Source organism: Opisthocomus hoazin, chromosome 4 (assembly GCF_030867145.1).
Source record: "Opisthocomus hoazin isolate bOpiHoa1 chromosome 4, bOpiHoa1.hap1, whole genome shotgun sequence".
In the NCBI taxonomy this organism is placed as follows: Eukaryota; Metazoa; Chordata; class Aves; order Opisthocomiformes; family Opisthocomidae; genus Opisthocomus; species Opisthocomus hoazin.
Genome location: NC_134417.1, coordinates 13,175,009 through 13,284,014, shown reverse-complemented (window position 1 = coordinate 13,284,014; position 109,006 = coordinate 13,175,009). Strand labels below are relative to the sequence as shown.

At 41.2% G+C, this 109,006-nt stretch overlaps 1 protein-coding gene across 2 annotated transcripts; it reads left to right on the top strand.

Annotated features, from left to right (window-relative positions):
* Window positions 1-17,055: 17,055 nt before the first annotated feature.
* On the top strand, window positions 17,056-79,756 carry PLOD2 (procollagen-lysine,2-oxoglutarate 5-dioxygenase 2). Of its 2 annotated transcripts, XM_075418016.1 has the most exons (20): window positions 17,056-17,438; window positions 40,951-41,042; window positions 42,536-42,672; window positions 48,238-48,401; window positions 49,588-49,700; window positions 51,772-51,835; window positions 52,641-52,738; window positions 55,242-55,343; window positions 59,673-59,798; window positions 61,290-61,411; window positions 68,955-69,059; window positions 70,341-70,466; window positions 71,624-71,765; window positions 72,975-73,037; window positions 74,410-74,523; window positions 74,937-75,002; window positions 75,973-76,077; window positions 76,933-77,079; window positions 77,312-77,437; window positions 78,539-79,756. In XM_075418016.1, exons 1-20 carry the CDS (start codon window positions 17,336-17,338, stop codon window positions 78,692-78,694), a joined length of 2,271 nt encoding a protein of 756 aa, XP_075274131.1. In that variant the 5' UTR covers window positions 17,056-17,335; the 3' UTR covers window positions 78,695-79,756. The 2 variants fall into 2 exon arrangements, with proteins under 2 accessions (XP_075274131.1, XP_075274132.1); XM_075418017.1 differs by lacking the exon at window positions 72,975-73,037.
* The last annotated feature ends 29,250 nt before the right edge of the window (window positions 79,757-109,006 follow it).

Genomic DNA, 109,006 nt, shown 5'->3' with positions numbered 1-109,006 from the left:
TCCACCTGTATCATTCCTGGAAGTTTTTCATCTCCAGCTGTACAGGAGATGCAGTCACTTAATGAAACCCTAGGGTCAATACGGCACAGAAAGGCGTAATTTATATGATGTTTCTCAGAAAAAAAGCATAGTTAATTCCAGTTTCCAGAAGCGAAAATTGTAAGTGTAGAAAAAAAAGGAAAAAGAAAAAAATAATTTACTCCTTGTTTAGTCTTAAGCAAGATTGGGTTTTTGCTAATTGAGGAGAGAAATAATTTTGCTAATATGAGAAGAGCAGGAACATTGTTTTAAAGTATATTGTGTTACAGTTGGTCTCCTAAAAACATTTTAATTCATATTAGAGAAGTTTATAAAAAGGCCTCTTCAGGTCTTTTTTTTAGACCCAAGGATAGCCCTTACATCCCTCATACTTCATCTTGGTTTTACTAATGAGAACAACTTTGACCAAAGCTGAAAAGCTGACAGTGGGAGCAGGGACTGCACAATAAAAAAGGTGAGTCAGGGAAGGAGAAAGCAACTGTTTTTACTGGGCTGAATTTAGCTTATTTAATGCAGTTGCAAGGGTAGCTCACTGGAAATGCTAAGGGTAATAAAAGTGAAATCTTTTTTCAAGGGAATGTATTGTAAAATTGCACGACTAAAGTGTTTGACAGCTAATGGGCATTGTATGACTAGAAATGTGAACAATTTGTGACAGAAATGCTTATGACGTTGACAAATGGTACAGGTAAAAGGATGATGCAGTGAAGAAGTTGTGGAACCAGAGGAACTTGCAGATAAGGAAATCTCGCCGGACCAGGGCAAGGAAATGAATAGGGGTTGCATGGAGGGGAAACCACCGCTACACCACAAGATGAAGAAGCCACTTCAAGCAAAAAGCAATTGTGGTAAGATTTGATCATAAAATTAGTGAGACAGAAGGTAAAAAAGGTATAAAACCCCCACAGAAAATCCCAAGAGGTCAGAGGGAGAGAATAACAGAAAAAACTGCAGCTCTCTCAGGGTGGAGGGAAAAGCCCAGCTAATGGAGAATTTGTTGCGTTGGTCTGGGGCTCTATATATGCTTTCATGATATACGTATGCAGGCTATGTTTATGTACTGGATCAGATCGCTGTCGGACTCTAGTAGTTCCCTGTCACCACTCACAGAGAGACTTCCAGAAATTGCTGATTTTGTTCTGAAGAGACTTTATCCTCTGTTCTGCAGATATTTTTGACATATCACTTGGTTTTGGTTTACTTGCATTTTTTTTGAGTCGTAACACTGTGTTATTAAAGATAGCAGTGAGGAGAAAACATACATGAAAACATTGCAGCACAAACCAAAGGGAGAAGGGATGAGGACAGGGCTGGACCACGATTGTGTGTCCCATTTTTCAATAGGTGGCGGTGCTCGCACAGGAACGACGCTTTCACTGCTCGTTCTGAGATTCACAGGCGGTTTCCGAGTCGGCATGCTGATTTTCTCAGTGGAAGAATTACAGTGCTTCCAAAGTATGTATTCCCTACATGAATGTGGGAAGCTAGATGTGTCTTTCCTACCAAAGCTGCAAAATCTTAAGCTTTAGATGCAATTATGTGCCACTAGGAAAATTAAAAAATGTGTGTAAAAGTACATTAAACCATGCTTGATTTAAAAAACCCCAGACAAATACTGTGTAATATCCTTAAAGTTGCATTAGGCTCAGTAAGTGGTAGAATTTTGAATTGGACTATGATTTCTGACATAATTTACTAGATAATGAAAAACGCTGATATATCACAGCAGGGTACAGCAAAGCAAATAGCCTAATTTCCTTGCTGGTTAATGTCAGTGATTTACATCTGAGGTGTGTTTAGCGCCCTAGACATGAGATGGCTTCGATGTGCGTGGCTGTGATGTGGACGGTGAGCATGGTGGGGTGGTGGAGGAGAGGGCGAGGGATGGAGGAGAGGGCAGCCAGGCTTCACCCAGGCTTTGGTTGTAGTGTTGTTTTTTTGTTTTTAAATTTAAACTTGATGCTCATGCCTTGTCTGGTTTAACCTTTAGCTGACCTAGTTATTGACCCAGGGCAGCTGGTGGTATCTGAGGAAGTCAATATTTCTCCTTTGTTGACTACCATTTACTGAGGAGCGAAGAGGAACGGGCCCGAGGCTGGGCAGCACGTGCAGCAGGGAGCCGGTGCTGGTGCTGTGCACACCAGGGCCTCAGCAGCTCCTGCTGCGCAACCAGCTTCAGCCCCTGATCACAAATCCATGCCAAAAAAGAAGCTGGGGAGTGGGCCACAGCAATGCAGCGACCGCTGGCCTTCTGGCCAGGAGCCTCCTGTTCCTTGTTACGTGTGCTATAGAGAGAGTGTGACAAAGGGATGTTCAGCAACGGGAAAATTCCTGTGCCAATGCTACATCACGGCTGCAACGAGCACGGACAAAGTCAGATTTCAAAGGTAAGTGGTCAAAGACTGCAGCGCTGCCATAGCACCGCACAGGAAGCTGGGAGACGGTGCTGGTACTGCGGTGATGGCACTGCGATGATGAGCTGAGCTGGCACTGAGCCCCAAGAGCGAGCGGTGGGTGGCAAACGCCTATGAAACTGGGCAAGCTGGGGTTTGTGGTGAATGCTATAATTAAAGCTATTCATGAGAAGAAAGGTATAAACAAAAGGTAACGTGCTAATTTAAATGACCCAGTCATAGGTTCTGACCCTGAAGACACTAAAGACTCTGGGACTGCCTTGGCTTTGTGGTTTACAGCAACGTGTTGCTGGTATTATGCATAACCAGCACGTCAGTGCAATAGTGTTTTGTAATTCAGATTCTGGCTGCATGCTCCTGCTCTGAAGTATAGTCCCTCTTGTGCAAGTGTACCGTTCCTCCTGAATGCTGGGATTTTTTTTGACACAATTTGAACAGCAGGACCTCCCAAAGTATCTGAACTTGCACAAACATTGCTTTGTGCTGGTCCACTCTCTAGTTATACCCTCCTATAAAACTGAGCTGTCATGTATATCGTCGACGAGCTCCCTGCAACAGTCCTTGCATTCTGTAGGTTGTTCCTTCAGTTCTTTACGATCTTTCCCAATCTCTCCAGCTGATAGTTCAGCTCAGGCTCTGTCTCCTGGTTTTACGGTGTCTCTCTCCAGCCATACAGTATGACACGGAGCAACACTTGCCCTGGGAAATTTAAACAAAATGAATCCTAATACTGCAGGTGTTGTGTACATTTACCAGAGACCCACATGTTAGCAGCTAAATCCTGTCTTCTCTTACTCCTGCAGCCAGTCCTGCTTTTTAACTGGTATGAAACTATTTTTTACCCCAATGAGTATGGCTGTAGAGTGGAACTAAGGCACACTGCTTTATTGTGTCAGCAAATTTCTCATTTTTCAGGAAGCAGCATTTGTGGCTCCTGGAAAATATAGGTCTTTCAGTGGACTGAGGCTGAGCTTGCCGACACTCTGTTTATGTCCATATTCTGCTTGTTGCCAGAACAGGATAGAAAAGAAATACAAACAAAGTTGTTCAACACAGACAAGGGCTTACTGTGCCCTGTCCTCTTTTTCCACTGAACAAACTTTGGAAAGGCCGTGAGAGTAGTGAGCTAATATTAAAATGCACCAAGAATTGAAGCCAGCCACTGAAATGAACAAGAACTTACCTGTGCGTTGCAGCACACAATTTTCCATGGAAAAAAAGAAAAAAAAGGAAAAAAAAAAAGGAAAAGAGCAAATAGTTAAAGTTTCAGTGATAGAGAAGAAAGCAAGACAGAACAAGATAAAATCTCTGTTGAATAAATCAACTAAATTTATGCACATTGTTTGTGCTCCATTTATGGCATTAAACTTTCTAAGCAGTAAGTTTAGTTGAAGCAAATACTCATGCAAAAGTGCATATTAAAGAAAAGTAATGAAAAACAGAAATTATTGAAATGTCAGTGGTTATCTATGCTACAATGGAGCTACTACAATGCAGTGCCAGAGTAAAACATCAACTAATCAACACGTCTTAAGCTGCAAGTACAAAATCTTTACAGCAAATTGTTTTTCCTGGGGATTTGCACTTCAATAATTATGTGGTGAAATTTAGCAAAAGCTTTCACTATCAGATGAACTCAAGCCAAATTTGCAAACAGAAATATGCACCAGTGAAGTTTTTATCTTTTCAAAAAGATGCAATGAGGTGTAAACATCTATGAAATATGTTTGACTTCAAAATCCTCTTGACCCAAAGCTCGGTGAAATCAAAGGCAATCAGCTGCCTGGTCTGGAGGGCACCTAGCACCACTGGTAAATCTCTGTCTCAGCTCAGACCCAGCCACACTAATGTTTCTATCCAGGTACAGATTAGGGTTTTTTTGGTTAATGTGCATTTAAGATTAGAATTTGACCATTTAGAAGTATAAATATAACTGCTGACAATGGAACAGAGCAAGAGAAGGCTGCTAAAAATATCAGGGCTTGAAATCTCAGCATAATCAAGCTGCAGCCCGGAGTGACTGGGTAAGAGAGCACGGTGAGTGGAGACATTCTTTGGTTCTTCCTGATTACAGGTACATGGAAAACTGTTGCAATTCCTGAAACGTCATCCCTTCCCTGAGACCACCACCTTCCACTCCACCTGAGCTATCTACCTGCAATTCATATTGATTCAAGTGCTTTTTCTTTAGCTAGGAGGAAGAATATGGCATATCCACCCCAGGCCACAAGAAGCGATGCTGTCTGTCTTTTTTGCTGCTGAGGTAAATCTGTATTGATAAAGCATTTGCAAATGCCTTCCTACAAACTCCCACAGCAATTCTACTAATAGCTGGTTGCTGTTAACAGGCTGTCAGCATGGCGTCAATGGTTTACTCTGCTGAGGACCAAAATGTTTTAATCTAACTCGTGTTCTCGGCTATAATATGAGGATATGTAAGAGGAATGCAAGGAGTGTGACATTGTGGCCAGAAAAGCTCATGAAGTGTCTCTTCTCACATGGAAATATAAGAAGTATAATTCTTTTTTCTCCCAAAAGAAAGAAATAAAATCAGCCAGGTAGAATTATGAAGATACCCCTGTTAATCTAGCAATTTTGTGCTTAAATGTTTTTATATTTTCTTGCATGATACATTTCTCTAAATAATGAGACTTGAATTAATGATTGTATTAGATTTATTTAGACAGTGCCCTGTTTATTGGAGATTTCTCTGCCTGTGGAGCAGTAACTGAGGTTCTTCTAAGTCCCATCAGTTCCTTGCTGATAACTGAGCAGATGACTAGCGCAAAAGGTTACTTTGGTTTAAAAGTTTACATATGCAACTCCTGAATGAGTTTTAGTGCAAAATTAAGAATTTTTTCCATAAGTTTAAAACCCGTAGAAGGCTGAAAAGCATTCACAGGAATAATCTCCTTAAAAGCAGTATTTGCTTCCGCTATCAGCACTGAAAAGGCATAGGGTTCTCTATAGCACTGCTATAGGGCACAATCTCAGGGCACCTGGGGAGGACCACGGTGTTGTGCAGGGTGGCTGTAGGTCTTGTTGCCAGTGACACATGCTGTCCCCCAGTGACTTGTCATGAACAGCCATCTCAGGCATAGCATACGATGAGAAACAAAGCGTATTTGCTAGTACGTGTTTTCTGAATCTTTTCTCACTGCCAGATATTTTTTGGTGGGTTATAGGGAGAGCATGTCACAGAGAGGTGCTTCTTCCTTGCTGTCATCCACCCATCATCTAAATATTAGGTGTTTTTGAAATGTTTAATCACCAAAGTATCAAAGCCTTTCTCTGCCCAGTCATGCTCTCCAGTTATGGAGTCCCAAAGTGATGGGAATCGCAGACTAAGGTTTGTGTGGAGGCAGAAGTGGGTGGACAAACTCAAAATCAAGCCTCCTCCATAATGACAGACTGATAAATCACATCTGTTTTCCTCTATGATGCAAAGGAATGACCTAATTTAGTCACTGAGATGTATGGTGCGACAGAAGAGTGTTACTAAAAATGCACATAAAATGTAAATCCATCTTTCCTGTAAGTGCCTGGGCAACAGTTGACTTCTGTGACTCACTTCAGAGAAATTCCATGGGAAAAGGTTAGGCTTTCTCTGGGATGAAAAGAAAAGGAGTAAATGACATAAATGGTGATTGTAAAGCAAATCCCCGCCTAATATCCCCTGTCTGCTCTACATGAAAAGCAAACACAGCCTGTAAAATTTCAAGTGCTGTGTTCAGTTCCCTGTCTTTGAGAGGTGCAGAGTACACACTGCCACAAACAGAACTCAACTTTGAAGGTCAACCTGGGAGCGCTTATGCTTTTCAAGAGAGAGAGGGAGTGCATCTCCCCTGAGGCTCTTGGGACGCCGGCTGAAAACCATGGACGTTTAACCAGTAGCTTTTTCCTCCCAATCAGTCGTCAGTCTGATGTGGAGTAATCTACAGTGGAGTCATGGCCAAAACATCTTCCCCAGTTGGCTGCAGGGCGAAACAGCCAGAGTGGAAAAACTGTGTGGATAGCCTACGTGCAGTGGAGTTCAAATTCACAGCGCTTGTTTATGGAAGCTTATATTCAGCTGCACCATCAGCTGTCTCAATTATAGTCCTAGAGCACAGGGGGAATAAAACGCTAGAATTATGTTTGAGAACTACAGAATTATTTATAATAATTCAACAGAACAAATGCATATTGATGTACAGCAAGCTGAGCTGCTCAGGAACAGCAGCAGGAAGATATGAAGAGCAGGATTAAATGGGCTACCCTTAGTAAAACAACAAGAATCTTCATCCCCTCTGACAGTGATTTGGAAAAAGACACATGAGGTACCAAAAGAGAAAGAGGCTGCAGTTGAGATTTTGCAGAAGCCTCGCTTTAGCAGTGTATGAGTTTTCTTGAATTTCTGTGATTTAGAAGGGAATTTTTTCTGCCTTTATCTTGTCTTCATTTTTCTTTGGAAATTGCATCATAGTATTCTCTCTGGCTTTGGCAGCTACTTAAGCATGGTCCAACTTAAAGAATATATTTTGTTTTGGGAGCAAGTGATTTCTATTCTTTGGGGAGGTTATCACTATTATCTCTAGGGCGTGAACCTTAAAACTGGGTAACATCAATAGCCTGTGGCAATACTAATACCTCACAACAGCTTTATATAGTGATTTGTGGAGCCCTGATGGCTAAGCATATACTTAATAATAGTCTCAACATTACCATTCGGATTTCTAACTCCCTGCTAGCTCGGGTGGTGCTCAGTAGGCTTTTGCAGACTGTCACTACAATGCTGTGCACAGTGTGTTGGACACTCCTCTGGAGTCAAACAACACCAAATTTACCAAACCCACAGCAAAAATTAAATCAAATTAATAATAATCTACCAGGATTACTTAATGTTTCTGTCTAACAAAAGATGTTCACTAAACACTTTTTATCTTGAAAAACTTCCAAATGTGTTTATAATGGGGATGTGCTATTTAGGAAGGCAAGGTTGAAAAAAAAAATTGCCTTGCTTTGGGATGAGAAAATAGTAATGTTTATAGTAGTTCCTTGTTTCTTGCACACAATACAATTTCAAAATTATTTTCATGGACACTGTTTTGAGAACTGGAAACCATGGCTTTTACGTTGTCTGGCAGCTTGAAATCTTTCAGATGGCACTAACCTCCAGGGGCTTGATCCAACAACTCCCTTGTTCTGCGTTCAGTTGAGGTACAAACACTCCAACTGGCTAGCATAAAAATAAATGCAAAGTGAGTGGATTAACCACAGTCTTGGGATCTGATTCTTGCATCTCACGAACCAACAACTTCGAAAGGATCTTGAGAAAAAGATGAAGTCCACATGACTGGAAGTGCTGTGCTCATGGCTGGATGTGTTTACCAAAGGGCTGGAAAGTCGTGTTGATGTTTCTGAGCACTGCTCCAGGTTGGAGCAGACTGGAGGACTTAGAGACAGTTGAGTCATCTCCATGCAGAGCTGGCAGAAAGAAGATTATACACAAAAAAAAGGGGAATGAGCTAAAGATAGTCACATGTCCCTGCCATGAAACACAGAGAATGAAATATGTATGGACCTGCAGAGCCTTCATACTGACACTAGGCTAATACAGCTCTGGCTAAATTGCATGAGCATATTTTGGTAGAAAAAGTGAAGCAGCAGCACCTGCAAAATGAGGATACATGAAAGGGAAATAATATGAAAATGACTGGCATAAAGGATCTTTTTTGTTTATAATTTGTATCAGAACTTTCTGGTTAGAAATGACTTAATAGCTCAACACAAATGTTTATGTAGCCTTTCCAAGCAGAGTAACAAGAGTAGCATTACTGATTTTTTTTTTCCTCAATCAGGTGTACAAATTGCACTCTAGGAACCCGAACGTAGACATAAGTAATATCAATACTCCCCACTACCCATGGGGAGCATTACAGCTGAGCCACAGGGAGTTCTGCAGGCCTTATTTCAGCTGAACTCTGAATTCTAGCAGGCAGAATGTAAGCACAATGAGATAGCCACTTAATAACATTTTCCTCTAAGTGTTTTGCAGAGGTGTAATTTGTTATGTAGCTGCCTGCCAGGGTCCTATCTGAAAGTTAAGAATATCCTTATATTGGTAGAGGGATACAAGGAAAGGGGACTTGTGTCTACCCCTTTTCTTTGCTATGACAAAAGGATGGCTTTCACCTCTCCAGTTACTAGGAGTGTCCTGGGGATGTGTGCTCTGTGCCTGCCAACTTTCCCTCCTCCTTTAGGTACCATGGAATAGAGGCTGCCTGCACAGTTTATCTGAGGACATTATTAGGTTGAGTATTGTGATTTTTACTTGTCTAAACCCCATAAAGTTATTTTGGCTACAGCCCTACATACTACGCATATCCTCTTGATGGAGTGAAGAAAGACTGAGGAAGAGGGACCCCGTCAGCATGTGATGCTCAGGCTATGTGCAATTTTGGCCACTTTCTTAATTCTGCTTGGGATTTTATGAACAGCCATTCACAGAACTGGAGCACTGCTTGGCTACCTGTGACTCCTGCTATTTATTCATCACGATGTTCCTCCCCATTCTGGAGGAGGTTGCTGCTTTCTTCCGATACATAAAGTAAGTTTGTTTAATTTTCTTTAAATAGGAAGGAATTTCATTCCACCACATTCCCTAATGTAGAATCAATCTGTATGTTGCCTTGAACAGTACAGGCTTTGGATTATCTGGAAGTGAAGCAGCCAGATCACCTCTGAAACTGCTCTGCTAAAGCCCAGACTACAGGAGCAAGATGTACTGCCAATGTCAGGTTTTGCCAACCTTGACAAGTCATCAGAACTATATTAGCTAGAGACTACATCTTCCTGAGCATCCAAACTAAAGAAGCACAAACTGCAGTCTCTGAGAAATTATATCAAAGATTCAAAGTAGCTGTCCTTCTGTTGAGTGATGTGCTAGAAAATAATTGCATTTCCAAATCTTTTGAAAAGAGCCCTTTGAGGATCTATTGGAAGATCTCAATTTATTCCAGTCATTCCCTGAACAGCAGATAGGTGAGTTGTCTTGAATGCAGAGTGGATCACATTTATCAAAACTATGCTGCTATTCAAAGCTTGCCTCCTCTGTGCCCCTTCCTGTGTAAGCTGAGAACAGTCCAGCTCTCAGCCTTCAAAAACAGGTATGCACGCTTTTGCTCACTGGCCTAAGAAGTACAGTCAAGAAGCATCCAGACCGAGGGCATCTCCCTTTCACAGTACACAGCCCGAAACCTAAAACTTTTTCACTGCTTCAGTAAATCCTGGCCATGTTAGTGTTAAAGGTCTGAATCTGCACCACTCTCACACTTACCCTACGAGTCACTGAGCTAAGTGATTAAGTACACTAGTGTTGGTGAACAGTTGTGACCCCGGCTCTGCAGGGAAAGTTTTCTAGTAGTGATCTGATCATAACCTCCCTTCATATCCCTTTTCACCAAATAAAAATATGTGCACATGCAATGCAAGATGGAGAAGAGGATGAGAAAAAAACCCTCAAAGGCAGTGTTTAGCTCCTAAATGTTTCTAACTTTGAAAGCACATTCTCCTGCTGATTCAGTCATGAGATTTTTCTTGCTCCTGTCAGGGACATTGCTCACAACCTCAGCTTTCCTGGTAACTGTATTTAGCTGTTCATTTAAAGATAGTATTTGTGCTTTCCATGCCTTGTTTTTATTGGCTGCCACTTCTTTTTCCCTGTAAAAGGTTTTCTTGTCAAGAGGCAAAATAGTGAGGTATTGCAAAGCCGTATGGTATTTTGACCAACCAGAGAGGCACTAAATTCAGTAAGACCTGTGGCTCTTAGCTTTTCCTCACCTTTCCTGTGGCTGCTCTTTCACACAATGCCTGCTGAAACGTGGAAGTTGGAAGGCTCTGTGCATGGGGACTTCAGCAGCAGCAAAATGATGGCCAGCCCGTCTCCTTTTTCTCTTGAATCCAGTGCTCCAGAAATGCTGCCAGAAGTTGTTCTGAGGCCATCTGGGATTCCTCATTTAGATCATACAGGAAGCAGGAAATAAGACTGATCTAATGGCAATTTTATTATAAATCAAACTAAATTACTAAAAAGCCCTACCTGTCAAAATTAGGTTTTGTCAGACAGCAGTTTCTATTTACCTTATACAAGTCAGCTGGAGAGAATGAGATCATTGTGGACAGGCAGAATGGTCATAAAACTCCCAGAGCAAGGGCAGGAAAAGAAACCTCGACCAAAACCATTCCAGTAACAGACAATATGAAATCTGATGTCTTCCCGTAGGGGAATACTTGTGGGACGTACTTCTCTGCTCCAGCGGTTTTCCCAAATTGCCACTCTAGGAGTCTGCACTAGGCTTCAGAAATCACAAAAAAAGTAGGCTTTCGGGTAACTATTGTAAAATTCACACTGACCTCCCCTCCTCTATTGGTCTCACACACATGACACACTTCAGTCTGTTTAATACCACTGACTTATTTCAGAGGAACATTTTTTACATTACGATGGTTTGTTGACATGGACACAAACACTCACATAGACTCCCAGCTGCAGACACTTTCATAAATACAATTTTCCACTAGTTCCTATTAATCGCACAGTAAAGGTTTAAAATAACTTTTCTTTCAGCCAGTTTTCTTGAACGTCAGTTCCTTTCCCTTTATATTCTTTTCTGCATCCCTAAACTACAACAAAAGCAAGACTTTAAATTAGTCATTATGATTAATTGTCCATTTCAACACCTCTCATTTGAGGCTCTGGGAAGCATTTTATAGTTTATTGGGTGATGGGACTGTAATCTTTACAAGATCAACCCTGATCAGCAGGGTTTACAAGATACGCTCTGCAGGATTTAATTTTCAGTTTCTTGTGCCTATATAAATCACGCAATGAAAGCCAAAAATGGGGATCAGACCTTTGTGTCCACCAGAAGCAGTGACAGAGGTCTAAAGCGCCTGGTTTAAGGCCAGGTCAGCAGGATTTATTGTCTTCTGATGCTCACCGACTTCCGTAGTGCAGGATAGGACCTTGAGGGTGGAGCAATCACGCCATAAATGCCAAAGGATGGACCACAGATGAAAACTTATCACGGCTTTTCATGGGCACTCATGTCTCGCTGCTCAGTCTCAGTAAAGGAATGTAAATCTCCTTGTAATTTCCAAGCCACCCATTCAATCTTTTGAGTAATTATGGGATGACAGCTGATTATACCCTGGAAATGCTTGCAAACACTATTAATCTTTTGCTCATATGGGCTGTTTATAGCTATAATTATAAATAAGTGAAAGGAGCAAAGTGATTTCTGATTGGGTGGCTTGGGAAAGAACCAATGACTATAGCCCAAAGCATTCACTCAGCACCCGATAGCGAAAGGTGCTGAGCACCCACAGAAGCGCGTGGGGTCTCAGCACCCCTGAGGAGTGCTCAGCACGTCTCGGCAACGGGCTGGATCACACCCATAATAACAAGACTGGGGCGGCAACTCAAAGAAATGTTCTTATTGAAGTTGAGGATAAATTGAAGGGAGGCAACCAAAGAGAAACTATTTTCAGACAGCAAGAGTAGAATTTCAGTAACATTTAGCCTGATTCCTTGGAAATAAAATGTCTATGGAAGATTTCTTATTCGGGCTGAAGTAATTAAGAGGCCCTTATTAAAGGCTTGCATACACATACTAAGTCAGGCAATGTGATGCTCATTTTAATGCCATATTATTGCCAGATGGGCCTTTACATTCATAGTGATGTATTTTTGCAAAAAATACACATACTTCTTTTTAAAATTCTACTTTAGTTCTAGTATTTCATTGCCTTGAGGTTCAATTAAAACAGCCACAACCATCTAAACAAATTATACCTGTAGAACATTTTTTCCTATGACTGAAAAGGGATTTTTAAGCTTTCTATTGCTTTGGAATGTTAATTTCTATTAGTACTATTCTCTAATAACAAGCTTCCATTTTCAGCTACGCCTGACTCATGTAAAATACTGGTATGGCTTGAATTTATAATTCAAAACCAGTTATTTTCTCTCTAGGAATTACAAAAGGTAAAGCATTTAAATGGAAAAAATAAGTATGACTTCCTAATTCAAAGGTGTTTCACTAATCTAATCTCAAAGCTAAACTCAGGGTTACCACTTTGATATAATAAATTAAATCAGTGATATAACCACATGAAGCCAAAAACTTCCATTTAATTCTACAGTTTGTATGCATGTGACCCAGGCAGTGAAATCACAGGGCTATGGAATTGCCTCTGTAACACAAAGAGAGGACAAATTTTATGAAGCTAGAAAGATATTTGAGCGGACAAGCTAGGATAGAATGGGAGAGGAATTAATTTGTTCTTTGTAACAAATGACTAATGACTGCTGTTATTGAAAATGCATAGGGAGTGACTGACTTTTGCCCAGACAAAATAGACTTTTGACTGTTGTATGTAAAATTCATTATCTGTTAGAAAAGTCTTTATGATCTTTATTGAGGTAAGAGACTTGGGATTCTGTCATGATGATTTTCTTTAAAAAATTATTGGAATACTGCTGCTGGTGAATTGTTGACAATTCCTTCTGTCCCATGGCTTTCCACAGACCAGTCTTGTTGTTTTTCTCATCTTTTGATTATATGACTGTATAATGAATAATTTCAGGGTTGCAAGATTAGGGATGGAAGTTTGTGTGACCAACACCACTCCACTTCAGCACCTGTGGCTAAGGTATTCTAGTGGGGCTTCAGAATAAAAGAAGAAATTTTGAGGTCTAGATGCAAGGTGAGGTGAGTTCAAGGACAGGCAAAGCACAGCAGGAGCACAGCCTGTGTTCTTCTTAAAAGCAGTGAAATGAAGAGTAGTTAGAGGATGTGAGCTTCTTATGAGAAGCTTCTGTAGCTTAGAAGGCAGATTCCTACGGCAGGATCTAGCTCCGTCCGGCTGCAGTGATGGGCTGGTGATGCAATTAACTATGTCTATTTCCTCTCCATGTGGCACCAGCTATATGCATTTTGAGATATAATATTGTTGGTGGTTTGGGGAAGATGGAAGTTGCCAACCCCACGACGATTTCTTACAATTAGGAAAGAGACGTGGAAAAGGAGGTAGGGATAGGCAGATACAGACAGGGATTTTCTGAGACTGCAAAAGAACTACCTAGACATCTGAGGAAAAGGCACTGAAGGAACAGAGGATACTGATAATTGAGGAAGCTGTTCTGTCCTGCAGAAGTCCTGTAGAATTTTGGCCAAATGACTGACTGCTGAATTCTAGATGTTATGGCTGATCTGCTGAAAATGGACTGGGTCTGAAAAAAAAAAATAATTTGGCAAATGATTGCGAAGTTACAGAAAATCACTTTTCATAGTGACTTTTTGAAGCGAGGACTGCTTACAGTTGCTCCCTGTCTGGTTTTGTTCACTATTGCTGGAGTTGTAGGACAAGAAAACTCCTTGGGCTCCCATGGTCAGAGCCCCACAACTAACAGCAAGGAACTCTCTCCCCTCCTCCATGCCTACTTAAGCAAACGGAGTCATTTCTCATGAAGAAATTGCCTGGTTGCAGAGGAAAAGAAATGTTTTATTCTCATGAAAAAGGCTCGACAAAGTCAAAAGTCAAAGGGGCAATTTGTGACAACAGCAAGAATGTGAGACTTTCTTGAGATATTTGAAGCAATTATTTCTGGAGTTAACCTCCGTAGTATAATGTGCATACAAGCACATTATGTTACACGCTGTCTATATTATTATTTTAAATGATTTTGATTTGAGGGTAAGTTTCTACTTAGCAGTTCAGAGGTTTAAGTGCTGAGTACACCGTAACAACTTGACTACACTTGAAGCAGCCTGCAGCAGCACCAGGAGAGCTGAAGACCCTGCTAACCACCAGCTGCCAACTCAGGTCTTGAAGCTGGTATTTCTGGACAAAAAAAATGCAGCATTTCTAATCCAAGTGTCTGTGAAGGCAGGACAAGACAGAGCCCTTGGGCACTGCACAGCTTGTGGAGCTCAGTTGTGAAGTTTCACAAGCATGTTCCCTTCCATCGGCCAGAGTCCAAGTGAAGCCTGTGGGGACAGGAGATGTCTTGCCCACATCTGTCACTTTGAAAGCAGTGTTTTGGGTAGCTTTCAGCTCTCTTTTCTCTCTAGGGGCAAAGCTTGCATTTTCTAACACCAGCCAAAAATGAAATTGGTTTTCAAGAGACCAAGGAAAATGACAAGAAAATGTAACAGCTTCTAGCCAAAGTCTGGGCTTGCACTTACAGGTATGAGCTGTGTTTATATCACAGCTCTCTCAACCCATTTCCCTCATATATTAGAAATCTATCTTTGTCAGCTATTTCCTTTTCTTTCATTATTGCATGTTTACAGCCTTCTTTCACTAATTATTTTCATTCTTTCCTGCTACTGTTTACATCTACTTTTTGATAACAAAATGCCTCTCGGGATTTCTCTGGGATGCTCCCTCCTCTTTATGACCACTGGTTTCCACCTAACAGTGCTGTTTCAGGACCTGTGTATTAGTCTCTGGTGAAACTAGCTGCTGCTCCTGACAGAGGTGAAGTGCCGGGCTGTGATATCAGAGAGCAATGCGTACGTACGTGACACTCAGCTGCTGATTTTACTCTCAATTCTCAGGGCGGAAGCTTCGTCTACTTCCCGTCCCATCTGTGGGAGCTGTGACATCATCTCCATGGTATTCTGAAATGATGCCCAACAGTCCTGTTTTTCCCTCTCAGAATTTAGTGAAGTAATTGGTAATTGCTTTCATGGTTGATGGTATGAAGTGTGTTCCACATGTCTCTTGTGATTTAATTCCTTCTTGACGAGTTCTTCTTTTTTCAGCTTTGTAATTACACTTTCTTTGTATCTCCAAGTACAAGCGTTACTGTTAAGCTGTTCTGGATCTGAGGTGAGGTTCGATCTGTTGTGGACCTCTATTGAAATGCTTGTTTACCTGTTTTGTGCCTTAAAACTAAAGCTGTAATATAGTAACTATTTTTTCCATCTCCATTTTTCATAGGCCAAAGTTCTTACTTGAAATCTTGAACTTGCTTTTTAAAAAAATGAAGATAGAAGTACTTGCAGTGTCATCCTAGTGACGGCATTGCTCGCGTCGGCTAACGCAGTGTATGTACCTACGTAAGCTCATCAGCAGCAGTAGTGCTCTTGTTTGGATGAGCAGAGGCTGTTCATGGATGTGTGCATAAATGTGGTCGTACTGTCTGCATTCAAAAGATGTTTGTTCTCTGGCGATTCTCTGTGTGCCTGACAGAGGTGGCAGGAGAAAGTAGGTCACGAGTAATTGCCCAAGAACTGGAGGGTCTTGTCTGTTTCTTCTATAGCTGGCAACTGCAGCTTCGTCATTGCGTGAATGCATTTTCAGTATTTCCCAATTGCTGCTTTTCTGGGCCTTCCCTCTTCTAGGAGCTCCTTGGGACCGAGGACTGAGTCTTTTTCTTTGGTTTGTACTACCTCCCTCCCTGCCGTGTGTGCTGCCTGGTCCAGAAGAACGAGCTGTCCCAATTAGCCATAAAAGCATCTGGGCATGCAATGCAGGCCCTGATTTCTGCTCTGGGTTCCAAACAAAAGCATGCAGTTCTTACAGTTGCAGTAGCCAAGGTCAAATTTTCCCTCCTTCCCCCCTTTATTCTTTCTAATGTGGCTCCAGTAAAGCACATCTGTTAGGCCCATAGAGACATATAGGATAAAAAATGAGGTGTCTCTTTGACGACTATGTAGGTGGATCTCAAATACACGAATCCTTCTTTCAGCACTAATTTTTGTTTTGGATTGTGCCTTTGGTCCTCAAATAACACTTCCAAGGTGTAAATGCACGCTGATCCCAATAGGCTGCCATCTGCTTTTATAATTTTACATCACTTTTAAAGATGTAAGCCATTGTTTACAGTTTTTTTTTTGGACTATACTTTGTATCGCAATAGGAGAAAGCGCGGAAGTGGGCCAGCACATCTCCTTCGGCATCACTGTGCTCGCCTCCAGTGATTTGGTGATTTGTTGGGTGTTTCTTTAATGACAAAAGTGTGATACTTTCCGTGTGTTAAGGTTAGGCACGTGAACAGCGTTCCTTTATGGAACTCTGCATGACCAAACGATGGAGCGCTCGACGGCCCCATCGTCCATGCACCAACGGGATGTGCAGAGCGGTCCCCGTCCCAGCAGTGCTGTGCCCACACGTGGAAGGGTCGGGCTGTCGTCGGCTCACAGAGTCACGGCTTCCCTGGCTCGCAATCTCCCCAGCGACGCTGCATTTTCAGGAACAGGTTTATTGGCACGTAATGGCGGCCAACGAAACCACCGACAGCATCTTCTGCGGGAGGCGAGCACGGTGCCCCGCGCGGCCCGCACCGCCGGGAACGCTCCCAGGAGCGGGTCCGCCACGCCAGCTCGGCGTCTCAGCCGGGCAGGTCCCGGGAGCGGCGGCACCGCGCTGCCCCGAGCCAAGACCCGAGGCGGGGCAGCCGCCCCACGCTCCGGGCCAGGCCCTGCGCCCGCGCTCCAAGCGCGCGCCTCCCGGCCCGCGCCGTCCCCGCCGGGCGCGTGCAGCGTCCCGCACCTACGGCGGCCGAGGCGGGGCTTGCGCCCGGCCCTCCCCCGGCGGCAGCGGCAGGAGCAGCGGCGGGAGTAGCAGTAGCGTGTACCCGGGCGCGGCGGCCGCAAGCAGCTCTCGGTGCGCCGCCGGGCGCCCTCGCTGCCCGGTTCCTCCCACCGCCGTATAAAGCCTGGGGCGGGCGGCAGCGCCCTTCCCTGCTGTCCGCTGCGGAGGAGGAGCGGCGCCCCGGGCGCGGCGGCTCCCGCCCCCCCAGACACCGGTTTTTCCCCTCGTTTCCCCCCCGCTCTCGGGGGCTGGCAGGGCGGGGAGCGGCGGCAGGCCGGCGGGTGCGGAGGGGGAAGATGGCGTGGAGCGGCGCCCGCCCGCCGCGCCTCCTCCTGCTGCTGCTGCTGGCCCTGGCGCTGCCGGCGGCGGCGGAGCGGCGCCCCGGGCTCGGCCCCGCAGGTGAGGCGCGGCGCGGGGGGTGGCGGTGCGGCGGCGGAGCCCCGCGGCGCGGTGACGCCGGCCGTGGGAGCGGTGAGGGCGGCGGGGATGCGCTGCCGGGCCGGCGATGCAGGCGCCTTTGTGCGTCCCGGCGGGCCGGTAACATCCGCCGGGAAGGGCACCCCGCGGCCGGGGCAGGGCTCCCCCGGGAGCTCCAGGGGAACCGCTTGGTAACGGGCTTTAACCCTCCGGGGCGAGTCGTGCAGAAGTAGATGCATAACCCCCCGTGGGGAAGATTCCTTAATGGGAAGCGAGTCTCCCTGCGTTCCCCCTTCCCCTCCCCTGCCTTCCCGTTCCCCGAGCCGAGGTGTCGATGAACATGTTTTTCCCAGGCTGGGAAAAGCACCGCGCCATTCGCTTCTTCCCTGAGCTGTGAGCAAGTTTCCTACTTCGCACAGAAGTCGGCTGGAGGCTTCGGTGCCCCTGGCCGTCCCTCGGGGGCTGGCTGGCTGGTTGCTTGTCGTGTTCTGTGGTGACTTCAGTTTCAAGGAGCCAGAAGACAGAAGGAAATTCTGTCTTTGGCATGTAAAGGAAAAGAATGTGTGCAGGAAATTCCCTCGGAGAGAGGTGTCCAGGCACATGTATGTCCAACTATATGCCAAAACAGATTTCTTGCTCTGATACTGTTTTAGAATCTGTGCTTCTGATTTCTATTCTAGGCGTGCAAAGGTATTTCATCCCACTAGATTATTACCACATGAAATCCAAAATAGTTTCATTTCTTGGCTGGTTTGCTCAAGAGTGTAGTCGAGTTATTTTTAATATCTAGCTTAATTTTCTTCTGGTGTGCAGAAGGAAGCTCCTTTTTTTTGAGAAGGAAGTTCTACTTTTGATAGGAAAACTGCTGAGTTGGTTGATAACTAGCGTTAAAAAAATGACATTGATGAATACCAGACTCTACTCAAGGAACTTCTCATTTCCAGTTTTCTTAAAGCTTTGCTGCGTCTAGTCGCTCAGAGGCTTTCTCGGAAGGTTGTGGTGTGCACTGTAGGTCACAGTCTGTCAGGGGCGCGTCAGCATTGCTGTTCAGCCTCTGCTGTCCCTCCGAGGTGCGGGCTGCGGGGGCAGCTCCCAGTGAAAAGTTGAGCTCCTATGCCTGTCTCCAGGGCAGCAAGATTGCAAGTCAAGCTCCTTTGAAAATCAGTTATTGCAATCCCAGTTATATTTTCTCAAACGTATCTATTCAAATAATGCTTTTTTTTTTAAACTGCGCATGAGAGAGATGGGATCTCATGCTGATATAAATTAATAGCTGACACGGTAAGGATTTTTCTTTAATCCTGCTCGTGTTCAAAGATGTGAAAAGCAACGAGGCGTAATCCAAAAATAGACTGCTATGTCTATATAAATAATAAAAATGATGCTACACAAATTACAGTGCTAGAAAGCACTGAAACATTTATACATAGGTGTTCACACAGGCAGATGTTATTTCTTTTTAATTTAAACACAAGTAGCCTGAATTGTAGAAGGCTCTGCTGAGCTGAAACCACTACTGGAGTAGTTTCGTGACCCCCAGACGCTGCCTGCTGTGTTACTTGTGTTTATTCCAGTTTTAACCCTTAAATGTTTCGCCTGAGTCTGTGCTGTATTGATGGGAGAGGGGCAGACCTTACTGTGCCTCCAGTTCTAGAAATCTGATTTGTGATTTCTAGTTTCTTGATAGTTTGTACAAGTTGGTGGAAAGCAGCAGGCAAAGACACAATTTGCCTGTTGGATTTTAAAGCGGTCCATTAGCGTTGCTTGCTTCAGAAATAAACTGTAACAAGAGTGTCTGAAACTGACTGCCAGGCTGCTTCTTTATTGCTTAATAAGACTTAGATGTCTTGCTTGGAGAGGTTTGGAAAAGTTATAGCAAGAGAGCTGCCTGTTGCACAGCAGTGGTTACTTGAGCAGTGAGCAGTCAGTGCAGCCCCGTGGCAAACTCTGCTTGCAGAAATCCCTCCTGTGCACCTTCGCCACGGGTTTACGTCGGAGAGAAGGGCACTGTTGAGCTCTGAAAACCTGACTCCTGTATGGTGAAGATACATAAGTTTCTATGCTGTAACACCAGTGTTGAAATATTTCTGTTGCACCATACTTGCTGCATGCGTGTTGCTTGTCATGTAACGCACTCCAGGGCGCGTGGAGAGCGAGTGGAAAAGGCATTTGTCATTGCGCTAGAAGCAGACATTGCTCTTGGCAAGAGACGTAGAGGATGTTCCCACCTAAAATGTTTTACTAATCAGCTGTTTGCAGGGGAAATGGCTTTGCTGCCTTGGAGTCTGTTCCCCAGCACGGCTGAGGGGACTTGGGCAGCTGCAGCGCAGCTGCGCTGAGGTGTTGGGGCCACAGGTTGTAATGGTGGCAAGCAGGCAGCTTTTGAGGTGGTCCCCATGGTTCGTTGCTGTCTACCAGTGCTCCCGAAATGTGAGGGGTGGGTGGGTGGATCAGGATGGGGTTTGTGGCGAAGGGGGTCTCGGCAGCGTGGGTGGCTTTCCAGAGCCAGCCCAGCCGGCTGTGGGAGCGCCGAGGGCTGGCTGGCTCTCCTCCACCGCAGTGTCCATCAGGTGCTGGTCACAAGTGCTGTAAGCAGTGATTGCTGACTGGTCTAGCCGTGCAGGGACTCACTTGGACACACAGTGTGTGCTGTTGCCATTTCTGTGCTGTTCTGACTTTTCAGGGCTCAGCCAGAATGGTCTCTGAGAGTGACAGCGAGCGATCGATAGGCCTTTCCCTTGGAGGCGCCTGTGGTGCGCAAACAAGGGAATGTAGTTGTTCAGCCACCTTGACATACTTATTAGAAGTACTGGAAGACTCTGCCTGCTTGGTGGAGAAGAGGCCGTAAGCACAGCGCTCTATGCCTGCCTCCATCTCTCTGCCCGATTTTTTGTTGCTTGCTTCTCTACTGATGCTACTTTTGTCCCGTCTTGTCACCAGAGCATCTAAAACCGCGTATGTAAACCCGTGTTGGGGAGAAACCTCTAGGTCACTTGGCAGTCTTGGGCTCTTTTTGCAAGGGAAGAGCTGCCACTCACCCCTTAGAGGTGAAGTGTAAAGGCGCAGGATGGTGTACCCCCAACTTGGCCCAGCGGGAGACAGCGTCTGGGCTGCCTGTGTCCTGGGGAGACCATCGTCCTGGCGCCCCGGGGAGTGCTGAGGAACGCGCGTAGCATCGGTGTGCACGGCTTCGGATGGATGTTGATCGCTCGCGTAGAGAACTTCAGGCTCCAGCTTTGAAATAAGGGATGAATAACCAATGAAACAGTGCGTAGTGGAGGGTGTGTGTGTTTGGAAATTAGTTAAAAGTAAGTGAACATGGTTGTGGAGTTGAAAAGCAGCAAAGTTGTTCTTCCAGCATCCATTTTTCCCTTGAAAATGCTCATCCTTGAAAACACCCAAAGTTGGCAGTCTGAGTTCTTCGTAGCACTTGGTTTAGAGGCTGCTCAATGCAAGTCTCTTTTGGAAAATAAAAAAAAACTATTTTAAGAGTTTTTTGGCCAGGCTTTTCTTTCTTTCATTAGGTGGAGGGAATAACTGGGCTGTGGAGGAAGACCACAGTGCTGGATGTGACATTGCTTCTCTCTGCAATACACAGTGGTGTTGGATAAGATCACTGAAACCTTGACTGTAAAATGCATTTGTAATTAAAACAAGAAAAAGTAAAACAGTTGTGACATTGATCATCAGCATTTGATGCTGTAAATTGCAGTGGAATGACCGCCATGGTTATCTGAGCCAAGGGGGTTTTGTGTGAAATGTGTTCCTGTCAAGGATCTAAACTAACAGATCATTTCTCAAAGTTTTCTTTATGTTGGTGGCATACTCTGGGGAGTCATATTTATGTCCGAGTTCTTGTTTTTTTCCGTCACTGCTGCTTACTTAAGCAAAAGTGACTCAGTCTCTTCATGGGGAAGTGTTTAGTTCATCTGTTGAATTAGGATTATTACATTGTGTAATCAAAAGCAGTATCTTTCCATTTATGTAGAGCTGCCAGTCTGAAATATAAATGACATGCTGCTCAAGTGAATTCGCTTCTCATGAAGAGTAAGTATGGTTGCAATAAGGGCATTTTTGTTTTCATTTATAATGTCAGTTTTTTATAGTTTTTGAAAGATCAGTTGCAAGGTGAACAAGTTAGAAAATGAAGAATATTTTTGTTCGTTCTTTAAACATAGAGCGTGGTTCCCTCCAGCACAAATCACAAATTGACCAAACAGATCAGCAGCAGGAATGTGTTTGTATATGTGGGAATGCTGTAGGCTCTAGAGAATAAATGACACTTAATCATCAAGGAGTACATGCTTGTAAGCACAGCCTCACAGCAAAAGTGGCTTTAGGTGGTTTAATAGAACTGCTTCTGGAGTATTTCCTCAAGGTGAATTCAGTTTTGAAAATATGGATTATACTGGTCATAAGGAGTCTAAACATGTAAAGTCACTGTTTCATCCCAGGTATCTTTTTTTCCAGGAGCTAGAATTCCTTTTACAGTTTGTAGTAGAAGGAAAACCAAACAAATGACAAGTCCGCTAAAGAAGCAGAGTAAATTTTTTGATGATCAGAGTAGTCTGGCTACTTCATGTTCTCAGTGCATGTGCATGCTTGTGTGCCTGTGTACCTTTTTTTGTATAGTATTTTAATGATATTGGTTCCAAGTGAGCACTGAGACTGCAGAAACTTAGGTACCTACTAATTGTTGAAATATTTAGATTATTGACAAATTATACAGTTGACATATTTGATCATTTCATTCTGTTCCTGCTTGAACCGAAATTAAAGATGCTGTGGATTACTGTATAATTTCTTTTAAAACACATGACTATTTTTGTAATGGAGTACAAAGTAATTACAGACCAATTTCCTTAATAGTTTAATGCTAAGCAGTAGAACTCTGCCTTGGCTTTAAACATTACATTCAAATTTATAGGATGATTCTGAAGAAATCCCCTTTATTTTAGTGGTTGGATCCCCAGCTCTTATGATCTGCCCTTTGGAAGTATTCCAGGGTTTCTTCTTGGACAAGTTGCAAATTTACTGATGTACTGTGCATTCGCTTAGAAAATACACATGGGGGGAGGCAGAGTGGGGTGAAAATTGCTTTTTGATGGCAGTACTGACTCTTGCAGTGTAACTGCAAGTATGTTTTTAAAGCTGAATATGCAATATTTGTAATTAATGCAAACAAACTGTAAGGACAAAAGATAGAAAAATGTTAAACAAAAACAGTTTTGGCATTTAAGTGCCATTCCCCTGAGAGTTAATTCTGTGCTTGTGGGTCTAAGTGTTAATGTACTGAATGAGCCCATTAGGGGTTCTCACTGAAATCCACTGTGCAGAAAATAATCAGTATCAGATGGAATTGCTTTTGTATTTTTTTACTTTTTTTTCTTTCAAAAACAGTAAAAATGGATTGTTTACCTTTAGCTTTGTAGTTCACATGAAACTTTAGTACAGCAAAGTGTTTTCTTAGGTTATCCTCGTAAGCGGTTTACTAATTCTGCTTTACATCACTGTAAAACAATTATACACATTGGTGTGAGATCAGAACCAGGTCCAGAAACTTAGTAACTGAAGTTGCTGGCCTGGGGGTTTGATGTTAAAAGTATCTTGAAATATATGTCATATGTGACGTGTTGTAATGTTGTAGTGTCAGAATTAGGACAGAAGTTTTTGATGCTATTTCATGATTTGGAGGACTGAGTTGTTCGAGATAGGGCACTACGTGTAGCTCAGAAGTGTGGAGTATGAATTGCTTGCTCACACAGAACAGGGATCTTTGAAAAGTACGTTTTTATCCTCCTTCCAGGGTTTCAGGGCCTGTGTTTCTGTTTGGAGAATTTTGCATGTCCAGTCTTGGACTTGGGGCCAGATGTGAAGCTGTAAGGCAGTGTTTTCGGAAGAACTGACTAATCGGGGTGGCAGCATCTGCTGACAACAGGAGCCACGGTGCAGGCATGAAGGACAGTTACGCATCTTCAGGGTGCTGCAATTCCAGATCCAATTTCTCCCTTCTGAAGCAAAGACTAGTCGAAGGAGAAACCGTTATTGCAAGTCTTAACTGCTGACTTTATTGATGGATTGATTAGCTGTCAGAAAACGAACTGTAACAATGCATGGTCCTGTGTGTGACTGCTCCTGTTTAAACAGCTGGATTTGCTAAACAACAGCTTGAGAAGAAGCATGCCTTTCTCTAGATACGTATTTATGAGAGAGACAGAGAGAGCAAGGATACTACAGGGCAAAAGCTGAGTAAACTTTCTCACTTAGACAGCTGATGTTAATTGTGTCCCGCTCTCGGCCGCACAGCCCCGATGACAGTTTATAGCAGGGCCATCCAACCCAGCCTGTGCCATGACTCCATCCACTCCCGCTCTCAGGAAGATTTTTTTGTGGTTTGATTGCTATCTGGGCACGAATAACAGCTGTAACCGGATCTGTTCGCCGCTGGTCATGAAGTTAGGCAGCTCTTGTCGGAGGAGTTGCCGCATGCACGGCAATGATGTCATTTACAAACAGTTGGTTTTAGTTTTTTTTCTTATCTGGGAACTAAGGAACGTGTCTTATCTCTGCTTGACTACAGAATATCTGATTCAGTAAATGGGGTCTCATCCAAGTCCACTGAAGCTGATGGAAAAACTCTTGACTACTGCTGCTTGTATCTGGTTTTATTCAGCTACCAAAGTGAGGATATCTTGCGTTAGAATGAGTGTGGGCCTGAGCACCGGCCAGCACTGCACCCGGGACTGATGCGGGTGATTGATGTGTGCACATACAGGCCTTAATGAGCTCTTGTTGACTCTATACTCAATACTACTAAATTAGAAGAAAGTAGATTAAGGGTGGAGAAAGAATCAGCTTTCAAATGTTTTCTGAAATCAGTTGTGTATTAATATTGGGAGTAATGGCTAATCTTGGTTTGAGAGTGTGTGTATGTATATATACAAATACGGAAAAACAGTTACAGTGATATAGTCTGTGGGCAGTGTTTTGGTATTTAGTTTTTTAGAACTGGCTCCATTCAACAGTTGATTATTTCCATGTAAACGCCACATCTGTGCGGCATCAGAAATGATGTGATAAAAGACAGGCAGTAAGCAGCAGCTGAGCAGGCTTGCTGTTTGAGTCCGTACACATGGAAGAGGAGAATGCCTGTTCACGTCCTTGTGGGCTGTGGATTAAAGCACAAGAGAATTTCTTTGCATGAGAAATCTTTAGTATTTTCATAACAAACTTTAGATTCTGAAAGGAGCAGTTGCTGCAGCACTGTTCACCTCTTCATAAATGGATTTAGGTTGCAGATGGTGTTTAACGGTAATGGGATTCTTGAATGGTAAGTCTTCTTCTAAGTTTTGGAAAACTCCAGTTTGGGTTCACTTGGTAGAAGAGAAAAAAGAAAAGAGAATTTTGATCTTCTGTCCAAGGGCTGTGTATTAGGAAGTGCTAATCTAGCATAAATGCTACAGTATAAGAAAATTCAGAGCAGCTTTTGCTTAATATAAGCACGCATTTCTGCTAACCCAGCTTCTGTGTTCCTTTAAAACACATGAGAAGAGGTGGAACCGTGTAATGGGCAAGATTTACTGTGGCTGAGGAAGTTGCAACAGTACCAGCTATTCAAAAGTAATCAAGGCTGGGAAATTGTACAGTCTGTATTTCTTTCCCTAGACAGCTTCTGAAAACTTTCTGCCTTTACTAGCTCCGTTCCCTGGCTTGGGACAATGCTGGGAGTTTTGATACCAATAGCTATTGCTCTGTAACTTCAGTAAGGTCTACAGATAACCTGGAAGAGCACAGGAAGGATTATCCATGGACAGCCCCATGCATTGAATGATCCCTGGTAAACTTCAGTGCCAGTTGTGGTCATAAACTCTTTGCAGCAGTTTAAAGGCAGCAGTATTCTTTTTTCTGCAGGTTGAACCATTTTGAGGATCAGGTGGTAGCAGAGGTGATTCCTGTGTACCTCTATTAATTCTGCAATAACTATGCTTGTACCATCAAAAGACAGGCTGCTGTTTACTTTCTTTAATTTCATATGTCTGGTTTAAAGTGGAGAAGGTACAAGTCTGCTAATAGCTAGCCAAGAAAAATCTCACACTTTTTTGGAAATCACATAAATGATGTTTGTGCTTCTCTTTGTATTTTGCAGTAAGATGTGTATATATTGCAGTGCGGTGATTGACAGGAGGTTTGTGATACAGAGGAAAACAGACCAAACTTTCAGAAGAGGTCTGTAAGGACCTCTGCTTCTTCAAAATCTGGCCTTTATTAGAAGCATTGGTTTTTAGAAATCCGTGTCTCTCACACAAGAATGTGTATTGGTGTAGGAAATCAGGATGTACAATGTATTTGGCAGCCCATGACGGTTCTTAACTTGCGATCTGTTAATTCTAATTTCATCTTTTATTTTAAATCGTATCACTTTCCAATCTTTCAGGAGTTTTTCAAGCATGTTTTGTCTCCCCTCTAAGGATATTTTTTAACAGCAATCGAGCTATGCTATTAAATTGCAGAGGATCCAGTCTTACAAGATGGTCGTGGCCGCTGTTAGTGGGACTTTGAAATCAGTCTGCCTCTATGGAGTAGAGGCATGCAGCAAAGTGTTCTTGCTGAACAGAAGTTGACAGTATAATATAAAGATAAGATTTAAAAAAACCCAGAATTTCCAAATATGAAGTAGTATTGTTTATGCATTAGTCATCTTTCCCCCACATGGAGTGCAATGCACATTTCTTTCCTGAGAAAAGATGACCGTGTTTGCTACTTCAGGACATTGTCATGTTTTGGAAGCATCCTGGGGGAAAATAAACAGCTGTCGGATGGCTCTGTCTTTTCCCTGTTTATGCCAGAAATTTTATTTGACCAGAAATTCTTCTGTTGGCTTACTGCTTTCTTAGACCATATGTACATCATATAAACTGACACTGGGTAGATATGTATGTTCAAAGTTTGTGTTTTTCACGTTGTGAACTTAAGATCTTCTTTGTTTGCTGCTGGATTACATTAACCAAGTATATGTATGTAGGTATAACTTATAATCATGGTTACATTGCATATGATGGGTTTCTCCTGTCTCCAGCTGTTTGACATCTTTTCAGAGCATGTGGATTTTCAAAAGTTTTATTTGATGTAGAATCCTAAGTTTATGCTATAACTTCTATTTATAGGGAAGATTGATTTTCTTTTGCAGAAGTCTAGTATTGCCTTCTTGAGCACGTTGTGCTAAAAATCTGAATTTTGAAAGTGCTCTTTGATATTTCAGCTTTTTAGTTGGCTTAGCAGTTCTTTGGGTTTTGAACATACGGTCTGAGTCCATATGAATAGGGAAGGGAACTTGCTGTTGGCACCATCGGTGACCCTCTGGCTCTCTGCAGAGTTTCAGCATGGCGTGGAAGCATATGGAAGAACTGGTTTTAGTAAAGTCAACAAAACTGTGTGGGACGAGAAGTGGTTATCATAGCTATATGGACTCCGTACAGTATTGTGTAGCCCAATGATCCATTTCAGTTTTTTGAATGCTTTCTTTGCTATTGCAGGCTTAAACCTCATGCTGTATTCTCTTTAAAAGCTCTTTTGCAGTTTTGCAATTAATTGGGAACTCAGACTGTTAATGATATTCAGTTTTATGGAGGAAACAGTAACTGAGCCTATAAATAAAATATTTTTGAACAGGCTTTGTATCAGCCTTTTTTTTGCATCTCAGTGAGTTTTGTCTTGTTCAGAAGATATTGTAGAGTATTTTACATTTTCCAGGATATCTTCCAGAAACATAACTCGTCTGTTAGAGAAATTACAGGAGGTTAGTTGTATAGCGACACTATGTTCCTAAATAGCGTTTGAAGTTTTATTCTTCCGGAATTTACCAGTTGTATCAGGAAGTTATGAGAAACTTGAGATCTTGAATCCCGGTTAAGGATCATGCCCCTGCGTACTGTGAGCTGACCTGCACACAGCTCAACCTGCACTTTTATTATTTGCTCACTCAAATGTGTTATTCTCAAGATGCTTATCAGGGGAATGATGTTAAAATGGCATGTTCTCCAAACAGGGCTGGTGACATGCTGGAAGGCACCCCCCAGGAACTTCCAGTGTGCAAGCTGCTACGCTGAGGGCAGAGCTGAGGACTGTGATTCCTCCTCCAGGCACAGAAATATTCCCCTTTTAGGGGAGCAGAGTGGGTAGGAAGGTCAAGGAAACTGCCAGTTACATTTTGTTTCTAACTCAGACTGCTGTAAAAGTCTCAGGACATGGATTTTGTTGATGGAGTATGTGCTTCAGGTGTGGTGTGTAAGGAAGGAAAACAGAGCTTATTGAGGACAATTCCTCTAGTTCACCTTCTCATTACTGGCTGAGTGCAGAAGTTGGAAGGGAAAGTGGCATGGCTGAGTCAGGGCTCATAAATTTGAGATGATTATACATGGGGTAGGTTGCCTGCCTTGGAAATAAACAGGCATATTAAAAACTTTAATCCAAAACCAAACAAGTTTTTTCCTCTGTTTTATTTCCTTTCTTTTTTTTTTTTTTTTTTAAACAGTTAATCTGTGGAAAAAATAAATAATAGTGGAAATGCAATCAGAAGTCTGCAGTTAGTTGGTGCAGTTTACTGTCACTCTGACAGCTATTTCTCAGTTCAGCTTACTTTTGAACATTGCTTATTAGTGTGCTTTTGAAGTGTGATGGGAGAAATCCAGGCTGAAAACACTTTTTCAGTTGTGTTGTGCTTTAGTGCATCTCTCCAGTGATGGAGAAGCATGCTCCTATGTGGTGTAAAGGCAAGCTGAACCCAGTCTGTGTGTGGATTGTTTTGTTTTTGTGGGAAACCGTACCCTGTTGATCTCCCACATCTCCAGAGATGCGGGAGACAATAATAGGCACAAGTACATAGCTTAATTAATGGGCCCGGATGCATCCATGTGCCTCTTCCAGGTGTCCGCCTCATCCATCTTCTTTTCCAGGTATCTGCCTACCCTGTGCCTTAGATTAACATCGTGCAGATCTATGCTTAGGTTACTACCTGACCTGTCTTTCACAATGTGTATGTGACTTTTTATAAATTTCAGTTTCTTTTTTAATCCATGAATGTATTCCTAGTATACTTTCAGTTCCCAAGCTTCTTCCATGATCTATAGCAACTTGTTTATTTGCTTGGTGGAAACCTTTGGTGAATTATTTTGCAATTGTACATCTCTGATGTAATGGAGAGGTTGGCGCACAGTAGTTACTCTCAGCAGTTTTGGGTGGAACATAATCTGCAGATAGGAACGTAGACTGTGTTTTATGTAGATGCAAGAACATGGATAAAACTATATTCCAGGAATCAAACATTATTTGTTTACTGTTGTAAGCCACTAGTTTTAAAGACTGAGATAGATTTTAATGGCATAATGTGGTGCCATGCACAGATGTCCTTTGATCTTCCAGCTCGCTCCTACTCCAGAGAAGTCCACGGTACTTGGATCCAAGGACTAAGTGTCAGCTCCTGTGTGACTGTGAGCAATATCCTCTGATCTGGCTGCTCTGAAGCTACTGTACTAGAGCCTGCAACCCCTGGTAGAAATCTCTGTCAGTGCTCATTCAAGATAAATACGAATCATGTGGATGTGCGAGGAATGACTGCAGTTCTTTGCATACTTCTGTGCCAAGATACAAGGAGAGAGGTCGCTGCTACTTAACGCACTCCTGCCGTGGCAGTTCCTGGCTGAGACCTGCCAGGCAATTCGCTGAAGACAAAGGTTCTGGTTTGTAGTTCTCGCTTCTGGAGATAAATATTTATGATGCAGTCAGATCCCTGATGGCAGCAGCACATACAACTGAGTAAAGGAGTGAGATGTTTTGATAAACCTGCACTGGATTTCCTAGTATGTTGCATGTTCTCTATACGCAGTGTTGTCTTTCACAACTGGACTGCTAAAGGGTTTCCTGATTTGCATGTAAAAATGAAGTCTGTTTGTCACTGGATATACTTTTCTTGGCCAAACGCATGACCTCTCAGGCTTGTTTTCAAAATGGAACAGCTGTTCTGTGAATGTAACTATCGGAAAGCTGTCTGGAATAATTGCACTCTGGTAACTTCAGCACCCTTACACCTGGCATGAAGCTCTTCAGAGGCTTTATTTCATGCCTTCGTGCTGAACTGCAGTATAGAGTTTACATTGCCTTTTTACACAAACTGACTTTACTTGTGGAAATAGACGCCGAGCTTGGTAATCCCCGGTGGTGACTGCTAATATGGCTCTGGCAGGCTGCGTGCCCAGCCCTGCCGGGCAGCCCGTACGCTCTGCGGCGTCCCAGTGGCCTGCTAGCGTGGAGGGCTGTGACCACCTGCTGCGGGCTTGGTTTCGTGGAAAATATTACTGAGAGTGTGTATTCATCCCCTTGTGTGAGGGGGATAGTCAGAATTAAACTCGGTAGCTCAAGTCTAGTGAGTCTTCACGTCTGTATGTAAGACCATACAGCAGAGCTCCTTAGGGTAGACACCTGGGTGGAGAGCAGGGCAGGGGTTTGTGCCAAAGTGGATGGTGAAGCAGGGTCAGTGTTGCTGCAGCTAGAATTCATCGTGGGGATTTGGTGAAGACTGAGAGTTTTGCGGGTTGCTTGCTGGGGAGTACCGGGCCACAGTGGTAACGTGGGGTCTGAGTAATTACAGACAGTTTTCCGTGGCTACACCTTGGTCTTTGCTGCACAGGTGGAGCCCTGGAGCCAGCACAGCAATACTGCTGGGGACTCTGGGCCGGTCACTCCACTGCTCAGTGTGACACTGGCGTGCGGCTCAGCCTGCTGAAAGGGCTCTGGTGCTGCGCTGAACCTCTGCACCGGCCCGGCTCTTTGTGGGACCAGACCTGCACCGCACAGCAGGGACGTGTGGGTGCCGGCAGCCAAAATAGATGTAGCTGAGCACATCCTGAAGTGGAAACAGCTCTTGGATAAACTTACTCCCCTGGGATCTGTGTTGTGTTTGCATGTTTACACTCTTGCGAGTTCATGAAAGTCACTTTGGATTTGTGTTACTAGACACAAATGGGACAGGTGTTCTAAGGGGTTGTTGTACCTAAATGTAGCAAACAAGGCGTAGATTTTTTTTCAACGTGAATGAAGTTAAAAGGTTAAAAAGAAATTAGCGGAAGTATTTGGTGGTCAGAAGCATTCTCTTCACTCACTCCCACCAGAAGAAACAAGTATCTTCCGTGCTACGCTTAGTGGAACTCTGCCAGTAAACCTGGTGCAAGTTGTTGCTTCCATCTAAACAAAGTCACAGGAACCTAAAGAAATTACATTAATATTTTTGTAATGTCTTACTAGCTAGAAGAGAGTGGTGCTGCTTTCCTCATTTGGTTAATAATGCCCTCTGTAATGTGCCAAGGTAACTGTCATTTAATGGACTTTGCATTGTCTTTTCATGCACACTACAGACAAAATAAAAGTGTGTTTCTCTGCTCTGTGGTCACACAGAGATTACTTTAAAAAAAACAAAAAACAAAAAACAAACCCTGACAAAAAAACCCCAAAGAAATGCCCCCCCCCCCCAAATCAACAAAGACTAAATAATCTATAAAGAAACTCTAATTCAAAATGGACTCTAAATGCTAGAATTACACTTCTGCTGCACTTTAAAATTATTTAAGTACCACATGCACCTAAAATTCTGTGGTGCAACAGAGACATGGAAGTAAAGCCTTTTAAACCTCTTAATCTGTAATTGTAAAAAATTGACTGTTGGAAAGTATGCTAAAAAGAGAACTTTTCCAATGCGAATAAAACCTTTATAAAAATAGCTTCCTGTTTGTTCTGTGACTGTTTGCAAACCTGACTGAGGCAGCCTACTTAGATTGCTTCATTGGCTGTGAGTGCAATATGGGTTCTCTTGCAGTTTCATGTCATTGTAAACTGCATTGTCTGTCTGCTCGGCTTTCTCCATTTTATGTCGCTCAGGATGTAATCATCCCTTATGATCTGGCACATCATTCTCTTTCCTCCTATTCCACAAAACTCAAATAACATACCAGGCTCTACAGTGAATCTTGAAATACATGAGCAATATGTAGGTGGAATTACTGTGGGTTCCATTAAAGAAGAGTAACAATATCCCATAAAGAACAGTAGATTATTTTTGGCTTGCCAAACTGTACTTGTACATTGATTTAAGACTTTCTTTGACTTGGTGACTATGGGAGGAATCTGATGCAGCTGACACTTTGTCATTTACATCATGTTGTCAAGTACATAGTTTTGAAATCCTTGCTATTAGCATTCCTCAGGAAGGGGTAGGTGTGAAGTATGTCTACCCCAAACCACATTCCACCATTATAGTCAGTGCTTGACTGGTCACCTAGGAAACTGTCAATAATGGATTCACTTGGCTTGGCGATGCAGTCTGGTATGATCAGATTTTTCCAGTTCCCTCTAATTTGAAAATGCAGTGCTTGAACAAGAAATTAATCATAACTTAAGCTGTTCCATAGAGAAAAATTATACCCTCTGTCTCTTCAGTTCTGTTTTAGTCATAGTCTAAGATATCATGTTCATTATTCTTTCAGAGGTGACTCCTGTAGAATTACTTTAGGTTGCATGACCTTTAGAATAAATTATTTTTAAGGTATTGTACCATTATTGCTGTGTTTATGTCTGTTGGTGAGTCAGTGCCTCTGTGAACGCATTGCACTGGAATCCTCTGCAAAGGTTCTCTTGCCCTTCTGAGAGGTACTGATGGGATTTTCTTCTGATTCTTGCCTACAGAAGACTGCTAGCAGTTAAGTGAGGAGAAAGATGGACCAATTAATCTTCTAAAACTGTCTTCCCCAAATTTTTGGGTGTTCAAGTGGAGTTGATTCAAGCATTTGGAGTATTTCCAGTTTCTTCTTTGCTGTGTATTGTATTACAGGAGTGTCAGTCTGATTCAGTAGAGCCAGAGGTTAAAATCTTCATAGGGGCTGTTGAGCAAAAGGAGCCAAAAAAAAAGGAAGCTGTGTCAGAATGTGAGAGAAATCCATACAATTGTGCACGGTGGGGAGGGTGGGTAGAAATTTCTGTAGCTGAAGAACTTGGACTGTGTCAGATAAAAACTGTAGACCCTGCTCAAGGCACAGAAGATTGGTTTTTGTGGAGTAGGTCCTGGGTACGTGGTGCTGTCACTGCTTAAAGGTTATGTTAGTTCAAGGAGTGACCAGGTATGAGCAACGTCACGAAGTGGACCAAGTGTTTTGGAATATATGGAAACCCCATAACAGGTCAGGAAAACCCGTAAACTGAGACTGGTAGAAAAAGCAGAGAAAACATCATATATGCTTGTCTTATCCTTGCTGTTCCTCATGTACGCTGCTGCTGAGGATGGACTAGCCAGGCCATGGTCTGACTTGGTAGGAGCGTTCTTGGAAGCGACCTGTTGGCTGGTGCTGAATCTAATCCTTATTTCAGTGGAAAAAACATTTAGTGGCTCCTGAGACTAGTCTCCGTAGTTTGCCTGCTGTGGTCATTTTAGACAGACTTGAATTTCATTAGAACATGTGTTTTTTATATTGCTTTGCAAACTGTCTGTGCTCCTACAGGTATTTTTGTTTGGCTGAGCAGAGGTACACTTGGAGTACCCTGATACTCAGCTGCAGAGCATCACAAGAGTAACTTGCAAGGTGCATTTCTTCTACAAAGTGGGAAGTGGATCATCGTCTTGTGTGTTAAAGAAAATAAAATTTGCTGGTGTCAAATAAAACAAAGTGGCAAGCGATGATTGATTTGAATATGCTCAGGATGACACCTCTGGTGTCTGAGGGCTGCTAAGTCTGTGATGGTGGACGAGGCTGAAGGGTTAATAGGAATGTTTTCCACAGCAGCCGCTTCTAGCACGTGTTACTGTGCTGGTGAAGATAAACCCAGAGGATGTTTTTTACAAAAGTGAAGCAACAACAGGCACTGTGCCTGGAAGACTCATTAGAGGCGATTAATTTTACTTACTTGTAAGGATTGATCTCATGGGCTCTGTTTAGAGGGCAGCTGTTGCTTGAAGTCAGACTAAATTGGGGAACTGCAGTGTGCTCTGGGATCCAGGCTGGTCTGATTAAATACTCGATGTGGGTAGGAGTACTGTCTTTCTCATAGCTTTGAATTATGTACCTGGATTAGGCAGCGTATTGCATAGGGTGCTGAATGTTGTTCAGTAGTTTAACTGGGAGGCTGTTTAGTGGGAATTCATGACCTCATGTGAACTATGTCAAAAGCCCTGGGATATGAAAAGGAAATTGGTTGCATGGTCATTTGCCTGCATGCAGTAAGAGGGCAAAATTAGCACTGCTATAATTTACAGAGGCTCTGAATAAAAAGCCCTAACCTTACCCTTTTGCCTCTGCTCAAGTGCTTAAAAGCACGAAACACTGCCTATTGAGGGACTGGTTTCTGTGGTTGATTTTTTTTTTTTTTTTTTTTTTTCTTCCCCCCTGTTTTCATGAAGACTATGAACCAGTTGCTTTCAGGGGAGTTGCTGAGGTTGGGTGAAGTTCTCTGGTACCATTCAGTCCTGTGATAAGAGGTCACAGGATTAGCTCAGACTGGAAAGTAAGAAGTTATTTTTGTTTTGAAGATTCCTTCCTGCCCAGTAGTCATACTAGCTTTGTTTTCAATGTCTTGAGCTGGTTGTTTACAGAGCAGATAGATTTCTTTGCTTCCTCTTCCTGAGGATAATTTTAAATACAGCACCCTTGTCCATAGCAGTTCTTGTTTGACAATGTCTCACGCCTGTAATATGACAGTGTATTTGCCTCCTCTCTTTGAATGTGTTTTGGTTTCGGCTGCCGCCGGCAACAAAAGCGCCACGCGGCCGCCCCTCCCCCCGCCGGCGTGCGGAGGAGAATGGAAAGAAAGAGGCAGAAACTGGTGGGTCGGGATAAGGGCAGTTTAACAGAACAGCAAACAGAGGGAAAACAGGAACAACAACGATACAAATAAGGAGAAAACGCAACCACGAACCGTACAACAGCCGCTCTCCCGAAACCGGAACCGGCGCTGCGCCCGCCCAAGCCGCGAGTGCGTTCCCGCCGCCCCGTCCCCCCCCCACCGGAACCCCGCGTGACGTCACATGGTATGGAATACCGGGCTCTGTTTGGCCAGGTGGGGTCAGCCCCCACCCCCCGGCTGTGCCCCTTACTGGATTCCGATGAAAATTAACCCTGTTCTGGCCAAACCCAGGACATTATCCACCCCTTATTCCATACCATCTACGTCATGCCCAGGTCCCCCATTGTCCAGTTGATCACCACTTCTCCTGTCTCCAGATATCATTCCTTTAGTCTATGGATCATCACTCTAAAGTGTCCATTGAGTTCATTTAATCCATGACTTCAGGCTCCATCTGTCGTTATGGTCTTCCGTGGCAGGGGAGGTGATGTGTGGTGATGGGCGGTCACTTGCTGCATCCGGAGCTCACGGCTGATGTATCTGGTGCAGCCCGTGCCCACAGTCTGCAGGAGATGTTGATCTTGATGAAGTTGCTGGATGCCAGTTGTTGAAAACCAGGTCCAGTTCCATCATCGCTGTGCTCTGCTAGGTTTTCATCGAAAAAGTCCATCCTTCTTTAATCTGGACAATTCTTACTATGCTACTACTGGTACAAAATATAACAATTATAACAGTGATAACAGACAGTGACAGGGTTATTTAACAACTAACTTTATACAATTTATTTATGGACTGTTCTCGCCCAAAATTAAATCCCCATGAGGTACACATCGGACTTCCCCATCCTTCTGCATTACCCACCAGGTACACCCAGGTCCTTGAGCAAAGGCAATCCCGCGGATGCGCTTGCCTTTGCCCGAGGCAGGACTAACCCAAACCGTCTTCCCTAACATGTTCCGCATGTGCACTACAGGGACTTTATCCCCTTCTACAGCGTGCTGAGGTTTTGACTGGGCAGGACCAGCCCGGTTGGTGGACCCTCTGGTGTTAACCAACCAGGTGGCCTTTGCTAAATGGGTATCCCAATTTTTGAAAGTCCCACCCCCCATTGCCCTCAAAGTGGTTTTTAGCAGCCCATTGTACAGCTCGATCTTTCCAGAGGCTGGTGCATGATAGGGGATGTGATACACCCACTCAATACCGTGTTCTTTGGCCCAGGTGTCTATGAGGCTGTTGCGAAAATGAGTCCCGTTGTCGGACTCGATTCTTTCGGGAGTGCCATGTCGCCACAGGACTTGTTTTTCCAGGCCCAGGATGGTATTCCGGGCGGTGGCATGGGGCACAGGGTAGGTTTCCAGCCATCCAGTGGTGGCCTCCACCATTGTGAGCACATAGCGCTTGCCTTGGCGGGTTTGTGGCAGTGTGATGTAGTCAATCTGCCAAGCCTCCCCGTATTTATATTTTAGCCATCGTCCTCCATACCACTGAGGCTTTACCCGCTTGGCTTGCTTGATTGCAGCGCATGTCTCACATTCATGGATAACCTGTGCAGTAGTGTCCATGGTCAAGTCCACCCCTCGGTCACGAGCCCATCGGTATGTCGCGTCTCTTCCTTGGTGGCCCGAGGTGTCATGGGCCCACCGAGCTATAAAGAGTTCACCCTTATGTTGCCAGTCCAGATCCACCTGAGCCACTTCAATCTTAGCAGCCTGATCTACCTGGTGGTTGTTTTGATGTTCTTCAGTGGCCCGACTCTTAGGGACGTGGGCGTCCACGTGACGGACTTTTACAGCCAACTGCTCCAGACGGGCAGCAATATCTTGCCACAATGGGGCAGCCCAGATAGGTTTGCCTCTGCGCTGCCAGTTGTTCTTCTTCCATTGCTGCAGCCACCCCCACAAGGCATTGGCCACCATCCAAGAGTCAGTGTAAAGATAGAGCACTGGCCACTTCTCTCGACTGGCAATGTCTAAAGCCAGCTGGATGGCTTTCACCTCTGCAAACTGGCTGGACTCACCTTCTCCCTCGGCAGTTTCCGCGACTTGTCGTGTAGGGCTCCATACAGCAGCCTTCCACCTCCGCTGCTTCCCCACAATGCGACAGGACCCATCCGTGAACAGGGCATACTGTTTCTTATCTTCTGGCAGCTGGTTATACAGTGGGGCCTCTTCAGCACGTGTCACCTCCTCCTCTGGCGATGCTCCAAAATCTTTGCCTTCTGGCCAGTCCATTATTACCTCCAGAATTCCTGGGCGACTGGGGTTTCCCATTCGGGCGCGCTGGGTGATCAGCGCGACCCACTTACTCCACGTAGCATCGGTGGCATGATGCGTAGAGGGGACCCTCTCTTTGAACATCCAGCCCAGGACCGGCAATCGTGGAGCTAGGAGGAGCTGTGCTTCAGTGCCGACCACTTCTGAAGCAGCTCGAACGCCTTCATATGCTGCCAGAATCTCTTTTTCAGTGGGAGTATAGCGGGCCTCAGATCCTTTGTATCCCCGGCTCCAGAACCCCAGGGGTCGACCTCGAGTCTCCCCTGGTGCTTTCTGCCAGAGACTCCAGGTTGGGCCATTCTCCCCGGCTGCGGTGTAGAGCACGTTTTTGACATCTTGCCCTGACCGGACTGGACCAAGGGCTACGGCATGAACTATCTCCCGTTTAATTTGTTCAAATGCCTGTCGTTGCTCAGGGCCCCATTCAAAATCATTCTTCTTCCGGGTCACGTGGTACAGAGGACTCACAATTTGGCTGTAATTTGGGATGTGCATCCTCCAAAAACCCACAACACCCAGGAAGGCCTGTGCTTCCTTTTTGCTGGTTGGTGGAGACATAGCTGCTATTTTGTTGATGACATCCATTGGGATTTGACGGCGCCCATCCTGCCATTTTATTCCCAAAAACTGGATCTCTTGCGCAGGTCCCTTTACTTCGCTTAATGGCGAAACCGGCTTTCAGAAGGATCTGAACTATTTTCTCCCCTTTCTCAAAAACCTCCTCTGCTGTGTCGCCCCATATAATGATGTCATCGATGTACTGCAGATGTTCTGGGGCTTCACCCTTTTCCAGTGCAGTCTGGATTAGTCCATGGCAAATGGTGGGACTGTGTTTCCACCCCTGGGGCAGTCGATTCCAGGTGTACTGGATGCCCCTCCAGGTGAAAGCAAACTGTGGCCTGCACTCTGCTGCCAAAGGGATGGAGAAGAATGCATTAGCGATGTCAATTGTAGCATACCACTTGGCTGCCTTTGACTCCAGCTGATATTGGAGTTCTAGCATGTCTGGCACGGCAGCACTCAGCGGTGGTGTGACTTCATTCAGGCCACGGTAGTCTATTGTCAGTCTCCACTCTCCAGTAGATTTTCTCACTGGCCATATGGGACTATTAAAGGGTGAGCGAGTTTTGCTGATCACTCCTTGACTCTCCAGCTGGCGGATCAGCTGATGAATGGGGAGAAGGGAGTCTCGGTTGGTACGATACTGTCGCCGGTGCACCGTTGTGGTCGCGATGGGTACCTGTTGTTCTTCAACCCTCAGCAACCCCACAACGGAAGGATCCTCCGAGAGACCAGGCAAAATGGACAGCTGTTTAATTTCTTCCGTCTCCACAGCAGCTATGCCAAAAGCCCACCGATACCCCTTTGGGTCCTTGAAATAGCCTCTCCTAAGATAGTCTATCCCAAGGATGCACGGAGCCTCGGGGCCAGTTACAATGGGGTGCTTCTGCCAGTCCTGCCCAGTGAGGCTCACTTCAGCCTCCAGTAGACTCAGCTCTTGGGACCCCCCTGTCACTCCCGAAATGCAAATGGGCTCTGACCCTTTGAACTCTGATGGCATTAAAGTACACTGTGCACCAGTGTCCACTAGAGCTTTATACTCTTGTGGATCTGACGTGCCAGGCCACCGAATCCACACCGTCCAAAAGACACGGTTGTCCCTTTCCTCCACCTGGCTGGAGGCAGGGCCCCTCTAATCCTCGTCAGAGAAATTGCTGCTCACCTGCTGTAAAAATGACTTGGAGGTCCCCTCCAGAGGATCGGAATCAAGGTCAAACTGTCTACCTGGTCTGGAGAGCTGGCTTTTGGAAACTGGAGCGGCATTTTTCCTAACAGAGTCCCCTTTTGTGATTGTTTTACCTCGCAACTCACGTACTCGGGCCTCTAGACTTGAGGTGGGTTTTCCATCCCACTTCCTCATGTCCTCTCCGTGGTCACGCAGGTAAAACCACAGGGTGCCTCGGGGTGTATAGCCTCTGTATTCCCTCTCCTGAGCAGGGAAACGCTTGCCCCTAATAGCTGAGACACTGGCCCGTACAGGTGGCGAGTAGGACATGTTCTCTTTGATTTGCCGCACCTCCCGGGCCAGTTTCTCCACAGCTGAGACAAGGGAGGAAGAGAGACTTTCCTCATATTGGCGGAGTCTGACAGCCACCTCGTCCACTGTTGGTACGTCTTTACCTTTCCAGTTTACAACTGCCAGTGAGTTGGCATATGAGGAGGGTGCGCTCCGCACAAACTTCCTCCACATGGATTGTGAGCACTGGAGTTCATCTGGGTCTGTAGGTACCTGCTCATCGTCTGTGTCACAGTAAACCAGCTCCCGCACAGCCAATTCCCTCAAGTACTGAATACCCCTTTCCATATTGGTCCACTTGCCAGGATAGCATACAAAATCGTCACTGAAGGGGTATCTCTCCCTCACCCCTGAGAGAAGTCTCCTCCAGAGGCTGAGGACTTGTTCCTTTTTCCCAATGGCCTTGTCAATGCCCCCATCCCTGGCCAGGGATCCCAGCTGCTTGGCTTCCTTGCCCTCTAATTCCAAGCTGCTGGCCCCGTTATCCCAGCACCGCAGCAGCCAGGTGGCAATGTGCTCTCCTGGATGGCGGCTGAAATCTTTCCGCATGTCTCGCAGCTCGCCCAGGGACAGGGACCGGGTGATGATCTCTGTCTCTATCTCCCGTGATGACCCTGGCTCATCGTCATCCCTCCCGGAGCGATCTGCTCTCTTTGCGTCTTTCTTTAGTTTTACAGGGGCGACTGCTACCTGCACAGGTTGGTCATTGGGCTCAGTCACTGTGCCTGTGGCTGGAGCTGGGGCTGGAGCAGCTGCTGTGCCCGCTGGGGAAATCGAGGCAGACCCTGCAGCTGTGGCTGCAGCAGCCGTGGTGCCGGTCGGGGGGGCTGGGACTGCCTGCTGGGCTGGAGGGGCTGCAGGGCCGGCTGGGGGGGCAGCGCCAGCTGCAGTGCCTGCCGCTTCATTTCCCCCCCTTTCCCTCTTAAGGCACTGAACAGTGTTGAACAGGGCTCGGTAGGCGTGGGCCAGACCCCAGCACATTGTGGTGATCTGTGTCTCTCTGGAGTTCCCAGGGTGGCAGCACACTTTTTGCAGATACTTTACTAGTTTGTCCGGATCCTGTACTTCCTCAGGTGTGAGTTTAAAAAACACCGGAGGTGCCCACTGCCCTAGGTACTTGCCCATGCTGTCCCACACACCCAGCCACTCACAGCTATCCAGCCCCGGGGCAGGTCTCTGCACGATGTTCTTAACGACTTGCTTAGCCCTAAACAAAAACCAAAACCCATTCAGGAGGCAGAACAAAAGGAGAGTGCTGCCCTGAGCATCCCAGGGGTACTCGAAATTATCAAAAGCCGTTAGAACTGGCCTGAAGGAGAGAGGGGGGGCGAAAGAGTGGGGGAAGGTATCCCCTTCGGTTTTCCCCACAGACTGGGTTTGATTATTCACAAATTCTAAGACATAGGATCCGAGGTACGGGAATGACCGCAGAGCCGCATGCAAATACAAGCCTAATTTCATGCACAGTGATGTTATCATATCATAAGTCGATATCGTAAGGTAGAGCAAAATTATCATCCTGATCTTTTTCCCAGCGATGATGAACAGCACGGCATTGAATACATACTGCAAATAAGGATTCAGAAACCACAGCCATCTGATCAAAGACAGAAACATTTTTACCGGCGACTATTTAACACAGAAAATGCGTATGATAAATTTTAACAAAATCTATGAAAGCAGTTTTAACACCAGCTGCTCAGCCCTGCCGTTATCCCCGCTCCACGTCTGGGCGCCAATTAAATGTTTTGGTTTCGGCTGCCGCCGGCAACAAAAGCGCCACGCGGCCGCCCCTCCCCCCGCCGGCGTGCGGAGGAGAATGGAAAGAAAGAGGCAGAAACTGGTGGGTCGGGATAAGGGCAGTTTAACAGAACAGCAAACAGAGGGAAAACAGGAACAACAACGATACAAATAAGGAGAAAACGCAACCACGAACCGTACAACAGCCGCTCTCCCGAAACCGGAACCGGCGCTGCGCCCGCCCAAGCCGCGAGTGCGTTCCCGCCGCCCCGCCCCCCCCCCACCGGAACCCCGCGTGACGTCACATGGTATGGAATACCGGGCTCTGTTTGGCCAGGTGGGGTCAGCCCCCACCCCCCGGCTGTGCCCCTTACTGGATTCCGATGAAAATTAACCCTGTTCTGGCCAAACCCAGGACAGAATGAGATGCAGGCAAGTCATAAAGCCCCTTGACCAAGTGATGTTCAGTGCATTTTTTTGTTATAAACTGTGGCCTGAAAACATATTCCTTGTTTTTCTCCCTCAGATAAACTACTAGTTTTTACTGTAGCAACTAAAGAAACTGATGGCTTTCACCGTTTCATGCAAACTGCAAAGCACTTCAACTATACAGTAAAGGTATTGTATGTTTTCATACCAAATATTCATACTATACAGCCTTTAAGACAGAAACAGTGCAATAGTAACTGAAGCTGCATATTAGCTTCCTCGCATGCTGGGGCAAAGTAAACCAGTTACGGAGCTCGGGGGCAGGTCGGGCGTTTGCACATGGCCCTGCTGCTGTCCCTATTGCTTACCTGCTGGTCCTCCTCTGAACGACCACGGGAGGATGCTGCTTCCGCTGCCTTAGGAGCTGTTTTACAGGTTAGAAGCTATTGCGTTCAGCGTCCTCAGTCACTTCCGGGTTCTGTCATGATTTATCATATAACCTTGCTTTTTAGTGCCACTGATTTTGTTTGCATGAATACTTCTGGAAGCTGCACGGCACTCAGAGGGCTTTGGATATCTCCTTCCTCCTTAAACAAGGCTGGATCCCTGCTGCGGGAGAGGAGGGAGGGTCACAACTGAAAGTTTCACTGTTTCCCCAAGAACCTGTAATTCTGAGAGGACAAAACATTTTTCTCATTCTTGCCAGCCTTTTCTGTGTTGCTCCACATCTCCATATGTCACGTACTGAGGTTGGCCTCCACGTGACCTTGGGGAAAAAGGCAAGGCACTAACCTTCTTCGAAACTCTCCCCACAAATTGGTTCTGCAAGAGAAAATCCAGGAATTTAGATGGCGTTGTAAATTTTTTCCTGCTTACCACAGTGTCTACACTGAATAGGAAATTATTTGTGTTTCTGAAGTTTGACTTCTGCCACTGAACTTGGAAGACCAAGAGAACCTTTCCTAATATGATAATGCTGTACTAAAGCAGCCGAGAAGCCTGGGCTCTGACTACATCTGTTGGCTTTGTAGATTTGTCGAAAACATCGTGCAATGTAGTTCTTCCAGATTTTAGAAGTTCCAAAATATTATGCTCAAAACCCACAAAAAGATTAAGGTTTTTTTTTCTGGTTTTGAGATGCAATTTGCTATAGTGTTTGACTGGGAGGAATTTTGTTTAGCTGATTTTAGCAGCCAGCTGTATATTGGGGAACCTGCCCTTTCCTTGTACGAAAGAGGTCTGGAGGGATTTCAGAAAGACTGGAGCTTGCGATTTGTGTTAGTAATACCCTGATCCACTAAGGTCTCTTAACGCTTCCTCTTCCTAAAGTGATTATATTGACCTTTAAAGGTCTCATTCAGAATGTTTTTCTGATATACATTTTAAAACAATTATTGGCTCTTTTTTTTTTTTTTTTCCCTGAAGGAGACACATTTGAATAAATGGTGGTAGCAGGCAATTGCTCAATTCTTATTTGGTTAAGAAATGTCTCTTTCATGTTTCTGCAGTGATGTCATTGTGCTGAACGCTGCTTCAGACATGGAAAACTTACGATGCTGGAAATGCTGGCTTGCTATGCTTTAATGTGTTGCTTCTGCTTTAACATCTGTTTTCAATAAGGGTCGGCTTTAAAAAGCCTCTCGTTTTTGGGTGCTAGCAGATGTGCTTTTTCCTTATTCCAGGTACTTGGAAAAGGTGAAGAGTGGAAAGGTGGTGAGCTGCCTAACTCTATTGGCGGAGGGCAGAAAGTTCGACTGCTGAAAGAAGGCATAGAAAGCTATGCCGATCAAGAGGACTTGGTTGTAATGTTTGTTGAATGGTGAGCAAACCCGGCTTGTTACCTTTACATTTTAGTCTGAGTAGGCATGCAACAGTAGCTGCTGTGACATGCTGAAAGTTGCATGCTGCTTTTCCCTCTTGCTATTTATTTGAGAGAGTTTGCTTCCATTTTTCTCCATTCATAAAGATAGTAGATTGCTCTTGGAGCAATTGTTACTTTTTAAATGGATTTACAGATGTAAGAGTAGTTCATAGTTCTGCTGCCTTGGGAGCTGACAGACTTTAAGGCAAGCGTTTGTCCTCTCCCTGTTCTGCTGCGGTGAGGGCAGGACGTGGCTGCGGGCTGGGAGTGTGGAATGAAGGGGGAGCAAAAGCAGCTCCAGAAATAAACTGACCAGCAAGGACCAGAGCGTGATCTTGTTCCATGAAGTAACGGTGATATGGAGGAAGCCGGAAAATGGGCCCCTGAGGAAAGCACTTAACAGGAGAACTTTTACGTGCTGGAGAACCAAAACAAGAGGCTCGGTGCCAGATATACCCCTGGTGCCTGTGTCGTCTGTGTGATGGAAGCATGGAGAGATGGTGCTGCTGCTCATGCCAGATTATATCTCATAGCACAGCTATGATTGAACATTCTCACTGGAGGCCAGATTGAGCTCCCTGTTATCTGTGACAGGGAGAAACCTAACATGTTCAAATCCCATGTTTTCTATTGCTTCCTCTGCTTTTTTTTTTTTCTCCTCCTCTTCTTTTGCCCCCGTAACAAGAGCATGATCAGAAGAGCTAAGAATCCAGTTCACAGCAGCTGCCAAGCTGTTCCGTGCTAGTGTTAATCAGGGTAGGATCACAGCTTTAAAAGAATCACTGCAAGGAAGGTACGAGACGAAGTCTCGAATGAGGGACGTGAAGCTCCCATAGGAGGCAGGCAGCCTTGGGACGTAGCTGAGTGCAAGCTTGGAGAGGTTTGTGCATGGGTTCGCACTGCTGTTACCAAGTCATGCTGGAATGTCTGCTCCAGATTTTTCTTTCAGCTTTTAACCTGCTTTTAAAATTTATTAATTTTTTAAAATTTGACAGCTGAAGAATTTTAGGGACCCTTTTGCAAGTTAAAGGTTTGGCAGGATTTGTACAGCAGATATCGTCACAAGAGATGAAGTGATCTGACAGTGGTATTTACTGGAAAGTTCATCTGTTGTTTTGCATAAGTTAAGAGTTTAGGGAAGTTGGAGTAGCCTATAAAACTGGTAGCTGCCCAGTTTTCGTTTTTAGTTTTACCTCTTGTGATAAATAGAAGATGGAGCTAGAAAGCCAATGTCTAAATTGTCTTAAGCAATTTATGAACAAGCTTTATAAGGAAAATTTATTACATCAGATATTTTCTTTGTACATTTAGTTGCCAGTAAAAGTAACATAGAGTTTGGGGGTACACGTTCAGTTTTTGAATTTTTTTCTTTTGTTGACTTGATCAGTTTTGCATTTGTAAGTGGAAAAAGTATCTCTCTAAAAGTAAATAATACATGTTTGTTCGTAATGTTGTCCTACTGATCATGCAATAACTGAAACTTTCTAAGATTAATTTGGGAGATTATTATGTTCTTTACTAAATGGCCAGACGAATCAAGTGTTTCTCAGATGTTTGCTACTTACATTGAATTTCTTTGGTTTTGAATTTATTGTCCTGATTCATCACTGTTTTCTCCCTATGTGGTAAAATATGCAAATTTGTTATCACATTTGGGTATAGCTCTAATTCTTTTCCAACATAATTTATTCTTTCGAGGGGCAGGCTGTTTGGTGGCATGGATGAGAGAGTACAGAGGACCATGTGTGTTGAAGTGCAGATGCCATAATCTTTCTTACCATGAAAAATTACAGGATGTAAGACCTCCCAAGTTCTTGAGGTCCATAATCCCAAGTACATACTGATTTAAAGCTAGTGGAACTGATTCCAAATAGGAGAAAAAAATAGTTTCCTGATTCTAGCATTATATTTTAATTCTAATGAGCTTTTTCGTATCCACGAATCCTGTTTTTGCAATTTAAATATTGAGCAATGTAGCAGTAAAGACAAATGTAGTGAACTTCCTTTCTTTTTCAAGTGTTTTTCATTATATTAATTGTGAAGCATTTGGAATATTAATGGGGGGAGAAAATGTCTGGTTTACTTACTGTAACTAGGTAAATTATTTCTAGTGAACTGTTTACTTAAACTTGGCTTCTTGCCTTTTTTTTTGAGGAGTTTTTTATATGGCTCACAATTCTGGAAATAGTTTGAACTTCTGTGGACAGCTTGTGTCTAGGTGCAGATAGCAAAACGCTTTGCCTGCAGATAGAACTCAATTTAAATGAGGCCTTTTTCTGCGAAAGCTAACCTCTGGTTTACTTTGGACTATTTCAGACTGAACTGGCTAATGGCCAGTGTAGACTGGATAAAATGGTTGATGTTGTGACTGTTCATCCAGAATTCCCACAGCCATCCATTTGTATTGTGGAAGACTTTTGAAGCCTCTCAGGTTTTTGTTTTTTTAAACATTTGTGAGAAAGTAATTAAATTTTCTAAAATGGTTAATGTGTGATGCCTGTGGGGATACAGTGTAAATGACGAAATGGCTGTGTGGCAGATCAGTCCGGTTAAAGAAGATGAAATATGGGATCTGAATTGCTGGTTACTAGTAAGCCCTCTCTAGTTTGTATTTTGAGCTCTTAACCTGCAGCTCCAAGTCCCTGTTATAAATGTCGTGGAAGCAAAAGTTGCATGTTCAGTTCTAGAGGGCCTGAGCCGCCGTCGCTGTTGCCCTGTGTTGCTGGGAGTGTGGCCAGGGTGCTTTGCTGCTGCAGAAGAGGAGGAGGGCTGGGTGAATTCCAGCCCCGAGCATCTGCCATCTGGGAGCTCCAGGAAATGGGATTGCAGTTGTGGAAACTTTCTTGTGTGTGTCCCCCTCCCCACCCTTGCTTTCTACTTAATCAGAGGATTTATGAAGAATAAATAAAAGAGTATCTGAGCCTTTCCAGCTTGCCAAGGCAGCCTGCTTTTTCCTGGATATACCCACACTTTTTTCTCCCCTGTCAAATTTTGAAGCCCTGTTCAAAGTCAGTCATGTGCATCACCCGTAATAACAGTATAAACTGTCAAGGATAGTCCTGGGACCTGTTTTATGATGGTCTTAGTGGTGTGGACTTCAGGTGAATCCTCCCTTACAGTACAAATTGAGTGCTGGGTAGACTGAACATCATCTGACATAGCAGGTAAGCATGGCAAATGATGGATTTACAGGTTTTAGTTTCACTCTGGAAGTTTTCCTGTTACCTGGAGAGAAAAGCAGGAGGCTCATAAAACAGCTGAAAGGGAGACTGGCAGTGAGGGGCGGAAGGCTGGTGGAGGTCCAGCCCAGGAGGAGGTGTGGTGGCAGTAAGTCGCCTCTTGACAAAACAGAGGGCCATGACAAATAGTGGAAAATGCAGGTCTGTACTAGATTTGTACTCTTGCGTAATATCCATCAGTGTTTAAAGTTTACAACAATTGCTAATGCAGTTTAGCAGCTCTGAACTGAGCTTTGTGCTGTGCTTTGTATTATAAACTGTGCTGTATTAAGTAGCATATCCCTTTTGCAAGCAGAGCCTATGGCTAGCCCAGCACATTGCTCAATTTTGGCTTTCTTTTCCTGAATGACGGTCCTCGGAAGCAATGTTTCAGGGGTGTTTTGTTCCTGCCTTCAGCTGTAAGTCATTGCAGCAGCAGCACTGTCCTGATCAAAGAGGAGAAGCACAGACTGTCATAAGCTATTAAGTTAGAGCCTCAGACAAACCTCTGTTTTTGTCTGTTGTCTTCAACTTGTCTCCTGTTTCTTGCTTGTCTTCAGGCTCATTCTGGCTTTGAATCAGGCTACGCCAATTGAATGGAAAAGGGAGGGCAGTACGTTTGTGTGTACTTGGGCAGAAACAGGCAGTTTTTGCAAAACTGGGGAAGCTCCAAAATATACAATATTTTTTTTTTCATACATTCTTCTGCCAAAGTTACAGAAAAACAAAACAGTGAGAGTTTTCAGAAACCCACTTACTTTATATAGACTGCATAACATACTTCCTCTGCAGGGTTCATACTTTGCTCTGTGGTGGAAATCTTCTCTTTCTCATTTGTAAGCCAGCTGTTGTTCGGTTCTCTTAGGCCAATTGCATGAAATCCACTTTGAAGAAGGAGATTTTAAATAATTTCAGAACTCTAATAACGAATTACCAGAAGTCAGTAATGGTCGATCTCTTGGCACTACTGCTGAGTAGTATATTGCAATGCAAAAAGTTGTGTCCTGAAGGTGGGGGTTCTGTTATTGTTCTTAGCCCAGCTAAAAGATCTGACAAGACCAAAGTCTAGGCCAAGGTTAGACCCTTGGATTTTTCGTAGCTGTACCATTGCTTTGCTCTGCATCAAGGATGATGATTTTCAATTACTACAGTAGATGTGTAGAGTAAGAATATACCTACATGCAGATAAGGAAGCTGTGAGGCTGAGATGCTGCTGTTAAATCCAAATATTCTGCTGCTTCAGCCAGAGATGAATCTATGACATGATTCCAGTAATACTGGTTTCATGCTGTGTAAAATGGACCTTGCAGTGGTTTGAACATTAATGCTTTTATATGTAGATCTCAAGAACAAACAAAGGAACCTTATACTCTGAGTAATTTAATCATTTATGCAAATTTTGAAGATTGGGGTTGGCTTTTTTCACAGGCATTGATTTAGATATGGCTCAACAACAAGAAACCACTAGGCTTGTGATAATACATTCTTACATGACCTTTGCCAAACCCATGCATGTTTCTTTCTGTTTTGGAGTAGAGCTGACCTTCAGCTGTGGTAACTGCTGTTTTTAGAGATAAGCACTCCACCTTTAGGTCTTTGTCCTCAGTGGGAGCTGGGAGTCAAATCTGATGGACACATAAAGGCAGGTGAAGTTTTTCTTGAATAGATACTGTGAAGTTTAGAGTCTTCTGAAGTCTTCAACACATTAGAGGTTGAAGTGGAGATCTATATATTGTCAGGATGCAACACAGTTTAAGTTTACGGGCAACTGGACTTTGCTGAGAAATAGCTAAGTACATTCTTGATAAGACTTTTCAGAAGAAAGTCAGTGCCTTTGTGTTTTGGAATAAGATCATCTAGAGCTTCCCAGTGAGAGTCACCTAGATCATCTTGCAGTCCTACTCTGTTTCTTCTATGAAGTTTTTGATTTTTTTGTTTTGGTTGTTCTTAAACACATGAACAGTTTTCTAAAGTGGAAAATACGTTTTTACTCAAAATACATGAAATACAAAAATCAATTTCAGATATACAAAATCTGAAGGAAAAAGAGTGTCCAATATGTGGAATGTTTACAGAAAAAAAAAAGAGGTAGATGGAAGGGGAAACTGTATTGGATAAATAGTATTGATTGAAGTTTTTCTCCTAGAAGGGTATAAGATTTTTATATGGTGGTAAAACATGATTTAGTGAGTCATTTTTCAGAATAATTGGGCTGTCTGTGTGACTTTAAATAGTCCAATGGCTTCTTGTTTTGAACACAGAAGCATTAAAATTAAACTAACCTGATGGATATCTTTATTTTCAGCTATGATGTTATCTTTGCGGGGGGGCCTGAAGAACTGCTGAAGAAATTTCAGGAAACTAATCATAAAGTGGTGTTTGCAGCTGATGGACTAATTTGGCCGGATAAAAGGCTAGCTGACAAGTATCCTGTTGTCCGGAGCGGAAAACAATTCCTGAACTCAGGAGGCAAGTGTGATTCTTGAACACATTAACCACTTGAACATGACCCAATTCTTTTACCTTGTGTATGTATTTTTATGTGGAACTGTTCCTGAGTTCCCCAAGTACAAAACTGATGACTGGATTTGCTGTCCTCCTCATCCCCCTCTCTCTCCACACTTGAGTAGCTCCTCTTCTGTGCTCAAGAATAGTTTTTATTCAAACTTACATGTATTTGTTGGCAATAACTTGTAAAAAGCAGGTAAAGAAAGTAACAGCCTAGCGAGCAACTGTGCCTTGCAATGAAGTGCTCTGCAGGGATGACCTAGTTGCCACCAACTGAATCTACTTCAGAAACAATCTAGTGTACAAGTCCAGTCAAAGCAGTATGGGCTATTTATAGGTACATTTTAGCTGGGTCACAGAATTTCCTGACTTGGCTACCTTGTTTTGGGGGATCTCTGCATACAGTGTAGATGTTCTGGTAGCTCTACCTGGCCCGTCAGCATGGCTTAGGGAGCTCATTGCAGGAGAAGTGCGAGTTGCTCCTGTTGATCTCAATGGCATGTTAATTCTGGAGTCCCTGCTCCTTTAAATGCCAGGTTTGGTAGTGATTTTGCGGTTGCTTTATACATACACTGATACTGGTGGTGTTTTAACTGCTACAGAGCACAATATATCACTTCTTCTAGGTACATAGTGCTGGGCAGTGTGCAGATCTGGGAGTGTCTCTCTTCCTTTCACTCCCTTCTTTACCTCACCTATCTGCCCTGGTTTTTTTTGTTTTGACTTAAACATAGTGTATATTGGTTTTGGACTGAATTCTCTGTGTAGTTCTGGCAGTATTAGATTCGGGCTTTTCTGCCAGCAAGAAGTGATTGATGAAAATGAAACTTTTTCCACAGATGGGCTTCTTGGGAACAGTAGTAGTCTAATCTCATGCTTGGGGTTCCCAGGACCATCCTAAACAGATCCGTTTCCTATTTTTTCCCTTAAAATAGCATTAGTATAAAAATAACCCTTAATTATGAACTTTTAAGAACAGAACTGGTACAGATCGCAGGAAGAGAACTGTGTTTGGAGCCAGGCTGTATGAATTTCGTACTTTTCCTTTGCTGGTACCAAACAATCAGAATGAAGTCCCTGCCTGGTGAACAGCATTGGCCGGGTAGTGCTTTTTATGGAAATAACTGATGTGTATGTGATATTGCAGGATTTATTGGTTATGCTCCATATATAAATCGTATTGTGCAGCAATGGAATCTGCAGGATAATGATGATGACCAGCTGTTTTACACCAAAATCTATGTTGACCCACTGGCAAGGGTAGGTAGTGACTGGCTTTCTCATTTATTTCTGCTTGAAATAACATGTCGCTCCTCGTAAAACACCAGGAGATAAAAATAAAAGGAATGCTGTCTCTTTATTCCGGAGTGTTGTGTTGATGGTTGTGTTTGTTCTCCAAAGGTTCCTACTGTCGGAGTGATGAACAGGCTTCCAAAGGGTCATGACTTGATATATTATTCCAGGCTGTCTGCAGATCCAGACAGGTTGTGCTTCATGGTTAGAAATAGTAGCTCTGAGGTATATGATGGGACGCATTCATCTCAATGAGGGTCCCATGTACTCGACAGTTTGATGGCTGGAGGTTGTGGCATTTTTCCAGGGTGTCACTGAACTACTTGCTGATCCAGTGTTTTATATTTTGGCTTGCTCCCATTTCAGATCCTGCCTGCAGCTACCTCTTACTCTTCAGCTTTTTGTGCAGATACATTCAATAAGACTGCATGGTAAATTTTTGGTGAAGACCTCTCTGTGCCCTGGCTTAACAAAGTTCTCTGCTGAGTAGCGGCATTAAAGCGTGATAGATGTCAGAAGCACAGCCCTGATGCTGAAAGAGACGGCTAAGGAAAGTTAACAATGCATTGATGCAGAAAGACTTTCAGAAGCTGATATTGCAGAGTTTTGAGCTTGATGTTGAGCATGCTTAAGGCAGATATGAAGTTTCTGAAATACATGTATGTTTTTTCATTAAGTTATGCCTGAAATATCAGGCATGTTTAGATACAGGTACAGAAATAGAATAGACTAGACAATTTCAGTTGGAAGGGACCTGCAGTGATCATCTAGTCTACCTGCCTGACCAATTCAGGGCTGAACAAGTTATAGCATGTTATTAAGGGCATTGTCCAAGTGCCTCTTAAACACTGTCAGGCCTGGGGCATTGACCATCTCTCTAGGAAGCCTGTTTCAGGGTTTGACCACCTTCTTGGTGAAGAAATGCTTCCTAATGTCCAGTCTAAGCTTCCCCTGGCGCATCTTTGAACCATTCTGACGAGTCCTATCACCGGATCCCAGGGAGAAGAGATCAGCACCTCCCTCTCCACTTCCCCTCCTCGGGAAGCTGTAGAGAGCAACGAGGTTGCCCCTCAGCCTCCTGCTCTCCAAAGCAGACAAACCCAATGTCCTTAGCTGTTCCTCTAGAGGCCTTCCAGCCCTTAATGTTTGAATTGATTTTACTCAAGTTAAGTCAGATGCTAGGTATGCAACTGAAAGGACAGAGTGTAGAGACATGAAAGCTGACTCTGCACCACAGTCAGAAATAACGTAATTAGCTGTCTAAACAGATTGTCTTCTAGACAAAAAATGTGTACCTCTGCGCAGTGCACCACTGCACTGTCATTGAAAATGCCTCCACAGTGCTTAGCTTGGGATACTGTGGTATACATTAGCACTGATTCTCTGCATGGTAATGTCCAATGCTGCAGAACATGTAATGGAATCTTGGAAGATCAAAACAGAGTATATTATCTGTATAAGGGTTTTTAAGTGTGTTTTAAAGGTTGTATACTTCGATCAAGATGATAAAACATCAAAACAAGATACTTTAAATAAGAATCTAGGTGGCATTAATACTACAATATTAGGAACATGTTTTAAAACCCCTGTTGTTTTCTATTCTGACATGATACTTACATTTGGCTTTTGCATTTTTGAGACTGTGAAACACAGTATGTTTTGTTGCTTGGCCAAGACTTGGGGTTTTTTGGGGGGTTTTTTTTGGGGTTTTTTTTTGTTTGTTTTTTTTTTAAGATACGACACAAATTTTCTTTGGCTTATACTGCCAAATTGTAGTTTCTTTGCAGAGTTATGACCTTTATCCTTCAAGTTCAAACGTGTTTTTGCATATATAAAACTGATTGCTATACAACTGCACGACTTGGGAATACAGAAAAACGTAACAGTATAAAATTACGAATTCTAAGATTACGTCTAAGAGTTGAATACATAGAGTAGTTTTGCCTGATTACTTGCTGCCACTGCAGTGTAACTGTAACATTACCATAAAAACATTGGCGTTTAGAATGCCTCAAGATCTGTGCTACTTTTATTTCAGGAACGCATGAACATTACTTTGGACCACAAATGTACTATTTTCCAGACCCTAAATGGAGCTGTTGGTCAGTATATGATTTGCATGTTGTGTGTTTTATTAACTGTTATTAACACTTCCTTTGCTTAACTGTGAATATAATTCCCTAGGCATATGCTTGTTTTAAAGAAGTATTTGGAAGGGTAAACCTGATTACCAGATCAGTTACAGGTCTTTTGGGTTTAATATTAATTGATTAATTAACAAATTATTTGATTTAAAATAGAAAAAATAGTTTTCAGTAAATGAAGTTAGCAATAAATACAGAGTTAAAAACCATTTTTCTGTCTGTTTTCACGAACAGTTACAGGAGTAATATTGGTAATTAAAATTGCATTTTAGATGTTCCTAAGCGAATGGCTATACATGATGAAATGGAACGTGGAATAATGTAAAATTTCCTTTACTCAACTGTCATGAATTTAAATTGAAAAATTGAAGTTAAATTGAAAAATGGCATCTGTGCAAACTTCCTTTCTTACCTTTAACTTCCAATTATGGAACAACTTTTTATAGTCAGATCATATTGGAAATAACTATGATTTATCTATAAATATCATTTGCAAAAAATTATTTTTATTTTTAAAGGACTTTATTCAAATAGTGAAGGCTGCTGATGGCAAACTCTGAAGTTTGATGTAAGCTCATTTAGCATAAAGAACTTAAGATTCAAGATCTAGCTAAAAAACCAAAGAACAAAAGCTTCCAAATAAGCAACATTGACTATGATAGTAACAGCAAGGTGTATTGTATCAGTAAGAACTTAAAGAAATCTGAAATTTTAACTTTTATTTATAAACTGCTATTACTATATGATCTTTGTTGATTTGCAGATGAAGTCCTTTTGAAATTTGAAGAAGGAAAAGTAAGAGCAAGGAATTCAGTGTATGACACATTACCGATCACCATTCATGGAAATGGTCCGACTAAAGTGAGTGACAGTTTATTTTTATTTTTGTGCAGAGACGACGATTTTAATAGAGGCAGAAACAACGATGGAAGAGTCTGAAACAGTCATAGGACACCACTACTGCTCATTTCCAGTTAATTTATTTAACGGATAAAAACACCATTCTAATAGTTCTCTCCATGTTATTCTGCTGTCACGGTAACTTGATATTGCTGCTAAAACAACTCATACTGCTCCCAAATTTGTTGTAGTATGGGGTATTATAAGCAAGTAAGTTTATGGTAATTTGTTCACTATCGCAAAACATTTCTTGAAGCTAGTGAAGAATATCTATCCGGTTACTAAATGGTAATCAGAAGAATAGGTTTTCAGGTGGAGAAAAATCTAACCAAGAGTGACAGGCTGGCACTGTAACACATCTGATCCTACCGCAGACCTTGGTGTGTGTTTTTATAGACATAAGTAAAATATTCTACAAATAATTATATATAGGCAAAAAAATATATATGTATGTGTGTATATATAATACACATACACATGACTGGCTTTTGTTGTGGCATCTTCAGTGTCATTGATCACTGCCTGCAATGGACCCATGACTTATGAGCTTTGGGTTCATGGTAGAGCACTGTCTACCCTGTGAAACAGCTGTTTTGGCAGTATTTGTCCATGTGTAAGGACTCAGTGGTCCAGAGGATCTGGCACAGTTTCTCTGGGAAAAATGGCTACATTTTGGTCATATGGCATTGCATTTTTTTTGTTAGACAGCAAAGATGCGTAAAGGTGTATTGTTTCTAATAGCCTCTGTTGGCTGAAGGACTGGACACAGCTACATTCTAAGTTCTTCCGAATACATGTTCCTTACTGTAGCTGCTTATTTTCAGAAAAAAAAGCCTCCTAGGAGAATGGAATAAAGCTTGAAACTTATTAATATTCCAGTGACTGTTTCTTCTTAGTTTTTGCACTGTATTTCATCTTTGGAATTGGTGAATATGACGATGCCATTATCTGTTTGGCTTGTAACTTCTCAGTGGTGGAATATATGACCAATTTCTTCCATGTTGCCACAGTTGTTATCGCTGTAAGTTATCTATCACCACTGGCTTTGCTGGCACTTTGCCAATGAAAAATAAGGTACTGTATTTTATAGTTGGGCGAGCAGTTTAGGTTGGAACTCCTTATGCTAATCCATATGTTACGCTGCATGAAACGAAACTCAATCCCTGCATGCAGTGATGTAGTTTTAAAAAGGAGAGGAGGCTCTTGCTGTTTATCACTTTGTCAATGTGATTAGATTCTTCTGTTTTAAACATAGTATAGGACAATAATGTAACAGGATTGGAAGAAGTTTTCACTAGTTAATAAATAAGCTATCATGAAAGTAATTTCCAGAATTAACTCCAAATAGTAGAAGTATTTGGTTTATAAGAACCTTCTTTTTTGTATTGAATCCCTTCAATTTGCAGATTAGTAACTAGCATTGGTCAGAGACACTTCTTTGAAAGGATACTGAATTATCCTGACATCCTTACATGTGATTTATTTTTTTTCTCAAGTGCCATGGCTTTTTTGTGAAATATTAATTTTTGTAGACTTTATTGTACATCTCTGAAACTACAGCAATTCTGTTTATAATCTTTCTGTATTTTCCATATACATAAACTAATGCCCAAAATATGGTATAATGCAAATTGAGAATTGGGCTGGAGTGTGTTTTCTGTGCAAAACTATATTCTGTCCTTCCCAGTTTTGGTGAGGGCAGTGGAGCAGGAATGAAGAGCAGCCTTCCCTCAGACAGACTTTCCCCAGCGTAAGAGATCCCTTAACCATTGCAAAAGGCGGTAGAGAAGAGTGAAGTTCTGCACAAACTTCCTGTGGAATCCAGGAGGGCAAGGCAGCCCAGGCAGCCCATTGACAGAAAAAGTGCATATCTTGTTCAGTGCTAATTCCAAATGTGTTAAGAAGCTAGATGCTGCTTGAAATGTATCCCACTGGCTGGCTTCTGAATCTTGGCATAGATTGTCAAAAATATATCGTCTGGGCACCTATCTTCTAAATTTTCTATGTGTTTTTCATATGGTCACCCTTTGTGTTTTGTGTAAAGTGTTTATGATTCTCAGATTTGGGAAAAGAATTAAACTACAATAATTTTTTGGCTTCACACCATGCCTAGCTGCTTTTGAGAGCTGGATGATCTGTAGTCTGTGTCTTGAAAGTCATGCAAGCATTTAGTTGGTAGTTGTTATGCTTGCAACAACCGCTTGGTTTAACTGAAGCAATAAATGTAGATGCTAGAATATCATCTCTGGCTGGTAAAGGAAAAGAACAAGAAAAAGCTTTTACCAGATATTTTTGTATGTTTGGCTTTGTGGTTTGTGGGTTTTTTTTTAATCTTAAATAAAAAGACAGTCAATTGCCTTGAGATGTAAGGGATTCACTGAGTAAGCCTGAATTCTTTAAAAGGTACAAATCACTATTTGCATGCATATTTCATTAATCCAAATTGTTTATTTTTTTGTACCAGATTCACTTGAATTATTTGGGAAACTATATCCCCAATGCTTGGACAAGGGAGACTGGTTGCAGTATTTGTGATTTAGACTTACTAGACCTGTCAACAGTAACGGTAAGAATACTTTTCACAAGAACAAAACCCTTTTGAATGCATTTGAGAAGTGTGTGGTAATTTCTGAGGCAAAGCGTCTGCAGTATGCACTGCTATGTTTGTAGAGACCTCAGGATATTTTTTCCGGTATATGAAACAGTAAAGATGGAATTTTAATTTACTGGAAATAGTAATACTTTTAGAGAAGTTTTTATGTATGCATTTTAATATAAGTTTCCCCAGTATTACTGCATATGATCCCATCCCCAAAAGCCCTCCAGATCCTGACCTCTGTTCACTGATAGTGAATGAATCATTTTTAAATCGTGCAAGATTCAAATGAATAATTAGAGTCTTTGGGAGGTAGAAAAAATAAGATATTTCAAATTTTTAACTGCAGACCTACAAAAAAACTTGAATATGCATCCGTTTAATAATTTCTGTTACAAATAGAGGCTAACAGTTAACTGTAACATGGTTACAGGTACTATTTTCTGAGATATAAATAGTAAAAACTGCTTCACCTTAGAAAGGATGATACAGATATCTGTATTGTGTATGCAAATGTGTATCTGTTGAATAAATCTGATGTAACTGAGATCAGATATCAGTTCAGTCTCCAAAATTCTCGTGGAACAAACATACACATACACATTCATGTGTGTGTAAGTCAAATATTTGGGAACTTATTTTAAATCTTTGGCTCTGAGCATGATGTCTTTAGTGTCTTTACAAATATTTGTGCTTGTACTCAGTAAACTTTAGGCAGAGTAAATACTAAGATCTACCATGTGGAAATGTAAGGCTTGTACTTAAAGGAACATTCTGGTTATTCTTGACAGGCTGTTTCCAGCAGCTGTTTCATTTCTATTCTATGTTGAAGATTTGAATGAGAACAGGTCTCAGAGGGTCATGTTGAAGATAGGATGAAAGAAGTAGTGGCTTGTTATCTTCGTAATGAAAGGACAAAGTGAAAGAATTTCTATACAATAAGCAGCTTATGGACTGGAATATAAATATAAAAATTTATTGCTGGGATTATAATAATTTTCAGATTCTTTTTATAATTTTAATTTTGCTTTGAAAACACAACATTCCAATGGTGTTCTACTGAAATAGTGTTTGCACTCTCAATATAATGTTTACCTGAGGAAGAGAAGTGGTCTAAGTTTTTCCTAATCGTGTTGGCAATTACAACATGGTTGGGGAGCAGTTAAATCTTTCAGCCAGTAATTGGGAGTAACTTGCAATGATTTACTGGATAGCTTCCCATAGTTTATATACATCTACTTGGAACTGGCCTCCTTACTGTAATTCATTCCTTGGACTGCATACCTCACTCACTCTGCCAGCAGAAATAAGGACACTTTTCCTTGGCCTCAGTGGAAGTGTTTACTTCAGGCATTTCTGAGTACAGGCAATATTTTGTTTTCTGAACAGGGTTTCTGTTCTGTCCTGGTCAGTTGCTGCTTAACAAGAAATCTTCAATGAAAAGAGCAATACCAGCTCTGTACCTCTAATCATTTTTCCCATATTCTTTTATTTAACTTTCTGCATTGATGCACTTAGACCTTCTGAGGATTTTGCTTGTTCTGCTTATAAGCAAGTAGAGAATCAGATTTGTTGATACCAGCTATGTTTTGGGATTTGAGTTGATTTAGATGAATTCTGGCGTGAATGAGTCCTTGACTCGATATGCTTAGGGGTTGTGGTTTCAATGTATTGGTCTGGGCTTACCTACAGACTTGACTTTAGCAGTACAAAACGGATAAGCTCCAGCATAAAACAAGGAGCTGAAATAATACTGCTTTCCGTCATGGGCACAAGGATATCATTCCTTCTGTGAAGGTCAGGAGTAGGTGTGTGCCAGGCAGTGGTGGGTGGAAGCATTGCCATGGGCTGTGCAGGTTGTTCTGTGATGGCTGAGCAGAAGAGCCTGAGGTGCTGTGACCAGGGTTAGTGTGAGCAGGTGCTGGGAGCACAGCCTGTGAAAAGCTGAGCTTTCGGGGTTACCCGTGAAGGAGCTGAGAGTCTCAGCTCAGTCTTTTGCTTGGTCCTTGCCCTCTATTCAGAGGAACAAGACCTCCCGTGCTCTGATCATGGCTGAGATGTGGAAACGCTTAGTAACTGCTTTCTTCTCTGCTAGTGTCAGCAGCCCATGCCACCCCCAAAATAACTGCCTGTCCGGGTCAAAGCAGGGTAATGGTAGATAAGTTGAAGAACGCACCTTGCCTCAATGAGTGTAAATTTTTGCCACTTTTCTTAAGGGTTTTTTTTTTCCAAAACCTAGATTAAATTGAACAACAAACTTAATCACCCTAGAGCTACTTGTTACTGGTGTGAAGACTTTCCAGTGGGGTTGGAGAAGATGACCTCACTCATTCTCTTGCTTCACTGGTGCCTCTTGTGGCAAGGGTTCTCAGGATGACTACACAGAGCATTCTCCTGTATTTATTCCAAAAACTGTCATATGATCACCTGCTGGTTGTGTAAAAGTAAACTTTAAAAGGCAAGTGTATGACCTTGGTGAAAATGAGAAAATCTGTCAGAGAAAATGTGACATCCCGGTGCAGACTGGGTATTCCCAGAGTGTTTTTGCTGACGCATAACTGGGAAAAACCAAAACATCGGACTTGATACACTCAAAATGCTGGGTGTTAAAATTGTTCATTCTGCCCTAGATTCAGATTATGCAGTGACAACTTTTTATGGCATAGTGAACTAGGATCTGGATCAATGAACTCTCTGCTTTGATGATATGCAGTTTGCAGGAATTTTTATTCTTAATTTTTTAAACGCTGTTTTGCTTAGGTCACACTCCTGAGAGTTTGGTGTAGGCATTGGAGCCCAGTGGTCCACACTTCAGTGCATTGAAGGAGTGTTAGTAATTCCTGATTGTCCCTATAACCTTCGCAGATCCAGCCTGCACCGACTTCTCTTTGTCCTGGAGATATAAGGGGAAAATGCCTTAGAATTAGGGAAATAGGCAAAATAAATTATTGCAGAAGTTCTATTACTGGTAGCACACGTTCATGTTCAGCTTAGCAAGCCTGATGGCACACCCTGCTTTCCTCATTGCTCCCAATCAGTGGTACCAGTTACCATGACACAGGCCCTGATGGAGGGGTCGCCAGAGAATATCACAGTTGCTTTTTTCAGGACGCGTCAGTGTACTTGTCTTCATCAGCTGTTCTGAAGTTATTAGGATGTCTACATGAGTGTGTATGAGGTTTGCAGATGAAGTTGTGAGCAGGAGGTAGTCAGGGTAAACATCGGTGCCTAATGTTTCCGATCTGGTGCACTTGCCAGTATGTTTCTGGATTTCTGCTGCGGACGGTGACACTGAAGTCTCAACACGCGCTGATGGTTTATCCAGACGCTTTTCAAGTGGGTGTTGGCTTGCTGAAGGAAAGCTAACTTGCAGCCTTTTATACTCATATAAGGTTTCTCTCCAAGCCTTGTAGTGGGTTAGACATTTGTACTAACTCTTTTAGAAGTGGAAAAAATTTGTTTCATCAGTACATTTCTTTGTGTAGGAGACAAAGAAATTTAACCTTCAAAGGCCTTGTCTCGCATAACGTAATAATATATTTTAGGAATACATATAAGTGCTGTCTAGGTTTCTTTTAGTGGTTATGATCTCTATGTCACACACATACAAACCAGGAATTAATAAAACTGTTCAAAAGATGTGTATTCACATTGAAATAAGGTGGATAAAACTTCAGTATCCTTGGATGCAAGGGGAAAAGCTCTACTTAGTTCATCGAAGGTCATGATAAAATCAGTGAGTAGGGAAATAATGCAGAGCCCACTTATAATGGTCAGGGGGAAATAGTGCATAAAAATGTGTGGAAGGGTATTGCAGTTTTTAGATTAAAGCACAGATGAGTAAAATATTTTGTGATATTTGTTCTTCACCTACTTTTAAAAAAGCTTGATGTTCCCTATATTTTCTTGTAAATTTAAAATATATATGTATGCTACTTTTGAAAAACGAATTTGCCATGCAGTCCTAGGTGTATTTCCTTAAGTACTTTTTTTTTACTGTTTTAATATTTTTTAAAAAGCAAGAATTTTAAAAAACATAATACATTATTTTCTTCTTCCAGTTTCTGTTACTGGAATTCAGAGAGTTTTCTAGCAATGTTAAATGCATTATTTTTGCTTATTTGGTGAAGCCATTGAAAATAAACAAGGGGCATAGCACTTTTGAGCTAGTTGGTTTTGATTGTTTGAAAGCGGTGTGGCCTAAGTTACTACAACATGATATTAGTTGCTTTTTAATATAACTAATTTTTAGACAGGAGGTAAGTCTTATTGGTTTTGTCAAAATATCATTTTTTTTAGGAATATCCAAGAATAAAAATTGGTGTTTTCATTGAACAACCCACTCCTTTCCTACCTAAATTTTTAGACAGACTGTTGACTCTGGACTACCCAAAGGAGGCACTCAGTATGTTCATTCATAATAATGTAAGTATGATGTAAAGTTTCAGTTTTGGAAATTGTGGTATGAATGAAAGTGTGTGAGGGAGTATATGGATTCTATATATGTACATAGTTAAACTGCACAGGAAGAGATACTCTTTCAGAATTTAGTCTGCAGAAGTGGAAAAAATACACAAATTGAATGAAATTGTGGCAGTGCTTACTGAAGTCTATTGAAAGAAACTGCTTAGATTCTTTTTCTTTTAATAATGAAAAAGGTGGTATTTTAAAGCGTATGCTTCTGGAGGACCTACTGGTTGACATAAAACAACAGAGTAGAATAAGAATAGAATAGTTCCAGTTGGAATGGACCTACAACCATCATCTAGGCCAACTGCCTGACCACCTCGGGGCTGACCAAAAGTTAAAGCATGTTACTACTAACTATTATCCAATAGTTGACATTGGATTTGCTTTTCATCTTCTTGCTACCCCAGTGCATTTGTGTTTCTCTTGGTGCTCCTGCTGGGTGCCCTGGGAAGGACTGGGGTGTCCAGGTATGTTTTGAATAGCAGTACAGATAAGTTGCTTTTTTGGATGTTTTTTAAATGCTTTTAACTAATTACTGAATGAGCTGATGTTCCTGGTGCTTCCCCAGTGACTTCAGTATTGCTGTTTTCATGAGTGAAGTGGCAGATGTGTGCAAGTCTTTTGGAAAAAAACTGGGCTGGAAGAGAAATGGGAGGAAAACATAATTCTGCCCTTTTTCATTTGGTGTGCATTACTGTTGATGTCATAGCACAAAAAGCCTGAGTAATAGAAGTAGAGCATATCTGTAAAGTCTTCAATGTGCTTCTGTAAGGGGATGTTAAAGGTATAAATGTGATGTGCACGTGGGAATTGCAAGCTATGCTAGGTTTCATTGCTTCAGCCAGAAGTATTTGAAATGAATCTAAAAGACTGAATAGCTTTTTTGTCACAGAGGGGGGGGAAAACCCTACTCCATATTTCAGTTATTCTAATATCAGCCATAATATGCAAAAGCTACAAATGAGGGCACTGGGTTGGAAGCATCTCTTATAAATTAGAAGTAGGGTAATTAGAAATTTTAGAGACAATCACTGTGACTACATTTTAAAGAAACAATGACTGTGACTGTCCTGGGTACAGGTGGCAGCTCTCGAAAGTCATTCTGGAGTGGCATAAAAAACTCCTATGTGCCACTGAGGTTGTAGGATGGGTTTTGAAGATCATAAAATAAGTATCCTGAAAAAAATGCTGCACACAGTCTGTGAATCTTGCATCATTGGTCTGGTGGTACAGCTTTGATTTATATTGCTGATGTGTTGGATTCTTTTGCTAAAATTTTGGACAGAAGAGCTTCATTTTAATGACAGATATACTGGAATATCTTCAAATACTGTTTGCCATCTGTTTGTTTAGGAAAGAATACAGTGTGTTCTTGGACATTATGTTTATGATTTCACAGCAATTTGTACTTTTTATTCACTATAAATAATGTTAACATGATTACAGGAGGTTTACCATGAAAAGCACATCAAGAAATTCTGGGAAAAAGCCAAGAACATTATCAGAAATATAAAAATTGTTGGACCTGAAGAAAATCTGAGTCAAGCAGAGGCCCGGAACATGGGAATGTAAATTCTAATTTGTAAATCTGTTATAATGCTGCATATACTAACTTTTTTTCATCTTTTATGTGTATTAGTTTGCATCTTAAACACTAACAACTTTACATCTTAAGATACAAAAGTAGGAGCTTTTGTGGTAGAACTAGATCTAGGTATAAGATATGAACTGTTGAGTGTTTTATGGTTTCTGTCTAAAATGAAAAGCTGTTTGGCATTGTGAAAACATCTCTGGTTTGGACTGCTTTGATAGTTGTCAACTTGTCTTCTAATGAAGGCATAGACAATAGTAGACTACAAAGAAATAAGAGCTGTCAAGTTATTTTTACCTAGTAGTTATCTCGAACGTAGGTATATGTTAAAATATGATGAGCATAAACTGGAAAGTTTATTCTTTTTTTTAAAAAGAATGCCATTAAAGTTTGTGCAGAAAATTGTATGTAGCTATAATTAAAAAAAAATAGGTGTAGGTGCAACTGTAAATAGAAATTCTAATTGCAGTGTATCTTCTAAAAATTTATTTGGTTTTATTTTTTATCCAAAACCTTTTCAAGCTAATTTATCACAGAGTGATTAAACAAATGGAAGTACTTCTTGTATTGGATATGCATTTAACAATTGCACTTTTGTGTCTAAGTCCCTCTTCCTTTTTTTTTTTTTAAAACTGACATTACATTTAAGTGAAAATATGGTTAAAGCTTGACCTGGGCATACAGGTGACAATTCTATGTTTTCCTATGGTTCAAAGAGACAGGAATATCCTTTAGAAGTGCTCTAGCAGAAGTTTCTCCTTTCAGGGAGTAAAAAAAAAGGACTTGAAGAGGCAAGTGACTTTATCTTGTCCTTGGTCTTGCTTTTATTTTGTTTTTCTTTTTTCCTTTTTTCCTTTTGTTCTTGCTAGGCAATCTAACTCTTTAGCTTTTAAACCTGGCACTTGCCAGGCCTAAATCTGAACCTTGGAGTATGTATGCCGTGCCAGACCTGCCTGTCCAGGGGTGTCTGTAGTGGCTGGCTTGCACTGGCTACTACCACAGAGTTGCTCGTGGCTCTCTCAGTATGTCCGTAGTCAGATTGTGGAGTTTTACAGACCAGCATGTCACCACTGTGGCCTTGAGCAAGGCTTCATTCTCACATAGTTCTTCCACTGTCTTTTCTCCCAAATCTTCTGTGAGTGTCGGGGCAGAGAAACTAGTTTCAAAAGGCGCTTTTATATTAAAAGGTTAAGAGCATAGCATACACTGTTCATCGCATCAACGAAAGAATGAAGATGTGGTCCTGAGTCTATGTGGTGTTCTTGGAAATGTGTTTGAATGGGGTTTTGTTGTGCTGAAGCCACTGGGAAGCTGATTTGGCCGAGGTCCAAGCCTCTCCCGTAGCCTTTCTAGGAAACACTGCAGATGTCCAGCAGTAGTGTCAGCAGCCATTTACGTATTTATAAATCATTCTTTCTTTATTTCCAATAGTCTCTAAAGCAAATGTACTATGTCTGCAAACTTTTTGAAGTAGTCTAAATATTTTGTGTAACTGAGTTGCCTTTTCCTCTTTGGTGTTATGTAGACATCATAAGGCAGAATCTTTAATGTGAACAATTTCTATAGTGTTACTAAAGCTCACTCAAAGATCTTTAAACCTGTCATCTTTTGATAGAATGTACTGACTTATAGTGTGACAGAGGTTTTAATATGATATGTGGTCCTTGCTTGATCTGTGGATATAAAATGATAATTTAAATGTGTATTTGCACAAAATCATTTCAAATTCTGTTATGTAAGGCAGGAAGATAATCATACTTGTCAGGTGTACCGCTGGATGCATTACACTATGATGTGCTGTCCATTGTCTGGATATAATTTGAGCCATGTTGCTCCTGCTTTGAAAGGCCTCTTTAATAAAGATTCTGTCCTAAAGAGATAACATAGCATGTAGGGAAAACGTGAAGTATAATGCATGTGGAATGAGACCATACCAAAATACTGAATCATCGAGAAAGAGTGAGTGTTAGTAGTAGAATCATTCCTGTGAACCATGTAGACATAATTCAATGGCTCCTTTCAATTTGACTGGAGTGGGCTTAGTTCATCTGTTGCTTCCTTTTTTACTCCTGGTCTGCTGGGCTGCCCTTGTGAACATAACCATCTTCTCTGGAACAACTGCATTTTACTTTTCCTCAAAAAATCTAGCTTGGAAGTATGAGGTATTCATGGCAAAGGCAGATAATATAAAAAATTATTTGCTTTCAGCCATTCAGCTGGCTTCTAACATAGTAACCTCGTTTGTTTCTCACTAGTGCTGCAATGGGGATAACTTGAAAAGTGATTCTTCAAACCTGTTTGATGGCTTAATTTACAGATTGATATATGCAGTCTCCTGATTTTTTTTCTCCTGCCTTTTTCTGCATTATTGACTGATAATTTTGTTCCATCTGCCTCAAACTCTTGCTGTCTCTCTTTTTCCAAATAAGCTGATTTTAGTATCTCTCTGTTAATTTCCAGTAGATTTAGAATTTATTTGGTCTCCTCACTTGCACATTTCACACAAGAAGTCTAAAGCAGCAAAGTAGGCTTCAATTAATATTGTTCAATGTCTAGTGATAAAATTAGGGGAAGAAAAATAGAGTGATGTTAAGCATTGAAGATCTGGTTTGTTTTCAGCAGAATACTTGTGAGTATATAATGAAGTTGGGTCAGCCTTCTCCTTACCTCTTTTTTTCCCTTTTTGGCTCAGTAAAAAGTGGTGATAAATCATAGGAGGTTGTCAGTAAGTGAGACTCTTATGTCAATATAAATGTGAGAAAATAACATTTTTTAATTCCACACATAGCCATGAAGCAAATCTCTGGCCACTTTTCTCATTCACATAATAAAGAATAATTGAAGCATTGACTTTCTTGCTGCTTCTTGACATGAGAAGCGCTCTCCTGCTCTGTGAATGTTGGCTATGTGTTGGAAAGGACCCAAAATTGTACAGTCAGCAAAGACTTGTAACAATTCAACAATACTGGCAAACAGGAGCGCACATCTTTCCTTATCATGGGCTGAAAGAGAATAAAAAGGGAGGAAAACAGATTAGACTAAAGAGAGAGTTTAGCTCCATGTTGTTTGAGCATTTTCTGTGCATGTTCCACCTTTGAAACCCTAAAATAGCATTTCCATGTTTGGTGTTTTTTTTTTTGGTTTTTTTTTTTGTTTTTTTTTTTTTTTTGCCTTTGTCTACAAGGAAAATATTAGCATTCTTACAGTTGGTTCTTTTTTTACCTTTAAGGAAAAACTGGTTTGTGGTTTTGCCTGGTTTGGAGATAGGATGTCAGCCAGCTGTTACGGAATATGTTATGACAGAAAATGTAAAATAACAATATGAAATAAGTTCAAGCAATAACAGAAAGTGGGGAGATATGGGAATTTATCTCATTCACTTCTCTGAGGTTTTATTTATAAACCGCTTTTTTTCCATAATCTTTTTTTTCCTGGTACTTACAGATTTCGGGGTTTCTTTTTTGGACAGTTGCTTTTTTCCTCCCTCAAAAATATTAGTAATAGAACCAGCTAGTATTTTTCCTGAACTTTTCAAAAAATGTGATTTACCTCACGTTTAGTGGGAATGTGCACATTTTAATGAAAGTTTACATTGAAATCTCTCAAAAGTTTCAAGAAGAATAATAGGTCAGTATCAGAGAATTTGCTGACCTCACTGTTGAATTTTGAGCTGAACTTGGGGTCTCCTGTGTGCTTCTTGAAAGTCAGGAGATACTAAGTCAGTGTTCCTGAGCTCCCATTGGTGGTGATAAACGATGACAGGGATGCAGGAGGACTGCCTCTCAGTTCTGCGAGCAGGGCAAGTATCTCGGCTGTGGCTAAAGGAAGAGCAGGGATTAAATCTGTGTCTCCTAGAGGTCAAGTGATTTCTGTTGGAGACTTGAATTTTCTGGAACTACTTCTTCTGAACACTTCAGCATTTTTGGGTTTCAGCCTCAGATGGAGGAGGGACATTTTGAATGTTGAGTGTTGCAGAAGAAAAGCAGCTTTCCCACCATATCTGGTTTCAGTAGCTTCCAGGTGTGCCAACTGTGGTAAAAAGACTTAAGCCTGAGATGCAAAACTAAACATTAGTGCTTTATCTGTTTTGTGGTTACATTTGTTTGGTTTTAGTGATGGGTGATGAAGAGTTTCTTTATACAATTATGGCTGTCTGGAGAGGTGCAAAACTCTAAATGGCAGGCAATGTCACCCAGTCTCTCAGTGAGTGTTGCAGACTGGTATGTGGGGCACATTTTCTTTCAGAGATCTGTCAGATGGTGTGCATACAGCTCCTCGGGCTCACAGTCCACACTTGGAATTGCATTTCCAAACTGTGAGGGGTAAAAAATTATGTATTGATTCATTGCAAATTCAAACTGTGTCTAAAAAAAAAAAAAAGTAAATGACTCAATGGTAAAGAAATTGAGTAGACTGTGTCTTGTTGCTGTAATCAGCTAGTCCTTTGGAATATCTCAGTGGAAAGTTTGATGAAGAGCAGAGCAGTGACACTTTCCCTTTTTGGATGAGGTCACTGTTCCAGATGGGCTTGTGGTTTGTAAGCAAAGTTAAACATCTCTCTGATTGCTAAATACTGTAAACTGATCTGCTCAACTTCACACTTCCAACAAAAAATCTTAGCCTTCTACTAGATTTTTGTTAATCATGACACTGAAATGGCATTAAGTTACATATGAAAGTACAGCTTTTTTTCAATATTTGGTCTTAGTTTATAAGCATGTGAAATGTAAAACAACTACATTAAAGATTTTAACCATTGAATTGAGATTAGTAAGTATATTACTGTACATATGAGTATTGCTGTAAAGCACTTTCCACTTCTTCCTTGCTGCGATATGGATATACCTAATAAATAGTTTCGTGTATCATCTGGGATTTCTACATCTGGAGAGGTTAGCATACACTGTAAGGTGGTAATACTTTAAAGCATGAGAATATCCAGGATTACTTTTATTTCCGGGAAAGCTACTTGGCAACATTGAAAGCCTAAAGAGAAGATGCATGAACTTCTTAAGAGTAGGCTTGCTTTATTAAGTTTTACACAAACTTTTACAACTCTTTTTCTGTATATCTGAAACTAGAAGTGTTTTGTGGAGATTTTTGTTAGCGAGCTTAAAGTGCAAAGGCAAAACTTATGCTTCACATTTGACATGGTGACTGGTATCTGGAAATGCAAGGAGATTTACGCTTTAAACATGGAATTTTTGCCATTTGGTGATCCAGTCTTCAATGCCGTATAGAAAGAAATAGGGGGGAAAATGACTCAAAGTATGGTCAGAATCGTATCCTTGATTTTTGGCCTTTTTATATGTATATTTACACATATACTGTGTGAATGCAGAACAGAAGGGTTTTCAATACTAAACACATGGGACCAGTTTTAATAGAATTTTCTGGCTCTGGATTTAAAGGGGGGAAAAGAATAGACAGAAGTTGAAGGACTGAAATTATGTAATCAATTTTGCAGTCATGTGTGCCTAAAAACAAATATAAATCTGTTCCATTTGTTTTCTCACATTTTCGTAATTAAAAACATTAATTCCGTTCATATTTTTGTTAGCAGCAAAATGTTTAGCTGCTTTTGGGGAGGTGCTGGGCAGTGTGGTGGCTGGAACCCTGGACTGGCATCCAGTCTGTTGGTCTCTCAGGTTTAGTTTCCTCATTAGTGGGATAAGGATAAAGGAGCTGAATGTTTTTGGAAGAAATTTAACGTCTAATGTCAAGTGCAATATAAAAGTCAGATTACTATTAATAATTGAAATTACACTAATGATAAAGCTACATGTGAATTGTGTGCAGTACATGTGAAGTTTTGAACAGAATAGGCTAGTAATGGAAAATGCCATAAAAACTTAATTGCTGGGCTGTGTCATGGCCAGAATAAACCCTGCTGGTTTCAACTGGGGCCAGTATGCGTGAAAGTGCTGATTAAGGAATAGCTGTCATAAAAACATGTATACATAAGATAGAAGACTGTCAGTGAAGGAGATGTCAGTTAAAGCAAAACTAGAGAGTGACCAAGGATTTAAACTATGGGTGTGTGTCCAAACACGGTGACTACAGCAGTAGTGGGAAGACCATTTCTGTCATTTTGGTATTTGAAGAATTTGGCTCAAATCATTACTACATCTTTAGCGGTCAAGTTTGAAGAGGAAGGGTTGCTTAAATTTGTGGAATAAAAAAGCCCGACCTTCTGCTGTGATCCCAAAAAAGCCATACCTCTAAAGTCCTTTGAGCAGTTTGAACAAAAGGAGCCAAAAGGTGTTGGTGAGTAGTAATCCTTACGGGAGACAGACCAAATGCCGAGTGCAGTGCTGGGGCAGGTGGTGGAGGGGCAGGGAGAAGGAGTGGGCAGGAAGCCACGTCAATGGTGGCCTTGACTTGTATGTAGCTGGTCACACCCACCGTTTATCCCATCTTCTGAAGGGACAGAGATCTTTGCCTTTGCAGAAAATAATCACAAACAATCAAATCACGTGGAGGCTTAAACTGAAACGGTGATTGCAAACATTTGAAAGCAAGAAAGTAAAATAATTTTAATGTTTCAAGCTATTGCAATGGAGTTAGTGCAAGTTATGTTGATAATAATGGGGCAAACAGACAAAATCATTAATACCACCTGCATGATAGAAACCTACTGCTTATTCCAGTTCTTTTAAACATACATGTGATTTACTGTAATCTCCCACTATTCTCTGAGCATAGGAAAGCTGAATTCACTATATGAGATCTTAGCCTAGCAAGTGTACCCTGCCAGAAACATACAAATGCAGTCTGCGTGTCTTACTTTTGTATTTATAGCAGAATGTGTCTTCTGCGTGGTTGATGAAGCTTTCCCTTGAAGGTGTGGAAATCCATGCAAATAATGTGTTCTGATAGAAATAGCATATGGGACAAATTCACTTCCTATTTTCTAATTTCCATTCACTGCCTGTGCGGTTGCTTTATATTTCTCTTTATCAACTGTGTTATTCTTGTAGGTCACAAAAAGACTAAGAAAAGGTCTTTAAATATATATTTCTTTATACTTTTTGTCTTAGACTCTCCATAAGGTTTCAGTTACTGTTCAGATCAGCAGATCACATCTGTAGCATTTTTGCCCAAAGACAGTGTTACAGCCACATGCAGTTACTAGAGAAGCTTACTTAATAAGCTCATATTTCACTATTAAGTGACTGTACTAATATCCAGTTACATAAATTAGTGGCGTGATCCCTCTCTCTCCCCGTTTTCCATTAGGACACCACATAGTAGCTCTTACTGGATTTGGTAAAGGTTAGAGATCACTTAGTTTAAAAGAAAAATATAAGGCACCTGATCCATGTTTTTAAATCTTCTTTTAGTTTATCACACTACTGTAATCTAAAGACATCTTTCTTTTACTGTACCACACTGCAGAGGGCTTTTAGCGCAATGTATGAGTAGAGAGTTTCATTGTGGTTTGGATTTTTTTTTTCTTTTGTTTTTTGTGAATCTTTTCTGGACATGGGTGAGTTAACCATTGCTTTTTGTCTTTTTAGGGACCTGTGTCGCCAGGATAAAGCATGTGAATATTACTTCAGCATAGATGCAGATGTTGTGCTGACAAACCCAAAAACTTTAAGAATACTACTAGAACAGAACAGGTGTAGTATATCTGTTGGTTTTACAGAATTTCCTGCAACTTGAAGGGATTCTCTGCGGCCCATCCAGAGAAAAGATCCCATCTGTTTTTGCAGAGTTAGATCCTTTTAGTTTACCTGTGACATTTGATTGCCGTAGTTCATAACAGGCTTGGAGGCCAACAAGTCACAAGGCATTTTGTAGCTGTCAAGCAACAATTCCTAGTGTGAATTTCAAATGCTTCAGAGTTCCTCTGAAGAGAATGGTATGGTGTAAGCGGGTATTATGAAATGAATGAAATTTCACAGAGTAATGATTTCAAAATTGGTCACACACAAAGTATTAAAAAAAAATCAACCCAAACAACAACAGAAAAAACATCCTAAAACAAAGCCAAACAATGACTCTCTAGGGTTTTTTAGTTTAGTATTGCAGTATTATTACTTTCTTTTTAAATCATAGATGCAGTAGAACAGTGGAAAGGTGTTGGAGATGAAGCAGCTGTAATGACCAGTTTCTCCTTCTATTAGTATGATCTCTTAAGTTATACGAAGCTGTGACTTTATCAGCAGCAACTTTCTGTAGACTGGGCCTGCTGTGAATGCTGTGCAATTCACTCCTGCCGATTCGTAACTTCCCATGTTAGGTAGGTAGGTGGTGTTTGCCCCTTCATAACAAATCTGGGAATCTCAGGTGTAGCACAGAAAGAAAAGTTATCCATGTCTGTTTTGACATATTACTGAGAAGGGATGGAGCTTAAGTAAAGATGTGGCTGTTGGTACTTTGCATTATATTCCTTGTGATATTTACAGTTGTAGAAAGAGGCTAAAAGCCAGGTACACTAGGTGGAAGAAAGAGAAGCTTTGCAAAATATACCTACCAGTAGGCATCCTCTTAAATGAAGTGCCATTTTATTCTTTTTGTTCTGGTCAACTTCGGTTTTTCCCTTTGACTCTGACATTTTGGGTAAGCTAAGTCTCACTGGGTTTTGTTTTTTTTTTTTTTTTCCCATGTCTTTGTGATGTTTTTTGTCATTATGCTATGGGGAGTATTATTTTGCTTGACTGAAAATCACACCACCTCCAATTCATAGGAATCTTTGCTTCTGTAACACTGATGTTGTTTCTGGGCAGTGGGTACTTGGATGCTGTTTCTTCCAGCTGAAGCTCAGAATAGCTGTTCCGAGATTTGACAGTCACTGGTGTTTTAACTACAGTATACTCCAAACAGGAAAGCTGGTATATTTTGACATACAGTCTATGCATAACAGTTCATATTTTCTTGTTCAATATGTCACTTCACAGAAAGATAATTGCTCCGCTTGTAACTCGTCATGGGAAGCTTTGGTCCAATTTCTGGGGTGCTTTGAGCCCAGATGGCTATTATGCTCGATCAGAAGATTATGTTGATATTGTCCAAGGGAACAGAGTGTAAGTAACTGTAAGCTAATTTTTAAAGTGAAGGCACCCGGTATGGTTATTAGCAACATATTCTTACATTTTCATGCAATTTGTTTAGGTTAGTTTTGTTGTTTAACTTTTTCTGTTTCATAGGAATGCATTTGTTTTTTCCCATTCACAGCCTGAATAAAAAAGCAAAGTCTTCAGCACAATGAACATAGTTGTTACTAGTACCTGTCTGATTGTGGTTACTCTAGCAGTGCAGAATACAGGAGACAAACAAATAGCAAACCCAAACCTCTGTATTCCAGGAACCTCAGTCAAAAGAAATTGTTTCGTTCATCAAATGACTTCTTCATCTCTTGGGGGCAGATGTTTAATCAGCTGAACAACTGTAATTTCTTCATGTGTTTCTTCCTGTGTGTTATGTCAGATAAATCCTAAGGAACTCTTGAGAAATACTTTTGTCACATAGCCTTTTGAGTTTGTCCTTCCCCTAAATGAATGTGATGTAAGTTGTTCTAATCTTGACTTTCTTATGTGGTGATGTCTTTTCATTGCCCTGGAAGAAGAAAATGGTCTGAAACAGACTGAGTGCTTGAATAGGACTGGCTCATTTTCAATTGCCCTGAAAGATGTGCTCGTGGTGCTGGGAGGGAGGAAATCTGCAGAGTGAGCGTTGTGACAGCAATGCTTTTTTGTTGATGTTGGCCCAACTGACATAAATATGTGGCCTGCTGTGGTGTGTGGGTGTTTGTGTGAGGAGGTCACACTAGCTGTGTGAAGCCTCAGTGAAGTCTTTAAACTCACTTAAAAATGTGTTCTAGAATTACTTTCTCCATCTGGTAGTATAGAATAATAATACAAAAGAGTTTGACTGATTGTCTTTAGCTATGGAAACGTGAAGTACATTTGTAGTTAAAACTCCGTAGAGAATTTGACTTTTCTATTTTTTATAACAATACTTCATAGAAGTTGCATTATTCCCTACGCCTACGTGTGAGATGTCCACAATGTCCAGCTGTAGTTTTTCAAATGTCTTGGGAACATTTCAGCTTCATTTCCTTGGAACTTGCTTAGTCTTGTCAGCAAATACAGAGACACTGATTTGATAGAATTGGCAACGGATTGATTTTCATGGCTTAAAACTATTTGCCCCTCCCCCTTTTGTTTTTTTTCTTTTACAGAGGAGTATGGAATATTCCTTACATGGCTAATATATACTTAATTAAGGGACGAACTCTCAGATCGGAGATGAAAGAAAAGAACTACTTTATGCGTGATAAGCTGGATCCTGATATGGCTTTCTGCAGGAATGCCAGGGAAATGGTAAGGTGTATCTATAACAGCTTGCTTTTAAATACACACAGACTTCTTTGTGTCCTGCTACACTTGACTGCTTCACTTGATTGATCTTAGATATTATATTTTTACTTCTAATTCAAAGTACTGGCCAATTTTTGTGACATAGAGCATTTTAGGTGTATTTCTTTAGACTGTTGAGAACAGAGGTTTTTGCAATGCCAGTGCACAAGTGCACTGACTGCATGATGATTTTTATTTAAATACACTGAGAATTCCTGTTGAGGTTAAAATATCTTCCTCGTTGGTGCAACCTCAACAGGATGAAAGAGGGTTCAACTTCTCTGCTGTATATGACTTCAAACTTGTTGATGCATTTAGAGCATCTCTATTATGCGCATTTTATGCAGTGTGAAACTTCTAGCAGACTAAGTTGGATTATTTTGCAGTTTTGTATTTAAGTAGATACATATTTGAACTAATGATGGGCAGTGTTGACAATAAAAAGCCTAAGTAATTTATGAAATTGTATGAATCCTCTTAGGGAACATGAATTGCTCATTAATTTTTCCAGATAGATAAAAACTGTATCAGAAATTTGTTACTTGCATTAAGCTGTAAGTAATGAGAGAAAACGTATTTGTACTGCAAAAATATGAATATGTAAATCCATTTCTACTGATATTTACACTAGTTTCAGCACAGAAACAAATAAGACCTAAACCAGACCTATTTCCAGACACTATATCATTGAAAAATAATTTTGCTGAATTGAACAAGAAAAGTTGGCAAGTATTATTTTTTTTATTCCTTCATAACAAGGCATGATATCCTTTATTTGTACTGATTCTTCAGAACGTCCCCATCCAATTCTGTGGTATTCAAACCTTCTCAGCATCAGTTATTACAAACCTGTGCTTCCCATGCGCTCATTAAACTAATCGGACTGGCTCATCAGAAAATTGCTTTCTCTTTTCCTCTTTCTCAGTCTGTGCTGTAAGATGGTCTGGTATGTGCTTGTTTTTGTATTGCAGCAGATAAGAAGGGGCTGGTGGAAACAGCTTTGACATGCGTATTATGAGCTTTGCTTGGAGATGCATGTTGTCTGTAAAGGCATACCAGCTTTTGATCAAAGGCTGCTATTTCCCTAATGTAACTGTGGAAACCTAATAGTAGTCGGAAAAAGAGAAAGATTATGTATCAGAAAACTGATATGATGATTCTCCTTCATTTTAGACTTTACAAAGGGAAAAAGACTCCCCTTCTTCGGAAACATTCCATATGCTCAGACCCCCAAAGGTGTTGCTTTATTTTTTTTTTATTCATTAGTTATTATTACATGCAGTATTATTCTACCACAGGAAGATATTTCTCCTCTGTCCACTTACTCAAATACTGCTCTAGCTTTCTCTTTAGTGTTCTAAGGTTCAAGTTTTTTGCTGGGGACAGGTTCTTCACTGCCAGCTCAAAACATCTTCGAGAGGCCTGTTGTTTACTCGGGGACGTTTCTCAGTGCTTCTGAGGTCAAACTGTGCTGAAGCTGTGCTTCCATAGCTAGAATTGTTTCAGCAGTCCAAGGAAGGACTAAAGCTCAAGTCGCTAGCAGGGTAGCCAGGCCCCCTCGGTGACCACACAGGGCAGGTGTGAAATCGATGTCATTTCAAGCTGTTTTTGTGACCCAGACCCTCCTTATTCTCCCTGCTGCAGCTATTTAATGATTCGGTAAGTGCCCAAAACTGGGCACATGTTTAACATAATTATGATCTTTCTAACAGTTTTAACTCTTTTTCAGACAGAAACATAGACAGAAATACCTAAATAAGAATGTCTTCATCTGCTGCAAATCTAAAAGTCAACACTTTTGAAATGAGGTTTTAGTCTGAAAAACAGTAAACTAAAAAAAAACAAAACACAAAACCTGAATTTCTTTAAAAAGAACTATTTTTCTGCTACTGTTTCTAATCAAGAGAGTTTTGTTAATATCTTCGTGTTAATAGCTTGATAATAAAGCTGGATCTTAGCACACTCGGTATCTTGCACATATTCTGCAATGTTTGCTTAGGTGAACATCACAGTGCTCAGCTGGTTTGCACCCTGATCTGAATATTCTTTTATGCTGTATATACCAATATCTTTTTATTTCAGGCCAATTCACCAAAGGATCATGTAGTGAATACTCTGAAACAAGTTTCTTGTTCTGACTCACATTAGCCCTTTTATTCTTTTTATTGTTAGCTTATTCTTTCAGTTCTTCATCAGAAACTAAACACTAGACGTTGGTTTTCTTGCATGGGTATTTTCGATTTGAGAGCAGGTACTTCCCGTGTGTCTGGTTAGGTTTTCTGGAAAACAAATGAACCAACCACTTCTCTGTTTTCTCCTTTCTATAACTGTATGTGGGTTTACACTATCAACAATATATGTTTTGGTTTAATGTGTTTAGAAAATGAATTCAACCAAATGCTTGTAACGAAGAAATTACAAACACTATTTGGTGATTAGAATCAACCATTTGAAAATTAAAGATGCTACATGAACAGCACGTGTATAATGTGTATGTACAAGTGTGTGATATATTTTATGAACATGCAGGCATAAACAGACTTCTTAAAAACATCATTTTTACTAACATGGACAGTTTTGCTAATGACATTTTCTCTACTTGGTATAGGGTGTTTTCATGTACATTACCAACAGACATGAATTTGGAAGACTTATTTCTACAGCCAATTACAATACCTCCCACTACAACAACGACCTCTGGCAGATATTTGAAAATCCTGTGGTATGCATCTAATTAGTGATGAAATAGCTGAAAAAATTGTGAAGTTTGTGTGTTATAAAGGACTTGGGATTTAAAGACTTTACACGGAAAACATGTGTTTATTATGCACTAAATATTAGTTGCGTACCAAAAGGTGTTCTCTACAACCCATTTAAGCAAAGGACAGTATATCATATCAACAAGCCAACTGGTGACCAGAGTAAGGAGTTGAAGATAACGGCCCTGATGTAACAGGTTTCATGATTTTTGACATGATGAGAACCAGTTTACTTGTGGATATAAGAAATTGTTTAATTGTTTCCAGGACTTTTGGTAGAGCAAATGAATAGAATATAAATTATTTTTTGTCACTTATAAATTAATTTGTTCCATTTTAATGTTTTAAAATATTTTTTTAATTTTTTTTTTTTTAGGACTGGAAGGAAACCTATATAAATCCCAACTACTCAAAGATCTTCACTGATAATATAGTAGAACAGGTGGGTATAAGTAGTTTTCTTAAAATTTGTGGGACTAAATGATAATAAGTTGGCATACAGTAACGATTTCCATGCAAATGTTGATTTGGTCTGCGGCTGAACAGCTTCTTGATGTTTTGGATCAGAACTGAATTTTTGCCACTTTGAAAACTAGATGAGAGGAGACCAAAAAATAATTGCTAGATTGCTCAGAATAATGTAATTGTAATTACCTTTTGCAAAATACAGACGTATTTAGCTTATTTATTTGGACTGGCTAGTACCACTAGCAGGAGGCCTAAGAAAATTTCTGTAGCAGATTGCTGTGTTTTCTGGTATCTGGTAAAGGCAGGCTCTTCTAGATACTTCCTTTGGGGTGTGCCTTGCCCTGTGGATTCTTTAAGGTCTGACAACCACGAATCCAAGGTGAAGCCCTTTGCTGAATATGAAGAAGTCTCTTTTTTTTTGTGTCTGCCTGGCTGCTTGCTTTCATGCAGCTGATCTGGACAGAGCACTTCTAAAATGATAATTGTTGTACCAGTGTTGGATGATCAGTTCTGTGACAGTTAGGGACAGTGACTTAGTGAACATTGCTTCCTTAAGAATCCAGGATAAATTGGTTTTGTGTTTAAAACAATGTTAAGTTTTAAACTGTTTCTCTGAATACTTTGTAGTGTAGAATGTTAAGGTTACTATTTAGAGCAACCAAGGCACAGAATGGGTGGATACGCTGATGCAGCTGTTGATGCTGCGTCATGGCTTACAAGGTGGCTAATAGCTTTGGCTTCATTCTGTGAGAATGTGCTTGTGGATCAAGACAAAACAATTATTCACATGTATCTGAATTGTGACTCAGATGAGAACAGCTGATATCCTGTAGTGACCAAGAGAAGTGAATATGCCCTTTTTAGCAGTTGATAAGATTTTCTCCACTGAAAGAGATGAATGTAGTTCTTAAATGTTTTTTGTTTTGTTTTTTTTTCTTTTGTAGCCGTGTCCAGATGTGTTTTGGTTTCCCATATTTTCTGACACTGCCTGTGATGAATTGGTAGAAGAGATGGAACATTTTGGACAGTGGTCTGGTGGAAAACACCAAGTAAGTGTCAGCCTCTATAAACATGACCTTAATGAGCAAGTACCTTTGTGGTAATGACCTGAGACATCTGCTTCGTGGTATAAAATGCTTGGTTTAGTCTGCCATGTAGCTTATTGTTCAGTAGATGTAGAGACATTTGTCAAATGACCTTGAACTAGCAAGTTCAGACACTAACAGTAGTGCAGTTGCTGTAGTAGCAGTCTGACAGTTATCCAAGGCTGATCTTGGATAGCTGTTAATTAGTGTTCAGAGAAGTTTTACTTTTTATCTCTTCAGTACTAATTTGTCAGTGTGTCCCTCTAAGCAGTTACCCACAAAAGTTATGAGCTGTTGTGTTTGCAGGAAGTTCATGATACTCATTAGCTACTGCTAAAATCAGAGGACTGTTTGCCTTATTCACAAATGTGGTACCTTGGAAATGAGATAAATTACAGTTGTCATTTTACTTCAGGGATGAGCCTCCAGAAAGGATTTTTACATACTTCTATCTTCAAATTCTTTCAACATTTCTTACCATGTCAAGTTGAGATCCGTACTCTCTTGGTCTCCTATAACTTCAGTTGCATCTACATATCAATAATTAAAACATTATCCCAGGAAGCTCTTATTTACAGGCAACACATCCAAATATTTACTCACCTTTTAAAAAATTTCGAATTTTTGGTCATTGATAGCTCAGCAGTTTTTTTCTACAGCAGTTAGCTGTGAAATTACTGTACAGCAAGCTCACATATGCCCACTAAAGCATTGCTTTGTTGCAGTTTTGTGATTCTGCAGATTTCAAATAAATATTTGTAGAAGTTCCAGAAGCATTCAATGTTCATATTTCAAGGCTATTTATGGTGTTTTCATTAGGATAGCCGTATTTCTGGAGGTTATGAAAATGTCCCAACTGATGATATTCATATGAAGCAAATCGGACTGGATAATGAATGGCTGCATTTCATAAGAGAGTTCATTGCACCAGTAACGCTAAAAGTGTTTGCTGGCTATTATACCAAGGTATGTGTTTAATTTTTTTTGCAGATGATTAGGACATAGCATGAGTAGTTCTAATAATTTTTCTGAATATACCCTACTTGGTTTGATTGGGGAGTTTATACATGATGTAGCAGCAGTTATAGTTGAATGTTGTTGTTAACTTTAAACAAACAACAAAACCCCCAAACCACGAGTACCCTGTGTGTGACTTGGAATTTCACATGTTGAAGTCTGACTGCATATTTTGTTTCAGGGGTATGCTTTATTGAATTTTGTTGTAAAATATAGCCCTGACAGACAGCGGTCGCTCAGACCTCATCATGACTCCTCTACATTCACAATCAACATCGCTCTCAACAAAGTAGGAGAGGACTTTCAAGTAAGTTGACAACTTACTGACTTTAAAAAAATGTCCTTTGAGTGTCTAATACTGTTTCCAAACTAGAGCCTAAAAGGATGTACGTAAAGACCATGTTGAAAAGGAAAAAATAGGCATCACAAATTCAGATACATTATTGCTTGGTGTTTTTTGGGAAGTACTAAATTTGCTCAATTGCACGATCCAGAACTGTTGATGCAGTCAGGCTGAACTAGTCAAAATGTTTTCAAATGGTGAGGGAGAAGGGGTTTAAAGAACAACTTTGGATATGTTGGCCATTTCATTTCTAACATTTCTGAAATGTTTCATTTCTGTACAGTGAAAACCAATTTTTCAAAATATTTTAAATAGTCTGAAGTTGACTCAAATGGCTTCTTTTCTTTACAACTTTTTGAATGATTCTTTTTTACATCAGCCACAGAATGAAAATTTTCAACTGTTGTTCCTGTGGTGTTTGTTTTTTTTTTTTTCCCTGAGAAATTATTTTCTACTCTGATATTGATTCAAATAAAACAGTCCCCCGAGTATGGAGATAGGCAGTGGCAGTGATATCTGGCTTTGACTAGTAGAGAAACTTAAACCTATTTCATTTATAAACCTATATTATTCACAGTCCTACTTAACACCCATAAATGTGTTTCTCAGACTTAACTAATTTAGAGAACACACCTTCAGTCTGAGAGCAACAGCCAGATTAATTTGTGTGAGATTTGTTTAAATGCTGTCCTGGGTAGGGATACAGTCCTGGAACAGGGCCTGTGAACATTACTTGCTTCTCCCTGGTATCATCTGCAGTAAAGTTACTGAAGATCTGTTTATCAGAGTTGCTTCTGGATTGAGATGTTATTGAGTTGTTATTCGGGGAATGCTATATCAAAGCAAGGGGAAATCTTTGACTGCAAACACCTGTCTGTTACGTATTGCTCTGAAGAAGGTGTCATTTAAACAACCTTGTTAGTAGGGATAGTTTAAAAAAAAAGTAGCATTGTTAACAGCCTGTTAATAATAGCAAAGTATTTGAAGCTGTGGATAAATAAAAAGGAACTTACTCAGTTAAAACAGAAGGTTAATGTCTGGGGTTTTGTTTTTTTTTTGCTGCAGGGAGGTGGATGTAAATTTCTTAGGTACAACTGTTCCATTGAGTCTCCTAGGAAAGGATGGAGTTTCATGCACCCAGGAAGACTTACTCATTTACATGAAGGACTTCCTATCTTGAATGGCACAAGATACATTGCAGTATCATTTATTGATCCTTAATTTTATTTTTCCCCCTCTTGAGCAGTGTTTGATTCTTTACATAAACATTTATTTATAGATTTCTTCTGGAAGATGGTGACAAAAGAAACTTTGAGTTGCTTTTCCTAGACAGCAAAGTTACTTTGGGCTAAAAGAATGAAAAAAAGAAAATGTTCTAAATTGTTGAAGATCTCTCAATATCTGCTCTGAGCCTTGAGTCACAAAGTAAACATGTCCTGCTTATGTTTCCATTCTGCTGTCATAAAGTAGGTAAGGAGGGAAAATGGAAAAGTGTTTTGTAACAAATCCATTTCTTTGTTGGAAAAAACGTGAACAACCCTAGATGCAAAATTACCTGAAAAATTTATTGCTGTTTTCATTCAGTAAAGTGACACAGCTGAAGTTTTTGTGGTGTGTGTATTTGGTACCAAGCAATTAAATACTGCAGCATAAAAACAAAATCAAGTGAATCTTGTATACAGTTGCTGGGAATAAGCAGTGATTCCATATGCTGGCGTATACTGAAGGGAAAACATGTCAGTAGCCTGTTTTCTTCATTCATTTTCAATACTGAAATGCAGACCTTTGGAAGAAAAAAAAAAAATTATTGTGGAAATTGAGCAAGGATTCAATAATTTAGCTGAGAAAAAATGGTTTATCATTTGTTTCAAAAACTCATCCTGTTAAAAATTTACTTTTCTTCACGAAGTGACCTTCATTTAAAATGAGTTATTTTTCTAAATTTGTAATTGCACCCAATTGATACTGGAAATTTGATGTTTATTTTCAGAATGCTGGTAACTTTTAATAATAGGATGTTTTATAAGGACAATTTTCTACTCTTAACTTAAAATTACTTGAATTTTGTATCAGGAAAGTGAAATTGTGGCGGTCTCCCTTTTAAAGCTAAGGGTCTTAACTTGCCATTTATTTTAAAGAAATCGGTTTAAAATATTCCTACTGTATCTACTGTTTGTAATTTAAAGAAACTTGAAGCAAACTATCTCAAAGTCTACCGTGCCAAAATGCACAACTTGTTGGAAAAACTTGTGAAAAATAAAGGGTAATTTTAAATTAATTTAACAGCTTTTACTTGACTGTATTAAGTAGATTCTTTGCATGTTGCTGTTGTTCTTACAGCAATTATATTTATTGTTGAATATTTTTAACAGAATTGTAGATACATTTAGATTGGAGGTTTCTCTAAGTGTCAGTTTTTGGCTTATTTACTCTGCTAATGTTGAGATTGTTTCTCCTGTGAGTTGGTGCCTGTGTATGTTACAGAGTGCAGTGTGCTTGCAGAACGACCCCAGCAGGATGGATGTTTCTTGTTCTCTGTACCAATCTTCCTTTTTTGTGCAGAGGCTTTTTGATGTTCCAAAAAGTAGTTGGCTGTTTACCTGCTAATATTTGAAGAAATTTTATATCACATTTCCTAACCCGAAGCTTTATTTGGAGTGGAAAGGGTGGGGAGAGGAGTTCAAAGATTATTCTGTTACCGAAAGTAAGAGTGGCTGCTTGTTTCCCTGTTCTGGTGTTTTGAGGAGTGGCTCATAGTCATGCTGAAAGTTACGCTGAAGCAGACATCAAAATGTGGTAACTTCAATAATGTACTGAAGTGGGCTGGCTTGAAAAGGAGTGGCTTTTCACAAGTTCTTTGCTTTCTTTTCGTTTCTCTTTACACTCTCAACTTTTCTTTGCTTCAGGCTGAACTTAGGAGGCTGATAACCCCTGACTTTGTTTCCACACATGGAACACCTCTGCTGTAGTGGACATCTCTGTGTATGTATGTAGCCTGGGCTTAGGCAAACTCTACAAATCAGAAAATCTTGAGGCCTGCAGAATGAAAGCAGCCTTTGTTAGTCAACTTCTGCAGAGCATTTGCCTGTGGTCTCTTAGGCTAACTTGGAACTGAAAAATATTTTTACCACTGGATCAGTTACAGACAGTTTACTGTTATGAGGAGCTTTCTTGCAAAAAGTCACAAAAACAGAATTCTGTAAAGCACAGGAGAAGTTCTCTTGCAGAATTTTTTTGTACCTAACTTGTACTTTAATTATGTATTTTTTAGTTCTCAATCACATTGATTTTTTTTAAATATATTTTTTTTCTCAACGTATTCATGACAGCTTTACTTACTGTTAAATTTCTATATTTGCAACTATTAATTTACTCTGTCATGTAGTGACACGTAATGTTACATTTACTGTGCTGCATGTTTGTTGGAAGGGAAAAGTGTGTTTGCCATGTGCACATGGCTAAAATTCTGACTTGTTTTTTATTTTAGTGAAGTATTTGCAAAGGCTAACAACTAACTTTCAGGTGGGTGGCAACATGTATGGAAGTGTCCTCATTAATTTCTTATGGAACTGACAGATACCAGAAAAAAATTTGTTCTTAAGGGTTCAGCTGAATTAGTTCTGAAGGCTTTGCTTTGTTCAGCTGTGTGTTAGCACATGAGCTCACACAGGCTAAACAAAATTGTCACTATTAGGAAATTACTTCTAATTTTCATTACTTTTAAAAGCACTTAAAGACTCTTGTGTCTCCTGATGAAGTTTGTTTTGGGGCATGGAAGATATGTGCGTCAGGAGGAAAGAAGCAACCTTGAATTCCAGCAGTGTATGAGAAACCTCAGGAGTACAGGGACAGAAAGGTGCTCTGCAACAGATGAGACCTTTGTAGAGTATTTGATTTGTTCTGCTTTCATCTAACTCTGCTTTTCACTGTTAAGTACTTGAAGAGACGGTCATGTGGGTGAGGGGTGGGGGAGCAGTATATGGGTAAGGGAATTTCTTAATATTTTTAACTAAAAGGAGACTTGAGTATAGCTTGATTTTTATTTGATATTTGTGAACTATTCCAGCTCTGATACTCCTAAAAAATGTTCAGGATATTCAGTAGTATTTTACACATTTGATCTTTAACGTCGCTATGCAACAAGTAATTCAAATCTGTATTTGTCACTCCTTTTTTTTCCCCCAAAGGATTACTGTTCCACTCTTACTGTGAATAGGACTGTGACAAGCCCCAAAAGAAGACAGGTTTCCAGTGAGACAGTAATAATGAAATCTATTTGATTGTGCCTTTTTCTTTTGTAACAGCTTTCCCCCCACATCTACTGTATTCGTGGAATCAATTCAATGGAGGGCTTCCACAACAGCTTCTCTTTTGCAGCATGTAAGAAATAAGGACACAGACATTTAAAGAGGTGGAAAAGTCTATAAAAGACCCTTACCATTCCTTCCTCCCACGTGCACATAATAATTTGGCTTTTGTTTTTCTGCTTGAAAGAATTTGTTCAGATTTTTCTTTTCAGCTAGTACTACAAGCTTTTTAAAGAATATATGCATTTTAGTTTCCGTTGATGTATTTCTGATATGGTCTTCAGTGGATTCAGTTCTGAAAGAAGGAGGTATTTTTTGAGTCTTCACTTCCCTGAATCCCCACTTTCTTGCATAGCAGAGTAGGCTGTTCTGCTGTTTTTCTGAGTGAAAGGGAACACAGTACCTATCTCAGCAGCCCCCTGTGACTGAGGTGTCATATAGTTACTTGATTATTATTTTTTTAATTATGGGATTTTTTGATTCCATAGCAGAACATGAGCTAGAAGGGAAGAGCTTTCATAAAATTAATTTGTAGAATTGATATTGGCAGTTCTTAGAGCCGAGATTTGCACTAGTAGAGTTAACTGTAGAGTTGCAGGAATACATAAGTAATTTATGGCTGTGCGGAAGTCCCAGTTGTTCTGTTTGTTCCCTCTAGCTGCTGCTAAGAAAGATGGTCTCTGACAGAAAGTTAGTTTGCAGCCAGCACTAAAACTGAAATGAGAATTGATGGTGCAGGGTTTTGTTGTACCCTAAAGGTGGAAGTGTCACTTCAAATGGCTTTCCAGCATGGTTTCCTACAGTCTTCCTGTATCATCATATAACAAGTGACTCCAGATCTAATGCAGCCAATGGTCCTGCTCAACAGTACTGAAGAACCTTGTTCTTGTATACAAATCAAATGTTAAACAGGATTGGAAAGAGATGCTTTTATCATCTTCAATGAAACATTTTATTTGGTAGTTGTATTGTTGTTATTTTTTTTTTTTTTTTCTGTAATTATCTTCCCATTTGACATGGCTTTTACGATCTGTATAAATACATCCCACTTCTGGGATGATGGCTGTCTTTTAGTGCATTTCGGGGCTGGGGGTTGATTGAAATGAGGAGGGGGTGGGTCAACGCTCAGGGCAACTCAAAACTCACCACAGAGAATTGCGTCAACGCTCAGGGCAACTCAAAACTCACCACAGAGAATTGCTTTCTTCTACAGCTGTTGGCACACAGCTGTGCCGTGTGTTCCTTCGGCACCTCCATCCTAAACTAGTAGGAGGAGGTCTGGGAAGCAGTTGGTACCCTGATGTGATGCTAAGGCTGCTAAATGTGGAGATTAAATGTAAATCTTGGTGATTTACTGCTTTTGGAAAGTTAGTTTAATAGATTGAACTTCACTTCAGAAAAGCTGTTTTGGCTCCTTTTAAAGCAATGCCTCTCAGGATTATTTTGCGCGAGAATCAAGCGTGAGATCAGCTATCTGATAAAAGCCTATTGTCTTAAGGTGTTTAACAGAGTGAGGCAACAGTTCAAAAGTAGGGTTTTGCTCAGCACGGTTACAACCTTTATTGGCACCAGTGCAGCTTCAGAAGTAGCAAAGCTGAAGGCCAGGCCAGCATGGAGGATATTGGCTGCATGGCAGGCAGCACTTCGGGGCGATGCCACCCCACCCAGGTAGTCGAGAAAAAGGCATTTTCTTGAAAAAGCTCACTTGTGTTTTGGGTCCTGATTCTTGTTCCCTCTGTGCTTGCTCACCTCACGTACTACTGGTTTGCAGTTGTTTAATGTCTCGGAGTGCCTGAAGTTGGCAAGGGAGATGTGTAGTCGCATAGTAACAAATTTATTCAGGAACCAGTCTTTTGGCTTGAAATCAGAATTACTCTATTTCCAGGAATTTTGCTTAGTTGTGAAAGGAGTTGCTGAACTACTAATGGCTTTGCACCATTTTGTTTCTGCACTTTTTTGGGAGTGGGGAGCAGCGAGAGGAGGAAGGTAGCAAAACAAACTTTACTACAACATCTGTAGTATAGATTTTTGGTTTTAAATTAAAGCATATTCTTCCAAGCATATAAAATAAATTATCTTCTCCATGTAAGACAGTAGCAGAACTAGCAGAATAACTGCTCAGGTCCCTGTTCCTTAAAGTAACTTGGTGACTGATATATATTGTTACTATACAAGGGGAAGGAGTGTCCAACTGGTGTTGCTCCTGTTTGAATGATAGGTATTTTTCCATCCTCCTGTGGTAGCAGTGAGGATGGAGAGACTGAGCTGGTTAAGGGTACATGAGAGAGGGAGATGTATACTGCTTCAGTCCCCGGCTGCGCTCAGCGCACTGATTATGGAGAAATTTGGTTTTTGCTGCTATAGTTGGATCCAACTTAGTTCCCCCCAAGCATGTGTATAAAGAACTTTGAGAAAACAGACTGTGCTTTGTAAGGATGAACTCCTCTGGTATTTTAGCTCCTGAATTCTAGCAAGTCTCTGAGCTTACAGGAGGTGAGGATTTTGGGGGATTTAGCTTGTTTTTTCCCAGAGACTTCTAACTTGGGTGTGGTGGTAACTGAAGGCATATCTGTTAGAAGTGATGTCCCTTAATGAGTTTCAAGTCGCAGAAGCACAAGGCCATTGCAGCTTTTTAAAGGAAGGTTCTCCAGCATGAAGTAAACACAATGCATGAGAAGGTGAGGCAGAAGGTATTAAGTATAAGCTACTAAAAGCTAGTTTTTGTCTTTGGAAGTACTGTGTGAATGTAAGAGGTGAGTGGGTGCACAATGCAACAATGAACTTCTGGCATGGTCAAATTTAGAGACTCTGAATCGCTTTTGCAAACTGTGATTCACAAGTGAGCTATTTCAAGCACTTGGTCATTCTTCAGAACATGCACCATGTAAAGTAAGACAGGTCCTGGTATATGAAACAGTGTTTTGCCTTAAAATTTCCAGATCCAGTGGTCTCTGACTTGTCTTTGCTGCACCATCATGAATTATAGAGCAGGGATCTTGATAGCGGTACTTGCAGAAAGAGGAAATTCTCAGTTCTTGTATGTCAATCTCACGCATTAATCTGTAAGAGAGCATTGTGCCCATATGAAGATGAACTTTTGTTCTCGTAAGCTCCTTGCCCATATCCCCATCACTCGGGCATATGTGCGGACGTTGCTCTCCATCCAGACTGTGCCCCTTTCGTGTCTCATGTGTTTGCCAGATGTCAGCTATCCAGCAGGGACCAACGAAAAAAGCACAAGTGGCCAACGGTTTTTGCATAAAAGCAGAGAGGAGCAAGGAAGGCAGAGACAAGGGATCTTTCTTTTAAAGTGTTCTTGAAGTGTAAATTTTAAACTGCTGCTTCTGTGGTGATGAAAGATGCCTTAGGATCAGAACTAGTGAGCTATTATATATCAAGGGTATAACTGAGATGCTCTGTAGAAAAGCATAGAAAGAAGGTTATCAGGAGTAGTCAGCATGGATTCACCAAGGGGAAATCATGCCTGACCAATCTGATAGCTTTCTATGATGACATGACTGGCTGGGTAGACGAAGGGAGAGCTGTGGATGTTATCTACCTTGACTTCAGCAAGGCTTTCGACACAGTCTCCCATGATATCCTCCTGGGGAAGCTGAGGAAGTGTGGGCTGGATGAGTGGTCGGTGAAGTGGATAGAGAACTGGCTGAATGGCAGAACTCAGAGGGTTGTCATCAGGGGCGCTGAGTCTAGTTGGAGGCTGGTGACAAGTGGTGTCCCTCAGGGGTCAGTACTGGGCCCAGTCTTGTTTAACTTCTTCATCAACGACCTGGATGAAGAGTTAGAATGTACCCTCAGCAAGTTTGCTGACGACACCAAACTGGGAGGTGTGGTAGATACACCGGAAGGCTGTGCTGCCATTCAGCGTGACCTGGATAGGCTGGAGAGCTGGGCAGAGAGGAACCTGATGAGGTTCAACAAGGGCAAGTGCAGGGTCCTGCACCTGGGGAGGAACAACCTCATGCACCAGTACAGGCTTGGGGTGGACCTGCTGGAGAGCAGCTCTGCGGAGAGGGACCTGGGTGTCCTGGTGGACGACAGGTTAACTATGAGCCAGCAGTGTGCCCTGGCTGCCAAGAAGGCCAATGGGATCCTGGGGTGCATCAAGAAGAGTGTGGCCAGCAGGACAAGGGAGGTTCTCCTTCCCCTCTACACTACCCTGGTGAGGCCTCATCTGGAGTACTGTGTCCAGTTCTGGGCTCCCCAGTTCAAGAAGGATGAAGAGCTACTGGAGAGAGTCCAGCGGAGGGCTACAAGGATGGTGAGGGGACTGGAGCATCTCCACTACGAGGAGAGGTTGAGGGAACTGGGCTTGTTCAGCCTGAAGAAGAGAAGGCTGCGAGGGGACCTTATAAATGCCTACAAATATCTGAAGGGTGGGTGTCAGGAGGATGGGGCCAAGCTCTTTTCAGTGGTGCCCAGTGACAGGACAAGGGGTAATGGGCACAAACTGAGGCACAGGAAGTTCCGTCTGAACATGAGGAGGAACTTCTTCTCTCTGAGGGTGACGGAGCACTGGAACAGGCTGCCCAGGGAGGTTGTGGAGTCTCCTTCTCTGGAGATATTCAAGACCCGACTGGACAAGGTCCTGTGCAGCCTGCTGTAGGTGACCCTGCTTCGGCGGGGGGGTTGGACTAGATGACCCACAGAGGTCCCTTCCAACCCCTACTATTCTGTGATTCTGTGATATTTCCCAATTGTACTTTTTTCCTGTAGTTTATACAGCCAGTGGGATGAGATGGATGCAGAGTGTCACTGTTGAGTGCAGTTTCTCAGAGCTCACAGGCAAGCCTTGCATCCTGACCTGCAGCATCACTGGTGGCTGTTGGAGCAGGCGACTGCTGTGATATTTCACTGCCATGATGTGTATTTGGTGAGAATTTTTTAGTCGTCTTCTCATTATCGATTAGCATATGCATGTGTGTATACAACCACAAACCTGTGCTTGATCTTTTCTGTAGCCTGGCTGTGTCTTGGCTTTGTTCCACAAAGAGGATATTTTTTTTTTTATTGTGTTGCTCAGACTTGAAGAAAGTGTTTCCCTTATTCTGAAAATTATGGCACAGAGAAGAGTACACAGCCAAGTCTTGATTTTACTTTAAATATCACTAACACAAAGGGAATATGAACTTTCCATGAATTAATTGATCCATACTAGTTGTTCAAATGGCAGAAGTAGGAAAATGAAATGTTCTTTAGCTGACCACGGAGATACAGGAAATACTGTGCATTTTTCATCATTAGGTAGACATAATCTACCTGAAGTTGGATAACACAGACGTGAAAGGCTGAATGTAGATACCAGTATGTTTCCAAAATAGCTGTGCAGGTGCTCTTGAAATGTTGTTTGAGCAAATAAATGGATCTGGTTTTGGCAAGTTGTTACAATTCTTATTTACTTTTAGTCTGAAGGGAACAAAAGCACATTATAAAGCTATAGCACCATTCAAATGCTGGGAATGAGAAGCTCATAACAAAAAATAAATTGAGATTATATTGCAGACAAGAGGAGAACTTTGCAGCCATTAAGACAACAAAACTACTCCCTACATGGAGTATTTTATGACCAAAACCCTGAGGAGGCACTTGAAGAATGTTGTCAGAATACCGCAGCCTGAAGACCTATTTTTATCTTTATACAAATTTAACTTTTTTTATAATACTAAAAAAAAAAAATGGGAAGAGCTCCTATTTGCAGACTATGATTCTGTGAACTAGAGAAATATGTTAACACATGAGAAGTGAACACTTCTTTCTTTCAGGGAAGTACGCAAAATACATAATCTGAGTGTTCAAATATAAAGAAATTTGTGTTGACAAAGTATAGGAGATCTGCAATAAGCAAAGCTTATTCTTTTTGCAGGAAATGCCCTTACAGAATTATTTGATTTCTTTAGATAATGGGGTTAAATATGCACAAAGTAAAACTGCAGCTGTTTGCTAATGCAAAAGGAATTGGTCTCATAAGGCTAAAAAATATTTCCTTACTTCACAAAGAAACTTTAGAGAAGGGTACCCTTGCATTTATTATAAGTAGCTCATACATAAATGCTGCTACTGTATAGTTACTTTTATTTTGTAAATGTTGGTTGGTTTTTATCTTTCCCATATGTAGAAATACTGCTTTGGCTCTTTTGTTTTTTATGTGTTTATCTTCAAGCCGAAGATTTTATGTGCAGCATGCTGTATTGTAGTGCTGCTGCTTTACTTCAAAGACAAACCAAAGAAGCTCTTTTGGACTGAATGTCTTCCACAGAACATTTGCTCATGCTAAAACCTTATAGCAAACTTTACTGGATTTATATCTTTTCTCTTTTAAACATCTAAGAAGAGGTAAATGTTTATTGCTAATCATAAGAATGTTTTCCTTTCTCTAATGAAGCTTGCAGATCCAAAAAAAAACTACCCAGAAAGACTGGTTTTGGATTCAGTTTTGCTTTTCACAAGGAAATAAATAATTTTTTTTAATAACGGAGCTAAGTGATTGTGTACAAAGTAAAGTTACAGATCTTCATGCATAGGAAATGAGCTTAGAAAAAGTGCAAGGCAGTGGAATTGAGTAAGCAAGCGACAACATTGCACATCATGGTCTACCATTCATGAGAAAAATAGCATTAAATGTAGTGTCATCTTTCAATCCGGTTGCCAAGCTATAATGGACAGTGAAATATATTGATCATGTCAGAAGTTAGCAGATCCTCTGCTGTCTTTTATTTTCTGCTAGAAGGGGCTGAATCTCCAGCAAACATCTCTGCTGTGATTTGTCACATTGGGTCAGCTGAAACACTGAGGATTATTCATAAGGCAACTAATAGGAACTCCTGTGTTCCCCCCACCCACAACTTAAGTTTACCCTTTATGTTTCCTTGTTGTCAGCTTTTAGATAAATTTGATTCATTAATTTTTTGCTTTACTGTGCTGCGTCCTGTGTGTGTTGCTTGGTGGAATGTCTCATGGTACAAGCAGAGTACGAAGATGTGGAATTTCTCCATACTTCATGCCAACTTCTTTCTTGAATCCAGTGTTTTCCTAAATGCCTGTGGTCCACTGGTAAGGTGATTGCAGAGAAGCCTGCAGTCCTTCCTTACCACCTTATTAAACATTTCACTTCTCCTCTCAGATTCCTGGAAATTGATTGTAGATACAGAGCTTCTTTCTGTGTTCCCACCTGGCTTTAGTTCAGCATGTTGGTATAAAATGAGTCTTGATAAAAAGAATATTCATCCTTTTCAGCTAGCTTTCCAACCTCCTAAGTTTTGAATGATAAATGTTTTTCTTTGTAGTAGAGTGTTGTGGGAATGGAGAAAACACTCCAACAACACAGCCAATACCATTGGCAATAGAAATGATGCTTAATGTGAAGCATGGTTTCTTCATGGTATGCTTCTTCAGGCTCCAGTTCCTCTCTTTGTTTCCATCCTTCCTTCAGTTCAGAAATGAATGTATTCAAACCAAATACCAAAGAAAAACCTCCCTTCCCTTTTTAGAATAGCAATAGGTTCAGAACTGTGTGAAGGCTTGCATAGATACTGGACTAGCGGCTTTGCACAGTGTCAATCTTGTATTTATCACTCAGGAAATTATTTGAAGAAGCATTGTAACTCTTTTAACTGAACTGCTGCCCTCTGCAAGTTGGACTGCATTGTGCTTTGGTTAAATCATAACACCCGAATTTTGAAGAAAGCCCTCTGCAACACTTAGTGGTGTTTTCTGTGCTCATTTTCTTCAGAAGTTGGGGCAGAAGGCTATTAAAAATCTCAAAGGCACTGAACTTCAACCAACAATAATAACAGCAAGAAAAAATGCTTATAATTTAGGAGTGAGTTTTGAGTAGTCCAACAATAACCTCTGTTTGCTAAGCTGATGGTCATTTATTCTGCTATTTTGGGTATGTATTGAGTAAGTATGCCACAACAACATGATTTAGTTCGTTTGGTGGTTACTTAAGGCTGCTTGAAAGAATAGTCTTAAAAACTCTGTTAAATAGAAAGGAAATAACTGTAATTTTAACACAATTAAAATAGCACTGTGTATGAACAATGAAAACAGATCTGTTTTGGAGCCATGACTGCAAATTGCTGAATCTCTGCACATCTGACTTGTGCTTCTTCTTGGAAATGACCTTTCTCAATTTAATTTCATGGTATGTCCGTTCTATAAACTCCTGTAATTTTCTGGGGAGGTGAAAGTATTTAACCTAATTAATGAAAGTATAAGCAAACAGAGACAGTAGAAAGAAAAAACACTTTGCCTTATGTATATACTTTTTCCCTGGTGAGTGTAAGTTGAAGATAAAATAGTGCCTTTTCACTCTGTCTGCCATCCTGTGGCCAAAATCGAGTTTTACAGATGCTTATTAAAGACAGGATGAGGTCTAGATAATAGAAATTAGGATAGACATAATAGCTGCAAAAGTACTTAAGCATAATGCTTAAGATACAGTTTTAGAATTCCAGCCTAGTAATATATTCATATTTTGGCAGTGTGCATTTGTACATGTCTACCTAAAAAAACATGAAAAATACTTACATACCCACATTTTTAGGTAGTGGTTGCAATTTATAACCTGAGAGAGGATGGAATAGTGTCTGGTAATAGAGTAGCACTTGTATAGCCTTTCATCTAAATGTGTCAAAGTATTTTGTAAGTAGATGGGAAAACTGAGGCTCAGAAAAACTGATTTGTTCGTACCATTTGGCAACAGATCTGGGAAGAGACTGCAGAGGCTCAGTTTGCAGTCTTGGCTTTGACCTCCAGCTGAGTGACTCAGTAGCCAGGCGAGCATCCACGATTCATCTGACCGCCTTCCCGGCAGCCCTGCTCGAGTCTGGGGGTGGCGGGACGGGAGGGGTCTCTGAGGAGGGACATGCTTCAAATACCAGACAGAGCTCTCTGCCAGCTCGACGTGCAGAGCAAAAAGTAAGACAAAACTTTCCCAACAAGCTGATGTCTGATGCAGGATCTCTTCCCTGGTCCTATTCTGCGCCTTTCTAAAAATGTGTTCTGGTATGAAACCAAAATCTCCCAGACTGTAGGAGCCAAGAGCGACGCCAGCCAACACAAAGCCGTGGGAGCATCGCTTCCCTTCCCTCGTTGTGTCTGCGGGGAGACCTCCACCTCCCTGCCCTGCACACGATCTCTCCTGCACCTGGCACTTATGCAGTCATTTGACATTCTAATGAAATGGTATTCCTGACTCTTGTGCTCTTGTTTGAATATTAATATACAGGGGCTGTGTTAATACATGATAGAGCAAATATCTTGTTTATTGTTTTCTGAGATGTTGGTTGGATGTGCTGTTTCGGTATGGTGGATGTGGTAAGGAGGAAGTACCTGGAGAGGCGGGACCCCTTTTCCAAGCCTTTCTGCTAATTATTTGGACGTGAGAAAATAACTCTTACCTCCTGGAATTAAAAGTAAAGTTGCATCTTGTTTCTTTGAAATCACTTACTGTTCCAAAGATTGAAATCCTGAGTTTATTTTTGTTGTGTGGGTTTGTTTTTGTTTTTTGTTTTTTTTTTTTTTTTTATATCACTAGTCCTTACAAAAACACTGTCAAAGATTTGAAGTGACCACTGGCATATATGTTTGGTTCTACCTTGTCAAAGCCAGGTCAAAAAAAAATACAGAACTTAAAACTATATTAAAAAAAATCTTTGCACAGAACCATTTCTTTTACCATGTCTTTTAACAATGAGGTAGATCGATAGAACCGTTTTAATTAGCTCTAATTTGGTGGGTTTGCCCACTTGTTTTACTTGAGAAGGAAGAAGTTAAATGGAAACTCTTTGTATACTTCCACGAGTATGTTAACTGGTTATGTGGTTTGTAGGCTGCAAAGGAAAAGAAAACAGAGAAAATGATTTACATTTGACACCTTAAAACTGTAAAATGCTTGGGGTATTATGTTTTATAAATATTCAGTGTTAATTCTATTTCCATTAACTGCTCTGGACTAGATCTTGAGCTGCTGACTCTGACAGCACAAAGATTTCATTTTCTGTCTCATAAATTCTCTGTTGGCAAAGTTCAATTGTTTCAATGTAATTTTATTGTCAAAGGAAGTCATTATCAGGAGAAGAGGCAATTTCTTAGTGAGTAAAGCCAGTCTTGAGTTTTTTGGATTGGTGTTTGAATTTATGGGTGTGACAGATCAGAGAATACAACGGCAGAGTTGTTTTCTTATTAAAGATTATTACTCCCTCTTCTGTGTGAGCTGAAAAGTAATGGTGTTGAACCACGTGGAGTCTTTTCATGCTGTGGGTTTCCTTTACAGATGTGGTGAGTGGGAACAGCATTTTTAAAATACTGTCTGGATAATAAAGACATTCCTAAACTAGCCTGAAGGACTTTTTGCTGGATTAGTCTTTATCTTGTTTGGTGGTTACTTAAGTTTCTGCTCCTTCTAAATGCACAAAAACCCAAAGGACCATAGGGGGTTAAGAACCTTCTTTCCTATAGGAATGCGAAATGTAGCAAGTATCTGTTTAATTACCTGGGGACTTCTGTGGTTGCTCGTCCTGAGTCAGGTTAATGCAGACTTCTGGGGTGAGGGGGAAGAACAGCTTTGTTTAAGAAGAAAGCATGTTGCTGGAAAAATTAAGGTGCACCGAGTTGCTCTTATGCCACGTGGCAGCACTGTTTGACAAATACCGTGGTGCTGGTCTTCTCCAGCATCTCACTGGCCGCCCTGGTTGTCCTACAGCACTCTTTGACCACAGCTGGGCTGTCAGCTGGGTAAATCATGCCGTGTTTATCTGAAGAGGTCATTCTTTGCCAGGATTGAATATGGGTCTGACAAGCCAGATAGTTTTGAAAATATGAAGCAGTTCTGGAGAGACCAGGCTTCCATCGAATCGGTGGAAAATTCGGAGATGCAGAGTGGGCTCGGTGTGCGTGCAGGCTGGCAGACGGTTGCTGGGAGACCTGTTTGTTTTCATGGCTCTGTGTTCCCTCGACAGCCGTCTCCGCTGTGAGAGTGGAGGAGGAGGCGTGGATGCAAGGGACAGGACTGCTATGCCCCTGCCAGAGGATCTGCTTCCTACATCACCCGTTCGGACGTGGGTGACACAGCTGGGAAGCAACAACTAAAATGTCCTGTTGCCATTTTTAGTCCCGACGGACATTTATAGCCTTAGGCACAGGACATGTTCCTCAGCTCTGAGTGAATGAAGCCTCTAAATCAAGAGCTGTATGGCTGCTAATAAAGCAGCTGCTTACTCATCGAATCTCGCCTCCTCACAAATTCTTCACATCTCTGGTCAGGTTTAATTTCCTAGATATGTGGAAAGTATATATCCATCAAGGAAGGTGCTATTAAGGACAAATAGATGTCTGCATGTAGCATATTTTATTTGAATTGTCATTTGGATGAAGGCACTTTCAGAAATGGCTTAACTGAAAGACTGTGCTGCAGAGCTGAAGTGATTCGAAGGAAGAATAAAGCCTGTGAAACTCGCTTCGAGCAGGGCTGGAAAGAGGCAGTAATTTGTCCCTTGCTCCATTATACAATTTGACAGTAGGTTAAAAGTGCTTTCAGCTGCAGAACCAGCTCTTCTAAAAGCAGGCCGCACGGACAACAGATTTCCCTGTGTCCTGACCTTTTGTGAAGGGTGTCGGCTCCTGTGTTTGCAGCCCATGGGGAAGAAGCTAAGCTCGAAGGCGTGTGCCAAAGCTCGTTGCTGCGGTCACAGACCTCGAGCCCTGCCTGCAGCTGGGCAGTGGGCTCTCCCCACCCCGGCGGGAGCCTCAGCCTCCTGTGGAGAGGCGCTGGGAAATGGAAACCAAGCGATGGGTGCGCTTGGCAACGTGCATCTCTCTCTTTTTATAAAACCTGGCGCTTTACTGCTTCTCACTTTCTGCCTCATGGAACAGCATAAATATTTGTGCTGCATCTCTGTCCATCTCCTAATATTTGGCAGCCTGCCCTGAAGGGGTGCACGTGTGAGAACTGGCTGGGGAATAAGGAACAATGTTTCTGTTGAAGTTAAAGCTGCTGCAGGAGAGTGAAAAGTAGCTTGCTTTTTTTTTTTTTTTTCCTCCCAGAAACAAGCCCCAGCAAAATTACCTTTTGAGGAAATGCACAGATTTGCTTTAAAAATTTCCCTTTGCTTCAACAAATTTTCTTTGCCAGCTGGTCTCTGGAATTCATTTAAATTCATTGTGTCAGCAGCCACCATAGCCTAAGCATTTGTGTAAAAGTTTCCAGCGAGTTTCATTAATTTGACTCCTTGCATTATCCTGATGCTTAATCAACAGATCGATTGTGGCAAGAAAGATTTCAGAAACTTGACTTGGTTTGCCAGCTTGTGGTAATTTCTGATATAAACTTGGTGATTGTTAAGCAAAAATGGTGGCTTTTATGGGCTTTATTGGACAGATGTAGATGAATGTTGATCATGCTATTTGTTGTGTAGATCTCAACTGACTGCGTGCTAATTAGCTGCCTTTTCCTTAGCTACTCTGGAGTTGCTTTTCCAGCGGTTTCTGCTTTCCTCAGTCCCTAGCCACGTATGTACTTTCTCTCCTAGTCTTTTATTTTACACAGATGCTCTGTTGATGATCTTTGAACACAGGCAGGGAAAAGCCCCTTGTCATTAATACTTTTTTTTATTTCTCCCCTCTTTGGCAGTGAAGCACTTGGCCACGTCTACATGTTCTCTTCCTACCAGTATTGCTTCCAGATGTTTTCTTGGTGCTTCTTTCTTGTATGCATTTGGATTGTCGCTTGATCATTACCACTCTGTGTTCAAGAGGGAAGCCTTTGACTTGGTAGCAACTAGACATGAACCCAAGCCACAATTGTCTGACCTCAGCTTCCTCAGTGTGAGGTTATGTTTGGATTTGAGATGTTGGTTTGGCCTATAGCAACAGTCAAACCCAACCAGAAAGTTCATTTCTGAATTTGGAGGTGGATTTTACCAATGATGCAAGACTACACAACTTACTGCTTCGTGTTGACTACTTGTAGAGTCAAAATCTATTGCTGAGGATTGAACCCCTTTTTTTTGCTTGGAACAATGCTATGGGCAACTTGCATCTTCAGTGCAAATAAATGACCTGGAAATCTGAGCTTGATGTGATTTTGCTCCAGCATGCCATAAATACCATCTCAGGAAGGAGGACAGTCTCTCTTCATAGGCTGGAAGTGAGACCATCTCTCCCTGCGGTTTACAGTGACCCTGGCACAGACCTGAGCTGTGCTGCTCTGATAAAAGAAATTGAAGCTCAGTTTCTGCCTGCGGCTGCCTCAAACACCTTTTCCTTCCATTAGCACTGTGCAGGTCCCGGAGGAGTCTCAGGGGAGTCAACCTTGCTCGAGTGACAGCCAACGACAGCAATATGAATAATTCCCTAGGGGTTTTGATGCAGGAAGAACTATTAATTACCAATTTAAATAACAAAACAAGCCCTACTACCCTGCGTTCCTCACCGTTCTCACTATTTATGCATCATGCACAGGAAAAGAAGTATGCTCTTTTCTCACATAGTGCAGGTACTCCCACCCTGTCTCCTAGCTGTTTCTTCAGGCATAAAGAGATCAATTATTAGCTTCCCACTCCTTAAGTGCTGTCTGTGTTGCACAAGTCACTGGTTTTGGAGCATTTCCTACCTCCTGCTGGTGGGGAATTTGCCCCTTTATCCCGTCCTTAGGAAGTGGAAGACTAACTGGAGACCAGCGTAACTATGTGCCATCCCCACATCAATTCAGCTGTAGTTCAGAATTCAGATGGGTCCCAAATTTAGTCTGTTATAGAAATGGGGACATATGGTTCCCAAGTGAGAAAAACATGGTAAGTGTCACATGAGTGACAAACATTTAACTTTCTTATAGTGAGGCTGTTGCAGAGAAATCCACCCCAGCCTAAGCACGGGAGAGGCCTTCATCAAACTGAAAGCAAAAATGGTTCATGCCTGAAGGTCCTCGAGACTGAAGACCTCATTGTCAGGGACCTGTAACTGTCAGGAGGCAAAAGATGAAAAGAAAAAATCACTCTGCCATTCAAACCTGCTGAAAAAACTCAGGAGTAGTTTTTTGTTCCAGCAAAATTCGTGTATCACTTAGCTTCCTTCAGCTGGAAGAAAGTCAGTGTAAATACCATATTGTAAGCTGCGGCTACGTTGGCAAGATGCAGATGTTTATTCCTATGGCTGATGCAGAGCCGACTTTTGGTAAAAGTAGTCCAGAAGTGATTGAGTCTGGAGAACAATGTTACATTCACATGATTCATAGGGACTCGGCTCATCTGTGCTTGCTCTGTCTCAGCTGGTGGGCCATGCCCAGATTTCTTCTGATATGAGGAAGGTGTGAAGAAACACAGCAGCTCTCCCTTTTTTTATGCCCACAGGAGGGCAACATCGAGCTGCAACTGAAACTAACAGGCTTTGCCAAAGCAGGTGCACCGTTCATTAATTTAAGAATTAATGAATTGAAACAGATTAGCTAATTTAGAGATATTGTAGACTATGACTATTTAGTGGTGCGTCGGTCTGCATCCACTCTGTGTTTGGTTGTATTTGTGGTTCATCTGTAATTCTTCTAAATGGCTTTTGTTATCGGTGGCCAAGAAGAACGTGTTGTGAAGAATAAGGCAAAGTTGTTTGTTAGATGGTAGCTCTGTTGTTTTTTGTATTTTTTTTCTTCATGCTTCTCTTCCCAAACTGTATTGCATAGTTAAGTGTTGTGTTGAGGATAATGGACTGTTAGGATTATGATTTTGAATTGTGGAATTATTGAAGAGTACATGTACATTAAAGGACTATGTTACAAGAGTTGCAGGCCAAGAATTGCATGATACTGATGACTTGAAGTTCGGTTATTAGGGCAACATACCAGCTATAGTGTTTAATCCAGGTGGTTTTCAGTAGTCGTAGTAGTACAGCAAATATAACTGCGCAAAGGATCCCTGTTTTGCAATAACCTGTAGTCTCCATAAATTTTGATCGCAGTCTGGAGCTAGATGCTTTGAGAGGCTGAGAAGCCTGACCCTGAGGAGCTAAGGAATGAGGCAGATATGCCAGATCCTACAGGCTGAGAAGCCAGATCAGAGGGAGTTTGGCACTCATGCTTTCTGAGACTCCGGATACGTGACTTTTTCAGGTTGCAGTTGGTTACTAACATAAAGCATTTCTTCCTCTATGCAGGTAGTGGACTGTGCTAGAAATAGTAAGCACGAGCACAGGCATGTCAGGGCAGGAGTCGGAGTGGGTGTTTGGCACCTTTGCCTTTGTTACTGCACAGGGGTAAGTGGGCTCAGAGCTGGAGCACGGCAGAGCAGTCCAAGAAGCACATGCAGCACCCTACCTACCTCAAAGCTCTGGGCTAACCAAGTGGGATGAGAGCACCGAGCATCATGCTGATGCGTCAAAGGGCATGGAGACCTTCAGGAGGACCCGATGGACAGGCTGCTCCAAGCACACGAGCCTGTGGCCTCAGGCTGGATGAAGAGGGCAGGACTGGGGTGTTTTGCTTTTTTTACTATGGGCATATAGAGATCTCTTTATCATTATTGCCAAAAACCCTTTGTGTAGATGAAATGGGGAAAAGTAGTAAAGAATAAAGGGCTAAAGTCTTCCTAAAGAGATGCCTAAGGTGGTGCAATATGCAGGGGCTTATTGTACAGTCTGGTACCCATTTCCACTGGAGGATGTTGAGCCCCAGGTGATGGCTGAGCTGATGGTGAGAGATAATGAAGGGAGAGAGCCAGTGACTGCACCAGGGACACCACAAACCTTTCTTCAAATCTCACCTCTGCTGTATCCATTTGGCTGGCAAAGCTGGTTTTGCCAGGGAAATTACCAGGGTGCCTGAACTTTCAGGCCCTTTTCTCCAAGGACAGTGGAGACCCAGGTGGAGGTTGTGGTGTACCAGGCACAAATAACATTAGTGTTACTAACCAAAATGATCTGGAAGGGTAAACAAGGCAAAGCTGTTTAATAAAAATGGTATATTTTATTAGACTGACTGATCCACAGTTGAGGGAGTTTTCAGGTTTTATGCTCATACTCCGTGGATGTTAATGGTACGGTTAAGAGATCTTCATTCAGGCACTGTGCAGTCTCGTAGAGACACGTTGCCAATTCAAACAAAAGTTACAGTTTGGAAGCTTTCCCCCCCCCCCTTCCCCCCCCGCCATATAAACTAAAAGCATTTTTGAAAGTGAAAACCAGGAGTTAGTAATGAGGCATGGATTTTGTGCCAAGTTCCATGGTTCTGCAAGTGGAGAATACTTGAAGTCCCTTTTTAATGTTCAAAGCATCGAAAGAATGAGCTAGGCCTCCTGCCCTACTCCTGTGGGTTTTTTTTTCCTTTTTTGTTTTTTTCTAGGGTCTCCAGAAGTATATTGGCATATACTAAAACAGCTTTGACAGGACATTATAGATGATGGATTGGTGCATGAAGGATACCTTCTAGTATTTTATTAGAAAAGTAATGGTTTGGATGTGTATCACTTCTAGTTTAGCCAGAGGCAGATACATAGTTTCATATAGCCAGTAACAGTAACTCTCAGTGGACTGACCTTTTGGGAAACTAGCAATCTTGCAAAGACTCAAAAAAGCTCAAGTAGAAGTACAGGACCACGTCCATTTCACTCTTTATCAGCAAATACCCTTTTTAGGTCCTTGTGAGCCAGACTTACATTTGAAAACCATTCCAAAATGGGGGAAAAAATTTCAGTCTGGAAATGATCTGGCCTTCAAACCTACTTTGTTGGCCTTGTGTTGTTGGACTCTATAACAACAGTTTTGTTTGTCTGTGCTGTCTTGGCCTTGCTAGTAAGAAGTGTAGGTCGTCAGATGCATCTACTCAACTCAGTATCAACAAACAGTAAGTACAGATATTAAGAGATTAATCAGAATGGTCTGTTTGAAGGTGAGTAATACAAACACTTAGTGCTTTTGTGTAAAGTTCAATTACGCTATAAAATACCTTAAGAAAAAGCAAACCCAAACAAACCCAGCTGGTTAGCAGAGAAGGTTTGTTAGAAGTAACTCTAGTTTCTACATGTGCATTTGACTTATTTTTGATGGGTTATGTCGAAGGGTATCAGGGGCTGTGTCCCATTCATATTTTGCCTCCTCCTACTGCTTTGTCAAAATCCAATGGGAGCAAGATGCTCCATGCCACTTTACAGGGGAAAGAATACCCAATGAATGTAAGAGCAGTCAGGTATCTCAAATAAAAAAAAGGGGGGGGCGGGGGGGGCTGGGGGGAGAAGACGAAAAGAAGCACATAGAGGTGAACACATTGAAATGTGCAGGTGTGGTCACGCTGTGGATGGGGAGAAGGAGGGCTCAGTTTTGAGCCCAACACAGCAACTTCTCTGGCCATAGGAGTCCCTGCAGAAGAGGAAGCCACTGGGTGCTCAGCCAGCCGCGTCCGCCATCGCAACAAAATGCCCACACAACGGGTGAAGCAATTCCAGGCCTGCCAAAGTCCTCCCTTTCACTCCTTGGTTTACAGCTGAAGCTCCAGGTTGGCATAACAACAGCAGGTAAGACATTATTTCAGACGAGCACAATCTGCCCTGACTTACTTCAAACTGAGGTTCCACAAGTCTGCTCAATTTCTCTCTCCATCTAGAAATTCTCTTCTCATGCTACTGCTAATCCCTATTCTCCATCCCCCTTTTTCTCCTCCTGGAGCACTCTACAAACTCCTCCTGACAATCATTAGTTTCACAAGCTATTTCTGGTGGCAGCACTTCCCCCCAGCCCCCAGCGCTGCTGTATTGCTGTGTCAGCACCAGATGAGCCTCTGCTGCCGAGAAGTTGCTCATACTGTGTGTGGGGTGGGATGAGGAGCATCTCAAAGGCATCACTGGTGCTATGAGAAATGCCTGTGAAGCTGGAGTGTTAAATTTTCATTGACAGTTGATTTGTAGCAAGATGTAGTATGGAAATAAGATGTTCATAAAACCACAGCCCATCAAAACAAAACCCCTTTTCTCTCCCTCTGCCTCCAAAACACATGAAGTATTTGGACTAGATCCAGCTACAGCCCAAGTTTCTACATGAAAAATTGTCAAATAGCAAAACCTAGAGGAAAATCTGAAGCTGTGGATGGAGACTGGCTAGAGTGTTATTACAGGGGTTAGCATTGTTTCAATATAAACATGAAGGACTTCTTTTCCTTACTCCATAGCCTTGATAAATCAAAAGCTTCAGATTACATCTTTTTAAACGCTGAACAATGCCAACCTCTTGGACAAAGCTGCATCCATCAAACTTACCAGTTAGGATGATATCCAGTCCAGTAGTTTGCAGTGAGCAAGTACTTGTGAGTACTTTCTGACTTGGTTTGATTTTTCAACTGAAAAATAATGCATTTCAAAGTGAAGCGTGCTTTTTTTGTAAGCATGTATGTGTGTTTGTGTATAAACTCGCTGAATTTAGTTAGTTCATTGGTCTCTGGGGCCTTGGTATATATGCCAGGACTAAGCTATGACTCAGTGCTGTTGAGACCTTCAGGAGTAACTAGGGACATGGCAGAAATCCATACAGCTGTAGTGATCATCTTATTCAGGATATGCAGAGTCTATGCCTAGGTCAGTGAAGGAGATGAAAGGATGAGAAAAATTAACTGATGTTTCCAAAATCTTTCACTGAAAAATTTGTTCAAGACGCACCTGCACTCACATGCACAAATTGTCCTCCATAAAAATAAAGGGCTCAGCATGCACTGCACCTACCCTATATAATACCCTAGACACTCAACTGCCTAGCCCTTGAACATTCATAGAAAGTTGGAAATTTATTCCCCAGCAGCGGCTTCCTACTGTGAAGGAGGAGTCAGGGACCCTACAAAACATTCTGGGACCAGTACTGAATGACCACAGGCAAAATGCAGAGATACACCTTTGAAGGGCTGGGAAGATGAAGAGAGCTTTGTAAAGCAGGGCTGTGGGAGTCTTGGGGTGGCAGATTAGTCAGTAGAAGGCTGCACATCGTGGCCACAGAGAACCCCGTGGCAGCAGTGAGGTTAACCAGCAGAGCAGCTGAAAAGCACAGACCCTACTACTGAAACTGAAAGGAAATTGCCATTAGTTTTTGACAGCACGGAGACTGGCATTGTTGAGCTATGTCTCGTAGATCTTTCCATGACCCAGCTCTGCTTCACAGACCAGTGAGCCTGCTCTGAAGGTGGGTATGGTGACATGGTATGTGGCAGGAACAAGTCCACACTGGTGGTGCTCTGGGGCAGCTGAGAGCTACATCACCCTATTAGCATAGCACTATGTGTGAGTTAGTAAGTCCTGCAGAGAAACAAGTGTATTAGTGTGGGCTCTGTGCCATGCTCATGCTGTCAGATGGCTTTTAGATCACGGCTGGCTTGTGTCCTGCCACTGTAGGGCACAGGCAGAGTAAACTCAAGTTGGCTCCACGTACTGTATGCGTAGAATCATGGAATGGTACAGCAGGTTGCTCAAAGCCCCATCCAGCCTGGCCATGAATGTTCCCAGGGAGGGGACATCCACAACTTCTCTGGGCAACTTGTTCCGGTGCCTCACCACCCTCATAGTAAAGAATGTCTGTCTTATATCTAATCTACATCTACTTGAAGCCATTACCCCTTGTCCTATCATTCCATGCCCTTGCAAAACGTCCCTCTCCAGCTTTCTTGTGGGCCCCTTCATGTACTGGAAGGCTGCTGTAAGGTCTCCCTGGAGCCTTCTCTTCTCAAGGCTGAACATCCTCAACTCTCTCAGCCTTTTGTCACAGGAGAGGTGCTCCAGTCCTCTGATCATTTCTGTGGCCTCCTCTGGCCCCACTCCAACAAGTCCATGTCTTTCCTGTGCTGAGAGCTCCAGAGCTGGATGCAGGACTCCAGGTGGGATCTCACTAGAGCGGAGCAGAGGGGCAGAACCCACTCCCTCAACCTGCTGGCCACGCTTCTCTTGATGCAGCCCAGGATACGGTTGGCCTTCTAGGCTGGGAATGCACATTGCTGGGTCATGTTGATCTTCTGGTCAACTAACACCCCCAAGTCCTTCTCCTCAGGGCTGCTCCCAATCCATTCTCCACCAAAGACTATTTGTTTATGTAACTGAGAAAAGGATGGGAAGCTCTCATGTGGGTGTAAATACCCTAATTCTTCTGAAGTGGTTGGCTATGTAGCTTTGCTACAAACATCTTGCTGTGGGATTTTGTTGTGATGAGTTGAAGTCCACGGATTCTAAAATCCTTAACAGCACTAAGGAATTAAAATCCAAAGCTCTGGATCATCAGTGTGAAGTAAGTACTGTACATCCGAACTTCATAAAGTTCAGAGTTTTCATTCTCTTCTGCTATAGTGGAAATTTCTTTAAGCAGAGTAAGAGGTGTCTGTTTTAGGTAGTTCATATGTGTCAGAAGAGCAGAGGAGTATACATGGAGCAGGGATGTGATTAATGAATGGGTGGAGAATAACTATTACTCTGATGTTTAATATTATGGGCTAGCAGAAACCAGAGACGGATGTTTTAATTATATTTTCTGTCTTCAAAAAATGGTACATTAAGGGTGGTCTTAAATAGCAAGGCGCTTTTCAACAAAGGCAGGGGAACAGCACTGAAATTGATGTATTAGTCATTCTCCTCTTTGTGCTCTGAAGAATGAAAATGCAGCATGCTGGATTATGGAACTCTGCTTATGGTGTAATTTGTCATGAAAAACTGTGCTTTCTTTCTCCACCATCTTTGTTAATAATTGATACCTATTCTAAGATCTAAACACTTAGCATTTGTGTGGTGACAGAAAATAAAACCTCCAATAGAGAGCCACAGATAATAAAACAACATTTTCTTATGCTGTTTCTACTGATATTTTGAGCAGAAATGTCACTTCTGGAGAAAAAACTTATGAAAACATTTTAGAGTGAACAGTCAAGGAGCCAATTTATCTGGAAACAGTAACTACAAGGAGCATGTGATGTTCCCATTTTGGGGGGGGGTGGCAGTATAGATCGCCCTATGTATTTGTGTTTCTTCATTAGTTCAAAATATCTGCATTGCTAAGGGAGAAAACAATGATTTTTTTTCACTAATAAATACCATAAAGGAAGGAAAGTAAAACAACTACTATTTTAATAGTTTCAGTTTATCTAATTTTTTTGAGGATTTGTTAATCTCATTGCCAGAAGCAATTCTCTGCCCTGCAAGCGTAGATAAATCTGTGCTCTCGGTTTTCAAACTGAGTCAGGAGCCATTAGATCCAGCAATACTCCAATGCTGTCCTGAAGAGCAGAGACTCAAACCTGGCATTTGTGTCTCCCTGGGTATACCTCAAACTCACTTGGAGTGACCAGAAATCACTTCTTGACTGCAGGGTCGAATGTTAGGTGCCAAACTCCTTTATTGAAGAAGTGATCCATAAGACTGCAAGCTGTAGTATCTTTTTTGGCTAGCCACTACTAATACCCCCAACAGCATCCTTGAAAACCTGATAAGGGTGCGATACTGTTGATTTGAACTGACCGGACCCCTTTCCCTTAGGAACTCTATAAACAGAAGCACCTGACTTTAGAAAGCTGTGCTAAATTTTTTGTTGTTTGAAAAGCTGCTCTTTCAGATAGTCCATTGAAATAAGGATTTCTAGTTCATTTCTTCCTAAAAAGAAATTCTGCCAAATGTCAGCAGTGGTGGAAACTATGAGCTCAGTGTATGCACAGAATGAGCAGTACCAGCACTGCACTGAGCGTTGGCAAAGACGCTCAGCTGTGTTTTGAAAGGGCTGCCTCCAGGAGCAAAAGACAAGTTCAACAACACTGGTCTCATAATATTTTCCAGAGTGTGCTGTGAGTGCTGAAGATTTTCGTACTTTCAAGACTTATTCCATCAAGCCGTAGAAGGAAATACCACTGACAAAAATGTCAGAATATTCTGTTTGGATTCAGCTCTCCTTGGGTATGGCTGGTTTGCATTTTTTACATCACTGCTATAATGGTTAAAGCAAGGTATTCTGACTATCATAACAGTGGAATTATTTCCAGCAAGCACTTTTAAAGACCCTAGAAAAGGACAAGCCAAGTGGGTGGATTACTAGCAGTTCTAAATGCACGTTAGAAGAATTTATTTTAGAATTCTAATGATGCTTATTTGGATGTAGGCAAAACCCCCAATTCTTAGTAGTACTAGACAGCAAAAAGTACTGTATATTAGATGTAGTTAGTCGCAGGAACTTCGTAATCTTCTTCCTAATAGGACAAGTTATTTCAGTGTATATACAAGAAGGAACTACTAATCCTAATTCTTTATTAAAGTAAACAAAGGACGAACATCCATTTCACAATTTTAAGAACTAACAGTTTTGTCCTGTGCATTTTGTTGGTCTTCATACATTCACTGAGTTTTGTCTCTGCTTGCTATCTTTCCATGGATTTATATGGCACATATTTAGCAAGAAATGGGTTTTTGATAGTCTCATTATAGTAAATTCATATGAGCACTACCCTCTTTCATAAGTAATTTATCTACCCAGCTCTTCAGCCCCTAAATATTAACTGCACAAACCTGACTCATTAAAAATAATTACATAGCTCAATCCAGTATTTCTTTTACAGTGGAATGCTAGCCTTTTTCCTGTGTATATAATTCAAATAAATATTAAAATATTAAATGTGCTTTTGTGGGAGATGTACATAATGTAAAATTATTTCTGCATTGAGCACCTCAAGATCATTCCCTTCTCTCTCATTAAGATAAATGTGTATGTTGGCTAGTCTGTACTGCCTGCTGTTAAATATCCATGGCTTTCTCTGTATAGACCCTGTATCTTGACAGTGAGAGAATTTTTGACTTGTGATCATGGACCATTACTGAACTTCCATGCAACTGATTAAGAAGTCTCATTCTGATGTGAAGAGCTATGACAGGGAGCTTTGCAAATCATGGGTGAGTGATGTTACTACTAGCTGTGGTTTGATGATCAGTGCTATTTCAGGTTTACACAATGTGTGCATACATTTGTCAAACCAGTGAAAATAATAAAAGCAAAGCCCAGGAGTGCAGAAACACCCATACCAGGGTAAATTGGGAGAATGGCAAATTTAGCAGAAGTCAGTCAAAATCTTGTTTGTTGTAGCTGTAGCCTTAATTCACTACAAAACCTAACAAAGTGTTAGGTTATATTTGGAGTTAGATGCAATAACATTGATTAGAAACCAAGGTAAATTAAGCATTAAAAAAAGAAGTCCTACAAAACTGAAACAGCAGCAGAATTCCTCTGCCAGTTCCTTTTGTTCCTGGGAAATATTAACCATTTTCACATCTTTTCGGAACAAATAAGATCCTTGTGCTAGCACAAGCTACTAGTGTTTAGTTTGTGTCTGCATACGGGCTCATAGCATTGGAGGTAGGTAAGACTCGGGAGAGCCCCAGTGTCGCTCAGTGAAACCCCTCGTAGCATGAACAGGGAAAACAGGCACGCAGGCTTGCATACTGTGTACGTGTATGTCTGGTGAAAATGATTAAGCCAAAACCTTGAAAACTTTAAATTTAATATTAAATTTGCTCCCCCTTAAAAAGAAAAAAACAAAAACCACTTGAAAATATTATTTTGATTGAACAGATTGTGTCAGTAGACAAACCTGAAATGTCAATTGAGATTTCAAATACTCTAACACACGAAATTTCAGATAGAAGAATTTTTCAACAGAGCAAAGAAATTTTTTTTTGTGATATTATGGACACCTAAAGGCACATATCTGATTTTGTGGGCCTGTTTTGTGACTTGCTCTATAGATCTGTACATATGTATGTGTATATGTGTATTGCAAATTCCATACGAAAATAAAATAGAAACCTCTCCCACTGAAGGAACAGTCTGAGGGGATGAGAATTGGATGTAAACTAAATATAGCAATCTTGCCATAACACAAATGGTGCAGTTTCCTAACTTTCAATATTTCTATGCGCGTTTTACTATTGCTTGCTGTACTCTTTGGTGAAGAGAAGATAAATAGCTTCAGATGCTAAAAAGAATAGTCAGGTACCTCTCTGCCAAGTGATATTCAGCAGTCCTGAGTCCGCTTGAAAAAAAGTTTAGTAGACGCTTTGATTTTAGTACTTAAGATAATATCCAAGTTTGAGATGTCAAATTTAAAATGTTTAACTGAACCATGTATCTCTTCCATGTGCTCTGGAGGTCTTCTGACATTTTCAAATTTTGATTACTTAAAAGTCCAAGTATAATGTCATATTAGTATTCACAAAGAATGCTTGAATCTTCATGCGTTATTTGATCAGGCTAAGTATGCATTGCACTTTGATTAAGACTTTGCTGATCCCAGAGTAAAATCATTAAACATTCATAAACGGCCATTGCTTTTTCTCATGCTCAAGAAGGTACTGACACATTTTGTGCAATTATTTGTCTCAAGTATCATCTTGAACTTTTAACCTCCTTTACATTCTCTTATGCCTGCTTACATTAAGTCCAAAAAATCTTCATTTCAAAGCATTTTTAAAAGCTAATATACAATTCATTTGAGTTCAGTGAAAGTAAAATTATGAAAAAGCACCCTGTCATGGTAGGGCTCATTGCTGATTAACTACATGGGTGGTTTTCTTTGAGGAATAATTCCTTTCAGTTCTTTAATTCCCAGGTTAAATGCCTTTGAGTCTAGGCTCATCTTTTAGAAAGATATTTCTGAAAGTGATAGCCAGATAATGTTGTCCTCCAAGGTAAAGTCTGATATCACTTACAACTCCTGCTCTCACATCTCAGCTCAATGGCATAAGGGTAGACAGGGAATTTAATCCACCAGCGAATATTTTTTTTTTTTTTTTTTTTTAATGCTTCTTTTAGCACTCATCTAACCTGGTCTCTCCATTCTTTCTTTTTTTTTTGCGTTGTCTGACATGAGAAGTAGGGGGACATTTCTGGGCTCCAAGCTGTGCGCTGCAGCATGGAGCCCACATCCAGCCCCGCACTGTGCCGCAGCTGCCAGGCACCATCTTCTCTTCCCAAGTGCAAGATCCAATCCACCAGAAACCAAGCTTGTCCTTGTGGTGCTCATGGACCTGTCTGAGCACACGGTTAAGCCTGTCCCACCCTTTGGGGGTTGTCTGGTGCTATACGGAGGAGTGGTGTGGAAGGACAACTGCTCACAGTCCTGCGAGACCCACGGGCAGTGGCTTTCCCTTCCTCCTGTGCTTTGTGTTCTCGTGCTCTAACTTTGAGCTGGAGATGTTAGACCCCAAAAGAAACAGATGTAAGCCATTATATTCAGATTCTGCAATATTTTCATGCTGAAATACTTAGAAAGCAATTTGAATTGGGAAGTATGCAAAGCTGGGAGAGTAACCAGCATTTTTCCATCATTTATTCTAAGTGTAAAAATTCCATTTTAGAAATCTATATAAAATGCTCTTAAATATCCAGACTTTTTATTAACACGTCTTTATTTAATATGTTTAAAAATTTCAGATGTGGGCTTATTACAATTAAAAAGGATGATAAAACCCCCATTGCCTTCAAGAGTAGGGATTTATCAAAATACTTAATTATTCATTACTGGAAAAACACCTGCACAGAATTTTAGGTCATAAGACTTGTTCGCTTCTGATGTCTTGGTTAAAGTAAATGTATACAACAGTCGAAGTAGAATTTTGGTACAAAATAGAAAGGATATGTCTATGTTGGAGAAGGAAGACATACAGTTTATATTCTCAGTAAAAGCTAGACTGGCTTCATTTAAAGGTGGACTATGAATCTTTCTACATTAATAGTTTCTAAAGCTTAAGAAAGATGTTTTTGTTAGTTCTTTTTCTTAGAGATTCTTCCCTGCCCTCTCTTTTTCTGCTATTTGCTTTGATTAGAGAACTAATACATTACTGACATCAGAGATACCAGGAAACAAACTTTTATTCATTAAGAACAAATGAGAATTTTAATCAAATGATTAAATAAATTTCAGGATGGCTTGTTTTTTAAATATCTTTTTCTATCAGAAATCAAGAATGGAATAATTTATTATGTGTCTGTGCATTCAGAGCACAGGGTTTGGAGCTGTAGTAGTTATCCTTGATTCCTTGATGCTGAAAATTGAAAAATGGGTATTGCTAATATTTTTCTTTAGAAGTCTTTAAAGAGCAAAAGATCCTGTAAAAACCCACGTAATCTTTTTTCGGTCCTCTTTTACAGTCATTAAGCCTATAAAGCGAAAGTTTTAAGTGACTAGCTTGCTTTTACATACTTATGACTTCTAGCTTTGTGAAGGGAAGAGACAATTTCCTCCTCCTCCTCTGAATATGTTGCTTACAGTCACATGTAATCTGAAAGTAGTCAGTACTAGCTGAGTAGATGTGTAAAAGGGTCCTAATTGTGCTTTCAGAATGGAAAATGAAGTACATTCTTTAACAACCATCACTGAGACTTGCTTTCAAACATTTTGCAGTGTTTTTTGCCATCCATTGCTTTGCTACTTAGACGACAATTTTTGTATCTCATGATTGATAAAGTTTTTGTTTTTACTAAGCTATTAAGTAGTCATTCTCTTGAACAAAGTTTCTAGAAATTTTTTGTATTGTTTGACTTTCATGTATATATTTGATGGGCAGCTTGTGGTAATTTTACCAATGAATTTTTCTCCTGGATGAAGTCTTTAGTATTACAGGCAAATGAAATTTAGAAGTCTTAAAAGATTACCGTTCTTGATACAGCTGTGAAAAAACAGCTGTTGTCCAAAAAAACCCATCAGGCAGTCTGACTTCCTTCACTGTCCTCAAGGCTGTCTAAGGACAAACACATGAAAAACCAGAAAAGTCAGGATAACCTTGGCTTTGGAAAAATAAAAAATTGAACAGAATTTTATAGATGAAAATAAAACCTGAGTGCTGCTTTTCCAGAGCTTCCTCATTTGACCCACAGGATTTTCCAACATTGTTATTTATAACTATAATGTTGTCGGCTAGATCTATATCTATATATAAAAATATCCATGCTTATTTTAGAGCAAGTTATCTGCAAGTATAACTTTCAAAAGTGTATTTAAACATCTTTAACCTGCTAACATTTCAAACCACTCTGACATGCTGGTTTTTTCCTTGTTTGTTACAAAGAAGTAGTCTGTAATTTATCTCTTGGTGGAAACACAAATTTTTACATTATTAACTTTCAATGTCTATACAGAAAGAGTAGACTAGAGAACTGCAGGGGATGGTGCCTGTAAAACCCTTTCACTGTTAATATACAGAAATCTCTTAAGAGCTCTAAAGTTGAGTTTCAC

Excerpts from the sequence above, each read along its gene's own strand:
- PLOD2 (XM_075418016.1), top strand. The coding sequence starts at position 17,336 with ATGGCGTGGAGCGGCGCCCGCCCGCCGCGCCTCCTCCTGCTGCTGCTG. Across the intron at positions 69,060-70,340 it reads ATACTACTAGAACAGAACAG|AAAGATAATTGCTCCGCTTG; the intron begins GTGTAGTATATC and ends GTCACTTCACAG. Across the intron at positions 77,438-78,538 it reads AAGTAGGAGAGGACTTTCAA|GGAGGTGGATGTAAATTTCT; the intron begins GTAAGTTGACAA and ends TTTTTGCTGCAG.